Source organism: Halichoeres trimaculatus, unplaced genomic scaffold, assembly GCF_033239565.1.
Source record: "Halichoeres trimaculatus isolate MK-OKI-2021-1 unplaced genomic scaffold, fHalTri1.1 fHalTri1_scaffold_2, whole genome shotgun sequence".
Taxonomy (NCBI): Eukaryota; Metazoa; Chordata; class Actinopteri; order Labriformes; family Labridae; genus Halichoeres; species Halichoeres trimaculatus.
The window spans coordinates 37,767,794-37,910,453 of NW_027437180.1; the positions used below are offsets into that span (position 1 = coordinate 37,767,794).

The 142,660-nt window shown below is 41.4% G+C and overlaps 4 protein-coding genes across 6 annotated transcripts; 3 read left to right on the forward strand and 1 right to left on the reverse strand.

Moving 5' to 3' along the window:
• Positions 1–13,719: 13,719 nt before the first annotated feature.
• Positions 13,720–78,006, reverse strand: kcnh1b (potassium voltage-gated channel, subfamily H (eag-related), member 1b). Of its 2 annotated transcripts, XM_074683967.1 has the most exons (12): positions 77,787–78,006; positions 76,873–76,899; positions 70,315–70,438; positions 69,297–69,403; positions 68,728–68,856; positions 68,234–68,352; positions 58,296–58,688; positions 48,465–48,894; positions 33,086–33,285; positions 32,753–33,005; positions 27,136–27,332; positions 13,720–18,529 (listed from the first exon to the last, which is right to left on the reverse strand). In XM_074683967.1, the coding sequence occupies exons 1-12, from the start codon at positions 77,857–77,859 to the stop codon at positions 17,684–17,686; spliced, it is 2,898 nt and encodes a 965-aa protein (XP_074540068.1). In that variant the 5' UTR covers positions 77,860–78,006; the 3' UTR covers positions 13,720–17,683. The 2 variants fall into 2 exon arrangements, with proteins under 2 accessions (XP_074540068.1, XP_074540075.1); XM_074683974.1 differs by lacking the exon at positions 76,873–76,899 and having other exon boundaries at positions 77,787–78,004.
• A 3,201-nt stretch (positions 78,007–81,207) lies between these two features.
• On the forward strand, positions 81,208–90,471 carry rcor3 (REST corepressor 3). 2 transcript variants are annotated; one of them, XM_074683986.1, is made up of 12 exons: positions 81,208–81,460; positions 81,566–81,622; positions 82,556–82,633; positions 82,716–82,768; positions 83,404–83,565; positions 83,674–83,807; positions 85,793–85,871; positions 86,071–86,286; positions 86,985–87,062; positions 87,150–87,207; positions 87,295–87,536; positions 89,170–90,471. In XM_074683986.1, exons 1-12 carry the CDS (start codon positions 81,337–81,339, stop codon positions 89,557–89,559), a joined length of 1,671 nt encoding a protein of 556 aa, XP_074540087.1. In that variant the 5' UTR covers positions 81,208–81,336; the 3' UTR covers positions 89,560–90,471. The 2 variants fall into 2 exon arrangements, with proteins under 2 accessions (XP_074540087.1, XP_074540095.1); XM_074683994.1 differs by having other exon boundaries at positions 81,210–81,460; positions 83,674–83,798; positions 89,170–90,462.
• Positions 90,472–92,905: 2,434 nt separating this feature from the next.
• traf5 (Tnf receptor-associated factor 5) lies at positions 92,906–97,556 on the forward strand. The gene is made up of 10 exons (XM_074662883.1): positions 92,906–92,991; positions 93,485–93,751; positions 94,088–94,151; positions 94,253–94,354; positions 94,434–94,676; positions 94,866–94,940; positions 95,107–95,199; positions 96,230–96,370; positions 96,547–96,712; positions 96,801–97,556. The coding sequence occupies exons 2-10, from the start codon at positions 93,489–93,491 to the stop codon at positions 97,382–97,384; spliced, it is 1,731 nt and encodes a 576-aa protein (XP_074518984.1). The 5' UTR covers positions 92,906–92,991; positions 93,485–93,488; the 3' UTR covers positions 97,385–97,556.
• Positions 97,557–110,607: 13,051 nt separating this feature from the next.
• Positions 110,608–112,159, forward strand: LOC141785793 (uncharacterized). Its single transcript, XM_074664307.1, has 4 exons — positions 110,608–110,824; positions 111,152–111,245; positions 111,347–111,434; positions 111,507–112,159. The coding sequence occupies exons 1-4, from the start codon at positions 110,758–110,760 to the stop codon at positions 112,008–112,010; spliced, it is 753 nt and encodes a 250-aa protein (XP_074520408.1). The 5' UTR covers positions 110,608–110,757; the 3' UTR covers positions 112,011–112,159.
• Positions 112,160–142,660: the final 30,501 nt, after the last annotated feature.

The window sequence follows — 142,660 nt, forward strand, 5'->3', positions numbered from 1 at the left end:
AAACATCAACAGGCATCAGCTTCAAAGTTACACGCTCACAGTCTCTGGAAATATGATGACCGTACAGCCCACACTGCCCTCTGGTGTTCAGGAGGAGTACTGCAGAGCGGCACAGTCGTGTAGAGTCTGTAAGTCAAACCAGAGTCTGTCTCTAACATTCATTAAATTAATCACCAATTAATCTCCAAAACTGCTTTCAGGGAATTTATTGTAAGACAAAATCACAACATGGTGCTAGCAGAGTGACATTCTAACCAGAGCTAGCAGAGTGTGTGTCCTCTAATCGTCTGTCTACCAAAGAGTCCTCTGTGGGGGCGTGGCCTGTGTGTGTGGGAGGAAACAGGGGGAGTAAAAACTTCTCTAGAGACGGGAGAATGTGATGTTAGCGTCTGAGACACGTTGAACCTGAACGAGTCTGAACTAAGAACACAAAGACGGCTGAGTTTGATCCACAAACAGGTTTTCTTTTGGAGCCAAGTGATGCTGAACACGCTACAGTCAGTACAGTCTGATTCATAGCTCAGGAAACGGGGCAGGTGGTAGTCCAGGGCTGGTGCTAATCCAGGTTAGTCTGGAGGTCTCGATCTCTGTGGTTCGTCCTCTGGCGACACAGGGTTTTGTGGTTCCTGGTTTTTAGTTCGTTTCTGGGGCAAGTACCCGACACACGGGTCCTCTGTGTTTTCGTCTTCTTCCATTGCTAACGAGCAGATCCTTCCCGGGAAGACTTCAGGTGAAGTGGGGCATCCGGCTGCAGGTTCTGGGCCACAGGGAGAGACAGGGTTATGATGGGTGAGAAAGACTGAAACCTGGGGCTGTGGTAGGTCTGAAGTTAGCATGTTACTTTCTTTACTATCAGTTTTCTGACTGCTCTTCAGGTTATTAAAGAAACTGGATTCTGATTGGTCAGAACCACCTGACCCTTTATTGTAAACTAGCACAAACAATGTCAGAGAAAAACTGATAAATGTTTCAATCCACAGAAAAAAACATTAGCCCAGGCTAGCATCAGAGAAGTAACAAGGTTGCTAAAACATTAGCTTATAAAAGTATCAAAAACAAATTGAATGAGACTGAAACATTGGCCTTGGTTAGCATCACAATGGTAATCAATGTGTTTTAATCATTAGACCTGGTTAGTATCACATTGGTCAATGATGTGACTTAAAAATTAGCCTTGGCTAGCATCATGTTGGTAATTAATGTGGCTAAAACATCAACCTTGGTTAGTGTCATATTGGTAATTAATGTGACTTGAACTGTAGCCCTTGTTAGCATTTTATTTGTAGTCAATAGGACTTGAATATTAGCCTTGGTTGGCAACCTGTTGGTAATCACAAAACTTCATTAGCCCTGGTTAGCATCTCATTGGTAAAAAATGTGACCTGAAAGTTATCCTTGATTAGTGTCATATAGGTCATCAAATCAAATTGAAATTTATCCCCTGTTAGTATTCCGTTAGCAATGAGTGTGGCCTGAAAATTAGCCTTGGTTAGCAAAATATTGGTGATCAAAGTAAGTAGAAAGTTAGTTTCGGCTAGCATCATATTTGTAATCAGTGTGGATTAAACATTAACCGTAGTTAGCAACATATTGCTAATCAATGTGACTTGAAGATAAGCTTTATTAGCATTATAGCTAGTAATCAATGACACTTCAACATTAGCCCTGGTTAGCATCTTATTCCTTAAAGGTGTGACCTGAAGATAAGCTTTTTTAGCATCATATTGCTAATCAGTGTGACTTAAACACTAGCACATTAATCTTTTTTAGCATCATATTGCTAATCAACGTGACTTGAACATTAGCCCTGGTTAGCATCTTATTGCTTATAGGTGTGGCATGAAGATAAACTCTTATTAGCATTATGTTGCTTATCAATGTGACCGAAACACTGGCACAATTACCTTTACTAGCATCACATTGCTAATCAGCATGACTTTCACATTAGCCCTGGTCAGCATCATATTGCTAATCAGTGTAACCTGAAGATTCACTTTTATTAGCATTATTTTGCTTTTAATGAGACTTGAAGACATGCTTTTGTTAGCATTATAGTTAGTGATGAAATTGACTTCAACATTAGCCCTGGTTAGCATCATATTGCTAATCAGTGTGACGCAAAGAAAAACTTTTATTAGCATCATATTGCTTATCAATGTGACTTAAACACTGGCACATGAACCTTTATTAGCATCACATTGCTAATCACAGTGACTTGAACAGTAGCCCTTGTTAGCTGTAGCATCAACAAAACAGATATTGTGTGGAAAAAAGGGGTTGCTGGTCGACTCCTGCCAGTTTTTTTTTGTTGTTGATTTCTGATTTTTATTTGAAAAAATAAAAAACATCCTTAACAACGTTTGAGTGTAAAACAAATCTTGGTTGAATCTACCCAGGTTAATGTAAACCAACATCTCCCGCTCTGTGTCAGATTAAACCTGTTTTTATCACTGTGGTCTGTTAGCTTTGAATACAGCACAGAAAAACAAACTTTTCTAACTACTTCCTGTTTCCTGTTTATCTGTCCACGGCTCAGCAGTCCTCCGTGCACCATAAGCCATATTTACCGCTTACGTGGCCTTTGCTACTTTTGTGCGCTTCATCCTTTTCCTCCTCATGAGGGTCACCTGAGGCCTCTTCAACCCTGCGATCAGCAGCAGCAATCTGGGCCGCGACTTGGTGAGCCAGCTTCTCAGTAGCGTCCCCTTGGGAAACCTGCAGGAACAGCATCCACAGAAGTTCGTAAAAGGTAAGACTGAGTCCCGGTGAGGATAAGTTTTTATCCAGGTATGAAGAGACAGAAACCAACAAATGTTTTCCTCCTCAGCTGATGTTCTTTAAAGTAAACATCCTGTACATCAGTAGCTTGTCGAGCTACCGTTTGGTATTCCTTCATGTTTTCTTCTGTAAGATTGACCAAACACACTCAAACCCACACTGATGCACATATGCTCCACTTTACTACAGCAAAGGATCGGCTCATTGGACTGAAGGAGAAATACCACCCACCTGCATGGCACACCACCAACCAGCAGGTGGCAGTAGAGAAGGGTGACCACAGGACAAGTGGCTAGCATTAGCTTTTGTTATCATCACATTTGTACACAATGCAACTTCAACATAAGCTTTTGTAAGCAACACTTTAGTTCACAATGTAACTCAAATATTAGCTTTTATTATAACATATAATTTTATAATGCGGCCCAAATATTAGCTTGTGTTAGCATCACATTGGTCGATGTGACTCATACATTAGCTTGTGCAAAGCATCATTTTGGTCAAACTTATGACTAAACCAACGCTTGTGTCAGCATCACATTGGTTCACAATGTGGTTAAATATTAGCTTTTTGTTGGCATACTATTGGTTGATGAGACTCAAACATTGTTTTTTTAGCATCATTTTGTCAAAAAATATGACTAAACAAAAGTGTCTGTTGGCATTATATTGTTTCACAATGTGGCTCAAATACTAGCTTTTTGTTAGCCTTATACTCATTGAAAAGACTAAAACATAAGTTTTTTTTGCATAATTTAAGTTAAAGATATGACTGAACAAAAGCTTTTGCTAGCATCACATTGGTTCACAGTGAAACTTAAATGTTAGCTTCTGTTAGCATCATATTGGTCAAAGTGGCTCAAACATTCGCTATTTTTAAAGCATCATTTTAGTCAAAAATGTGCCCAAACCAAAGCTTTCGTTAGCATAACATTGGTTCACAATGTGGCTTTAATAAAACCTTTTTGTTAGCATCATATTGGTTGATGTTACTCAAACATTAGCTTTTTGTTAGCATCATTTTTTTTTTTAAATATGCTACAACAACAGCTTTAATGAGCATTACATTGTTTCACAATGAGACTTTATTTTAAGTTTTTGTTAGTATTATGTCATTTAATAATGTGACTCAAATATAAGCTTGTGTTAGCATCATATTGGTAAACAATGTAACTTAATCATTAGCTACTGTTAGCATCATATTGGTTGATCTGCCTCAAATATCAGCTTTTTTAAAGCATTAAATTGGTCAAAAATATAGCTAAACAAAAAAGCTTTTGCTAGCATCACATTGGTTCACAGTGTAACTTAAAAATTAGCTTCTGTTAGCATCATATTGGTTGATGAGACTCAAATTTTAGCTTTTTTAAACATCCTTCTAGTCAAAAATATTCCTAAACATTAGCTTTCGTTAGCATCATATTGGTAACACTGTTATTTAAACAGGCTTTTGTTAGAATCAGTCAACAATCTTACTCAAACATTAGATTTGGTTAGCATTTAACTGGTTTAGAATGATACATGCAATAGTTTCCATTAGCATGGTATTGGTTAATAATGTGACTTAAACATTAGCGCTTTTTTTTTTTTTTGCATCATATTAGTTTACAGTGTCACTAAAACACTGGTTTTGTTAGCAACATATTGGTTAACAATGTGTCTGCATCAAATTGCTAAACACTGTGACTTGAGCATTAGCCTTGGTTAGCATCATATAATATTTAGAGCTCACTACTGTCTGCATTTCCCAGTTCGATCTCCTCACGCTCATGTGTCACAGTGTCAGTTTTAGATAAAGTTAACTTTGAATCAGTCATTTCATCATGCTATAAACAACAACAACACATTACATGTGGTCCGCTAAGAGGAAAGGGTGGGACGTCAACACCATGAATCCTTAACATCCATACACAAAACTTAAGGCAGACAAACTTTGGCTTCACTTTTCCCAACAGGAGATGGTGACACGTCGTCCAGATTTATCTACAGTCAACAGGCTGAAGAGAAATCAGAGAAGAGAGCGTAACGAGCACACGTTGAATCCCTGGTTATGAACCACACATGGTTTTTACACGCAAAACAGATGAAATGTGGAAAGCCTTCCAGCTCAACGTCCTGATTTTATTCCTCTAACGTCTCAAACTGGAATAACTTCACCATCACCGGGCATCAGAAACAGCAGCAGGAGATTCAAAGACGTCTGAGACAGAAAGACGTTTAACGCTACACCTGACGCCTCCTCTCTTTCTCTTCGCTTCAACTTGACGCCTTACGACCCAACGAGCAGCCAACCAATCGCGTCCCTCACCCCCATGGCCCCGCCCCTCCGTCTGAAAGCAGGACAGCTCCTCACCCAGGAGACTCCTCACCGAAGCAGCATCGCACCAACGTCTCCTTCAGCCTTCAGCCTCACATTCTGCTCACGCTGCAGCGCCCACCTTTGTGTCTTTATAGAAGCGAGCTGCTGAGCGCAACGGAAAACTGTACACACACACACACACACACACACACACACACACACACACACACACACACACACACACACACCGCGCTGTGTGGATTGTTTGTGTTGGAGCACAGAGAGATCTAGTAACCAGTGGAGCTGCAGAGCTCTGCTTTGTTTTCAGCGGCTGCAGGTTAAATGTACCGAGAGGAGGGGGGGCGGGGTAGGGGGTCTTTGTTCGGAGCTGCCCCCCCTCACCCCTCCTCACCCCTCCTCACCCCTCCTACCCCTCCACTCTCTTCTTCATCCTCGTCTTTCTCCTCTTCGTTTTCTCCAAACGCCTTGGCTCTAAACCTCGGCGTCAGATCGTCGTTTTTCCTCCGCATCCTCTCTGACCTTCGTTTGACCTCTGACGCTCTAAAGCTCCGCCTCTTTCAGTGCGTCATTTTGACTCAGGTGTTCTTTCCCGTCTTCGTTGACCTGTCGGGAAATCATCTCTTCCTTCATCGTCCTGGTTTCATCTCCTCCTTCGTTTTCTTTCGCCTTCCTTCACGGTGTAAAGATTACTTCCTGTTTGTCTTCTTCTACTTCCTGTCCTGGTTTTATCTCTGTGGGTGTATCAGGCGCCCCATGTACTGATGCTGTCGTCATTGTTCGCTGGTCGTACAATTGATTGAGTCCCTACTAAGCTGCCTTTTCAAAATAAAAGCTGAAAAAGCCACAACAAAAGTCTTAAAAAGCCTCTGCCAATCCCTACAAAATAAAAGCTTCTCCTCCTTGTATCTTCCCAAGCACATTTCGTTTAAAGCTCCTTTATTTCAAAACTTGGTGTTGAGTTTTTCTTTGTCCTCGTCAGGATTTTTCCTTTTTTTTTGTTTTTGTTCTTTTTTTCTGTTTTCTTTTCACAGTTTTTTAGTTCAGGTTTTCTCACTTCTAAAAGTTTGTTTCATATGTACAGGATGGAGGTTAAGACTACAGTAAAAAAATAAATAGATTTTAAAAAAATTACAAAATATTCATTTTTTTTTTAAAATTGAAAATAAAAATTTTGAGATGTCACAAAAAATATAAAGAGACCAAAACCCTTTTTTTTATTTTAAAGATTATGATAAAAAAAAGTTGAAGTTGAAAGGAAGTCGAAATGTTACTAAGGGAAAGTTGAAGTTTTACAACATTACACTCTGTATGATACGAAGCCAAAGTTGAGCCTTTACGAAACGAAAAGTTGTGTTGCTACGTGATCTGAAGCAACTTTTTGTTCAAGAATATGAAAAAAAATAATCGTCATATTACAACATAAAAGTAGAAATATGGTTTTGATTTTTTTTTCAACAATAACTCAAAAGAAAGTTAGTAAATAAATCAATCTCTTATCTACAATCTTTGGGAGATTACAGATGAAATGATACATGATTTATATTTATCTATAAAGGATTAAAATCCAAATAAAGTCGTAATGTCTGGGATAAAAAACTAAAAAAGATTTTTAATGTCACTGGAGAAACACCGGAAACAAGTTGAACCTTTGTGAGATTCAAGGTTTCGATGTTTCAAACTAATGGTTCAAAGAAAGATTAGAGTAAAATTTTAAGCGGGCAAAGACGAAATAAAGTTGAAATGTTACAAAATTAAAGCCGAGATAATATTGTGGGATTCCGAAAAAAAGTTGAAAGAAAGTTGTGAAGTTACATGATTATTTTCTTATTTTTAAAAGTTTAATGTAGAAAAACGTTCAAGTTCAAATGTGAGTGATTAGAGCAGAAACAGTCGTAATGTTGTGAGATTGAAGTTGAAATGTCATGTCGTAATGTGACAAGATTAACGTCAAAAAGGATGTCAGAGGGTTGAAAAATTGAAGGAAACTTTTTAAGACATTTAAGTTGAAATAAACATAAAAAGTTACAAAATTTAAACTGAAATAAAGTTCAAACAAAGTCATAATGTACTGTTTGTAAATGCTAATTTTTTTTTTGCAAGTTTAAAATATAAAATAAAGTTTAAATGATAGGTCATGACAAGTAGAACCACTCTTAATGGACGAAATTGAGGTCGAAATATAGTTTTTATGTTTGAAAAAAGCAAACATTGAAAGAAGGCGTAATGTGACAATATCTAAGTCAACTTCATTTTTGCAACATTGCGCATATAGTTTCAAATTCCCACCCCCCTTTTTTCTTTTTATGTTTTTCGTCACTTTTTCACTCCTGGTCAGTTTCCTCATTTAGAAATCCTCGTCCTCATCTTCTGTGAATCACACGATTTTTCTTTTTTTTTAGGAGGACCGGCGGCCATCTTTGAACTCGTCAGGGTGTTGGAGTTTCTGATCCGGAGCGTTTGTTGCCATGTTGACCTCTGGTTTACCTTTCACTCTGCTCTTTTACTTATTTTTTTCCTCATTATTTCATCGTCCTCATTATTTTCCACTTTGGTGACGTCTTCTTCCCCTGAACCACTTTCTTCACTTCATTTCTTCAGATTATCAGTTTTTCCTCCTCGTTTCTCCAGATTTTTCCTCATTTCTGTCATTTTTCTCTGTATCCTGGTCCGTTTTTGTTTTTTCTTTCTCGTTTTTCCTCCTCTCACTGCAGCTTCAAAATAAAAGCCTCTTACCTTCAGCAGGTTAAAACTCCTCGTCCCACCTCAAACATCCTGCTCCAGCTGCTGTTTTCCCCTTTTTCTTGTCTTGTCAGGTTCAAACCCGGGTCTACCCCGGTGTTTTCTCTCTCTGACCGGTTTCCACGGTCCCCTGAACCAGAGGCAGCAGGGACTCTGAATGGTCCTCTAGTTCTGGACCGAGAGGAGCTCTAAGCCTCAAACTGACAGAGAGGACGCCACGGATCATCTCCAGACCCAAACCTGACCCACACTCAGAGAAGACCACACCAAGACACCTGAAATCCATCCAGACAAGCTCAGGTAGATCCACATCCAGGAGCTCACCTTACCCCCCCGTCCCTCCCCCACCCTCACCCCCACCTCCACCTCTACGTAAGAAAGCTGTCCTTACCAATTGACCCCACACATTTGTTAGGTTATGCCCCCGGCGTCCCTGCAGAGGCACATATATGATCCCGCTGCACTTTTTTCCTCTCGCACTAGAAGCTTCAGCCCGGACGCAAAAACAAACCGGCCCAATAAAAGGAGGCCATGACCCGGGCCGGGGAGGGGAGGGCGGGGGGGTTTAAAAAGGAGGGTCCACTCAGCACTTCTGACTGCACACGGGTGATCCCACGACACACAGCCAATCAGAGCGCAGGACGCATCTGTGGCCGGGGAAGAGGCTCAGAGACATCCTGGACGACTTTTTGACTTTTTCAACTTTTTCAACTTTAAAACCCGACAAAGACTCAAACAGAGCTCCAGCAAACAGAACGAAGGCTCTCAGTTCACAGGAGCGCCTCCAAAAGGAAACCAAACTCTGGCTGGTTCTGTCCTCAGCAGGTGTGAAACGAAAATTTGAGGCCTGAATCTGAAGCCACTCAGGAGAAGTTTTGGCGTTGTGGGCAGAAGCCAAGTGCTTGCGGGAAATTGAAGCAGTGTCTCGGTGAATCCTGTCGGCAGCAAAAAGGAAACACGATGTACTCTGAAATCTCTGTGGACCGCTGAGTTATAAAACACACTGCAAATACACAAACAGATTAGAACCAGAATCAAGTTTTATTGCCAAGTACATTTTCACAGTCAAGGAATTTGTCTTTAAGTGTCGGTGCAAATATCTAACAAGAAAATAATGAAAATGCAAGACAGAATATAAAACATGTTAAAATATAAAATATAAAAAAATGTTTAGTAAAATAATAATGATAATAATAATAGAATAAAGTGAAATAAAGCAACCCCTGAGTTTCAAATGTTAAACTTGTGACTGTAATCTCAGCTTACTTTGGGTCAAATTATAACGTTCCTGTTTTTTTTCTTTTTAGAAACAGTAGATGAGGGAGGGATTAAAGCTTAAAGCTAAATTCAAACAATCTGTAAAAACTCAAACAAACTCAAACTCAAACATTTAAAGAGGGATATAACAGCTGTTTGTGGTTACTCATCATTTAGACCTAAAATACATCAAAGTAGGTTGATATTTGTCCCGTGTTTGAACATTTTTGGGAACTTCTCAGATCAAAATGTTACAAATTCAAAAAAATTGGGTTGACCTCAGCAGAAAATCTTGAATTACTCTGCGTCAATTTTTACAGTTAAGTTTTGAGAGATGGAACAAAAACCCTAAATATAATAGTAAGAAAAAAAAAAAAAGTAGTAAACCTATACGTGATGACTAACTCCAAATGCAACAAAAAAATTAAGCCTGAAATGTGATTAGTTTTTTTTTTTTTTTTTTTTATAAAACCCCAAATGTGATAACTAACCTTAATCTAGCAATGCTGACCCCAAAATATTATATTTATATAAAATATATATTTTTTTCTTTTTTACATTTTTGATTTGGTTTTGTTTTCTGATTTTTTTAAAAATTTATTTATTTTAATTTATTTATTTTACTCATTTATTTGACTGATTTAAGGCTCTAACACTCCACATAAAAAAAGAAATGTAGCAAGCCTGTTCTTTATTATTGCTTTGAATATAACTATGTCTATAAAAATAACATCTGATATGTTTGAAAAAATAAAGAAAAAAAGAAGAAGAAGAAGAAGAAAAATGAATGAATCTTCTATTTGTAGTTCATGTTTAAGCCACCAGGGGTCAGGCCTCTGCTTTTATTTTCTGAGGAGGAGCTTCATCTTTATTTACACACCTTTGTGTTAACATTTCTTATTTTTCTGTGTAACAATGTCAGTTTTTTTTTTAGTCTGAGTCAATATTATAATTTCAAAATGTGTGAAATATAAACTTTTACTTGTGTCCAAAGTCAAGTTTTAATTTATCTAAAGTTATTGTTCCTTTTTTACAGAAGCCTTAAATATTAAATCTATTATAAATCCATGAATTTATCAGATTTACATTAACTATGTGAAGAGGAAACATGCTAAAATAAATTTATGTTTAAGGAAAAATCAAGCGGAAGTTATGAATTAGGGAGTGGTTGTGTTGTATATAAAAACTTTTGGAGTAAAAAAAAATAAAGGAAAACAACCAAAAACCTTCAAGAAGTTTAAAAAAGGAAGTTTGTTTGAGACTTAAGCTTTTATTAATCAATAAAAATCTAAAAAATACTTTTTAAAAAGCTTTGAAAATTGTCACAATAATCATTCATAAAAAGCAGTAATTGGAGTAAATGGGGAAAAAATGTGGGTAAAAATAATAGACTTTTTGTTTTTACAATTAAAAAAAATTGATTGATTTTTTTTCACATCTTTACATATTCCCAATTAAAAAATAAATAATTTAATTGATGATAAAAAAAATTCTCCTGAAACCTGACAAACATCTTTTCCACTGAGTGCTGATGAAGTCAGAGGAGATGCAGTCTGGAAGCTGCTCTGTAGAGGGCGCTGTGTTATCAGGAGACCATAGCAGAGAGGGAGACTTGCAGGGGATGCAGAGGTGGTAAAGGGGTGAGGAAGAGGAGGAGGAGGAGGAGGAGGGTGTCATGTAGGAGGGAGGAGATGGGGGGGAGGGCTGTGCAGGCATGTGTATCTCACACAGAGAGGATCACCACGCTGTTTGTTCGCTGCTGCAGAGAGGGGAGGAGAGGGAGGAGAGGGGGAGAACAGGGGAGAGGAGGGGAGGAGGGAGAGGGCTGGCACTGCAATGCAGAACATCAAATGTTGAGGAGGAGGAGAGGGGGGAGGAAGAAAGGAGGGGGGGGGGGCTGCCAGCCCTGCAGATGGGGGGTGTTCAGGGATTCCCTGTCGGTTTGGAGCAAATCCAGGAGGAGGAGAAGAGACGAGTTCAGCTCTGAGACCAGGAATTTAAAAACCTATTTCAGTCCTCGCTGAAAGCTCGACCTGAATGTTCCTTCCCCTTCAGAGAAATCTTTTTTCTATTTATCATTTTCACTCGAGCAGGGGGACGCAGAAAGAAACGAGTCAGAATGGACCAATCAGAGACAAGTTCAAAATGCTAACAGGCTATGATGCTAGCATGTCTCTGTAACTACCCCTCCTGATTGGTTAAAAAGAAGACACTCTCAGCATCCTTAGACTCACAGCAGTGTGTCACCTGCATTTAATATAAAACTATGTGAGTGTGAGTGTGTGTGTGTGTGTGCGTTCTCATATACGGTGCCTAAAGAGGACCATTTTTCAGAGCGGAGTTCTTTAAGCGGGGACGATCCGTCTACCTGTCTGATAAAAAGGATTCAACGTACTTTTACCTCATCATCATCCTGTTATCAACCATGACTGTTACTGAGATGCTGTATTTTAACACTTCCCTGAAAGGTGCCCCCATGTGGTCAAACAAGTCAGTTTCTTTAAAAAATAAAGCATAGATTAATCATGACAAAAAAATTAGGCGTGCTCGATAATACTTTTTTTTTCAGGCCGATACCACCAGGGGCGGCGTCATGGATGGGCCACACATTTCCAGGCCCACCTCAAACTTTTCTTAAAAAAAATATTTTTTTTCAGCATTTGTATCTTTAAAAATCAGGTAAAAGGAATATTATAAAAATGAAACTTGATGAAATTTGTTATTGTTAATTGTCCAGTCTTTATAAAATGAACCACGTTTGTCAATCTTTTAGCCTCTTGGTAAAAAAAGCTATAATTCATTTAGCCTCATGATGCAACGGTAGGACTAGAGAATGGTTTTGGGAAAGACTTAAGTTTTTTGTTTTTTTTTTTTTTACATGGGAAGTTGAGATGGCGCAGCCCATTGGTGCGTTGGAGCGCCACTCTTCGACTGATACCATTGCCGTCTGATGAACTAAAATATTATAAAATATTGAATGATCAAAGCAACTAAATTTGCTTTAAAACATAGATAGTAACAGCTCTATATATAGTTTTAGTTATTTACTAACTTTTGTAATTTAAGGCCCAGCTAAAATTGAAATCCTGGCTCTGTCCCCGGATACCACCAGTCTTTTTAAAAAATAAAATTTCAATGAACAGAGACAGATCATTATTTAACAAAGACAACACAGTCACTCTAACAATAGTCCAAAATAAAACAAAAACAACTCTGAGTTTATGACGCGTTTTTAATAAATTAACAAAAGTGCAAAATAAAACGGTCAAAGTTTTTTTCTCTTTTTTTTTTTTTTTAATAAAGTGCAAATCAAAATAGTTTAACTGTTAACTCTCCCTGGTTCATTCATATTGAGTGGGACTTTCTTGACGTAAGATTTTTTTGCCTTGAGTAGCACCAGCCTTCATGAGTATCTGATACCTTGAAATGAAAAGGCTGGTATCAGTCAGATACTGATACCTGGTGTCCGCACTTTCCCATCCCTATAAAAAATGTCTGTCATTAAATTGGTCATTTTTGTGTATCGTAAGTAAAGTTTACACGTTTTCAATAGTTTCTGAACATTCTTCAGAAAAAGAAACCTCCTCTGACAGGAAGAAACCTCGAGCAGGACCAGACCAGCCAACACAAGCTGAACCAGAGGGCTCAGGAACTTTTACCCAGAACTAAATTGTTCCTGTGGTCCATCATTTGTCCCAATGTTTCTCAAATTTTTTCAGACCAAGGACCACCTACCTCCCATAAAAATCTTGCGGACCACCACGAGCTAAATACCCCCAGAACAACATCCCAGAGAACAAACTGATGTACTATAAACTCGAATCATACATGTTACAACTTGCTAGGGCAGCAACTAACGATTATTTTAAAAACGGACTGATACGCCAACTATTTTGCGATTAGAATCGTACATTTTATTTCTTTAATTCCCTTTACTCAGAGAAATTATTTTTTTCACAATGACAGTGACTAGAGTAAAAAAGTGCACTTAGTCCTTCATAGTTTGTTGGGGTTTTTTTTTTTTAGAATGAGGGAGAAATGGACCTGAAAATTTTAGTATAACTACATTAGTGATATATTATTCCATAATACTTAAAATTTCCAGTATTTAAATACTTAAGTACTCAGATTAAATTGAATTACTCAACGCTTTTATGAACCAGTAGATCTTATCAATTTGTGTAGCAGCCAAACAACTTGCACCCCTTCTTTTTTCTTGAATGTTCCATTTAAAAAAAAAACAACAATTTATTCACAGTCATTGCGGACCACTAGGGGGCACTGGGGGACCACTAGTGGTCCACGGACCCCAATTTGAGAACCACTGGTTTGTCTGACTGCGGGGCCAAAGACCCAGATAGAATATGCAGAACAGAACCAGACCAGTAGAGGGCAGTAGAACAACAACAAAGACCTTTCTACTGAAATGACACCATAGAGGGAGACAGACAAGCTGTGTAGCACTGCAGTTAGCGTGTTAGCATGGAGGATGTTCAGCCTGTGCTGCTTTTGATGGAGTTTTATTTCACTGCGGATGGATCTGTCGACTCTTGAACGGAAACGTGCTCTGGACACAAAGCCGGTCAAAGCTGTTTCTACTGCGCTGAAGCTAAAACAAAAACAAAGTGAAGTAGAAAGTATAAAATGCTTTATTGTTTACATGTGATGTCATCTTTTCTTATAAATACTTTGTGCAGATACAGTTTTTATTCTTTACAGTGAGTGAAGAACAGAAAGAAGAATATATTTCCGTGTTATTCTGAAGCTTTCCCTCCGATGTGACTTTTCAAACAGTGGGTTTGTGATATTGACAAAAACGTCGTACCATTTTAACACTGAGGTGCTCTTCATGCACGGACGGTGGTCGTTACATACACGTGACCCAAAGTGAAAAGAGAACAAACCCTCGAGTCCTTCACGGGGATTTAAGCAGCAAGGCCAAGTCAGCTGAGATTCAGTCTTTCTTAAAAAAAAAAAAAAGTCAAAGAGACACCAGCGTCATGCAGACAGGACAGAAAGTGCATCAGTGTGGAGCGGCACGTCGACCGGTCTCCGTACAAACAGCGAACATGGCGATAATTGCATAATATGACGCTATAATATATCACAGCTACACAGAATACACACGATACCAGAGTCAGGACAAACACACAGCTCGGCTTCACTTCCTCTCATCAACATTTAAACCCCCAGAATGCATTTCATCTGATTGTGTGAGTAAAGCACCGAATGTGTCAGAAAAATGCAGATGTTCAACATTTCACCGCTTTAAGTCTCAAAAAGGTTCAAGAAAAATGAGTCAGTGTTAGCCTGTTAGCATGTTTGCAGATGATGTTTGACTATACTTTTCAGGACGTATTTTGTGACCGAGATAAAAAGGCGGGTTGTCAAAGCAACAACAGGTCGAATAAACTCCAAATAAAGACAGGTATTGTTGTTTTTTAGGTTGCTTTTGGTTTTTTGTTTTCAGAGGTTTCCCGTCGTGTTCCATCCGACTAAATATGACCAATAACCTAAATCCACAACTTTGTGTCTTTCTCGAAGCTTGATCCTTTCACAAACATCTTAAAGGATGATTTGGAGCAAAAACCTCAACAAGAAGTTTGTTGATATTGTGAAGAAGCTGCAGATTGGTTGGGTTTCAGCATCGTACTTAATGGTTTGGGTTCAACAACAAAATTTCATAGCTTGGGTTCAGGCACCAAACCATCTCTAAGTTAAGTTTAACTCTATGGTTTGGTCCAAGCATCAAAATTGGTGGTTATGTTCAGGCATCCAAAATACCTCGGTAAGATTAAGGTGTCAAAATTTTGTGGTTAGGGTTAGGCATCAACACTTGGTGGTCAGGTCTAAGCATAAACTTCATGGTTAAATTATTGCTTTGTTGGTTGGGTTTTTGCATTAAAACTTCATGGTTAGGTTTAGGCCTCTTGTTGATGTAGGTTTAAGGTTCAGGGTTCAGGGGGTGAAACATGAAGAATCTACAGCGTACTGTTTTTATCAAAGCATGATCCCTTCAAAGTCATCACAAAAAAAGATTAGAAGCCAAAACCTCAACAAGAAGTTTATAAATATTGTGTAAAAGCTGCAGGTTGGTCAGGTTTAAGCATCACACGTCATAGTTTGGGTTTAGGCAGCAGGTTTTTCCTGTAAGAGTTAGGTTCCAGCATAAACTTCACACAACAATGGTTTAAGAATGAAATAAAAAAGTTTTGTTGTGTTTCGGCCTTGCCTTTACATGGAAACGGCATTTTAGCAGACGTAAAATGCGAACTTTTGAAAACAGCTGCTGTGCATCTGTTGCTCCACTTTTGCACTTAGCATTCGCCATTACAACAGATGATCAGCCTCTGAACAAGACAGTTATAGCGCCAACTACAGGCCTGGAATGCTAACTACATTAGGGCAGTCCTTCAGGCCTAAGATTTCATTGAAAACTTTTTAGTTGGGTTCCCATCAAACTTCATGGTTAGGATTAGGTGTAGATTCGGTCAAACTATCTTAGTCAGTGTGGGTTCGAGGGTTTGAAGCATAAAAATATCACAACGTTGTGTTTTTATTAGGGCTGTAATTTTAATGCGTTAATTAGATTAACTAATTACTCTTCAAATTAACACGTTATGAAAATTAACGCAGATTAATCTGGATCCCAAACCCGCGGGGCGTTCAAAGACGCACTTATTTTCAAGTGTCTGGCATTTACAAACCGTGTGTCCTACTTGGAAAAAGTGGTGTTCTCGTCAGATTTTCATATTTCCGACGGTCCCTGAATGTATCACACCTGACGTCAGCAACATCCTTTAAACCGGGGGGAGGGAAGCGAGAGTGATTTGTGACTGGCGTCCACATCACGTTAATTCGCACGTCCTTTTTGAAAATCTGCAGAAAATCAACCATTTGCTCTAGCTCAATTCTGTAAAAAACAGATAATTTTACACTCTTTACTGCTTTAAACAAGCTCTGAATGATCGATATTCATCCTGTATTTAAATCTAAAGAATTCTTTGAAAATTTGCTTCCATCTTCCTGGTGTCATGTTTCAGCTTGGGGCTGCTCTGCACCAATGAGCAACAGTTTGTGTGTTCAGAGCATGTTAAACTGAAAATACTTCACTTTTCTTTGATCCAAGACTTGAAAAAAGTGTTTTGTACCTAGTTCCTCACAGTTTTTAGCCTTTAGCCCTGGTTTTCCTGACCTCATAGAAGTATAGAAGTTCATATTGCAGTGAAAATTGAGTCCACATCGAGTAAAAATGTGACAGAAGCAAAAACCATCCTAAAAATCAAATCAGTTTATCTTAGATGCAGGACTGTGTAGATTTTGTAAAGATAGAACCATAAAACATTTTTCATTTGTTCCTTATGCCTCAGGGTACCTAAAAATGTGTTGTATATATTCCTACCTTATTTTTAAATGTTTTTTAGTGTCTTTTAATGTAATTTTAATATCCTGGAATTCAAATTCTTTATTTTGGGACCTTAAGCAGATATGAGATTAAAATGTGATTAATTAGATTAATTAATTACAAATCCTGTAATTAATTAGATTAATTTTTTTAATCGCCTGACAGCACCAGTTTTTATTGAAGCATGATCCTTTCAAAAACATCACTTCAGAGGTTTTGGAGCCAAGACCTCAAATCAGTTTATGATAATGTAAAAAAGCTGCAACCAGGTTATGTTCAGGCATCAAACTTTGTGGTTCGGTTTAGGCTCTTTAATGTCCCAGGTAAGCTTAAGGTTAGGCTTGGGTATGCAAACTTTGTTGTTTGAGTTAGGCATAGATAGCCTTAAAAAACTTGTTGGTAAAATTTCTGCATCAAGACAACTCGGTTAAGTTAGGAGTCAAAAAACATCATGGCTAGGTCTAAGCATCCACTCTTTGTGGTTAGATTCAAGAATCAAAACTTTACGGTTAAATTTAGGTGAAGATTTGGTCAAAACATCGTCAACGTGGGTCGACAAGTGGAGGCTGTATTTAGAGGTGAAGGACATGGAAACAGTCAAACACTGATCTTTAACTCGTCCTGCAGGAAATAAAACATCAACCTCTGACACATCCAGCGCTTTCCTTTTACCTCCAACCAACCCGGGTCATCACAGACCTGTCACTGAGGTCTGGTCCACAGTGTGGAGGAAGCTCTAAACCACCTGAACCTGACTGGGCCTTTAGATTCACATTCTAACTGAACCAATCAGAAGCTTCCCTGGATCAACCCTGACCTGAACCAGCCTGCAGGGTTAAACTTCCTGACGCCTGAACACCTGATTGGGCCGAATCCATCCAATCAAACACTTCCTGTCGTCACAGTGCCACAGTTCTGTCAAGAACAGCAACGTTACAGCCGTCCTTTGTTATTGCCGCTATCACGTTAAGGTCTGACAGTCCGAGACCCTCATCAGGACCAAAGGTGTCTGTGTGACCACCCTGATCTCTCTGGAGTCTGTAATCAAAGTAAAAATCAGCCCTGTCTTCAGAGTTTGATGTCATTGCTTTCGGTAACATCTTACGAAGTGATGCTACAAACTTCACAAAGTGCTTGGGTCACCGGCGTGACGTCCAGACCGCGTCACACCACGGTCAGACAGTTTAGGAGAAGCTGTCCTTATCCGAGTCAGGAGACGGGGGCCGTGAGATCTCGAAGAAGGATCCAGAAGACTTTCTGGACTTGAGGAGCCTCAGCATCTCGGCCAGCTGAGCCTCCAGAGCCGCCATGCGGCTGTTCAGAGACTTGATGTCTCCACGTAGCTCTTGTTTCAGCTCCAGGAACGAGGCCTGGATGCTCTGCTCGGGGATCGGACAGAACGCCTTCTTCTCCTCCGACTGGACGGGACTCTGCTCTTGCGGCGTTCTGGCTCCGCCCACATTGTCCAGTCTGAGGTCACTTTTAGTGATGCCGCTGTCACAGGAGTCCGTTTTCTTGAGGGACACCTCGTCCTGTGACTTAGTCCTGTCCGGCAGCGTCTCCATGGACTCTGCTTTGGAGACGCTGCTCCACGATTCGGCCTTCACCACCGCCTCCTTGAAATGTCCCCATCCTTTCGCTTTTGGCGGCTCTGCTGATTTGCATCCGATCAGGTTTCCGTTTTGCGTGGCGGGAGCGTGCAGCATGACTCTGCTGGAGGTCTGGGATGAGGATGAAGCAGCGGATGATGACGTAGGGGGCGTGGCGGGGCTCTCAGTCACCATGACGATGCTGGTCGAGGCGAGAACCTCGGGGCCTCTGCCTCTCTCCAGGCGGGCTGCACCTTTCTCCACATCACCGGCGCTTTGGGGGCTCCGCTCTGAGGCCAGGCGAGCCTCCCTCTGCTGCCGGAAACGCTGGAATAGCCGCCTGACCGGGTGGTCCGGAGGGAGGTTCAGAGGAGCCTCGTTCTTCCTCTTCAACATCTCCTCTTCCTCACGCTTCACGTCACTGATCTTCCTGAAGACGATCTGTGAAAGGACAGAATCAGAGAGTCAGAACGGTCCTGAACTTTACCTCCAGCTACTCTAACCAATCACAGCACAGACTCTTACAGCCAGGAAGCCACCGGACGTGAACTGTGACCTTTTAGTCTCACCGTCATGAATCGACTCCCAAATAAACTGGTGCCAACCTAAAACGCCAACCTAATCCTCCTAAATTAAAAGCTTTTTTCTTGTAAATTTTGACTCTACCCTCAGAAGTTTACAACTTTTTCTCGTTAATTGACTTTAGCCTCGTAAATTTATTACTTCAATCCCATAAGTGTCGACTTCATCCTCATAAATTGAAAGCTGTTTTCTCGTGAATTGTTGACCTTATTTTAGTAAGTTGACGACTTCACCCTCGTAAAGTTACGACTTTTTCGCGTAAATTTTCTTAAGCATTGTAAATTTTACGACTTTAATCTCAAAAAGTTGACTTTCTCCTTGTACATAGGGATGGGATTCAATAAGATTTCGTCAATACTGATTCCCTTATCAATCCCTGTTGTGAATTTTCTTGGTACTAAAAGTAGCTTTACAGGTTTTCTGTGTCAGCAACATTTAATTGCGTTTATACTGTAAGTGAATAAAATGTAATTGGTCCCTGCGTCTGGATATTTCTGGGTATAATTAAACAGAAACAGGTAAAAATTTCACACAATGTGACGTTGATGTACTGTGTTGTAATATATTAATAATTCAAGTAGGCCATCTAGTGTCTCAAAGTGGTTATAGCAATAGTTTAAGTTGTTTGGAACCTTTCCGTCAGCCATTTGAAATTCTCAGTATTTTTTTACAAAGAGTTGATGTGATACGTTTCTGTGATGAGAGTTGAAATTCTATTCTGAAGCTGAAGTTATACTGATGCATGCTAACTGCTAACATATCAATGCAGTTTCCCATATACGTTAGCATCAGGCTTGTGCTGTTTTGTTATTTTGGTAAATAAGGTGATTTATACCATGTGGAATGTACTGAATATGAATCTCCTGAGAGAGAGTGATGTACATTTCTTTATGAAGTCAGTTCTTCAGGAAAACTTCAAGCTGAAAATCCTGAATCAGGGTTTTCTTGGGAAACGTTAGCTAACTGCTAAGCTAAGATAGCTACAGCAGACTAGTCGACTTAAGGCCCAGCGGCTCCGGCACAATGTAAAGAATTGATAAGGGAATCATTAAGCACAAAGGCTAACGATATCGATGGATTGAAACATTTCTTATCCATTCTCGTGAATTTCGACCATTCACTCAAATTTCATGACTTCATCTAAAATTTGTGACTTCATTCTTGTAAATTCATGTTTTTGCTCTTGTTAATTTACAAGGCTATCCTGGTTTCATAAATTTATGACTTTTTCTTGCAAATTTACGACTTTATTCTCATTAATTTAAAACTTTTATCTTGTAAATTTACTCTTTTTTTAAAAATCCTGGCCCTAAATCTCTGTTTGTGACGTTCTTTTGGTGCTTTTTTTGGTTTTCATTAATACTCTGCTGATGATTTGGTGATGTTTTTGGAGCAGACTTATCTCCAAACTGAAAGATCAAACCTTCAAACTCAAGCCCGCGACGCTTCACTCTGATTGGACGGTAACTTGATTACACTGAAAACTCTTTCACTGGACTCTTTCAGGTTTATTTCAGGACTATCCGGACTTGGTGTTGCAGCAGGTGCGTCAGCTGTCCAGGTGTGTTCACCTCTCTATGAGGCTGCAGGTGAAGCAGAGAGTGAAGCTCCAGTTACGGCTGAGCGTGCTGTAACTTAATCACATGAACGACTGAAGCAAACGTTAACGTCAGGAGAGATTTGGCGACACCTGACCTCTGAGAGTGGCTGCAGCAGGCGAACGGCTCCATCAGAGCTGCGAGGTGTGACAGCGAGGAGACGCTGGACGTGAGTGAACTGCTGATGATAGGGACGACGGGCTGAGACTGAAACTCTGAAACACTCTCCGCCTCCTCAAACCTGCACCGCGTCACGTCTCTGCTCAGCAGAAACAACAATCAGAGAATCAGAGAAGGTTTGGTCGTTTCCAGGCTTTGGGTTGAGACTCTCGCAGCGTGAAGCAGCTCAGCCACAGGGTTCGGAGAGTTTGGAGGTGAGAGCTGCCTCGGCAGGTCGCTGCTCTTCTCGCCTCCATTATTGCACAGCCAAGCAGAACACGACACGATGGCTTTCACATCGATTTACTGCCCAGAGCGTGAGCCAGCGAGCCAGGAGTGAGATTAACCAGAGGAGAGACGGGGGGAGCAGCGACAGGGTTTTTAAAGCCCGGGTCCAACTGGATGAATTAAAGGAGAACTTTTAAAAACTCTGCGCCGTGAGGATGACGGATGGGGGACCAGGACGGTTTTAAGGAACTGACCCAACCAGAACAAAAAGCTGAAGTCAAAACAGAAGCTGTGACATAAATCCACCAATGATGACCAAGAGAGCAGGACACAACAGACAGAAACGCTTCAGGTTTCTTAACATTTCCAATACAAACGAAGAAAACTCGTCAACAAAGAAGACGTGACAGGAGGAGGGCTCCAGGTCTGTAGGGGGCGCTGCTCGGAGCATGAGAAAGCTTGGACACTTTTTCAACCCTGTTAAAGTTTCTGAACATTACTGGTGTCAACAGCTCTGAAAATAGACAAACGATGCCCCCAGTGGCCATACTTATAGGTGAATAAAAACAAAGTCTTATCTTGTTTTCATACTTTGACGATGTGTCACGAGCTCTTTTTAATCTGAATTAAAGAAATTAGCCTGTTAGCGAGTTAGCAGCCTGTATGTGGGACACTTATTCATGGTTAAGCTGTTGCGTTTTTCTACTTCATGGGCCAAACTGTACAGGGGCTTTAATAGGACAAAGCACTGGTGGCGCCATCTTTAGGACGACCTGGGACAGAACGACAACGAGTGATCGGCCACTCCATGAACGAGGGGTGATAAGATAGAAGGTGATGAGTCTGAAGGGGAAAATCAGTAGAGCAGCATCTTGAACTGAAATAAGGAGAATCCAAAACTGGAAAGTCTATCAGGGAAATGAAAACTGTCTGTTAAACTCGTCCAGAAACTGAATTTGTTTTGGTTTTAACGTACGTACGTTTCAACTCTTCTTCTGGATTTAAAACGTCAGCTGCCACCTCTGGATCTGAAAGAGTCATCACTTTTCTGGGTCTGTGCACGACGCCAGGGTGGTTTTACATTTCTCCACATTGAGCTCTAAAACATCACTTTTTCTGCCGATTTAGAGAAATATTTGTCAAATATTATATATGAATGTTGAATGTTATTTATAAATGTTATAAATCAATGTTCTGATTCTAAATATTTAGCCACATTTGTAAACACTTAGTTTTCATTCTCAATATTAATTTAAGTCTAAATATTGATTAAAGCTTTATGAATCTTTAGCAAAGATTTCTTTTTTTTTGTGATCAATTTTTATTGAAGGGCAGAACATTACAAGGTACATGTCAAACTCAACATAGAGTTCCCTTTCTTTTCTTTCCCAAAATTGTTCTCCTTGTACAATAAATAAAATGTTGAAAGAGTAGGAAGCTACAGATAAACAATCTCTTTACATCAAAGTCAAATAAAAATAATAACATTCAAAATACCACCCATTCATCCGATGGCAATTATCTAACATCCCCCCACCCATCCACCCAGGATCTCTCCCCAGAAAGATAAATAAATGAATAAATAAATGTAAAAATATAAAAATGTAAAAAATAAAATTAAAATTCAAAGTTCAAAGTTTAGCAAAGTTTCCTAAATATTTAGCTAATATGTAAATTCACACTCCCGTCTGTCGAAAGCACCAAAATAAGGCCATGTCCACACGTAGCCGGGTAATTAGGAAAACATATATATTTTTATGCGTTTATGCCTGTCGTCCACACAAACTGCAGTTTTACGTCACCGAAAAACGAAATCTTGTAAAAACTCAAGCCAAAAGAAAGATTTTGGAAAACTCGGGTTTCATGGTTTCGTGTAGACGCCGGTAAACTGAGTTTTCAGTTCTTAAACGTCACAGCTGAATGACGGGGCTCATTCTGATTGGCTGACACGGGTTTTACGTCTGGAAAATCACTGCCCGTTATGGGTTTGGCATCTATCAATCAATCAATCTTTTATTTGTATAGCGACAAATGTTATTTCAAGACACTTTACAAAAACATTTACAGGTATGGATCCGTAAATGTTAATAATATTTTATTAGCAGAAACCCAACATCACGACAAGATAAGGAGTCTTATCTTATCTTATCCACCATGAGTACAGGACTTTGCAGCATTTAGCAAGTTACAATGGCAAGGAAAAACGTCCCTTTAACGGCATACCTCGAGCTGCACTCACTGGCTGATTTACCCGCTGCGTGTGGACGGAAGTATTTTAAAAAATTAATGAGGGGGGATATTCATTTTTGAAAGTACCCGGCCACGAATGGACATGGCCTAAAAGTTGGAGGAAGCGATCCAGCCAAGCAGATTTTGAGAAAGTCAAACACATTCGGCTAAATCAGCCGTTAGAAAATTAACGTATCAAGTGCTGTGATGGCACTGTAAAAGATCCTGTGGCTGACATCCAAGAAGTAGAGCTTGACTTTCTCAAAATCACTTCCTCCAACTTTTACTTTGGTAAAAATCTTTGCAAATATTTATAAATCTTTGCTTAAGATTTAAAAATATTTGATTAATATTTAGTTTTAGCTAAATATTAAAAATGAAACCAAATGTTTAGAAATGTAGCTAAATATTTAGAATCAAAACATTCATTTAAAACATTTATAAATAACATTCGCATTAAGATAAAAAATTTGACAAATATATTTCATAAATATTACTCTAAATCTGCAGAAAAAGTGATGTTACTTGTGGTATGTGTAACTTTACAATCGGCGCCCCCTAGTTTTATTCCTGGTTTCCTCCATCTTTAAACTTCAGTCATATCACGCTGGTTAACTGTGCAGCAGAAATAAATGTGACCTGACTCCACTCGCCTTCAGAGCTGTGTGTGTGTGTGTGTGTGTGAGAGAGAGCGTGACAGCAGACAGACTGATCTGGAGTCAGTCAGAGTGAACGCTGTCAGGCCATGTGAGCCACGGGGCGTTCGCTGACTGTTGGACATCCTGAAGTGTGTTCAGATTGATTCTCTGCCTGCCTGGTGTGTGTGTGTGTGTGTTTGTGTGTGTGTGTGTGTGTGTGTGTATTTATATCCTCAGACGTCTCTCTTCCTGTGAGTACAACCTGCTCTCAATGGTCTGAAAGCAGAAGCAGTCCGTGTGGTACCGTCAGGTGTTCACAGTTTCTGGTTCTGGTTTTTGAAGCAGATGTCAGTTTTCGGTCTCATTTATTCAAATCGTCAAAGATCAGTTCCTCTTTGGAGAGTGGAGCCTGTAACAGACGAGTCTTTAAACTCTGAGGTAGAAACAGTTTTAGATCTGCAGTCTGAGCAGCCTGAGGTCAAAGGTCACGTCCATCATTAACCACAGCTGATCAAAGTCGATAGTCGTCACCGTCCTCTGCCTGGACTCAAGTCATTTCACAGAGAAAGGAGAATTCTTTGATTATTATAAATATCAGAAGGTTAACTGACAGCAGCTGTGGGTGAATGAATGAATGGATGAATATGTCTCTGAAAGGGTATTTGGAAAGATGAATGGTTGGATAATTGATTTTTTAGTTCAGGTTGGATGGATGAATGTTAATTTACTAGAGATAAACAGATTAACAAAAAGAGAGATGATGGATGGATAAATTGAAGGATGAGCTAATTGATGGATTCATGCACTGGATGGATGGATAATCCAAAGATAAACTGATGGATGGATGACCAATGGACAAATAATTAGTACATGGACGAATGTTGGTGGAAGACTGATTAAGTGATGGATGATGTAATGAGCGGTGGATAAATTGATTGATTTATGGATGATATATGAATGAATGACTAAAGAGAGATCAATGGATTGCTGCTGAGTGGCTGATGGATGATTGATGGATAGATGATAGATGGATGACTAATGGATAACTGATGGATGACTGATGGATGACTGATGGATGACTAATGGATGTCTGATGGATGGCTGATGGATGATTGATAAATGGATACCTGATGGATGATTGATTGGTGATTGATAGATGGATAACTGCTGGATTATTGATGGATGACTGATGGATAAATAACTGATGTATGATTGATTGGTGATTGATGGATGGATAACTGATGGTTAACTGATGAATGATTGATGGATGATTGATGGATAGCTGATGGATGATTGATGGATGATTGATGGATGATTTATGAATGAATGATGGATGATTGATGGATGGATAACTGATGGATGATTGATTGATGATTGATGGATGATTGACAGATGATTGATGGATGATTGATGGATGATTGATGGGTGATTGGTGGATGGATAACTGATGGATGACTGATGGATGATTGATAGATGATTGATGGATGATTAATGGATGGATAACTGATGGATGATTGATGGATGATTTATGGATGATTGATGGATGGATAACTGATTGATGACTGATGGATAAATAACTGATGTATGATTGATGGATGATTGATGGATGGATAACTGATGGATGATTGATGGATGATTGATGGATGATTGATGAATGGATAACTGATGGATAACTGATGGATGATTGATGGATGATTGATGGATGGATAACTGATGGATGATTGATGGATGATTGATGGATGGATAACTGATGGATGATTGATGGATGATTTATGGATGATTGATGGAAGATTGATGAATGGATAACTGATGGATGATTGATGGATGATTGATGGATGATTGATGGATGATTGGTGGATGGATAATAATGGATAACTGATGTATGATTGATTGGTGATTGATGGATGGATAACTGATGGATAACTGATGAATGATTGATGGATGATTGATGGATAGCTGATGGATGATTGATGGATGATTGATGGATGATTTATGAATGAATGATGGATGATTGATGGATGGATAACTGATGGATGATTGATGGATGATTGATGGATGATTGATTGGTGATTGATAGATGATTGATGGATGATTGATGGATGATTGATGGATGGATAACTGATGGATGATTGATGGATGATTTATGGATGATTGATGAATGGATAACTGATGGATGATTGATGGATGATTGATGGATGATTGATGGATGGATAACTGATGGATGATTGATGGATGATTGATGGATGATTGATGGATGATTAATGGATGGATAACTGATGGATGATTGATGGATGGATAACTGATGGATGATTGATGGATGATTGATGGATGATTGATGAATGGATAACTGATGGATGATTGATAAATGATTGATGGATGATTGATGGATGGATAACTGATGGATGATTGATGGATGATTGATGGATGATTAATGGATGGATAACTGATGGATGATTGATGGATGATTTATGGATGATTGATGGATGATTGATGAATGGATAACTGATGGATGATTGATGGATGATTGATGGATGATTGGTGGATGGATAATAATGGATAACTGATGTATGATTGATTGGTGATTGATGGATGGATAACTGATGGATAACTGATGAATGATTGATGGATAGCTGATGGATAGCTGATGGATGATTGATGGATGATTGATGGATGACTGGCTAGAACATCAGACAGCTGATTCACACATTCACTCATTTTAGTTGAGTTCATCGATTCATATAAATCAAGTTTTTCTAAAAAATAACTGAATCATACGTTTATTTTTGTCCTAATTCAGAGAGAACAGCACAGTGGGCTGAGCCTGGGGGAGTGAGACTGAACCATGGGGTCAAAGCTCTGAGTCTGGATCGGTCGGTCCAGAATCAGTAAAACCTGATGGCTGTGAAGTCTTAGCTTTGTTTGTTAAACCTTAGAGATTATTTTTATTCTGGGTGGAACAGGATTATCCGTAAAGATCTTCTTACTCTGTTGTTGCTGTGAGACCCTGAGCGTCTTGTGGTCTGACCTGACACACAAAAACAGGAAGTGGATTAACAGTGGATATCAGATAATGGATCACTGATGGGATGGGATCTGGAGCTGCTTCAATCAATAGGAGGTTTTACTAAATCAACCTTCAGGGGTCAAGAACTCGCCCTGTCCTTCTGCTGAGGAGGACTGAGGAAGGAGGACCTGAGACCTGGGTTTGGGTTCAGGGAAGAGAGGATTCTTAAGTCCTGCCTGGCCGTGTCTCTGTCAGAGTGTGAAAGAACCAGTCCTGGGGTTGTTTTGGTGTCTGAGGTGTGTTTCGGGGTGAAACTGAGCGTGAAGTCTCAGCCGAGGTGTGAACGCAGCGCTCTGTCAGCGTCCTCCCACGCTGCTGGCTCACCTGACATCACACCTGCTGTGTGGAGGAGGACGGGCGAGAACAGAGCAGCTTATGTAAAGTCTGCGGTAAACACACAAACACTCACAAACACACACTTCACACACCTCTCCTGCTGCTCGTTCTCTTTTCAGCAGCTCAGAGCTCGTCTTCATGAACTCTCCTCTGAAACCAAACATGCTGCATCTCCAGACGTTAATCATCCTGCTCCTGTTTCTGATGACTCACCCTCTTCCTCAGGTTGTACGTGAGCAGCAGGTTTCTGGCGAAGTGGTTCGCAAAGGCCGAGTAGAACTCCAGAACTTTCTGCAGCCCGTCTCGTTTGATGATGTGGAGGTCGCAGTACGTTAGCGCTCGCACGTTAGCGCACGACTGAGCCAGCGTCATCTCCTTCCAGAAGACGTCACCGAACACGTCACCTTTACCTGAAAACACACATTAACACACCTTAACACACAGGAGGAAAGACTCCTCTGTTTGCCATCACAACATCCTGGAGCTGAACCCAGAAAACAAAGCAAACGATAAGTAAAGGAATAAATTCATAAATAAACAAACAACCAGGCAGCGTCTGAACCTCCTGGATCATAAATAGACTCAGATGTAGGACACTCTCCCAGCGTTTAACCATCCTGACACTCTGAGGGGATCTGGATGTTTGTCAGCAGCTGTCTGAGGATCCGTCTGATACTTTCTGTCAGAGTCGCTTTTGACTTAGCTTCAAGCTAATGCTAAAGATCAGCTGACTGGGAACACAACAAAAACAAAGAGAACTGTCCCTGCCTTCCAACATGTGGAAAGCCAAAAGAAATCATGTTTTTAGACTTAATATGAGCAACGATCAACTGACGAATCTAGAAAAAAAGAATTTTATTCAAAATGATTAAAAGACAAAAACGAGTCAGTTGTGAATATCTGAGTTTGCAATGTAGGGAGAGTACACTTCCCTTCTCTTTCATGTGCATGTGTCAACAGCTTAGGCAGGGAGAGCTTATTTTCTGCAGCTTCTTGTCCATGCATCAAGAAAAACAAGGCAGGGAGAACACACATTCCCTTTCATTTTCGTTAAAGTACTCCAGAAGCCAGAGCAGGAAGAGCACACCTCCTCTTTCCTTGTGCATTCAAAATAAGTTAAGGCAGGGAGAGCACACTTCCCCTCATTTTCAGGTGTGTATTTGTAAAGCTGAGGCAGGTAATAAACACTTTCTGTCTCTTGTATGTGTAAAGGAGATAAAGCCAAGGCAGGGAGAGCACACCACTCTTTCATGTGCTTACATTGACTGCTTAGGTAGGAAGAGAATACCTCCTCTTGTTTTAAGGTGCATGCGTTAAAAGCTTAGGCAGGGGGAGCCCATTTTTTTCTACTTTTTCATCATTACATTTAAAACTAAGGATGGTAAAGCACACTTCCCCTTGCATTAATGTGCATACAAGAGTCCTCAAGGCAGGGAGAGCACACATCTTCTCTCATATCTGAATCAACAAAAAGTCCAGGCAGGGAGAACCCTCATTTTCTTTTCCTTATAAGTTTTCATTTGAAAAAGAAGGTAGGGAGAGCACACTCTCCCAGTATTTATGTGCATTTGACAAATGCTAAGGCAGGGAGAGCATATGTCACCACCCTTTGATGTGAAATTAACATATTAACATATTCCCTCTCTTTCATTTAAGTACTTTAGAAGCCAGGGCAGGAAGAGCACAGCTCCTCTCTCTGTCATATATATGTATAATAAAAGAAGTTCAAGCAAGGAGAGCACAGTTTTCTTCATTATGACATGCAAATTTGAAAAGCTGAGGCAGGGAATGAACACTTTCTGTCTCTTGTGTGTTTACAGAGAAAAATCTTAAAAAGGGAGAGCACACCTGCTAAGTAATGAAGAGCACACCTCCCCTAGTTTAAAGGTGCATGAACTGAAAGCTTGGGGGGGGCACATATTTGAACCTAAGGAGGGAAAAGCACATCTCCCCTTGCTTTTATGTGCATACAAAAATCGCCAAGGCAGTGAGAGCACACCTCATTATGCGCATTCATTTAAAAACCAAGGCAGGGAGAGCACACCCTCTTTATGTACAGTTGTGAAAAGTCAGAGCAGGAAGAGCACAACTCCTCTCTCCCTCTAAAAAGTAAAGGCTGGGAGAGCACACCTCCTCCAGCATATCAGATTGATGTCTGCAGTCTCTGTAAACGTTGGGACCTCAGGCCCTCAGGGTGATGAATGTGTCACTGATGGAGCAGCGGGGCTCTGCAGCGCTAACACACACAGAGCAGCTGCAGGGACTTCACATCAGTCTGAAAGTGAGAGGAGGAAGTGAGGCCGAGGTGAGCACACTTTAAATAGATCTGAAAATGATGTGAAACGAGAGGAGGAGCAGTTCAGAGGAGAAGGTTTCAGACAGATGTGAGGGGGAGTCTAAATATTTATCCAGAGAGGAAGTGAAGCTGTGGTCTTATGGTCCCCTCTGGTCATTATCTGGAAGTCAAAGTAGAAATCTAGAGGACTGAAAAAGATCAGCAGGTCTCGCTTTCTGTCATAGTCTCAGCAGCTGCAGCTCCACTGCAAAACAGACACACCAATCGTGTCTTTGTATCTTAAAATATGATCAGCTGCTTCACGTGAAGTTTCAGAAACAAGAGTGAAGATATCATCAGGGGATGCTCTATCCATCCTTAAAAGAAAAGCAGTCACACAGCTCAGAAACAGGAATAAGAAGGGTTACATTAACAACTCTGACACTAAAACATGAATCAAGCTCTTCAGGTCATTTCTAGTGCTCTAATGTTTCTTAAAGAGACAGTTCCATAGTGCTTTGATGTTCCTTAAAGTGACAGTTCCATAGTGCCTGATGTTTCTTAAAGAGACAGTTTCATAGTGCTTTGATGTTCCTTAAAGTGACAGTTCCATAGTGCCTGAGTTTTCTTATAGAGACAGTCTTATTGTGCCATGATGTTTCTTAAAGAGACAGTGTCATAGTGCTCTGATGAATCTAAAAGAGACAGGTGTTTGGTGTCCTAATGTTTCTTAAAGAGACAGTTCCATCATATTTGATGTTTCTTAAAGAGACAGTTCCATTGTCCCTGATGTTTCTTAAAGAGACAGTTCCATAGTGTCTGATGTTTCTTCAAGAGACAGTTGCAAAGTGCCTGATGTTTCTTAAAGAGACAGTTCCACAGTGCTTTGATGTTTCTTAAAGAGACAGTACAAAAGTGCCTGATGTTTTTTAAAGAGACAGTTCCATAGTGCCTGATGTTTCTTAAAGAGACAGTTCAACAGTGCTTTGATGTTTCTTAGAGAGACAGCACAATAGTGCCTGATGTTTTTTAAAGAGACAGTTCCATTATGCATTAATGATTTTTAAAGAGACAGTTCCATAGTGCTCTGAGTTTTCTTAAAGAGACAGTCTTATTGTGCCATGATGTTTCTTAAAGAGACAGTGTCATAGTGCTCTGATGTATCTTAAAGAGACAGGTGTTTGGTGTCCTAATGTTTCTTAAAGAGACAGTTCCATAGTGTCTAATGTTTCTAATAAAAGACAGTTCCATAGTGTCCGATGTTTCTTAAAGAGACAGTTCCATAGTGCTTTGATGTTTCTTAAAGAGACAGTTCCACAGTGCTTTGATGTTTCTTAAAGAGACAGTACAATAGTGCCTGATGTTTTTTAAAGAGACAGTTCCATAGTGCCTGATGTTTCTTAAAGAGACAGTTCCATTATGCATTAATGATTTTTAAAGAGAAAGTTCCATAGTGCTCTGAGTTTTCTTATAAAGACAGTCTTGTTGTGCCATGATGTTTCTTAAAGAGACAGTGTCATAGTGCTCTGATGTATCTTAAAGAGACAGGTGTTTGGTGTCCTAATGTTTCTTAAAGACACAGTTCCATCGTATTTGATGTTTCTTAAAGAGACAGTTCCATATTGTCCTAATGTTTCTTAAAGAGACAGTTCCATCGTGTCTGATGTTTCTTGAAGAGACAGTTTCATAGTGCCTGATGTTTCTTAAAGAGACAGTTGCAAAGTGCCTGATGTTTCTTAAAGAGACAGTTGCAAAGTGCCTGATGTTTCTTAAAGAGACAGTTCCACAGTGCTTTGATGTTTCTTAAAGCGACAGTACAACAGTGCCCGATGTTTTTTAAAGAGACAGTTCCATAGTGCCTGATGTTTCTTAAAGAGACAGTTCCACAGTGCTTTGATGTTTCTTAAAGCGACAGTACAACAGTGCCTGATGTTTTTTAAAGAGACAGTTCCATAGTGCCTGATGTTTCTTAAAGAGACAGTTCCACAGTGCTTTGATGTTTCTTAAAGAGACAGTACAATAGTGCTCTGAGTTTTCTTATAGAGACAGTCTTATTGTGCCATGATGTTTCTTAAAGAGACAGTGACATAGCGCTCTGATGTATCTTAAAAAGACAGGTGTTTGGTGTCCTAATGTTTCTTAAAGAGACAGTTCCATCGTGTCTGATGTTTCTTAAAGAGACAGTTCCATAGTGTCTGATGTTTCTTAAAGAGACAGTTCCATAGTGTCTGATGTTTCTTCAAGAGACAGTTGCAAAGTGCCTGATGTTTCTTAAAGAGACAGTTCCATAGTGCCTGATGATTTTTAAAGAGCTAGTTCCATCATGTCTGATGTTTCTTAAAGAGACAGTTCCATAGTGCCTGATGTTTCTTAAAGAGACAGTTCCAAAGCGCTCTGATGTTTCTTAAAGAGACAGTTCCATAGTGCCTGATGTTTCTTAAAGAGACAGTTGCAGAGTGCCTGATGTTTCTTAAAAAGACAGTTCCATAGGGCTCTGATGTTTCTTAAAGAGACAGTGCCATAGGGCTCTGATGTTTCTTAAAGAGACAGTTTCATTGTGCCCTGATTTTTGTTTAGGGACTGTATGCAGAGGTTTTTGGGGTATGTGACCATTTTGAGTGATAGTTGGAAACTGATTGCTGTGTTTGTCAATTTCCAATCATCTTAACCAGTTTAACCAGACCTCAGGTCCATGATGCAGACTGAGTTGGTTTTGATCTGACAAATCATCCTGAGGGGGTTGATGTAAGTATAGAGGATGAAAAGTTTGTGTTAATTTCATCCTGTGGGGATGATGAAAGTATGATTCAGGGTTCATGTTGATTCTGCTGTCTCACAGACCGTCACACAGCCTCTCAGCTCGCTCAGCAAACAGGAACGAGGATGATTGGTGTTAAAGAGAGCGCTGAGCGAGGGAGCTGCATAAAGACTCTGACAGCTGTTCACTCCGCCTCACCCGCCCTCACAGCCTCCTCCATCCTTCACTCTGTTTGTTTCTCAACCTGTGAACGCTCCCCTCTTCACCAAGCGAGGAAAAACTAACAAAAAAGTCTTCACGCTTTAAAGTGCCGCTCTGCTAATGAGAGCCCTGGAGCTTAATTCCCACGCTCTCTGACGGAAATAACAGACACGTTCCTCCCGCTGCCAGCGCAGAGGAAGCAGCTCAGCGTCTTTGTGCTGTGATCCTCTGCAGGGCTCAGTGTTTTTGTTTCTCAGCTCAGGTGTTTCCTCCGCACTGAGGAGGAGGAGGAGGAGGAGGAAGAGCTGGCAGCTGGCTGAGAGACAAAAACACATTTTTAATCCTCCTTCTGACATCTGATTTGTGTTCCTGCTGAAGGAGCTTTAATAACCTGAGAGGAGAAGGTGTGAGACGAGTCTGAGCAGAGCGGGATCCAGAAAACCTGCAGATCTGAGTCTCAAACAGCAGAACAGAGACCTCAGAGGTCAGACTCAAGGGTCGGACTCAGAGGTCAGACTCGAGGACTCCAAAACGGCGAGTGAACAGAGGCTGATCAAATAAAGTAAATAACAGAATCAAAGTGATCAAACTCTCACCTAAGATTGCGACCACCTCATCGTCCTGGATGACCTCCAGTGACCCCGACACCACGAAGCAGAGGCTGTCCACACTCTCCCCGGCGTGGAAGATGAGGTCACCCGGTGCACTGTGAACCGTCTGGAATTCCATGGCGAGCGCTCGCAGGCAGCCGTCACTCGCCAACCTGAACGCCGGGTGCTCCTTGAACACCTTCCTGTTCAGGTGGACGCAGATATCTGCACGCATGTCCTTGGGACAGATCTGCAGCACCTGAGGGGTCACACAGAGGTCATACAGAGGTCATAAAGAGGTCACTTCAGCTGTGACACGCTGAGTGGACGAGCGGTTACCTTGTCGGTGTCGATGCCTCGGGACATGGACCAGGTGGACACGATGTAGTCCATGACACGCTCGCTCAGGCCTTTGGGGACCTGGTAGAGTTTGAGGAAGTCCCGCACGCTGTTGAGCATCTCGTGGTAGCGGTTGGTGTTGGCGTACATCTGCTGGAAGATGGTGGTGACGTTACCGAAGATGGTGGCGTAGAGCAGCGCTGGAGACAGGAAGGGGAAGACGATCTGATCAAAGTGGTGCCAGACAAGTCACCAGAAGTGAGGGATGTCACAGGGTGACCTAGGACATGGTACGGAATGAAGCAACAAAGTTCGACATGAAACAGGACCACACCAGTCCCGTTTCCACAAAGTTTGGTTCATCTCAGTACGGCACACATTTTATGGCGTTTCCTTTAACTTAAACCAGGACAGGTCCCAGAATCACCGTTACTTTCTGATAAAACATGGTACGGTACAAGATGAAGTGCAAAAGCATTCAATAAACAATGACGCACAAAGATACGATCGCAGGAACCAGGGGTGTCAAACCTTTGCCAATCGGTGTGCTGCTCTCCAACCCATGTGGCATGCTACTCTATCAAAAATATTGAAATATTGATGCCAACATTGGGATCAGTATTGATCAATACTTGGATGATGAGATTTATACTTAAGTTTCAGTTTCCTTCTCTACATGTGCTTATACCTGTCTAGATAGATAGATAGATAGATAGATAGATAGATAGATAGATAGATAGATAGATAGATAGATAGATAGATAGATAGATAGTTAGATAGATAGATAGATAGACAGACAGATAGATAGATAGATAGATAGATAGATAGATAGATAGATAGATAGATAGATAGATAGATAGATAGAACTCTGTGTCACCGCATAAATCAGAAATTTGTTTTTGTCAAGTAAGACTTTTAACTCACAAACACATAAATCTCACTTTGAAAATTGTAAATTTATTCATTTTCATTATGTGTCATTTCTTTGATGTCGGGGAGGAAATGTGTTTGTTAGACCATGAGTGTGATTTGGCGCTCTGTCGTACCATGGACAATTTTAATGGCTCTTGGTCTCTGACTGGTCGGCCACCCCTGGCATTAACGATGTCAAACGAAACAAAATGAAATGTTACCGTAATGTGTGCTACGGCAAGAAATTAAAGAAGGACGTGAAACGATATAAAACTTGAAGAGATGTATGAAATGAAAAGATAAAATAAAATTCTTGAAAATTTGTCTTTTTTGGATCATGCTGGGTATACTCTTTTCACTTTCCTGTCTCTAAATAGAGGAATTAGCTCATAAATAACTTTAAACTGGTTTATATCTTCGCTTTATGCAGATGATAAAACTTTATACGTCACAGACTCTACCTGATTAATCACAGACTGTCTCCACTGTTTACATTTACTCCAAATTTTTAAAAAAATGTCCACACAACTTTGACAGTTTCATAGATTTTATCAAGCATCAGAACAGCTCCACCCTCTGGACATGAAGCCTTTTTCAGTGTTTCACAGATTTCTGACGTGTCTCATCTCTTGGCTCTGAACCCTTGGCTCGTCTTTATTTCCCAGAATCCTTCAGTCAGCTCTGACGTAACCCTGATGTGACCGTCTTTGCCTGGTGGCAGATTAAGCTCATCATTAAACCCACTGTGGTCTGTCCCTGCCCGGTGCCCCTCCTCAGCCTGTCAGCAGGACCGACCCCGACCAGGGTCAGCGGATCGATCCCGACCCGTCCACTCTGAAACACTCTGAACATAACGACAGCAGAGCAGGGCTCGTCAAGGACTCTCTGTCACCTCCAGCAGATCGCCACAGAGTCAGCACAGCCTGGGCGCCGAGCTGACGCTGAAACACCAACAGCAGGTTTCAGACCCAGAGCCAGGTCCTGAACCAGGACCAGAGCCAGGGCCGGGACCACACGCTGAGTTATTTTCATCAAAGGGAGGATGGGGGCCAAGTTACTCAGCTCCAACAGTTATTCATCAAAGCTCCTCTCTGCTCTGGTCCTCGCTCAGAGGCGTCTTTGACGGGTATCAGGAACAAAAACAAAAACAAAGAGTGATAAACATCAAAATGAAGACTTCAGGAAAAAATCTTTTCAGTCACTTTCAGTTCAGTCTGGTGGCTGCAATTCTACTCCAGAGAAACAGACATTCAGTCATTCCCGTCAAAGCTGCCGCTCTCCATGGACTAAAAAAGTACTCACAGGTCCCAAAACATGGGAGTCGATGACCTACCTCTGCCTGGATTAGTTGATTTGCTTGTGCAACTGTATTGTTTGTTTCTAAATGGTCAGTTTGGATCCATCACAACACAAACGAAACAACGACCAACTCAGGTGTTCTGTGAGGGAGTTAGATGTCTACCTCTGCCCTGATCTGTTAGTTTATTAGGGTCAGTTCGTCTCGGTACAGCACACGTTTTGTGTTGAAATTTTGGTGTCTCTATTATTATATTTTTACGATGTTTAAGTTGCAGAAAACAAAAGTGAACCTAATTTACTGTAGTGAAAAGATATTCATTTGAATCAAACCAGAAGCCAGAGTCCTTTAAGATAGATAGATAGATAGATAGATAGATAGATAGATAGATAGATAGATAGATAGATAGATAGATAGATAGATAGATAGATAGATAGATAGATAGATAGATAAATAGATAGATGGATAGATGGATAGATGGACAGGAACTTCACTAATCCCTCAGGAAGGTTACCCCAAGAGATTCAGATTCTTGCAGCAGTTGCACCAAAGAATAGAACCAGCACACAAGTAGAAAAAAATATATATAGGATACAAACTCAAGTTATATACAAGCACTATACTGTTAACAGTAGCTGCAATTATAATAGTATTTTGGTTTTGTTGATAGAATTTTACGTCATGATCTTAGGTTGATACTAGTGCTGTCTGGCGATTAAAAAAATTAATCTAATTAATTACAGGATTTGTAAATAATTAATCTAATTAATCGCATTTTAATCTAATATCTGCTTAAGGTCCCAAAATAAAGAATTTGAATTCCAGGACATTAAATTTACATTAAAAGACATTTAAAAAAAAAACATTTAAAAATGAGGCGGGAATATATACAACACATTTTTAGGTACCCTGATGCATAAGGAACACATGAAAAAAGTTTTATTGTTCTATCTTTACAAAATCTACACAGTCCTGCACCTAAGAGAAGCTGATTTGATTTTTAGGACGTTTTTTGCTTCTGTCATATTTTTACCCGATGTGGACTCAATTTTCACTGCAATATGAACTTCTTTACTTCTATGGGGTCAGCAGAACCAGGGCTTAAGGCTAAAAACTGTGAGGAACTATGTACAAAACACTTAATTCAAGTCTTGGATCAAAGAAAAGTGAAGTATTTTCAGTTTAACATGCTCTGAACACACAAACTGTTGCTCATTGGTGCAGAGCAGCCCCAAGCTGAAACATGACACCAGGAAGATGGAAGGAAATTTTCAAAGAATTCTTAAGATTTAAATACAAAACATTTATCGATCATTCAGAGCTTGTTTAATGCAGTAAAGAGTGTAGAATTATCTGTTTTTTACAGAATTGAGCTAAAGCAAACGGTTGATTTTCTGCAGATTTTCAAAAAGGACGTGTGAATAAACGAGATGTGGACCACTCTCGCTTTCCCCCGTCTAATGCATGTTGCTGACGTCAGGTGTGATACATTCAGGGACCATCGGAAATTTGAAAATCTGACGAGAACACCACTTTTCCAAATAAGACAAACGGTTTGTAAATGCCAGACATTCGAAAATAAGTGTGTCTTTGAACGCCTGTGGGTTTTGGATCCAGATTAATCTGCGTTATTTTTTATAACGCGTTGATTTGCAGTGTAATTAATTAATCTAATTGACGTGTTAAAATGACAGCCCTAGCTAATATATACATTTTTGAGAGTGTGTGTTAGTATCATTATCGGCCTGTAGAAGCTGAAAGTTTTCGGTTATCGGTATCAGTTCAAGAAAAAAGTTATCATGCATCCCTACTAAGAAGGGCACGGTTGGCTGTGAAAACACAAACAGGTTCAGGCTTTACTGATCCAAAACCGTACCAAACTTCACTGATCCGTACTGAACCACTTCATTCCAGAGTTTAGTTTACATGATTTCCACCCGTTCAGACTCTAATCTCGGTTGATTTCCCTTCCTGTACATTTAAGAAACAAAGTTTGAGCTCAGTGCCGACCTTTATGTCTCAAAACAGATCTTTCCTGACATGACATAGAGTTTAATGTTTCATCAAATGATAAATTTAGTAAGAAATACACGCAAAGGCGCTTAATGACTTTCAGATTCTTTAAAAACTATTTGGTGTTTTATGAAATATTTGCAGTTTTTCTTCTACTAATTTCTTTTTGTTTGACAGGAAGCCGTGGAGACATCGTCCATCTTTTCATTAAGTGAACGTCTTCAAACCACAGAGATCCCAGCAGAGGGAAACCTTTATGAGGAAACCAATCAGGCTCGTTGGAGTCGTTAAGGGTTGGAGTTGGGGGGGTTGGGAGGTTGGTCTGGTCCCTGTAGTCCCTGTGGTGGTTCTGGTGAGAAAGTGGATCAGTTATTTCTGTCGTTCCTCTCAGACTCCGTCCTGATGACACACCGAGCACCACGACACTCTGTGCTAATGACCCAAACCTCATCCTGAATCTAGGAGGCTGGTTGCTATGGCAACCGATTCAACATCAGCCTCTCTGATTGTGTGTGAGTGAGTGTGTGTGTGTGTGTGTGTGTGTGTGGAGGGGGTAATCCAATCCTGAGCTTCCTTCAGTGGTCCTTTAGAATCTGAATTAGACGCTAAAAGGTTTACCCAGAGTGCATTGCACCCACAGCAGAGCTCCTAGGGACAGACCGTCGTCAACAGGAAGTAAATCTGGGTCACATGTTATTTTATCAGGCACCACCAACAAAACAGGTTTAATATTAACAACATGTTAAACCCTCATACATGAGCTTTTAGTTCCAGGAACCATATGTCTGAATGTCTGTTTGTGTTAGCTTGTTAGCATGGAGGAGGTTCAGTCTGTGCTGGTTTCAAACAAACTTTATTGTAAACGTTAAATCAACTTTTTAAAGGTGATGAGCTCGAGAGACAAAGTGGGTTTGAAAAGCCCAAAATGCTCCACTCAAGACAAGAAGACGGGCTTAGAAAAACACTTTTCTCACCCGCTTAAGCACGCATTGAGGGGAGCCACAGCGTCACCACATGGTCACAGTTTCTGGGACTTAGAGGTTTGTAAAGCAGAAAGGATTTCCTGCTGAGACTCAGAGACCATCAGGGTCTACCCTCTGACCACCATGAATTACCAAACCAGGTTTCAGGAGCTCGAGGTGGTGGAAAATGGCGCCATGTTCTTGTGTGGTGAACAGACAGACCGATGTGAGGACAGCGCTGGGCTCAGAGTGTTGCGGCCTCCGGCTCTGGGCGTGAAGCCGTGTTGTGAGAGAATCTAAACGCTGAGGAGCCAAACGGAGCGGGTCTACTGGAGCCCGTAAAGCTGCTGACAGCTGACAGCTCAGTTAACACTGAAGTCCTGGGATAGCTACCAGGCACAGACTCTGCAGTGAAAATATCTCTGCGCCGAGCTGCAGGATCAGTGCAGTCAGTCAGGCTGAATCAGACGTCCTGCTGAGCGGCTCGGAGCGTGCAGACTGAGGCAGACGGCTGATCTGACAGTACGGTTAATATTTCAGAGAGGAAATCCACCACAGCAGACCGGAGCACGTCAGGACTCATCACATCCAGCAGGAAGCAGCTGCTGCAGGAGAGACGGTCGTCGTCTGCTGAGACTCGTTTTAGTTTCAGATTCTTACTGATAAACAGTTCAACATGTGAAACAGGAAGCTCATGTTTTGATTCGACCAAACAGACTTTTTTTTCCTCTCCACTGTTCAAAATATATCACACCATTGGACAGTTAGTTTGAGCATTTAGCCCATGGCTTAGCCTTTAGCTCATGGCTTAGCATTTAGCTCATGGCTTAGCCTTAAGCCAGTGTTAAGCCATTAGCCTGAATTTTAGCCTTCAGCTCGTGTTTAAGCCATTAAAATGCGTTTTAGCCTTAGGCTTGTGTTTTAGCCTGTGTTTTAGCCTTTGGCCTGTGTTTAGCCATTAGCCTGCATTTTAGCCTTTAGCTCATGTTTAAGCCTTTAAAATGTGTTTTAGCCTTTAGCTTGTGTATTAGCCTGTGTTTTAGCCTTTGGCCTGTGTTTAGCCATTAGCCTGCATTTAAGTCTTTAGCTTGTGTTTTAGCCTTTGGCCTGTGTTTAGCCATTAGCCTGCATTTTAGCCTTTAGCTCCTGTTTAAGCCTTTAAAATGTGTTTTAGCCTTTAGCTTGTATTTTAGCCTGTGTTTTAGCCTTTCGCCTGTGTTAAGCCATTAGCCTGCATTTACGTCTTAAACTTGTGTTTAGCCATTAGCCTGCATATTAGACTTTAGCTTGTGTTTAAGCCCTTAGAATGTGTTTTAGCCTTTAGCTTGTGTTTTAGCCTGTGTTTTAGCTTTTAGCTTATGGTTTAGCCATTAGCCTGCATTTACGTCTTTTGCTTGTGTTTTAGCCTTTGGCCTGTGTTTAGCCATTAGCCTACATTTTAGACTTTAGCTTATGTTTTAGCCTTTGGCCTGCATTTTAGATTTTAGCTTGTGTTTAAGCCTTTAAAATGTAGTTTCGCCTTTAGCTTGTGTTTTAGCCTGTGTTTCAGCTTTTAGCCTGTGTTTAAGCCTTTAAAATGTAGTTTCGCCTTTAGCTTGTGTTTTAGCCTGTGTTTCAGCTTTTAGCCTGTGTTTAGCCATTAGCCTGCATTTAAGTCTTTAGCTTGTGTTTTAGCCTTTGGCCTGTGTTTAGCCATTGGCCTGCATTTTAGACTTTAGCTTGTGTTTAGGCCTTTATAATGTGTTTTAGTCTTGAGCTCATGTTTTAGCTTTTAGCCCATGTTTTAGCTTTTAGCTTATGGTTTAGCCTGTAGCTTGTGTTTTCTTCTTAGCCCATGTTTTAGCCATTTGCTAGTGTTAAAGCCTTAAGCTTAAGTATAAGTCATTGGCCTATGTTTTAGCCTTTAGCTCATGGTTTTAAGCCTTTAGCTTTTGGCTTAGCCCTTTTCCTGTGTTGTAGTCTTTTAACTGTGTTTTAGCCATAAGCTTACGGTTCAAGCTTTTAGCTCATTTCAAAGCCTTTAGCCCATTTTGTCGCCTTTAGCTCAAGGTTTATCCTTAAGCTTGTGTTTAACCCTGTAGCTTGTGTTTTTGTCTTTTTCTAGCCTTTAGCTCGTGTTCAAGCCTCGAGCTCATGTTTTAGCCTTTAGCCTGTGTTTTAGCCTTTAGCTTGTGCTCTATCTCTCTCCCATTTATCTTACTTCTGCTCTTCTGTCCTTTTTCTGTCTGACAGTCAGGCTCCAGTGTTCACCATCACTACAAAATTAATCACAGAAATCATTTTCAGCAGAGAAAAACACAGATCTCTCTCCTCTCTGCTCAACTTCATCAGCCGGCGTGGCGTTGTCATGGAGACTTGAACGTGCTAGCATTTAGGAACAACTTATATTGGTGATATAATCTCTTTTTAAAGTGTGGATTAGGATCAGGCAGATATTTCGAAGAGAGACTTGTTAGGAAGATCTCAGTCTGATCATTCGTGGTTGTTACTTTATATCCATGTTTACAACAAGAGGGAGCAGAAAACCCTCCAACAGTTCGTCATGTTTCCATGAGTCTGCAGTCTGACGCTCTGTCACGCCAGTTTCTCACACAACTGTGTGAGAAAAATCCCCAAAGCAGAGACAGCAGCAGAGCTCTCAGGTTCAGACAGCCACCAAAACACAAGATTACACCTCCTGAATCCCTCCCAGTGCGACTGACAGGTCTGCAACAACACCAACAACACCAACACCTGACAACAAAGACATCAGACTCTGCAGGGTCCAGGTCTGAATCCTCTGTTCTGATTTACAAACCCTGAATATGTTTAATTAAAGCTTTTCTCTCTCTTATTCAGAGATGATGGTGGTGAGAAAATGTGGGACTGTTCCTTTAAGTGTGCATGAAGCAGCAGCAGCAGCAGCAGCAGAGGTGAAGCCTGACCGTGTTTAACATCGTCAGTCGATGGAGATCTGCTCTGCGCTGTTCACTCTGATTGAGTCTTCAAATTACGGCTCAGACGCAGGAGGAGACAACGACCTCTACGGAGGACCAAGGTCACAGAGAACAACACAACACTCTGTGTGTGTGTGTGTCTTTCCGCTCATTCAACCATGGATTATAAATGTTTATGCCAAAGTTCAGGACTACATTTGTAGGGTTCTTTTAAACCAAAGGATCTGTTTATTAAACCACGACTGAATGAATTAAAGTTAAAAAAATCTCTGTCTCTGTGATCCGTTCTTATTACGCTAATTTATGTCACAGAGCTCATTTTGTATGTAAAGTTCACGCCAAGTTAATTTATTAATGATGTAAAAAGGGGAAAAAAAGGAAATGCAACTTGCTTTAAGATCTGACTTTAGGTTTTTTGTTTTCTCTGAGAGGTCGAAGATATTCAAGGTTCAAGTCAGGGTCAAGATAAAAGTAATATCACTCCCAAATGTTACAAGACAAATGTTGGAATAATGTCGCTGTGTTACAAGATTAAGATCAAAATCACTGTAATGTTAATAGATCAGATCGGGAATCTCTTTGATATGTAACGAGATACTTGCTAGGATGAGGTCATAATGCTACAAGACTAAAATTAGAATCACTTCCAAATTTAAAAGATAAATTGTCGGAATCATGTCATTATGTTATAAAATAAAAGTCGGAATCAGGTCCCAATATGACAAAATAAAAGTCAGAATCTCTTGGAAATATAACAAGATAAAGGTCAGAACTAAAAAAGCACCCAGAGCGCAGAACTCCACCAAGCAGATTGGCCCTCATTTATCAATGTTACATGGGAATTGGCGCATATACAAGTGTAGAAATGAGTTTACAGTAGGGCTGGGACTGTAACTCGTTGATTAGATTAATTAATTACACCGCACATTAACACGTTCTAAAAATCAACGCAAGATAAACTCATTAGTTACCGGCCATTTTCAGAGCATCTTGAATGATCTTTTAAGACCCAAATAATCTTGTTTTCTCTGACCATGTTAACACCAAAGTTACTTAAGAAGAGTGGACTCTCTTCTTTTATGTCTCTCTTCCTGTTTTTGGTTAAAAAAACAGACAAATCAAACTTTTTCGGTCGTGTTCATCTCGAGCGCTCCATCTTTTGATCCTCTCCATGATCTCCGTCGTCTTTTCTCACAATGGCGCCGCTCTTTCTCTCTGAGCTACAGCAACACATCCTCAGTTGGAGCGTGAGCTGACTTGCAGCGTCTCTCTGTGTCTCTGTCATCTCACATTTCTCCTCATATCCATGCTGAGCTCTCGTCTAAAGAGCACACCGCTCTCACCCACAGTAGTTTACAAGCAGGATTTGATTGACAAGCTCCACCAGACCCCGCCTCCCTCTGCTGAAAAATATAATTTACTACTATAGGCGCAGTAAACAGTAATCGTATGTCAATGGCAGGAAACATGGACATTTTAATTAATATTGTCCAGTTAAAAACAAAAAGGATTTTCAAATCTTCTCTTTTTTGTGTATTTTGAATACATTCATTCACTCATTAGTCTTGCACTATTATTTTGTAATGCCTGAGAATTCAGATTCTTTATGTGGGGACCTTAAGCAGATATAAGATTAAAATGTGATTAATTAGATCAATTAATTACAAATCCTGTAATTAATTAGATTATTTCTTTGATCTCCTGACAGCACTATTTACCACATAACGGCTGATGAATGTACTTGAAAGTAGTGTCCACAAAAAACATCTTCTGAACAAAATAAACAGGATTTTGTTGTTTAAACTTGCGTATGAAAATATTCAATGATTCAACCTTCTACCAAAATCTGTTTGAATTGAAAAGTGTTGCTTCTGATGTTGAATATTCATGTGATAAAAATGTGATTAATTACAATTAATTAATTACAAATGGCATAATTAATTCGATTGATTTTTTTAATCAAGTCCCACCACTAGATTACAGAAACGTTCACGAGTGATTTATGAAGCGTGCGTACCAGGGCCAATCACGGCGTACGCCTGATCAGCTGTTGATAAATGTGGCGGCTGAAAACAATTGTAACTTAAACAACACGCCCCTAAATATTCAAGGTTCAGCTGGCCGAACCCACGGAGTTTACGGGAAGAAGGAAACTTCTCCATGCTGGTTATCGACAACGCCACAGCAACAGAGGTCGAGAGGAAATGACGACATGTTGTTTGGCAGCAGGTAAAGTAGAGCAAATAAGAAAAAACTTGTCTGTAAGGAAATCACTGCAGTGATTCAGCAGCGTGGATGTGACAAACTGAACTACAACAGAGTTTTTAACATTTGATTTACACAGCCTTCGTTTATACCTTGATTAATTAATCTTTTTCACACAGTTCATGTTTATATGATAATATCATGAGGAGTGAAATAATAACCTTCACAGTAAATCCTGTAATCAATAAAGCTTCCTTTAAGGGCAACTCCGGTTTTTTGACACCTGGACTTTATCTATAGGTGTGTGCATGCTCATATACTCACTCAGACAAACATCGTGCAGCTCGGAGTCCCTCAGAAGTTATTTAGATCCAGCTGATTTTAGCGGGGGCCACGGCAAGGGAGCTTCAGCGCGGGACATAATCTCTGCAAAATCGCTCATTTCGGCTATATTTTTTTATCCATCGCTATCCATCGTTATCACAAACACACTCCTCTTCTGTTGCCATAGGCGAACACTGTCCACAAGCACACCACCAGTTAGCATTGAGTTGGGATGTGCTCCTGTTTGTTGTTCTCGAGCCAGCTCTTCGTCTCTCTCCCTCTGCATCCTTCTTTCATGGAGCTCCTCGTCCGTGTACTCAGGCTCAAACCGGTAAGGACAACCGTCAAACATTTGTTTACCAGGTCATCTCTAGGTCAGCTGACCTACATGAAGACGGTAGACGAGCTGACTTTATGATAACACTGGCAATGGATGAAAAAATATAGCCGAAATGAGCAATTTTGCAGAGATTATGTCCCGTGCTGAAGCTCCCTTGCCGTGGCCCCCGCTAAGTGCGGCTAAAATCAGCTGGATCTAAATAACTTCTGAAGGACTCCGAGCTGCACGATGTTTGTCTGAGTGAGTATATGAGCATGCACACACCTATAAATAAGGTCCAGGTGTCAAAAAACCGGAGTTGCCCTTTGACAAAATCTGTTCTAAAAGTTTGATCCAGCGTCGTCTGAATGTTCTCTGCGGAGACTTTATCATGAACATGGGAGTGCGTTAAAAACTGATAACAGCCTCTCTATTTTTATTTTTTTTTAAGTAAACCGATAGAGGAAACACATTTTTTATGAGGAGAAATCAGCTGACAGCTCAAGCTGCTCTTTCACAGTGAAGTATTTTATAGAATGGAAGAAGAAGAGTGAATTATCAGAAACATTCTTGGTGTCATATCTAATTCAGTGATCTAAATATTAATCTAAGAACATCAGTTTTTAATTCTGCAAATGTTTTGTGCTCATATGGTCTGATAATCCTCCTCCACAGGCGGATTTCCCTCGCTGCCCACTGACATGAAACTTGTGTACATGAACTCAGACCTGGCGTTGGATTTGAGCATACTCAACGTCCACGTCCAGATTGATAAATGCCGATCTGTGACTGGAAAGGAGCGTACACACATTTTTTGGGAATACGCACGTTTGATAAATAAGGGCCAATGTGATTGTCACCAACACTTTAGTCCTACTTTAATGTTATACTCCCTTTCACTTTGAAATGTAACGAGATAGTTGTCAGAATGAGGTCATAATGTAACAAAATAAATAAATAAAAAAAGTCGGAACAACTTCGTAATGTCACAGGAATAATGTAGGACTCTCTTGGAAATATAAAATGATAAACGTCAGAATCATGTCATAAAGCAGCAAAATAAAAGTTGGATTTGCCCAAAAATAGAATCAGAGAAATGTCAGAAAAATGTTGCAAAGTTACAAGATTAATATTGGAATCACTGTGTAACATCGCTAAATTCAAAAGTCAGATTTACGTAGTTTTGTTAAAAGATTAAAGCTGGACTCATGTCTTAATGTTTAAAGTTTAAACTCAAAATCAGATAAAATAGATGAAGAAATGATCAATACTTAATTTCCACAAGATTTAAGTCAAAATCATGATGTAATCTGACGGGATTATTGTTGAAATCCAGAATGAGATTTAAGATAAAAACAGGTCATTATTAAGATTAAGGTGATCAATGTTTTTATATTACATAATTAGTTTGTGTGAGATTAAATCTGGAGGATGTGTTTGATTAAAGCAGGACCGTCTCGCTGAGATTAAGGGAGACCTGTCAGGGAATCTCAGCGCTGAAAGGATTTGATGGTTACTGTGAAATGTCTTCCTCCTGTTCAGTAAATAAACAACTTCTGGGGGTTTTAAACTCGGATTTTCTTTCCATTTACACTCACCCAGCTAAAAATATCTGCTCTGCTGTAAGTCTGAGTATTCTGAAAACTGCAGATGATTCAGTCCATCAGTCAGAGCGAGGAGAGGACAGATCTGTCCGTCCTGTAGCACAGTGGATGTTTAATCGACTGTCAGGGTAAACAGGATGTAAAAACAGGCTGCAGTTTGAGCTGTCTCTCTGACTGACTGATGGGATAAATCTCTGCCCCAGCTCACCGTCTGCGTCACAGAGACGATGTCTGATTTCTGTCACCAGAGGAAAAAAGTGAGCAGAGTGAAACATCTCTGAGATCTGAGCTCTGAGTGTGAACCCATCGATGGATTATTGACAGCTGTCGGACTCCTGTTGATGCACAGAGGGATTGTGGGATTCACACAGAGGACAAAGATTTCAGCAATCACACGAGCATGAACATCCACCAGGTCTGAGAGAATCAGACACTGTGAAATTCTTTAAGCCGACACAAAAAATGTGTTGAGCTCCAAACTGAGCTGCAGAGAAACAGCATTTCTGTTTAAAGCAGTCGTTATGCAAACATTGGGGGAAAGTGACCCCCTTCTGTCTAAATGAAGCTCTCTGCAGAAAGTGTCCCACTTCCAGACACCAGTCCTGTCCTCAGAGTAAACTTATTAGAGCTGGAGATGAAGACCACATGGTTATCTACACCACGCGTCAAACCTTTTACTGATCATCAACACACCGAGGTCTTTGTCTCAGAGAAAAACCCAGGACAAAACTGCAGACGAGTGTGTGCAACAAGGCAGCAGTCATCTATTATACAAATAACCAAGTGACATATCAATTATTCTGGTAATTATTTGGGCATTACATCGATTAATCGAGTAATCTTTCCACTACTCTAAAAATTATATGGGAAAACTATCTATTAATCCAGTAATCTATCGATTACTCTGACGATTATTTGGGAAAACTATCGTATAATCGAGTAATCTATCCATTACTCTGACGATTAATTGGGAAAACTATCGTATAATCGAGCAATCTATCCAGTACTCTGACAATAAATTGGTAAAACTATTTATTAATCGAGTACTCTATCCATTACTCTGACTGTAAATTGGGAGAACTATTTATTCATCGAGGAATCTATCCATTACCCTGACGATTAATTGGGAAAACTATCGTATAATCGAGTAATCTATCCATTACCCTGACGATAAATTGGGAAAACTATTTATTAATCGAGTAATCTATCCATTACCCTGACAATTAATTGGAAAAACTCTTGATTAATCGAGTACTCTATCCATTACTCTGACAATAAATTGGGAAAACTATTTATTAATCGAGTAATCTATCCATTACCCTGACAATTAATTGGGAAAACTCTTGATTAATCGAGTAATCTATCCACTACTCAAACGATTAAGTGGGAAAACTATCCATTAATTGAGTAATCTTTCCATTACTCTGACGATTAATTGGTAAAACTATTTATTAATAGAGTAATCTATCCATTACTCTGACGATTAATTGGGAAAACTATCGTATAATCGAGCAATCTATCCAGTACTCTGACAATAAATTGGTAAAACTATTGATTAATCGAGTAATCTATCCATTACCCTGACAATTAATTGGGAAAACTATTGATTAATCGAGTAATCTAACTATTACTCTGATGGTTAATTGGGAAACTATTGAATAATCTATCCATTAATCTGATGATAAATTGGGAAAACTGTTTATTAATCGAGAAATCTATCCATTACCCTGACGATTAATTGGGAAAACTATTGATTAATGAAGTAATCCGTCGATTATTCTGACAATCAGGATGAATGAAAAAATATATCCATTACTCTTACAATAAAAACAAGGAAACTAGCAAATTTTTATGTTATTTAAGCAACTTTCCTGACAATTATTCAGGAAAAGACTCGGTTAATTGAGTAATCTATCCATTGCTTTGACAATTAATCACAAAGGCTATGGCTGAATTGAACACTCCGTCGATGATTCTGAAATTTTATCAGGAAAACGGCGATTGATCAAGTGCTTTGGCAACTAATTAGGAAAACCACAGATTAATCGAGTATTCCATCGATTATTCTGACAATTAATCAGGAAAATCAGTGATTAATGGTGTATTCAATTTATTATACTGGCAATCAGGGAATGTATCGATTTATCGATTACTCTGATAATTAATCAGGAAACTATCAACAAACCGAGTATTCCATTGATTATTCTGACAATAATGAGGAAAACTATCAATTTTTTGATTCCTCTGATAGCTTATCGGGGAAAACTATTAATTAAAGGATTATTCTGACTATAATCAGGATATCAAGGATTCATCAAGTTATCCATTAGAGGATCTTTTGATTTTTACTGCCATCAATCAATTCATACATTCAATAATCGAATAGTTCACAGATTTTTCTCTTGATTAACCAAGTAATGCATTAATTATTCAAGTAATAAATCAACAATTTTTAGCAGAGAACTAATCTATAAATTATTAGATTAATTGACTAATCGAACAGGAGATGCTGTCTCGGATAATCTCTTTGTAGGCCACAACTTGTTGCTTGTGTTACTTCTGTTGGGATTGAACCAGAACCTTTTAGGAACCCGGCCTCGCGCCATCGCGGCCTGGTATCTTGATGAGAACGGATCTGAGCTGAGGGTACCCTACAAAATAAGAGCCTCCTCCGTAGAGTATCTGATCTGTATGGGTGAGTTAGCGACTGATTTAGGAGAGGATGTGAGATTTATTTTTTTCTTTAAGCTTTTATTTTGAAGAGGTGTCAGTGTGTGAATCAGTCTGTGTCTCATCGTTTCACTCACATCCGATCATCATCATGGCCACGGCGAAGATCTTCTCCCCGTCCGTGTTGGGTGCGATGTTCCCGAAGCCGATGCTGGTCAGACTGGTCATGGTGAAGTACAGCGAGGTGATGTAGACCGAGTCTTTGCTTGGCCCGCCCTCCCAGCGGCCTGAGCCCGTGGCGTTGAACCTGTACGGCGTCCCCACGGTCTCTCCGAGCAGGAAGAGCCAGCTGTCCATGCGCACCGTGTTGGTGTCCTCGTCGATCACCTCGTAGTCCCCGATGCTGTACCAGATGCAGGCCAGCCAGTGCGCCGCCAGCCCGAACACGCACACCAGCAGGACCAGCACCGCTGCCCCGTACTCGATGTAGTGGTCCAGCTTCCGCGCGACCCGGCCCAGACGCAGCAGACGGACCACTTTGAGGGAGCTGAAGAGGCTGCTGATCCCCTACAGAGGAGGAAGAGGAGGTGAAAACAGAACTTGAAAACAGAAAAAGAGAATTTTATTTTTCACGTCTACCACTCTTTCAGATTAAAGCCCCGCCCCCTCCTTCTCTGACAAACACAGTCTGAACACAAACTCTGTCACGGCCTTTGTTTTGGAAACAGTTTGAGCACAGAGTGGAAACTTTTATCGATGCTTTATTTTGTAAATGCTTTTAATTGATCGAACTGAAACACAGAAACACGTGCACGCCAGGACACACACACACACACACACCTCTGATTCAGCTTTTTATGAAGATACTCAATAAAATATGGAGGATAGGAAACAATCCTTACAGTAAGATGAGAAACACCTCCTGGGGTTAACGTTTTATCTTTGAGTCACTGATCTATGCAAACGGAGGTCGGACTAGTTCCCAGTCAGGGTCGGACTCCTCCAGGGCTGCTCTTTGTCATCGAATCTGTTCATTAACTTCTATGGACAGGATTTCCAGGCCCAGCCCAGTGGAGGAGGGAGTCAGGTTCAGGGTCTCAGGATCCCATTTCTGCTCTTTGCAGATGATGTGGTCCTACTGACCTCATCAGACACTGGTCTCCAGCTTGAACTGGGCGCCTCTCAGCCTGAGGCCATGGTTCCAGGTCAGGGGGAGAAGGAGAGAAGGAGGATGCTAACATCGCTGTTGCTAATATCTGACTGTGTGTTCACACCAAAAGAGGCAAAAGAGGCAAGCACGCCCGAGAAAGCAGACAGCGGCCAAAGCAGCAGCTGCCTTTTGTTGTTCAACTTCAGTTTAAAGCATGAACATAATAAAATCACCATCTGATCAGTCACGAGCGGCCAATCAGAAGCAGGGTGGGGGTTGAATCCTTGTTGTGGCTTTAAATTATTTACAGGCAAAAAACCAACAACCTCTCACCTAAAGTTCGTCCTCTGGCGCTGTAGCCAGACTGAAGACGTCTGTGTGGTGTAACTCAAAGTGGTGTTTGATATCCTGAGTGTTTCCTCTGCTGCTGCCTTCAAACCTCCTCCCTCAGAGCTTCAGAGAGGCAGAGTGTTTCTGAAACATGTATGAAACATGTATGAACACAGATCCTCTCTCCCCATCTGTCAGCCCCTCCTCAGACCACTCAGACCACCTCTCATCAGCAGCCGTTTCCTCCCCGGGGAATCTCCCACCATGCACTGCTCCTCCCTCCATCAGCAGCTCTGAGCACGCCGCAGAGATCGCCCCCCCCTCTGCTCAACAACTTTGTTTTTCTCCTCCTCTCAGCAGTCCTCTCAGAGGTCCTCACAGGACAGGATTTAATTAGCGCCCTTTTGTTTCCTGTGATCACGACAGAGTCTGTTGATTGTGACACAACGAGGTGCGTTAAGACAAAGACAACTCTCCTGTGAGGAGATGAGAGACATGATATGAAAAAAACAAACAAAATGTGCTTTTCAACTGCAGGGACTTTCTGAGGAACCATTTGAGGAATACTGTTTCCAATGCAGGAACCAGGGTCAACATGTAGTTCCTGGGAAGTTAATTTCCTCTCTGAACGTTCTGAAGTTCTTTCCCCATGGACAACCCAGACAACAATTGACCACAGGAACCATTTAGTTCCTGGAACTTTTTTTTCTCAAAGCACCATGACTGTTTTCTACAGTCTATTCTTGTCTGTGTTTCCAGCAAGGCCTACAGGCTCATGAAGATTATACAAACCAGACCAGTCAGTTCAGGGATATGTCCAGCATTACAGGTCCAGCCCCCCATAGTTCCTGGAACTCTGGAAAGTATTGCCCCCCAAAGCAGGACCTTTTAAATGGGAAAATAACTACACAGAAACTAAGGGGTCCGGTTTGGTTCAGTACAGATTGGTAATAAAAATAATAACCTGCATGCCCTACTATGGGATAAGGCTGGTAATGTTTTAAAGTTCCCATGTTCTGCTCCTTTCCTGCAGTTTAATCTGGATCATTGATGTCTTCATGAAATGGTAGTAACATGTTTTGGTCCAAAAAGCCAATAAATCAAACACAGCAGCATTGTTTCCAGGCTCTCATAGCCCCTCTGTTCAGAACGCTCTGATTTAGTGGGCGTGGCCTTCATATGTAAATGAGCCACCGCTGATACCACCCCGCTCTTCCACGTCCACGTCGGGGTGTCAGACACACCGATCTGACCCTAGAAGGTGGAGCTAGAAACACTGCAGTCTGTTGATTGGTGAAAACACTTCCTGTGTGACAGTGGTGGTACCAAACTGTACTGATCCGTACCGGACCACTTGGTGGAAACAGGGCTTTGGGTTTTTAGCAGAGTAGTTCCTGGTGAGAGGCACCTTAAAGCTATGGTCTACGATCTGGAACCCAGTTTGGCTAAAGAGACACATTTGAAAAAGCTCGTATCGCCCTTCTTCGCCTCCTAACAACACGCCCCCTCCGACAGAGCAAGAAGCGGCCGGCAGAAAATGTAACAAACAGTCATCCTCCTTGTAACACACAGTGGTAGCTTTTTCAATTGGACCGGCGCGATCAAAACCATGAATTAGCCGGCGAAGCAGGTCTGGCGTTGCCACTGCCAGCTGATCAGAGCAGAGCCGACTGTGGGCGGGGCTTTACCCTTCTCGGCGCGTCTTCACCAGCTCAGTTCACAATGCTAAAGATGTGTGGCTAACTTATGCTAAAATCTATTGACAGAGCCGACCTGTTCTGACTAGCAGCATTCAGTCATTAGCCAGTACAGGCTCAGACTAACCAGACTTATTCAGCTGACATCTCCCACTGTGGGAAACAAAGTCTTTACCTGTTCAACAGAAACTCAGCTGTCTCTGCGTCAGTCTTCAGTCCCAAATCCCTCTGCAGCTTTTTCCACCGGTCGTACATTTCTCCAATATTCAGTCTCTGTAGGCACCTGTATCGCTCATAATTCTTCCTTTCTTCAGCCTTTTCCTTGAAACTTTTTCGTTTTCTTCCCTTCCCTGTGGAGGGTAACAGAAACAGCTTCCTGGTTTTGCTCTTCTCTGGCTCCATGGCGCTTCGGTAGCTGAGCAGCTAGCTGACGTGAGAGGGGTAGTGGGGAAGGACGAGGTGGGAAAATGGGCATGACGGTGCGAAGCGAGGGAGACGGATTGGTCAACTAGTATGCAGCTTTGCAGCGGATATACTGAATGGATTTTTTTCGTTCTTGTTGGTCTTTATATTGTGTAGATTAAACCATAGGACCATAACAGCCCTATAACCGGTGTTATTAAGATGTACAAAGCTTCCAAATCATACACCATAGCTCTAAACGGTTCCTAATGCTCATCAGACTCGGCTGATGGAGCCCTCTGAGTTTCTTGGTGACTCACTGAAAATGTTATGAGACGAGCAGAATGAGACAGAATCTCTCCTCTCAGAAACGGTAAATCCTGCCCTCGCCCTCCTCTGAGACACAAGTAACAAGCTCTGAAGAGCTCACTCTTCTTCTGCTGACAGACTGCTAAAGGGAAACGTGATACACCCTCTCTCTTCTTCACTCCTCTGCTCTAATTTCTTGTTCAAAAATTAAAATGCATCCCACACATTTGTTACAGCTCCAGGATCAACTCTGTTTAGTCAAAGCAGAAACTCCTCAGGGAGCTTTTAGCCTCTTTAATGCAACAGGAAACCGTCCTCAGCTGAAGATGATGAGGCTTTGAGCGTGATAGTCAAGATGTCTTTGTTCCTGTACTGAAAGGGACTTCTGAAGACGCTGAAGCAGGCTTTGTTTTCAGCTAAGAGACTTTCATCAAGGTGTGACTGAAGTCTAACTGTGTGTTTGATTCCCCTGACAGAGAGGAACTCAGCTTGGCGTCACACAGCGGCGTGCTCTCTAGATTGAAGGGCAGCTGCTGAGGCCGTTTGGCGCTGACCGGCCTCACTGCGGCGATGCCTCTGGTTTCGTTTTGTTTGTTTGTCTCAGATGACGACCCAGTGAGCCGATGTCCTCTGAACAACACTCAGAGCACAGTGGGTTTCTGATCTCTTCTCTGGGTCTCTCATCAGGGTCTGGGGTACGGTCTGACTCTTCCTTCAGTCATGTATCTACTATGAAACATTTTTTCTGCCAAGTGCCCCCAAACAAGCAGAAAGCAACGACACAGCACCGTACTATTAGTGTCTGATTTATGAAATGTTCTTTGTTAATGATACATTTTTTCTTTATATTAACAAAAGTATCACCCTAACAGATAAATAAACAACATAAAATAAAAGATTTGCTAAAAATAATCTAAATGTTGCTGAAGATATGTTGGCTTCATGCTGGTGTTGGCTAATGTCCCCCTGCAGAGAAATCTCAGCGCCTGTCTGTTTTTGCAGCTGCATTGCTGCTACGCTTCAACCACGCTGCTGTTGTTTATGTCGTTATCCTAAAGACTCTTATAAAGGAATTAAAAAACCTACTGGGTATGACAACTTCAACTTTAATTTGATTCAAATGTTGATTTAATAATGTTTAATGAATTTTGCTTGGATTCTGTTTTTGGAAATTACATTTTTGAGTCTTGTTTACCCCCTGAAGGCCCTCACATACCCTCATATGGTCTAACCCATGCACAGATTTGGATGAAAAAATCATTATTTGAAAGATTAATTTCTCTTTTAGGCTGTTCATTGAGAGTAAATTGTTTCTTAATTTTCTTGTTTGTGTTAATTTCTCTTGGAGTAAAACTTTACCATCAGCTGCTTAAAGAGACTGTGAGATTTGAAGTGGACTGCAGTGACACCCTCAGACTTTTAGAGTTTTAGCCTCTAGCTTGAATGTTACCCTTTGGCAAATGTTTCAGTCTTGAGTTTGTGTTTAAGCGCTAGCTCTTGTTTTAGCTTTTGGCTTGTGTTTGAGGCTTTGGCCTGTGCTTAAGCCTTTGCTTTACCATTTATCCAGTGTTCAAACCTTTAGCCTATTTTTAGCATTAAGATCATAAGCTCTTGATTAGTTTTAAAGTCATGTTAAAGCCTTTAGTGTTTTAAGCTTTAAGCTCATTTTTTAAGCTCAAGGCCTGTGTTTTAGCCTTTAGCTTGTGTTTGAGCCTTTAGCCTGTGTTTTAGCCTTTAACTTAGTTAAAACGTTTAGTCATGTGTTAAAGTTTTAAGTCATTGTTTTAGCCTTTAGCTTGTGCTAAAGCCATTATCTGATGATAGGTCCTTGTGTTTAAGCCTTTAGATTGTGTTTAAGCCTGTAGCCTGTGTTTTAGCCTTTAGCTTGTTTTTAGCCTCTAGCTTGTGTTTAGCCTTAAGCCTGTGTTGAAGCGCTTTAGCTTGTGTGTAGGTGTCTAGCCTGTGTTTAAGTCTTGTGTTTTAGCCTTTAGCTTGTGTTTTAGTGTTTAGCCTGTGTTTTAGCCTTGAGCTTGTGTTTAAACCTTTAGCTTGTGTTTAAGCCTTTAGCTCTTGTTTTAGCCTTAAGCTCTTGTTTTAGCCTTAAGCTTGTGTTTCAGCCTTAAGCTTGTGTTTCAGCCTTTAGCCTGTGTTTAAGCCTTTAGCTTGTGTTTTAGCCTTTAGCTCTTGTTTTAGCCTTTAGCTCTTGTTTTATCCTTTAGCTCTTGTTTTAGCCTTAAGCTTGTGTTTCAGCCTTTAGCCTGTGTTTTAGCGTTTAGCTTGAGTTTAAGCCTGTAGCTCTTGTTTTAGCCTTTAGCTCTTGTTTTAGCCTTAAGCTTGTGTTTCAGCCTTAAGCTTGTGTTTCAGCCTTTAGCCTGTGTTTAAGCCTTTAGCTTGTGTTTTAGCCTTTAGCTCTTGTTTTAGCCTTTAGCTCTTGTTTTAGCCTTAAGCTTGTGTTTCAGCCTTTAGCCTGTGTTTAAGCTTTTAGCTTGTGTTTAAGTGTCTAGCCTGTTTAAGCCTTATGTTTGAGCCTTTAGCTTGTGTTTGAGCTTTTAGCCTGTGTTTTAGGCTTGAGCTTGTGTTCAAACCTTTAGCTTGTGTTTAAGTTTTTAGCCCTTGTTTTAGCCTTAAGCTTGTGTTTAAGCCTTTAGCCTGTGTTTTAGCCTTAAGCTTGTGTTTTAGACTTTCACTTTTTTAAACATTTAGCCCTTGTACAAACCTTAGCCTATGTTATAGCCTTGTGTTATAGCCTTTTGCTTGTATTTCAGCCTGTAGCTTGTGTTTCAGCCTTTAGCTTGTGATTTAGACTTTGGCCTGTGTTGAAGCCTTTAGTCTGTGTTTAAGCATTAAGCTAATGTTTAAGCCTTGTGTGTTAGCCTAAGGCCTGTGTTTTAGCCTTTAGCTTGTGTTCAAAACTTAAGCTTGTGTCTTAGCTTTTAGCCTCTTTTTTAGCCTTTAGCCTGTGTTCAAGCCTTTAGCCTGTGTGTTAGCCTTTAGCTCGTGCTCTATCTCTCTCCTGTTTCTCTTTCTTCTGCTCTTCGTTCCTTTTTCTGTCTGACAGTTAGGCTCCAGTGTCCACCATCACTACAAAATCAATCACAGAAATAGTTTCAGCAGAGAAAAAACACAGATCTCTCTGATAAACTTCATCAGATGGTGTGGTGTTGTCATAGAGACTTAGATGTGCTGTAAGTCTACCTTGTCCTGCTCGACCTGATCAGGAAACTGAGAAGTATCATTCAGGAATAACCTGTAATGTTGGAGCTGATAATCTGATTTTGAAGTGTGGATTAGGATCAGGCAGGTATCTAGACGAGAGACTTTTTCAGGATCACTCAGAAACCCCTCACAGGTATTTTTAACCATTCAGACAGAAATCTCCAGCAGAGGGTTTCTGATTGGTTGGTGTTTGTTGATGATGCTCTTATAAAGCTCTTCATCAATCAGTGAGGTCACAGATTGAGTCATTCTGCTGGCTTTTAAAGAAGTGTCTCATCCTGGGGCTGCTCAGCACACAGTGGCCTCACAGTTTGAGCGTTGTTAAGTATGATTGTTGGCGTCTGCTGGGTCGAGGTCAGAGACACCTCGGTGCTCTGAGCCGGAGATAAGCTGCTCTCTCAGAGCGGCTCCCTCTGCTTTCTCCTGAATAAAAGCAGCAGTCTGAAGGTTTTTCTTTCTGTTCTGGCTGGTTTTGTATTTTCCACACGTCAGCACTTTGCGCTGCATCACGACCTTCCTCTCCGCTCTCCGCTCCTGTAGGAAGTCCTCACGCTGAGCCGTCATTGGATGAATGTAAAACAGTCCACTCCATCATCTTGATTACACTCTCAGCATCCACATCCTGTTTAATTTCATGCCTCAGCTGAGTGAACTGTGGCTGCTGCTGGGAGGAGGGGTCACATATGACCAGACACTCACACACACACACACTCACACACACACACTGCTGAATAAGCTGGATTTAAATTCAGTTCTGTGTAAAGATCAAACTGCTGAGAGCTGCTGCAGAGAAACCATCAGAGTCCACATTCAGAGGCCGGCTTAATGAGATCACTTTCTCCGAGATATTTTATGACGCTCAGAGAGAAATCCAATAAATCACCTGAGAGTCCGTGTAAAAACTCTTCACCTGAGGAATAAATCTCCTCAGCGTGTGTGAATCTGTAAAACATCAGCATGTCATAAGCTTTTACGACATTGCTGATTGGCTGCAGGAAGCAAAACATCCATGACTCTACGCCTGGGGATATAAAAACTGAACCATGGATAGAAAATGTAATTTTGAAAAAATAACAACGTTATGATGATGTTCCCAACCAAGATAGCTTCCACTGCGTTTACGACTTGATAGGCCTGTCACGATAATCAATAAATCAATTAACTGAACGATAAATAAAAACGTCCTCGGTAAGTTTGCCAGCCTCATAAACTGACACGTGCATGCATGTTTGTTTTCTTCCTCTCTTTCCACCAAAGAGGCTGAATGAGAAGATGGCTCACTACGTCTATCTTTCCTAACATCGGGGTGCATAGGTTCTATAGCGGATTTAGCGGATTTATAGCAGAGTGAGCATCTGTCAAAAATGCGATCTTTGGGGTGAAGACGGGGCTGCTCCCGCGTACATGGAGAGAGCTGAAGCGAGCGTCCTGAGGGGTAAGGAGGAAACACACGCTAATATGAGTGATGGCACGAAAGATACGGTTCTTAAGCCGCCTGCCACAGTCCCAGTGTGGGAATATTTTGTTTTTTATCAGAATGAACAAAGTGTGAGCTCATGAACACCAACGAGCTGAGATGTCGCATTTGTTTGAAAATAGTGGCGACGAAGAAGAAGAAGAAGGGGAGGTGCAGCGGAGCCTTGTTCTTTGACAATCCGCTCTTACTGAGGCTTTTGGTCGGCAAAGTAAATAGAAATAAAAGCACCAAATGGTGGCGCTCAAAGACAGATACATTGCCAAAGAAATGCAGCCCTTCAATACGGTTGAAAGCCAGAAATGTTAAAAATGTTTGACAGACAGTACGGATTGACTGGGAAAAAGGACATGTTACAAGCAATTCAGGAACTGTAAAAACTCCCTTTTATTTAGGCTATAGTTTTTATTGTTGTTTTTTTGGAGTTTCGTTTTTTCTTTAGAGACAGGGTCTATGTTTTATTGTTTTTGATTAGTATTAATTATTTTCATTGACATGTATTTTTTTCTAAAAGAGAGTCCATTTCATTTCCATTGTATTTTTTTCTCTTTCTTGTTTGTTAAATTTATTATATTTTTTGTTTAATTTATTTTATTTAAAAGATCCTGACCTTTTAATTACAGTTAAATACTCTTAAGAAATTAAAGTTTCTTGCTTTTGATATGGTGTACTCACTTTAGTATCCCATTCATCATAATTACATCAATAAAAAATGAAAAAAAAATGAATATAATATTGACAATAATATCGATTATCGGCAATAATATTTTGGAAATTGATCGTCTAGCAAAATTTGTTATCGTGACAGGCCTACGACTTGATATAAAAAAAAATCTTTGTGGAGGGGAAAAACTATGGTTTGGACAGTTTTGCATCTCGTCTTTAAATGCCATGATCAAAACAGCAAATAATCCTTACCCCCTAACCCCAAACCCCTATCCCAACCCCCTAACCACCTATACCAACTCCCTAATCCTGACAGCCTAACCCTATCCACCGACTCCTGACCCTAAACCTTAAACCGCTAATCCTAACCACATAATCCTAACCCCTTACCCTGACACCTAACCTTACCCATAACCATAAACCCCTAATCCCAACCCCCTATACCCAAGCTCTTTATCCTAACCACCTAACCCTAAACCCCAAATCCCTAATCCTTACCACATAATCCTTACCCTTTACACTGACCCCTTACCATAAACCCCTAACCACCTAATCCAACTCCCTATTCCTGACAACCTGACCCTAACCACCTATACCCAACTGTTTTATCCTATCACTTCCTCACCCTAAACCCCAAAGCCCTAATCCTAACCCCTCATCCTCACCCTAACTTTAAAATTTGTTTTTTTTTTTGAGGTAACAGAAAAGTTGACAGCCCACTGACCTCGTCCACGTTTTCAAAAGCGTTGATGACATCATAAGGCAGGCAGGACAGCAGGTCAATGACGAACCAGGTCTTGACGTAGTTCATGCGGATGAGCTTGGGGTCAGAGATGACCTCCCCGGCTGGGCCCACGAAGGTGGTGTGGAAGTTTAGGACGATGTCGACGAGGAAGATGACGTCCACGATGCTGTCCACCACCAGCCAGGTGACGTTGTTCTGCTTGGTCTTAAAGGAGACGTTGTAGGGCACCATGATGGCGGTGTAGAAGGTGAGGATGAGGATGACCCAGTCCCAGGTGGTCTTAAAGAGGCAGTAGTGCAGGATGATGTGTGGCGGTGTCTTTGGCGTTTCCTGTTTGTACTGAGGGAGGATGTCAGAGCCCAGCTGCAGGACCTGAGACAGAAAACAACAAAACACAGATCCCAGATCAGTTTGGAGTCCAGCCTGCTCACCAAAGAATCTGGATCTGTTTGAGGTTTCATGACGACAAGAAGAGACAGATTTTTTTTTAACCTCACTTTTTATTCAGTTATTACATCAGAAAGTCCTGGCCAATCAGGGGCATCCCATGTACAATGCGTAAGTCCTAATACGGCTCTGATCCTGGTATTGGGTATCGTTGGGAAAGAATCAGTCGAAACTTGACACGAAGGCTAAATTATGTTTTAGTCTTTAAGGTATAAAATTTTACAATCAAATCATTCAGTCATTTATGTAAATTCTGAAGCATTTTTTGACGAAACTGCTTTTAAACATTTAAACACCTCAAGTTCAAATAAGTATTAACTTCAGTAATTCCATATGTTCTCATTTTTGTCTTTTACTCAAAACATCACCAGTCTTATCCCGCGGTAGAGCATGCAGGTTATTATTTAACACTGGTATCGAATCAGGATTGGTATCGGTCAATACCCAAAGCCCAGGTCTCGGTATCAGGACCAAAAAAGCTGGATCGGTGGATCCCTAGTGCTTGTCAGGACATGTTGCGGCCACCACATGTGCAAAAAGACCTGCCCAGGTAAAAGTCATGTGAGTAATGAAGTAATTTTAAACATAGCACATATTGCACTACTGCGTTTGACCACTAGGCCTGGATTTGTCTTTGATATATTTATTTAGTCATTTAAAAATGTGGATGATTGAAGCATGTTCAAAGATGTTTACTGGAGACAATATCACCTGTGTCCAATAGGTGGCGCAATTTGGTCCAGATTCAACTTTGCATATGAGCGTTATTCAGGTTTAAGGTTTTGCAGAAAAAAAAAACGCCAACCTCGGCTGCGTTTGTGGCCACGCCCATTTAGTTCTGAAACATCCTTTAATAACTCAACATCTTCAATGTGACGAGTTTACACATCTCACGTTTTAGGATGATCCAAAAAATTAAAGTTGGTTTAAACACGTACCCTATAAATCGTCAAAATCCGACATTTAACTCAAATGTTCGATCTTCCTGTTCGGAAATCGTCATGTTGATTAAAGACTTTTTTGTAGGTCTTGGAATGATAGTTATGACAAAATAATAGTTACAATGATAAAACAAAATTAAAATCAGGCCTGTAGCTCAATGGGGAGGTTGCTCTGGTCACCTAGGGGGCGCTCTCATGAGAGGGCCTTGGTCGGTAACTGCTCAGTCAGGCTTGGGCTCTGACGATAACTTATTCATAGAAAGAGCCCAAACATGACCAGCGAGCTTGACTAACACCAGCATGATTCATTTGTGCCAACAGTTATTATCTCTCTGCCGTTAATTGGAGGATTAGTCAGAAAAAATTAGAGCTGAAGAGCTCATCAGCAAACGATGCCTTTCAGCAGGACAACAGATAATCAGCACTTCACAATCTCCACTTCTGTCAGACTCTCTGCTCCTCCTGAACTAAGAGCCTTCAGGATGTTTACTTGCTGGGTTTTAAAGGACTGGAGGGAGCAAACCTCTGAACCACAATGGAAGCAGATTGTCATATCACACCCAGCAATATAACCTCACACTAACAAACAGAGGATAAGAGAGAAAAGAGGGAGAAACTGAGCAATTAAAGGCAGAGAGATTCATTAAAGTTTCATCATGAGGGTGGAAAAAGCAGCTCGATGTGCTCTGAGTCAGAGTTCTGGTTTTTAACCAGGCGTTGTGTTTACAGCCTCTCAGGTTTCAGAGATTATCACCTCAGCAGGTGAGCTAAAATAGTCCGACAGCAAACAAAACGTGCAGCTGTTCTCCAGCTGTGCGAGGGGAAAATGAATCTGCAGATGAATCTGTCAGCACGTTCAAATAACCGTGTAATTTTTTTCATAAAGCACACGAACGCGAGAGATTTACTCTCTCTGATGATGATTCATGAATCACTGTGTATCACAGAACTTCCTCCCTGGATACAGCCAACAGGAGCAGCTTGTTCAGATAAAAACTTTGTCAAACGTAAGGCCTCAGAAATGTTTGCCAGACTGCACCAGACTGACTGACCTCCTGTTTTTAACAATACTAATGTCACAGTAAGACTATGTGCAGATGTGTTGTTTTCAGTCATCCAGAAATGGAACTCCAGTTTTTGGGACCTCCCAAAATTTGTGATATTTCTTGAAATCAGCTGTATAAAAGCTGGTCTGTAACTAAATGAGGAGACAAAAGGATATGTGATGGCGTGTTCAGGGTTGCATCAGAGCAAAACCTTTGATCCATCCATCCATCCACCGCTTATCTGGTGGAGAAATGGGCGCAGCTGTCAAGTCTCACGTTTTGGCAGGGAAACCACCATATTAAACCCCCTTTCCCGCCATCCACCTGTATAAAGATTTTCCAATAGATCCCTCATTTTATGATATAATAATAATAAAAAAAACATCCTCTGTCGCTCCAAACTGAACTCGGTAACTAACCCCACAAGAACAGCTGCCTTCAGTAGCCTGGGTGGCAGTTGTGGCAAGGTTAGTGTCAACGGCAGGAACAAACCATAGCTGTCAAGTCTCCCATTTGGAAACTACCTTATTCTACCACTTTATGCCTTGGTGGGACGACTCCCAGCAAGCGCCAAGGTATGGGTCCTGGTTGCGGGACAGCAATGCCACCAGCAAAAACCCAAGGCCCTTGTCCCAGCCTCTTCCACTAGCTATGCCACTAACAAAAACCAGGGGCCCTTGTCCCCAGCCACTTCCAACAGCACTGCCACCAACAAAAACCAAGGGCCCTCGTCCCCAGCCTCTTCCACCAGCAAAAACAAAGGGCCCTTGTCCCCAACCTCTTACACCAGCAATGCCACCAGCAAAGACCCCAGGGCCCTTGTCCCAGCCTCTTCCAACAGCAATGTCACCAGCAAAAACCAGGGTCCCTTGTCCCCAGCCACTTTCAACAGCAATGTCACCAGCAAAAACCAGGGGCCCTTGTCCCCTGCCACTTCCAACAGCAATGCCACCAACAAAAACTAAGGGCCCTTGTCCCCAGCCACTTCCAACAGCAATGCCACCAGCAAAAACCCGGGGCCCTTGTCCTAGCCTCTTCCCCCAGCAATGCCACCAACAAAAACCAGGGGCCCTTGTCCCCAGCCACTTCCACCAGCAAAAACCAGGGGCCCTTGTTCCCAGCCACTTTCAACAGCAATGCCACCAACAAAAACCAGGGGCCCTTGTCCCCAGCCACTTCCCCCAGCAATGCCACCAACAAAAACCAGGGGCCCTTGTCCCCAGCCACTTCCACCAGCAAAAACCAGGGGCCCTTGTTCCCTGCCACTTCCAACAGCTCCCAAAAGCTCCTTTTGGGAGCTTACTAAGCATTCCAGCTTTGATAGCCCCAGCCCAGAGATATAACCTCTCCAATGCGTCCTGGGTCTACCCTGGGGTCTCATCCCAGCTGGACATGCCCGAAACACCTCCCCAGGAGGCGTGTGAGAGGCATCCTCACCAGATGCCTGAATCATCTCATCTGGCTCCTCTCTATTTGGAGGAGCAGAGGCTCTACTCCGAGCCTCTCCAGGACACCCCATCTCCTAACCCTATCTCCAAGGTTATCCCCGTTTCCACCTAGCAGTCTGGTTTAGATCAGTATGATTTGGTACAGGTTGGCTGGACGCACTGTAAGTGACAATTCTTTCGACCAATCTAGGCCTGCAGTGTTGTAGCTCCAACTTCCGAGATCAGATCGGTTTAGTCTGACACCCCTATTGAAGGGTGCCAAAAAGTGGGACGGCTCGTCTCAGTTATTTGGGGGATCTGTCCCGGGATTAGTCAGTGGAAATGCTGTAAAATGCGTGCTGTGTCAAGACGAACCAAACTGAACTGCTTAGTGGAAATGGCTGTTGAGCCCAGGCACCCTGCGGGGAAAACTCAGCCGCTTGTATTCGCCATCTTGTCCTTTCGATCACTACCCACAGCTTGTGGCCATAGGCGAGGGTTGGAACGTAGATTGGCTGATGAATTTAGAGCCTTGCCTTGGATCGGTCATCTTTCCACCAAATTAGGGACATGCTCTTCAGCATTTTTGCCTGATACTGATTCAGTTTTAGTTTTTCAAATTTGCCAGTACAGAGTCCTGATCCCATACCTGGGTTTACAGAGGTAGCCGCGTCTTAGACCTTGCTTAAGGGGTAAGAAAATGAAGCTTGCACTTTTTGAATATTAAAAAATATCAAATTTATGTCTAGAGCTTATTAATTCCACTTAACTTAACTTAACCCAGCGAGTTTTGACGTCAAAGTCATGTGTGTTTAATTGCCCACATAATCTCTGTTTTTTCCCTGATGTTGTTGTTTCCACATATCAGTTCCTCCTAAGTGCTTGATTTCTATGTGTTTAAGAGTTTTTGGACTTAAGTTTAGTTAAAATAAAAACCTGTTGTTTATAAAACCTGTTCTGTTTCTGCAATGACACTGGCAGCAAATTGTGCTCAGTGACGACTAACGTGAAGGACTGGATGTCACGGGAAGATCGGCTAAAATGTCTTTCATCAATCAATCAGAAATTAGCCCCGATCTGATACTTGAGATCAAGACTTCCCATCCCCAAACACTAGAAAAGTATCAAGTGTGTACACGATGTGGTCTTGGATCATTAAAGTGGCTCAGTAATGCTTTGGTTTCAGTAAAACCATCGTTTATCATCTTCTCTCAACTTCAACAAAGAAGTGACCTAATCAGTCCAGTCATAGACGTCTCTTCGCACAAACTCCACCGTTCTTCCTGAGGCTACTGCTCGGACTGTAAACAGCGATCACCGCACTTAAAGAAAGTCTTAGTCCAGAGAAAACCCCAGAGTACCTGACAGACTGGACCCTGGTCAGGAGATGGTTTTCTAGTAGATGAAGCAGCACCAACCAGGAAAGCAGAAAATGTAATCCATCATCCAGCAGAAACGTAATTTACTAGGAGTCTGGACGACAGATATTAGTTTCTGACTTTTTCTTTTCCACACGAGTCGGGTACTGATGTGAACTCTGCCTACAACAAATTTAAACACTGCTGCTAAATGATTAAACCATACATTTCTGAACAGAAAGAGGTTTCAGAGTCTGTTTGTGCTGGGATGTGTCGTTGAAACAGAGCAGATCTCGTCTCTAAAAGCCTGATGGCTCTGAAAGCAGAGAGCCCGTAAACATCCATCTGAACACTCAGGAGGAGACAGGAAGTCAGAGCTCTCAGCTGCTGATGACTGTTTCAGACGGACGTGTGTTCACAGTGTTTCAGCTCAATCTGTACTGAGTGATGTCTGACAGTATAAACACCATTAACGCTCGGAGAGAGGCTCATTTATTAATCATCAGGTTCAGGTGGAGGCCAGAGAGCGGGACAGGCTTTAGGAGGGAGAAGGGAATTCAGGTGGGGACACCTGGGGGACTTCCTGACTGCTGGTTTCTGCATCTTTCAGTGTGTTTATGGTCTTTGAATCAGGGTAACATGTATTTGTTTTAAGAGTGTGTATTCTGCTTACATAGATATATAAAGTATCAAAGCTGGGTGTTCAGACTGAGCGTGTGCAGATTTTCAAACCTCTACATGTTCGTTTTTTTGTTTATTTTTTTATTTTATTCTTTTATAAAAAAAAAAAATCGATACATAGAAAAAATAAAAGATTCCCAAAACTGAAAAGCAGCAGAAAGAAGAAAAACTCTTGTTGTATCTGCCCCTTTTTTCACAGGATACAAATCAAACAATCACATAACAATAATATAAGAAAATAACAAAACAAAACAGCTGCAGGCAAGCATGCCTTTTAACATTTCACTCTTTGTCTTTTTTGAAATCTATCCTGAAGGTCGATTAGTAAAAGTTTTTGTGAGCCTTGTACATAATCTGTAACGTTCCAAAATCTACTAATTCACCAATTTTAAACAGTTTCAATTTAAGAAACAACAGGTTTGAAGGATCTGTATGCTTAGTTCTTGTAATAATTCTTCTTGCTCTTTTTGTAAAATGAAGATTGACTGGATGGAGGTTTTGCATGCACTTCCCCACACTTCAACACAGTGAGTCAGATACAGATCAATCAATGAGTTGTATAACAGATTCAGAGCTTTGTTGTCTAAGTTATTCTTTGCTTTATGTAACACAGCAACTGTTTTTGCTATTTTCATTTTTATTGCATCGATGTGGGATTTCCAAGTCAGACTGTCAGTGATAAAAACTCCTAAAAACCTTATTTAATTTACTCTACTAACTTCAGCACCTTCTATATTTATATTTAAACATCCTTTACTTTATTTCAAAATATCATGAGTTTTGTCTTTTCTATGTTAAGTGTTCTCCACTGTAAAAGAGGGTTGTGTCGTCAGCAAAAAGTATACGTTTCAACACTTTAGAGACATTAACAATATCATTCACATACACGATAAACAATTTTGGGCCAAGAACTGACCCCTGGAGCACCCCACATGTTAGACTGCAGATTTCAGATTTGATATTTAGTGCTTGGACAAACTGACTTCTGTTTTTTGAATGGCTTGTCACCCACTGATGTGCCACCCCTCTAATACTGTATTTATTAAGTTTTTTAAGAAGAATAGTATGGTCTAAAAAGTGCTTACTAAAAAGTGTTTTTATCTATTGCAGTGGATATTTCATCACACTTATTAGCACTTTTTAGCAATAGGTGAGATTTTAGTAGGAAAATCTTTAGGATTGTTGTGATTTCTAAAGGATTGCTGCTGCTCACTACGGAAGCGTATTGCATTCCCTTGAAAAAAAAAACAACTCAGGTTTTTCAGAGTAATTTATTCTTCGGTTTGTTTTTTGTGGTAATTAGTTTTGTTTTTCTGATTAATATTTTTTATTGTTTTTTTTTTGTTATAATTATTTCTGTTTTTATGAGTACTTTTTTGTGGTAATTCATTTTCTTTTTCTGATTAATATTTTTTTATTGGTTTGTTTTTTGTTATAATTATTTCTGTTTTTATGAGTATTTTTTTTTCTGTTTTCAGATTACTTTTTTCCTGAAGTATCAAGATACTTAAAATTCCTGTGAGAACCTCAACCTGCTGTTTTTCTTGGTAATTTTTTCCTCCTGTTTTTAGGAGTAATTTTTTTTACTGAAGTATCGAGCTACTTCGAAATCCCGTGAGAACCTCCAACCTGCAGACGACTCCCGTGGATGTGTGGTGGCTCCTGTGTCCCGCACGGATCAGAGATCCTGTTCGTCAAGGTAAAACTTGATCAGACAAAATAAGTTGTCCATGTTTGCTTCTATGAAATTGAGCATTTGATTAAGGAATGAATGCATCTATTGTTTTGTGCTCTAAACTAAAAAAATAAAAAATATAATGTCGATACTTCAGGAAGAAATTACTCTGAAAAAAACAGGAAAAAAGTAATCTGAAAACAGAAAAAAATTACTCATTAAAACAGAGAGAATTACAACAAAAAACAAACCAATAAAAAAATCTAATCAGAAAAACCTAATTAATTACCACAAAAAAAAAACGAAGAATAAATTACTCTGAAAAACCTGAGTTGTTTTTTTTTTCCTTCAAGTGAATGCAATACGCTTCCGTAGCTAACAGTGCTGCTGATAATGATGTTTTCCAGACATATGGAAAACATACGTTGTAGAAATCCCCGAATCTGTCTGTGAACTGATCAAAACACTCCGTACTAATAAATAACACCAGATCCTCGCAGGATTGTGACACTTCTAACTGGTCCCTCTCATATTGGAGGGTGGGGCCTCAAACACTAAGGTTTGCCCATAGCCCGGCCCCCTGACAGGCCTCTACAGAGGGCCAGCCAATCAGAGTGAAGGGGGTTTGTGCAGCAGGAAGCCTTAAAGAGACAGCAGCTAAAACAAACTGTCTCAGACAGGGGCTGAAATAAGTGTTTTTCTGAAACACCAAGGAAATCATGTAAAGATACTACGGGAGCACCAGAGGGACAGAATACAGACCAAAAAAAGATCAAGTAAATAAGATAAAAAAAAACACAAGCAATAAATAAATAAAAGAATCGAATAGTAAGGTACAGACCTGATCTATAAGAGATAATGCATTGCTGCTTCAGTTTCACCCGTAGTTCAAGTTCTGAATGAGGAAACTTCAACAAAAAAACAGACGACTCGCCCTGCAGCTTTCGTTTTTAGGAATGACTGTTTGCTTCGCTCTGGCCCAGCAAAGACTTGGTGCTTGCTAAGCTGGACTTTCTTGGAGTTAAACATATTTGTTGACCAGAGATTGCTGCTTGGTTGGAACCATAGACTGTATACAGAGCGGACAGCGTGGCTCCGCCATGTATCATTGTACGGTTTTGAAGCCAAAATACCTCCGTCACAGGCGCAGCCATTGTAGCAGTTTGCAGCCAGAGTCTGTGCAGTAGAGACTGTGAGGGATTCTGGGAGAATCTGAGTGGAGCCGAGTGACAAAAACAAGAGTGTAATCACTTCCTGACTCTACCTCCCGACATTATCTTACAATCCCCCCAAAAAATACACGAGGACGGCAGCTATCAATCATTTTTAAACGTTACGTAAAACCTTGTTTTTAACCTCGTATGACTAATGAAAATGAAACTTTTCAGAAAAAAGAGGACTTGAATATAAGACAGCCAAATGATATCTTCAAATCACCACAACAATCAGACGTGAGAAACATTTTTACCAGGTGTATTAATTTTTTAAAGTTTGACCGCAGCCCATCTGGAATGACTGGGGAGATGGATTTTTTTAACCTATACTGCAGCCAGCCACCAGGGGGAGCAGTTTTTGTGGAGACCTCATTTCGAACTGAGCAAGCGGATGTCCATTTTTTTTACAGTATTAAGCGTAGTGATAGTTCAGGCAGGTCACGACGTCAAGCTCTAACAACATAGCTGTCATCATCAGTGCAGATCAGCTGATGGCTCGGCTGACTCCCGTGTCCACCTCCTATTGGAAAACTGCTTTTAGAGCGGGCTATTTAATCTGCTCCTGTCAAACCTACTTCCTGCTTCCTCTGCTGGCACTTCACAACCCACCTCCACCCCAGCTCCTTCTGTTATTTTATTCATGTTTGCTCTGCTCTGTCTGGGTTTTTTATTTTGCTGCTGCGCTCCCTGTTTATGCCGTTCATGATGGCTCATGATGGGCAGGAAGGTGTGCTCTTCCTGCCTCAGGCTTTCTACGCAAGCGTGTGGAAGAGCAGGGAGTCCCAGAACAGAACCATACCGCCAAATGAAAATTGTGCAAGTTAATAAAGTTTATTTTTGACAAAGTGGTCCTGACTGAACTATGGTTAGAACCAATGATGATCTCAAAATGAAACAATTAGTCTTTGTTTTTCAGTCTTTAGGTCTAAAAGAATCTAAAATGGGAAAACCTCGACACAACAACAACAAATTATCTGCTAAACAAGGTAAGGTAAAGGTAGTTCAGCCTTCAGAGACACTTTCAACCTTCACTCTGGGGATACATACCATTCATGATGTTTCCCTGTCTGAGGGAGAAAGGACAGATTTCACTCAGGGAAGTGTTTGAGATGGAATAAGAGTCCTCACCTCTGCCAGTCGAGAGTGTTTGTGGACGTTTTCCCCTTTCTGCACAGCCGGAGCCAGCTGCTGAAGAACTCCTCGACTGCTCGTCAACGCCCGGGTCAGACGGGCGAATTTCCCCCAACCTGGCAGCCAGACAGAGACACTGAGTCAAGAGTAGCTTTGATCATGGATGTAGACAATCCATATTACTCACAATACTCTAAATCTAACCAAGTGAGGCAGCAAAGAAGTAAACATGTTGATGATCTACCTCTGCCTTGATCTGTCTGTTAGTTAGTTTTACGGTGTGTTACGTAAATAGTGTATTTGACCAGAGTGATCATTGACGACATTAAAATCACACATTGTCACAAATAAGATGAAGAACTGAAGAAGAGGTAGACCAGCAACTCCTGGATTTAGGTTAAACTCCTCCTGCTCTGGAACCAAAAGCTCTCTCTCGATAGTCTCATATAGGATGAAGACGTGGGTCCAGGAGTTGGACTTTTCCCACCCACCTTTAGAAGAGTCGTCCTCGATTGGCTGCTTGAAGGCGGTGATGTCACTGAAGGTGCAGAGGAACAGGACGACTTTGTCCTGCTCGTTCCTGATCGGCGCGATCTTTACGAAAAACCAGACCGGCATCCCTGAAACACAGAGAGGAGGGAGTTTAGCTCACACCCATTCACGCGGTGCGGCGTCTCACTGGAATACAAACGGCTCCAAAGTGAAATAAAACGACAGAGTAAAAGTAGAAGCTGAGGACTTGTTGTTTTGCATCCTGATGTTTCTCACTCCTCTGAAAACAAAGAGAAACTTGCAGGAGAAGCAGAAAGAAACACTGCAGTGAATGAGAGAAACTGCTGATTCATAAAGAGTCTCTGGAAGGACGCCCACTGACGGCACGGTGTGTCCCAAATCAGGACACAAACTGGGTCTCCTGGTCTTCAGGTCCTTGGGTTTCTGGGTTTCCAGGTCAGATTGCATACGGTGAATGAGAGAAGCACACTGTACACTCTGAGATTAATCTCTATCTTAGAGGTAGATTGATGCGCCTGATGTGTAGTGTAAAAACCGAAGCACTTACTGTTCTTCTTGTACATCAGGATCTCAAAGGAGTTCATCTCGTAGTTCTCAAACGTCTGTCGAACTTTCTCCGCCAGCTCTTTGTCCGTCAGCTCTCCGTACATGAAGCTGGAATAGAATAGAATAGAATAGAATAGAATAGAATAGAATAGAAAATACTTTATTTATCCCCGAGGGGAAATTCAGGAGTCACCGCAGCATTTCAGAAAACAAAAGTAAGATAGAGTATAGAAAGTGCAAAAGGATCCATAAGAAATTAGATGACGACATCCCGTCCACCACTCGTCCACCACTCTCCAGCCCAGCCAGTCTGCACCTCCACAGGGTCCAGGACTGAGCCTCCCCAGCAGTCTGTTCAGTCTCTGTCTCCTGGATCCTGTCTCCTCACAGCAGGCGAAGCTCCCCGATGTGGGGCCGGCGTCCGATGTCAGCTCTGTCAGCCACGTCCGTGAACAGCACGATGCCGCTGGGTTAGCACAGCTAGCTCGTCCATCCCCCGGGGCTAGATCCCACGTTCCCAACAACGATGGATGGAAGGACAGGTCCACGTCGTCACCTCCCAGCTCACATCCGAGAACCAACACGTCGTCCTCACCTGCTCCTCCTCAGCTCGAGGGAACTCATCAAGCCCTACACTAGTTAGCATTGACATGCTACAGGCTGCTAACAGCTAATTTCGCATGTAAACAATGCAGCCATGGTTACATGTAGGATCTCCAGACAAACACAGGAGAAAAGTAGTAAAAAATACCGCCGAAGCCACAAAAAGTTTGGTGTCTGTGACCGACAATGAACCATACAAAGTGATGATCCACTCCAAATACAAAGATTACGAAAAAGAGACGAAAAAATTACAAGAAACGGACAAAGACGAGAGAGCTGCTGCAACAGGCAGCTACTTGGGTAGCGCCTAGCAACGGAAATAGGAGGAGGAACACGGTCAGAAACACTGATCGTTAAGCTCTACCGGTGCCTCTGTGTGTCTTTATGTGTGTGTTTATGTGTGTGTGATGTCATACCTGCAGGTGCTGCTCTTCTGCATCACCTCGGCTCGATGGTACCCGGACAGTTTGCAGAATCCATCGTTGCTGTAGACGATGGGCCAGTCCACGATCTGAGCGTTCCCCAGAACAAAGTTTGTATCTGGACACAGAAACAAAAGTTTTTCACTGAATAAATCACAACTTTAGACACAAACTACAGCTGCATACTCAGGCTGCTATCAATGAAAGAACTGCTCCGCAAAACGAGGGAAAAACGATAAAGTTGTTGACTTAACAAGTTCTAAAATCCCTCATCGAACTGATCCTTCCTTCTATCTCATGACACATTCACAGGTGATAAAACGTTGACTTTACTTTTAGCTGTTATGCCATAAAATCGTGAACACTTGTCCCTGACAGGCTCAGATTTTTCCTCTAAGTGTCTGACAGCAATACAGAAAGAGAGCTTTTGTTACAGCGGAGGAGGATTCTTAAAAACAGACTCCATCCGCAAACTGTAATTTTCACGTTCCACAACGTAAGTTTTTATGTTTTATTGTGTACAGCCTAACGTGCCCTTCTTGGTAGATGCCGATAGCCACGTCAGCTACACAATAGTGTGTCCGCATAGGAGCACAACACAGTGTACCCCGCTTATAAACCCAACGAAGAAGAAAAACGCAACACAGTCAAAAGAGAGTAACCATGGAAGACATCCAGCATTTTGTTGTCTTTGTGATTGGCATGTGGCTCTTGTTGGTAAATATTTCAATGGTAAAATCCTGGCAACACTGCTGCAAGTATTTAAACGTTATTTTTACAGCAAAGTAAATTTTTGTTTTGATGTTAAATAACTGGAAACACTGGGATATGAGACCCTGTACATTGAGATGTAACACTGAAGGAGCCATAGGCTGTCTGTGCTGCAAATGGCACAAACATAGACTGGATAAAACATGGACGTAGTCCAATCGGCAACCTCCGGTCTGGGAATATGAGACAAAGCGGAAGTGCTAAAATCTGCTGTTTCTGGAGTGTTTGCTTGAGGCTGACTCTGGAAGTAGTGGAAGTCACATTCACACCAAGCCAAAAAAAAACATTTTCAAAGCAGAAATTAACCAATTTACAGCCTGGTTCAAAAAATGTTTCCTGTCTGAGTCGCTAATTTAACTATCAGCACCCACTGTACGGGGGGTGAATTTTTTTCTAACACTGCTGTTCAGAGGATATTAAGATCGCAAGCTCCCCCAATAAGAGGCACAGATGAGGGTCACATGACTGACAGGTGCCCTATGGCTGTAGGCGAAGCCCTTGCCCCTACCAATATGGCCGCTGTTGCTGATCTGCTTCATTATCCGTTTCGGAAACAGAGGGGTGACGTTGGCCAGTCTACGTCCATGTTTTATACAGTCTATGACGTAGTCATGCCAACATCACCTGTCTGTTTCTGAAACAGTAAATGAGGGACATCGGCTATAGCGGCCATATTGGTAGTGGCAAGGACTTCGCCTACAGCCATAGGGCGCCTGTCGGTCACATGACCCTGAGCTGTGCCTCTGATTGGGGGAGCTCGCCATCTTAATATCCTCTGAACGGCTAAGTTAGAAATAATTCACCCCCGTACAGTGGGAGCCGGTACTAAAATTAGCGACTCAGACAGGAGATGTTTTTTGAACCAGACTGTAAATCGGTTAATTTCTGCTTCTGAAAACAGCTTTTTTTGGTTTTGTGCGTCTGTGACTTCTGGTACCTCCGGAGCCAGCCTCAAGCGAACACTCGAGAAACAGCAGATTTTAGCACTTCAGCACTGTCTCATATTGTGCCGCTTGGGCACACCGGCAGATTGTGCTGCACATGGCACAGACTGGCTGTCTGTGCTCAACGTAGGGTTGGGAATCGAAAACCGGTTTCTGTTGAGAACCGATAAGAAATTTTTCAATCCATGGATATTGTTAGCCTTTGTTCTTGATGATTCTCTTATCGATTCTTTAAACTATGCCAGAGCTGCAGGACCTTATGTGACTAGTCTGTTGCAGCTTTCTTAGCTTAGCAGCTAGCTAACATTTCCCAAGAAAACCCTGTTTAAGGATTTCTAGCTTAAAATTTTACTGACGAACTGAGCACACACAGAAACCTACACAACTCTCTCACAGGAGATTCCTGTTCAATACATTCAAAATAAATAAAATAGCACTAGCTTGATGCTAATGGATATGAGGAATTGCATTGATACGCTAGTGGTTAGCATACATTGGTATAACTTTGGCTTCAGAGTAGAATTTCAACTTTTATCAGAGAAACATATCATAGTTACTCTTTTTAAACGATACTGAGAACTCCAAATGTCGAAATACTTTCAGGCAACTGAAAAAAAAAAAGTTAATTGTTGCGTTCATGACTACGGCAAGGTTCCAAACAACTTGGAATAATGCTATAACCACTTCAAGACACTAGGTGGCCTACTTGAGTCAATAACACAACTGTACATCAACATCACATGACGTGCAATTTTTACTTATTTCTTTATATTCACACCGGGAGATATCCAGATCCAGTGACCAATTACATATTTATTCACTTGAAAAAGAAGGAATTGATCAGGGAATTGGTGAAAAACTGAATCGGTAAGCAGAATTGATAAGGGCATTGACATAGATAAAATCTTATCAATGCCCATCCCTAGCTCCACGTTATTCCTTATATTTCCATTTTTTTATCTTAAACTTCTTCGTTCAAAATAACCTGAACCTGAACGTTGCACAAACTCGCAGTCTGTGCGCCACATGGCATGGACTGGCTTTCACAGTTAAAAAACACTGTCTCAACAAAAATTACTATGCTGTAACATAACGGTTAAAATACTGGCAGCAGGGTCACCGTTTTTTTACCGTTATTTCTCATTCAGTTACTGTAAAAAATATACAGAATTATACTGTATTTACAGTTAATATTTTTACAGTGTACAGAGGAAATGTAGCTGAGCATGTGTCACAACTATGATGTTTCTTATTTTGGACACACGCTGTGTTATTATTGGTTAATTGACTTTATTTCAGACACAACATGATGATGTGTAACTGCAGCTGATAACAGCTTTCCTGTTATAAACGTGTCATCAGATCTAGTTTTTATTCACCAGGTGTTTGTCTTACTTTAGATTATAATATCACAACTGGCACTGACACGTTCCTGAATATTTCACCCCGTAACATGAATTTTTCAGACAAAGCGTGAGTTTGAATCCCAGCACAAAGGAGGCTAAGATCTAACAGCTGCAAAGAAAAAAAACCTCAGAGGACGTCAGCAACATGAGTGCATGATAAAAGATGTATGACACAGTTTAATGTCCCGGAGTTCAGGGTGGAGATTTGTTTTCCCAACGACAAACGCACACACGGCACAGTCACGACAGGTGATACCAAACACACAGACACACACGTTCATGTGTAGCACAGATGGTTTGACTTTTCATCTGAACTGGGAACCAGTGTTAACGTCTCTGTGCTTCAGTGTGGAGCTCAGATTTAACTCAGGAAACATGTTATAGACATAGCAGCACACTAATTAGGATGACTCTGGCCTCTGATCTCCCCGCCGGCGCCACCATCAGGCCTGTGTAGTGTAGAGCAAGCAGCTCTTTAGAGTTTAAAGCCTGACTTCACTCTGTAATTTAGCTAATTGGGGTGAAATTGAGCGGAACAACAAAATGTCACGTTAATTATTTGAGTTCATCTTTACGCTGAATTAAACAGACGCCCAACAGCAACGGATCAAATGTCCAACGGGAGCTGACAGCGGTTTATAATCCAGAAAGAAAAAGGTATCTGGTTTCAAAACTTCTACAACATGAGTCAACAAGATGTCAGCACGCAAAAATGACTCAAACTATAAACAAGAGTGTCCACTAAAAGTTCAGCTCAAATTGTTCCTTTAAGATCCAGACAACATTACACTGTAAAAATGCCACCGTTAAATAACGGTAAACACTGGCAGCAGGGATGGCCATTAGTTTTCTGTTACTTTACAGTACATGTACTGTATTTTATTACAGAAGAAAACTATTTATTGGTTTACTGTGTATAAATGAGTAAAAACTGTAAAATACTGGTAACACTGCTGCCAGTATTTTACATGCCCCAGTACTGTTTTTTCAAGGTCCCATATTATGCAAAAATCACTTTATTAAGTCTTTTAGTGAAATTTGTGGGTCTTTGTCTTTCCTCCCAGCCCACAAAATGTGATATTCAATGACCAAACCTGCTCTTAGTAGAGCTTGTTAATGTAAAATCCTGACCTAAAACGAGCTGTTTGGATTTTGGGGATTCCCTTTTTTGACCAATCAGGAGCAAGTCTGACCTGATTGGTCCACCGGAGCAGATACCCCCAAACCCCCTCCCCACCCACTCCTCCCCCCAGGGGAGAATGCCAAAGTTGAAGAGCCATCACTGCTCTGTTTTTGGCTGTAAACAGTCTCATAGCTCCATGCTCAAGCTTCCCATCTCTGAAGAAGACAGACTAAGTGTCTAGAGTTCATTTATCAGGAAATGTTCCAGCTACACTCAGTAAAACTGTGCATGTGTGTGCTAGTCACTTCACGGCCGACTGCTTTTCCAACTTTGGACAGTCCAACAGAGGGCTAGAGAATAGACTGGTACTGAATCCAGGACCATTAACAACCATCCACCAACAAACCTGGGACCCTGGAAATGTGAGTATTTTAAATGCTGTGTGCTGTGGAGCAGATGGAAGAGCTTTTCCTCAGTGTCCCCCCTGTCTCTGTGTTAGCTTCAGGATGCTAACTTTAGCTGCGGTTAGCCTGTTGTTTTAGCCTGTAATGTTACGATAAACGAGCTTCTCTGTTTTCTAAACATTGTGCACTCGGAGCTCGTGGCGCCGCTCTCAGTGACGTGGAAGAGCGGGGCGGTATCAGCGGTGGCTCATTTACATATGAAGGCCACGCCCACTAAATCAGAGCGTTCTGAACAGAGGGGCTATGAGAGCCTGGAAACAATGCTGCTGTGCTTGATTTATTGGCTTTTTGGACCAAAACATGTTACTACCATTTCATGAGGACATCAATGATCCATATTAAACTGCAGAAAAGGAGCATGATATGGGACCTTTAAAATTAACGAAAAAACAGGGTCTCATATCCACTGTGTTCCTTCACCACTCATGGTTACAAAATGTTGTGACAAAAAAAATAACTTTGTTGTAAAATAACGATACAATACTGGCAGCAAGGGTCTACTGTTCAAATTTCCTCATAAATTTACAGTAATTAGTGACAAAGGATCTACTCTGCATTATGTTAAACATAGCTTTAAAGTACTAATGCTGAATGTTCAGACTGAGCATGTGCAGATTTTCAAACCTTTACATATTCAATCTGATCAAAACACTGCTGTAAAAAATAGCACCAGATCTTCGCCAGATCTCCAGGAAGTGAAAACACAGGTCTGCCAATCAGAGCAAAGGGGTTTGTTAAGCTGGGAGCCTTAAAGAGACAGCAGCCAAAACAGGGTGTTTCAGAGAGAGGCTGAAATAAGTCGCTGATCTACCTCTAAGATTAGTTAGTTCTGGTTGAGCTTCTGACACAACAACAGTTTTAGGATGAAACCTCTCATTTAAATGGAACCTGACCTAAAATGGAAACTTCTGAAAACAGCTTCCCGAGTAGAGTTTTTCTGAAACGGCGCAGCCATTGTTGCTGTGTAAACACTGACCTGGAGTTCTCAGTGGGTTACCAAAAGACTCAACAGTTATAACGCCATCTACAGTCACTTCAGTGTAAAAAAAAAAGATGCTATGTTCCTCCCTTCAACAACACCAGGAACTAACAACAAACAGGTAATTCATGTCTCTACCTATGCCAAGACTAGCTGGTTTTCATGATTTTATGCATCATTCAAGTAGAAAGGCAACTTTATAGCTATTTTATTCAGAATCCTCTAAATAAAAACAAAACAAAAATTACTCAGACAGAAATGAAAGTTACTGGTCTACCTCTATGATCAGGGTGAGTTGATGTGTGACTCGTGTAAACACGCTGCAGTATTTCTTCCCCCTTCACCAACAGGATCCAACCTTAACCAGAGGATTCTGACTCGCTGACGCAGGAGGGGCTCGTCTACCACTACAGGTAAAGGTTATTCATTTTCATTTTTCTTTTTTTCAACAATTTTTTTTTCTGTGGGTCTGAACAAACCTTATCAAGCACTAGAATCACACAATAACACAAAACTGACCAGCAGTCGTAGCTGTAAACCAGTAATGTTTGGTAATGTTGTCAGACACTTTTGGCAATAATCTGAGTCTGCCGGAGACAAAAGCAGGAAAATAAATTTGGAAGAGGAAGCCGACAAATATGGTCACAAGTCAGAGAAGGTTATGAAACTGAGAGTTGGTTTAACAAATTCAGGAACAAAGACGGTCAGCAGTCATCGTCTTTACACAAATACACAACATGTATTATACATAAAAATAAAGTTTACAGCCTCTAGTGACCTGATGGGTGTGTGAGTTTAGGGTTTAAAACACATGGAGGGAGTGACAGATGTGTACACGACAGTATGTGGAAACAGCGGTCTGTACCTGTCTGTCTATGTGACAATGTCCAAACTGAAAAGGTGAAAAAAAAAGTCGGTTAAAGGAGCAGAGACAATAAAAACACTTAAAAAATAAAAATTAAAAAAGTTAAATTAATGATTGACAAATAAAATAAAAAGACTGACAGGGTTTGCCAATTACATGTGACATAATAGCGTGGTGTTTTTTTCGTAGTATTAGGGAACTCACCCACTCCCTTTTATGTAAATAACAAGCCTTGCTTCTTCCAGAACATTCTGGATATGTCAGAGTGTTGTTCTTTAGTTTCCATAGAACAATCCATTTTATCAGACATTAATAAATTGTTAATTAGCTCTACTATTAGGCAGTCATACAGATTTTTATCTTATTTTAGGACCTAAACGTGCAAAATGTGCATCACATGAATGTGTTCTTGGCTTTATCAGTAGATTAAATAATTAAAACAGAAATAAAGTAAGAATGATATTAAAATAAAGTTAAAAAATCAGAATTCATTCACTGATCATTTCTACTACTGAGGAAAAAATGGGTAAAAATCTTACATGATAGACGTTAGTTTATTTTTTATTTAACATAGAGCTAAATACAGATTAAAAAGGCTCTTGGCTTCATAAATTAATTTATTTTATAATGTAGGTGAAGAGGACAGCTCTGGTTTTCATGAACACAGGTGATTTAACAGACATTACGAACAGCAGAAACGCAGATTAATACCTGTTAGCATCAACAAACGGAGCTAATTAGCATGGTTGTGTTAGTCTATTATTGATGAGGGTTAAGATGCGACACGTGCAGGTTTTCTGAAATGAATGAGCCAATCACAGAGCAGCAGTCTGACAGTGAGACACCCGAGCACAGCAGACGGGGATTTCACCCCCTGAATCCAGGTGTGTGGACCGGACAGAACCGGAACCTACCGTTGGACCGGCGGACGATGTTCTCCAGGAAAGTGTTCTGAGGGGCCACGAGACCCCGCCGTCCTCCCGCCATCCTGCTGTCCTCCTGCAGCGCGAGGCAGAGCCGCTTCCCGCCGCTCACATATCTGATGCTGCACGAGCCCCGCGCTCGGTAGAGTAGGAGCTCCCTCTCTCTCCCTCACACACACACACACACACACACACACACACACACACACACACACACTCACACACACACACACACACACACACACACACACACACACACACACACACACACACACACACACACACACACAGCAGGTTTGTTATTGGCAGATGGTTGCAGCACGAGCTGCTGGAGGAGCCACAGTGACACTGGCTTAAAGAAGAGAGAGGGAAAATAGGCTGGTGGTGCATTAATCATTACGTCTTCACTCAATGAAAGGATCTGTTTTGTACAACAGAGGATAAGAGCAATGCTAAGAAAAAAAGGAGAGAAAAAAGTGGGTGGAGGAGCCAAAAAGAAATAAAGCAAAAACAAAAAATGGAAAAAACAACAAAAGAAAGGGACTATTAGAGTCTCAAAGTTACGGTTTTTAGTGGGTGTTGACATCCGAAAAACAAAGAATGGAAAAAACAACAAAAGAAAGGGACTATTAAAGTCTCAAAGTTACAGTTTTTAGTGGTTGTTGACGTTTTCCTAAAGTCATAGTGTGACAAGATGTAAAGATTCTATGAAGAGGATCTGTTTTAATTGGACTGCCTCGCCCCCTTCTGGCCTGGGGTCTCACGCACACTGTCGTAAAGATGTATGTTTGTTTTGGGATTAAATGGAGATCAGATCTGAACAAATTTTCTTTGCTACAGTCAATTTTTTACTGAATACAATGCGACAACGTAAGGTATTTATCGGTACAATTATGTAGCGCTGTAGTTTGAAACGAGACATCAAGCACAGCTAAGTTTGTACCAAACGTCAGTAGTAGGCATATGTAGCATTACTAGCAGCTAGGGTTGCAAACCGTCCCTTGAAAAACGGAATCGTCCTGTATTTGGACTCGAGCATACGCGTCCGGTGCTGAACCGATAAGGGATGCACTTTGTCCCGTATTTCTCTGAGGGTCAAACATAAACTGCTACATATTTATGGTTTCAATGAAAAGCAGGGCGATTTATACGAGAAATTACGGTAATTCCATCCCATTCCCCTCCCCCGCTCTGTGGCCAATGAGCTGACCGAACACTCACACGTTGCTATGACGCCACAGAATGCGGCTCGCCTCATTGGGCGAAGCGCTGTCACTTTGTGTTGTTTGGGAAGAAGATAACACTGCAGCATGGATGTTGCCGGCATGGAGGCACAGCTCTTGGATGAGTGTAGCGAGCATAGACTGTATGGTAGCGAGAGACTAGCACCTCCCACCCCCGCCGCTGTGCTGTGTAGTGAGAAACTAGCCCCCCCCCGTCCCTTCCCCTATCCCTCTGCCTCAAAGTTGGCAACCCTACTAGCAGCCTGGTGCTACGACGTATCCGTAGGCTAACATGACAATAAGCTAACTGTCAGTTCGTACATTAGCTTAGTAGCCGGGTATTTTTATCTCTCCTCACAGCCCGGTGCTCTGAGACGTGTCTGTAACGTGTAACGTTAGTGAATCCTGGTTCTGTCCTACCAGAGCTCATCTACCAGCTCCAACCTCACCAAGCAGAGCTAACGTAACCTCACTCTTCATTTTATTGATAGACTCTCAAGTTTGAACAGGCCACTGCAGAATAACTGCTGACTGTGGGTTGGAGTCAACATTAGCACAAACAACTTAGCTCTTTTAGCTTTTAGCTTGTGTTTTAGCCTTTAGCTCTTGCTCTATCTCTCTCCTGTTTGGCTTTCTTCTTCTTTTTCTGTCCTTTTTCAGTTAGGCTCTAGTGTCCAGCAAAGAAAAACACAGATCTACCTTCTCTCTACTAAACTCAGTCAGCCAGGGTGGTGTCATCATGGAGACTTGGATTTGCAGTTGATCAATCAGGAATCAGGAATCAGGAAGTTGTTTTTGAAATCCTAGTGTAAGAGATAGAAGTAATAAAAAGTTATAGTGTAAAAAGTCTAACTCAAACATGTCTATATTATAACAATTTGAGTCAATTCAAGTCGTTATGTTGTGAGATTTAATTAAAATATATATTTTATGGTTATGATATTAAAGTTGAAAACATGTTGTATTATTACATAATTGAAAGCAAGTCAAGTCGTTGTGTGATGAGATTAATATCAAGTCATCACCACTTGAATAAAAATGAAATCAAGTCGTTGTGTTACAAGAAGTTACCAAGAATCGTGGGAGTTGCTGGTAGATCGTTTAGTTCTTAATTAGTTTGCTTCACCAACAGTAACAGACATGAAATTAAACAAAAATAATGTCTCTGTTACTCTCAGTTATCTACAAATCTGTTATTTCCTCTGAAGGTTTGACATCATAACACACAAATTGTGGTTAATAATTAGAGTAATTTGGTATATTTTAAGATGTGATTTTCAAATCGTTAAGCTCTTAAAAAATTTTTTTTACATTAATGCAAAAATGAATATATATATATATATATATATATATATATATATATATATATATATATATATATATATATATATATATATATATATATATAATCAGATGTTAAGTTAATTTGCAATGTTTTAAATACTTGGACCCACATTTGTGTCATTAAGGGCGTTATTGAGTAAACAGAACAGTGACAGGTGCATTAAATTGGTACCTGTACAATTTTTCATGGATAAAAATCCAAGTTTTTAATAAATAAAACTTATTAAACAGTATTTACATCACTGTTAAAGGGCTTCCTCTGCAGGATACAGCTCAGTGCTGGGCGATGTCTCCCTCTGCTGGAGGAGTATGATCAGTGCAGGAACACCAACATAAACAAGCAGCAAAACAAAAACAACAGGCTCAATCTGAAGCAACATCTTCAAGTTTTATCGATTAAAATTTTAGAGTATCATTGCATCAAACATATCTGTGTTTCTATTAAATATTTTATGAAGAATTAGTTATATTCACAGTTTGACTCTTTTAGAAAAGCGATGATATTCAGTGATATGAACCTCGGTTGAATAAAAATGATTTTTGAAGGTTTTTGTGCAGTTTAAATTGAGTTTTACTTTATTTCGCGGGTTTATTTTTATTCCAGTTTATTAGTTTGTGTCAGCGGAGGGATCTAGAGTTCCTGGCGCTGCAGCAGCTGCCGCCTGACGGTGCGTAAAAACCCTTCCGCCTCAGCAATTAGACCCAGCTCTGTCACCGATGTAAGGCAGAATAAATCATACTTTCAGGAGTAGTTTTAAAATTTTAAGTATTAATCACTTATCTGAGCTTTTTTTAGTCTTTTGTGTTTATTTTACAGCCTGGGGAGAGCGAGCATGACGCGGAGGGAGGAGCACCACAGCGCCCCGGCCGGAGCTGCGGACGGTGGGCGAACAGCAGCAGAAACACGTCCAGCTCCTGCTGACATTTTTTTACCCCGACACAGCTGCTGAAGCACGGTGAAAAAGAGCGCTGAGATGCCGGGGATGATGGATAAAGGCTCGGAGTACCTGGGGAAAGGTCGCTCTAACGGAACCAAGAGTCCGTCCAACGCCTCGAACGGACATTTCTCTGACGAGAGCGGCAGCGACGACGAGCACGGTGAGTATAGCCTCGAACAGCCCGCCGTCGCTCCGTGTTTGAGCTCGTTTTGAACCCGAATTTTGGAGTAAACCCTGTCCTGGTTTTGGTGTCGCTGTTTTCCAGATGTGGGGATGCGGGTCGGAGCGGATTACCAGGCCAACATCCCGGAGTTCGAGCCCGGTGAGGGTCCGCTGTTTGTGGCTGAGAGAGGGACGGTGGTAGCCTCGGTACATGTTGAGGACTACAGTCAGCTCAGTGTTATTACTGCAGGCTGAGACATGAACCGAGGCTACCAACCTGTGACATTCACACTGTTTTAATACAGCAGATTAACACAGAGGAGGCGTTTGAACGATACCATGTAAATACAAAAAGGTAAACAGAAAAGATACAGCTAAAATAAAGGATATGACACAGTTATATAAAGAAAATAATAATCATAATACATATATAAACACGTTATTACACAACTAAAAACCTGTTAAATGCTCCCTCCTTCTGTTTATGTCTCTGAAATTGTCCTTACAATGGTTACACAAGTTAAAATTCAACAGTTGGCACATTTTAGGGTGAAAATATTTAATCAAACAGGCAAAACTTCTGATTTAAGAGATTTCCTGATGTATATTTAAAATCTGTGACGACAAGAAAAAAATAGTGTTAATTTTATTTTGCAGTTAAACAAAAGCACAATAATTTAGGTTAGCGCAGTTAAAAAAAAAAAAACTAGAAAGTCTTTGATTTTGAAAAATAAAATTTGCCAGGGCTAGAAAAGTTTCAGAAAATAGAAATAAGTTTGGAAAAGTTGCGGAAAAATTACTTTACAGATCCTTAACAGTCAAGTTAATTCTGTAAAAACACTATGTGAGTCTTGAAATTTGTGTGATTAATAATTCATGTTGATATCTGAATTAGTATATTTACAACCCCAGGTTCAGAAAACACAAGAAAACCATGAACTTCTGTTTTTATTAACATTTAATTTATATTTTACAAAGCCTCTTTGTGACTTTAAACTAGCTTAAAACCAATTTAAAAGTGAGAATTTTAAATAACCATATTGTTAAAATTTGGACTGAAGAAGTTCTCGATGATGAACTGGTTCTCCTTCAGGTTCCACCAAGTACTCCGACAAAGACAGCGGAGGGATGCTGGTCTGGTCTCCGTATCACAACATCGTCGACTCAAAGTGTAAGTTCCTCCTCAGCTGCAGTCCTCAACCAGGTCCTCAGACACGAGGCACTGACCGTGTGTGTGTGTGTTTCCTCCACAGTGGACGAGTACATCGCCATCGCCAAAGAAAAACATGGGTACAACGTGGAGCAGGTGAGTGTCTGACGTCGTGCTGATCCGAGAGGTACTTTTGGGTGACGTTGGGAAAGTTTACTGAAAGTTAATGACTACAAGCTTCAAACATAAATTGATGGAGCTGTTGTTTGAAATAAGAGGTTGACACATCTGGTTGATGAGGATGCACCTCCCAGATGTGTCTCCTCTAGCCCTGTTTCCACCAAGTGGTCTGGTTTGGATCACTACAGTAGCTGCATCAGCTGCTTCCAGAAAAAGACACAGTTTTGTTTGACGCTGTTCGTGACGCCAATTTCCAAACAAATAGGAAGTTCTCCTCAGGAAGTGGACTGGGGATTTAAACATGGCAGGGTTATGTGTTGTTTTTTATTACCGCTGTCAAACAGGAAGTAATAATTCTTCCTACAAATCAACAGACTGCAGTGTTTCTAGCTCCACCTTCTGGGGTCGGATCAGTATGTCTGGTACCCTAACAGAAGGGAACCAAAAAGTGGGACGGTACGGGTCAGAGATTTGGGGACTTGTCCCAGTTTTAGTCAAAAGAAACTGCACAAAATGCGTGCTGTACAGGGATGAACCAAGCTGATTGGTGGAAACGGAGCTTGTGTGTCCCGAGTGTGACGGTCTTTAACGTCATGGCGATTTCTTCGCAGGCTCTGGGGATGCTCTTCTGGCACAAACACAACATCGAGAAGTCTTTAGCCGACCTGCCAAACTTCACCCCGTTTCCAGACGAGTGGACGGTGGAGGATAAAGTTCTTTTCGAACAGGCTTTCAGCTTCCACGGGAAGAGCTTCCACCGCATCCAGCAGATGGTAAACACGTCTACTTTAGCCCACAGGGGGCGACGTAAAGCACAACAAACATCACTGAGGCGCCTCCTGGTGTCAGACTCTGACAGTAACATCTGAGTTTCCTCACAGCTACCTGATAAATCCATCTCCAGTCTGGTGAAGTATTACTACTCCTGGAAGAAGACTCGATCCAGAACCAGTCTGATGGACCGGCAGGCCCGAAAACTGGCCAACAGGAGCAACCAGGACGACAGGTATCATAGGTAGAGTTAAAGACGATTGATAACTGAAAACAAGTTTTCAGGAGCCTGAAGGACTCCAGAGTCGACCAACAAATGATCAACACAGAGTACTGCACATTATAGCTCCTTCAGAGTGTTATGTGTTGGTTCAAACACCAGGGGGAGCTAATGCCTCAGTCTCTGAGACTGTGGATTTGAGTTGTAAGTGTTTTTTGGTTGTTGAAATATCTTATATTTGGTTGGAGAGCTTTGGGTTTAAGGAGTTGTTGTTGTTTTTTTTAGTTAGATTTTTTAACATTCCTGCAATTGTTCGGGTTGTAAGGGTTAATTGTTTTTTTGTTAGTTTTTTTTCCCCAAATGATGGGAGTTGTTTAATTTGTTACCGTTATTGGACTTGCTGAAGTCATAAGGGTTGCTGGAGTCGTTAGGGTCAATGCTTCATTTGTCGGGGTTGTTGAAGTCTTAAATTTTGTTTTCTGGTGGCAGAGTTGAATTTTTTTCATGTTGGTGACTTTGGGGTAGTTTCCAATCTTTATTGTTATTGTTGTAATTTTTTGGAGTTGTTTGTGTCGTTAGGATTGTCAGAGTCTTTGAACAGTTATAGTTGGAGCACTTTGGACTTTTGGAGTCGTTGGAGTTGCTTTTGGAGTTGTTGCTCTCGTAAATGTTACTGTAATTTTGGTGTTACAGTGGTTGGAGTTGTAAGGGTTGATGCTTAATTTGTTGGAGTTGTTGAAGTCTTGTATTGTGTTATTGGAGTCATTGGAGCCTTTGATGTTGTTGTTTAACTCCTTGGGGTTGTTGCCGTTGTTGCCGTTGTTAAGGTTGTTCTTGGAGTTGTTGGGTTTGTTAATGTGATTGGGTTTGTTGGGGTTGTTGGAGTTGTTGGAGTTGTTTGGTTTGTTAATGTGACTGGGTCAATTGGAGTTGTTAATGTTGCTTTTGGAGTTGTGGGGTTTGTTAATGTGATTGGGTTTATTGGAGTTGTTGAAGTTGTTCTTGGAGTTGTGGGGTTTGTGTGTGATTGGGTTTGTTGGAGTTGTTGAGGTTGTTCTTGGAGTTTTTAGGTTTGTTAATGTGATTGGGTTTGTTGGGGTTGTTGGAGTTGTTGGAGTTGTTGGGTTTGTTAATGTGACCGGGTCTATTGGAGTTGTTAAGGTTGCTTTTGGAGTTGTTGGGTTTGTTAATGTGATTGGGTTTATTGGAGTCGTTTAAGTTGTTCTTGGAGTTGTAAGGGTTTGTTTGTGATTGGGTTTATTGGAGTTGTTGGGGTTGTTCTTGGAGTTGTTAGGTTTGTTAATGTGATTGGGTTTGTTGGAGTCATTAAGGTTCTTGGAGTTGTTGGATTTGATCATGTGATTGGGTTTGTTGGAGTTGTTGAGGTTGTTCTTGGAGTTGTTGGGTTTGTTAATGTGATTGGGTTTATTGGAGTTGTTGAGGTTGCTTCTGGAGTGGTTACATGTTATTCTTCATTTGTTGGAGCTGTGGAGGTCTAACCTGTTTGGTTTTGGAGTCTTTTAGGTTTTTTGTTGAACTCTTTTGGGTTGTTGCAGTTGTTGGAGTCGTTGAGGTTGTTTTTGGAGCGGTTGGAGTTGTTGCTGTACGTGCGGTTTCTCGCTTTCATTGGGGTTGATGAAGTCTTAAATTAGTCGTTGGGGTCATTAAACTATTTTGGCTCTCATTGTTGGTTTGAGGTTATTGGACTCGTGTGGTAAGTTGGAATCTTCAGGGTTGTTGTAGGAGTGTTTGGTGTTGGTAGATTAATCGTTTGGTTGTTGGTTCAGTTATTTAATTTTTTTGTTGTTGGGGGTTTCTGGTCTGTTTTTCTGGTTTTATGTTTGTCCGGCTCTTGATGGTGTTGGTGGATGTGTTTCTGTTGGAGTCTCTTTTTTTGAAACGTTGATATTTTAGTCGTCAGAATCGTCGTTTGGTTCTTTTTTGTTCTTGTTGCTGAAACAGGTGTTGAAGTTGTTGAAGCCATAATTGTCTCAACTTTATTGCCATAGTGATGAAGAGATGGAGGAGGCCAACCCCATCGAAGCCAACGACAGCGACTACGACCCCAACAAAGAAACCAAGAAAGAGGTGAGGCCACCTGAGAGCTGTTACCATAGCGATTATAACTTCATAACCTTTGATCTCTGTGATTCAACCTTCAAAGACGTTAATGAATTATTGGTTTTACATTTTAAACTCTGGTAAATGTGAGATAAAATAATAAGAGATAAAAACAACAGTTCTTACTTCTTGACGTGTTATGAAGACCTGGTCTGTATTTGTTCAGAACCAGGTGGAGCCGGTGGTCCCGGGCTCGAAGGTGGCGTTGGGTCGGCGGGAGCATCAGACGCTGCAGCACCGACACCACCAACGCTCACGCTGCCGCCCCCCTAAAGGGATGTACCTGACGCAAGAGGACGTGGTGGCCGTGTCCTGCAGCGCCTCCGCCGCCAACACGCTCCTCCGTCAGCTGGACATGGAGCTGGTGTCCCTCAAGAGACAGGTAGGAGGCGCCACTACACCCCTGATCTGTGACAGTGATCTGAGAAAACTGAGGCCAAACAAAAGCAGAACGTAAGTTTCAAACACCTCAGAGGATCGAGGTGAAAGAGGCGGAGCTTGTTCTTAAAATACAGGATGTTGTTGATAGTAAACAGAAAGAAAACTGAAATATCCTGAGATCAAACTCACAAACAAGTGTAAATGTAGCAGCAGTTTCTGTGTTAAAAAAGTGGAACATTTGTGAGGAAAGTGTCAGATTTTCGTCTGAGAAAAGTTTTAAATTATTGAGAATGAAGAGGAAAGTTTGTTGGATATCTTCGTCACTTCCTGCTGCTGACTGAAGGACAGGTGGCTTAAAGTTTAAACGCTAAGATAAAACATGTGCCAAACTGAACAGTTTCACCTTCACAGACCAAACGTTGAATTGTTAAAGAAGAGTTTATAAAACATCAGTTTGTTTCACTCACCAAACACCTCAGATCCTCTGCTCCCACACACACACACACACACACAAACAGGGCCATATTTAAAACCACTGAACTCAGGTGAAGACCCCAGGCTCCGCCCTGAGCTGTCCTCATGAGTGCCTGTTCTCACTCCTGACCCACCTGCACTCTGCTGCCACCTGGTGGTGAAACCTGCACCCGCCTGGTTGATGTTAGTGGCTCATTAATGAAGCGTTTCTGACTCGTCCCTCAGGTGCAGAACGCCAAACAGATGAACAGCGGACTGAAACACATGCTGGAGTCCGGGATCGAGGACTTCAGACTGCCTGAGGTAAACTGAGGAGCGTGTGGAGCCGTGGAAACTCATTTAGAAGAAGTTAAACTGTTCATAATCCATGATGTCTCTGTGTTCCTGCAGAGTAACCAGAAGGTGAACGCTCGCTGGACCACAGACGAGCAGCTGCTGGCTGTTCAAGGTGAGCGCTCTGAAAGTCATGGCCCAGTCAGAGTCTAACCTCACTTCTTCTTCTTCATGGTTAAAAACCGTCTGTGACCTCCCCCAGGTGTGAGGAAATACGGCAAAGACTTCCAGGCTATCGCCGACGTCATCGGGAACAAGACAGTGGGACAGGTCAAGAACTTTTTCGTGAACTACCGGCGGAGGTTCAACCTGGACGAGGTGCTGCAGGAGTGGGAGGCCGAGCAGGGGACCAGGGCTCCCAACGGGGACAGCGCCACCTCTGGAGAGGAGGGCAAGAACAGCACCACTCCGTCAGGGAAGAGCACAGACGAGGAGGACGAAGAGGTGAGAGGAGGAAAGGACAGGACGTTTGCTGCATGTGTGGAGTTACATTTGCAGAAGACACTGTGGTTTTAAGTTTTCTTGAAAGGGAGAAGTATCATTATGGACCTGTGGTTTTAATCTGTTTCATCATCAATATTTTTTTTATTATTTAAAAAAATATATATATTTTTTCTTTTTAAGTATTTTTTTCTCAATCATTTTTTTAAATTGTTGATAAAACCTCTTTTAAAATCTTCTTTATTTTTTCTATCATTTTATTTTTTAACAATTTTTATCGTTTTTTTGTAAATTGTTTTTGTCATTTTTTTAACTTAAATTTTTTTTGTTTTGTTTTTCTCTGAATCATTTTTTATTATTTTGAAATCATTTTTTAGAAACTTTTTAAAATCTTTTTTATTTTTGTATCATTATATCTTGAAAATGTTTTTTTCTTTTTTGTAATTTTTAAAATATTTTTTAAAAACTTTTGTCTGTATTCTTTTTTTGTTTTTATCATTTTTTTAAACTTTAATCTTTATTTTTTCATTTTTAATTTTTTTTTCACAATTTTGACAGTTTATCTCTTTTTGTAGATTTGTTGTTTTTGTCATTTTGTAATTGTTGTAGGAGTCATATTCATGTTTCTTTTTTCCTGGTCAAGCTGTGATAATGTTTTTCGCCACTGGGTGTCTCTGTCTGATTCCTAAGGATTTTTTTTTTTTTTACCAATCCTATCCTTTTTTCATCATTTTAATCTTTTTTTAATCATTATTTATCATTTTTATTTTCATATTATTTTGACTATTTTGCAGTATTAATAATTGTAACAACTTTTAACTCTTTTCATAATTTTAATAGCTTTTTTTTTAACTTTATCTTTATTAATTGTTTCAATCACCTTTTTCTTTAAAATAATAATTTTAAAGATTGATTTTTTTATTGTTGTTTTTTAATCTTTTATGTTTTTATTTTTATTTTTTATTATAATTTATGTTTTTACCAAACTATGTATGTATATTTATATACATAATTTTTTTAACCTTTTTTCAGAATTTGATCATTTTTATAGTTCTTCTGGTTTTAATCATTTTTATCATTTTATTTTTATTTTTGGTTTTTACTTCTCTTTTTTAAAAACAATTTTATCATTTCTATTTTTATATATTTTTTTGTAGTTCATATTTTATGTTTTCGATTTATTTGATCTTTTATTTGTGTTTATGTTTTTGTTTGTCTCCAGTTGAAAACAAATTTTTCCTGTGGGAACAATAAAGATACCTTTGACCTTTGACCTTTAATTTTTCTCGTGTTTAGACAAAGATTTGTTATTTCCTGACATCTACCTGTTTGTTTCTACTGACCAGCCTTTTAAAGAGGGGGTATTGTTTTTTTTGTTTTCTTTTCAGTCTTTATTTTGTCCCTTTTGGGCCTCCGTAGTTTGTTTACATGAACAGCTCATTAAAGTCTCTATTTTCAGCCTCTGACCAACACACTTTGTTTAAGCTGCTCTGTCTCTTTAAGGCTCCTGCTCCATAAACCCCCTTCACTCTGATAGGCCAGAGAGTTACTGTAGGCCTGTGTTTGATGGAGAACTCTGACTTTTAAACTGTCTCTGTGAGGTTAAACTGACTCCGCCCTCTCTCTGTCTTTCCAGGGTCAGGTGACCTCCTCTGGCGCGTCGCCCGCAGCCTCCACTTCCTCCTCAGCTCAGATCCCGGTGACGTCCAGCACCCCCTCCTCATCCTCTTCCTCCTCCTCCCTCCACCAGCCCCCTCCCCTCCTGCGGCCGTCCCTCCCCGCCACGCCCTCCCTGCACCGCCAGCCCCCGCCCCTCCAACAGCAGGCTCGCTTCCTGCAGCCCCGCCCCACCCTGCAGCAGCCTCCGCCTCTCATCCGCCCGTCCAACCCGCTCCCTCCCCGCCTCAACCCACGCCCCCCTGCTCCCATGACGCTCTGCGGGAACTCGAGTGGATCCGGGCCGAGCTCCTCCCAGCAGCAGCCCAGCCACCAATCAGAGACGGCGTCTTCCTCCTCTCTTCACTAACAGACTGTCGGCGGGAGCTCTCTGCTGCGTTCAGGCACTATGGGAAATCTGAGTGACTATTCTTCACACAACGAGCGACCGTGTTTTCACTCCACCTGATCAGCTGTTTCTGTTCCTGTCACACCAGACGTCTAAGACGGAGCGGTTGGGGGACTGACATGTGTCTTCGTCGACACGTGGCGTCCCTCAGGGCTCGATGCTGGATCCCTTTTGTTTTCAGCCGTTTGCCTTCTTTGAACTTGAATAATTTCATCCATAGTTTGAGACTTTTTAGGGTTAAACACAAACCAACAGTTCATCTTCTGCTGTTTTTACAAACAGTCTCAGAATTCCACTGACCCCTGACCCCAGGTCATCCCGAGGTCGTCGCCCCCCGAACTCGGCGCTGTGTGTTGGTGAGGGTCATGCATGGTGTTTGTGTCATTGTCGGAGATGAAGCTGAAGGCCTCAGTGTTGCGTAGCGTAGCAGTAGATGTGTAGTTTGGTATCTTTATCTGTCATCCATCAGCTAGCTCGTTAGCTAGCCGTGGCTAACGTTAGCTAACAGCTACATCACAATCTGGTTTTAGAACACTAACATGTCGCTCAGAAATCCTGCAGTTTGTGTAAAATACAGACGGTGTTTGTGTCCTGACTGTTCCTCTGTTTTACTCTGAAACTTCATCATCACCATCATCATCATCATCATTATTTATTCTTCGTCTTCTCCCCGGTGCTCTCACTGTGGACTGGGTGTATAAAGTTATTGTGAAAGTGCTCTTAATGCTTTTTGGACAAACATTAAATGTTTCTGTTGAAGTGAAGCTGCTGAGACGTCTGGATTAAAAAAAACATTTTTAACCATCACAACGTTTAAGCTCGTCTCTGAGACGACAGCGTCAGACTCCACCGCCGAGCGCCTGCCCACCGTGTCACACAAACAGTGACGTCAGTTCACCACAAGGACGATAGCTCTACAACTAGAAATGAATGAGCCTGTAACGAGGCTAAACGTCAGATTATTTGGGCCACGATAAAAAAAAAAAAAAAAAAAAAGTTTAAAGGTCCCATATTCTGCTCCTTTTCTGCAGTTTAATATGGATCATTGATGTCTTTATGAAATGGTAGTTACATGTTTTGGTCCAAAAAGCCAATAAATCAAGCACAGCAGCATTGTTTCCAGGCTCTCATAGCCCCTCTGTTCAGAACGCTCTGATTTAGTGGGCGTGACCTTCATATGTAAATGAGCCACCGCTGACACCGCCCCGCTCTTCCACGTCACTGAGAGCGGCGCCACGAGGTCCGAGTGCACAATGTTTAGAAAACAGAGAAGCTTGTTTACCGTAACATCACAGGCTAAAACAACAGGCTAACCACAGCTAGAGTTAGCATCCTGAAGCTAACACATGGACAGGGGGACACTGAGGAAAAGCTCTTCCATCTGCTCCACAGCACACAGCATTTAAAATACTCACATTTCCAGGGTCCCAGGTTTGTTGGAGGATGGTTGGTAATGAGCCTGGATTCAGGACCAGTCTATTGGCTAGCCCTCTGTTGGACTGTCCAAAGTTGGAAAAGCAGTCGGCCGTGAAGGGACTAGCACACATATGCACAGTTTCACTGAGTGTAGCTGGAACATTTCCTGATAAATGAACTCTAGATACTTAGTCTGTCTTCTTCTGAGATGGGAAGCTTGAGCATGGAGCTATGTGGCTGTTTACAGCCAAAAACAGAGCAGTGATGGCAGATTTTCTCCTGATTGGTCAAAAAAGGGAATCGCTGACGTCAGCAAATCTCCAAAATCCAAACAGCTCGTTTTAGGTCAGGATTTTACATTCACAAGCTCTACTAAGAACAGGTTTGGTCATTAAATATCACATTTTGTGGGCTGGGAGGAAAGACAAAGACCCACAAATTTCACTAAAAGACTTAAAAAAGTGATTTTTGCATAAAATGGGACCTTTAAATCTTGTAACATAACTTTAAGTCAACTTGAATGTCGTAGATTGTGAGTTGTAACCTTCAGAATTTTGTCAAATTTTATGAATTTGCATTGAAATTTTTTTGATAGAAATTATTTTGATATTTGGTTACTCTTGTAACCTTACAACTTTATTCCAACTACTGTGTAAAATTAAATAGACTTGAAATGTAACATAAAGCTTTATTCCAGTTTAAATTAGTAAAATTACTTCGTGTTGACTTTTATCTCAAAATGTAACAACTAACTTTACAACTTTACTCTGTTTTGAATTTCATACGATTTGACTAATTTAATGACTTAATTCAAACCTTATTTCAGCTTAAATCTTGTTCACGTTTCTTAAAGTCAACTTGAATCTGACCAATGCGACGCTATTTTCCAGTTTTGATCTCACAACATTTCTAATTTATTTAAACTCTAATCTGTTGGGTCACCATTTTATTTTTAGTTTAAGGTGGTGACATTATGACTGTTTTCCAAGTTTAGTCCCATTTGTAAGATTGCGACTTATTTTGTTTTTAATCTTGGACATTATGACAAAATTTTGACATTATTCTCGTGACTCTTGCAACTTTATTCCAACTTTAATCTCTTACATTTCAGCATTATTCCGACTACATTTCTAATTGTACGACTTTATTTGGAGTTAAATCTTGAACATCTGAATTTTACGACTTCATTTCTACTCAGGATTCGTAACAATGCGAATTATTCCTTTTTTATTGCGTTCATCCTGATTCACTTCGAACATCACTCTCTTAACAATTTTATTCTGACTGTAACAAAAACATTTCAACTTTATTCCAACTTTATTTCGTCCTAAATCTTAACACTTGAAGTCGACTTTAATCTTGTGTTCTTTACGACTTTATTCCAGTTTTAATCTCATAACATATGTACTATATTTCTACTTAAGACTCTAATCTTGTAATGTCACAACTTTAATCCTGGGAAATCTTGGAAAACCTTTAAGGTGGTAATTAGGATGTGATTTTAACTTTAATGTCATAAAGTTTGATTTTAATTTAGTAACTACTGACTTATTTCTGACTTTTATCTTTTTTCATTCATATTTTATTCTTGTAAAAATTTATCTTTATTCCCAAATTCTCTTTTTTGTTAATCATGGTCCCAGAATCCTCTGACTGAAGAATAATTTAGATAAACACATTGTGGATTTCACAGAGACTCTGAGACCGGAGTCTTGGGTCCGGCTGGTTTTAGTGTCGAACTCACGGACTCAGGACTTGGACTTCAGTCCCAGCTGCAGGACTCTCTATAACAATGAAGTCTTTTTATAGAAGCGGTTTCTGTTCGAGCTGACGCTGTCTGAACTTCCTCCTGCTGCACAGAGTCTGCCGCTCAGTCACTTCCTGCTCTTAACTTCCTGTTTGAAGAATCAACAACAGATAACCTGCAAAAATAAGCAACAAATAATAATTAATAAAGCAATCAGTGAGAGTCTGAGGGTAAGTAAAGAGACACACACACACACACACACACACACACACACACACACACCCTCTGGTGAAAGTGAAAGTAAACTGCTTTCAGCGGGAACATGACGCTTGGAACCGGGTCAGACTGAGACTTTGTGACGGTCTGAGGGGACTTCTGCTCCAGGTGAGTTCATGTGGACTAAACCGGTCTCAGAGAGGATCCAGCAGACTCAGCTCAGGGTTTTCAGAGCTCCTGCTTTAAGGTGTCCCTGCTCAGAAGGTCTTTGTTATCATTCAGGGCCGCGTGAGCGTGACGGGGTGAGCAGCACCTGCAGAAACCTGAAGGGGAAATATGAAAGACTCGACTTTGATGGTTTATGGACTCTTTCAGGTTTCACGGGATAGACCAGGTCCTCATGGGTTCACTTTGATCCCCCTGAAGTGTCTCATTCTGTGAAACCATGAAACTCTCTGATGCTAATTATCATTAAGAGGATTTAAGGCCCCTGTGTGATCCCTGCAGACTCATGGCCACAGCAGACACCAAACCTGGAGGATCAGAGGAGACCAGGTCTGACGAGTCCAGGATGAGGTCTGACGAGTCCAGGATGAGGTCTGGGGGCCCCGTGAGCTCCTGGGAGTCCGAGCTGGCGTCAATCCAGCACTTTCTGAAGTTCGTGCTGACGCTGAAGGACGAGTTCGTCTGTCCCGTCTGCAGAGGAGTCGTCCTCAACCCCCAGCAGAACTCCTGTGGACACATCTACTGCTACCACTGTCTGCAGGGCCTGCTGTAGGAGCCATTCCACCTTAAAACAATCATATAAAACACTGACACTCAAGGAAGTGCTTTCATTTGGCAAAAATTTACTTAAAGGAACACTGCATTCCAAGGAGGTCCACCTTAAATAAATTTGCATGTTGGCAGTCCACCTTAAAACCAATTTGGATAAATAAACTCCACCTTTAATATATTTGCATAAAGGAAAATCCATATTTTAATTTATTTGGATCAGTACAGTTAACCTTAAAACTATTTTGGATAATGTCATTCCACCTTAAGCGCATTTTACACTGGCCCATTCCACCTTAAATGTAAGCAGACTAACCACTGGTCTTCTTCTTGCAGAGACAGCACTTCACCCTCAGGTCCGCTCTGTCCAGTAGATGGCGCTATGATCACTCCAGCTGAGGTCAGAGTCCTTGTAGCTTAGCATGTTAGCATGCTAACATTAGCCTGTTAGCATAGCTTTGATCTAATGGCGTGTTAATAAAGTGAAGTTTTCTGTCTCAGGTTTTTCAGGATAACTGCTGCAAACGAGAAATCTCCTGTTTGGAGGTCTACTGCACAAACTACCCATCATGCACTTCTGTTGTCACGTTGCAGCACCTGCAGGTAAACACCATGAACTCCCTGACGGCCTCACTTTACACGTCCTCTCTGCGCCCCCTAACGGTCGGCTCCTCCTCTGCAGGAGCACCTGAGCTCGTGTCAGTACGAGCAGCTGCAGTGCACCAACCCAGGCTGCAGGGCGGCGCTGCAGAGGAGACACCTGCAGGAGCACCTGAGCAGCACCTGTCCTCAGCGCACAGAGCCCTGCCCACACTACCAGCAGCCGCTCAGACTCAGCCTGGTCCAGGACCACCTGCAGAGCTCCTGTCCACAGGTGGAGGTGAACTGTCCCAACAGCTGCTCCCAGAAGGTTCCCCGGCACCAGGTGAGCTCACCACACGTCAACCAATCAGGTGTGAGCTCATCACACGTAAACCAATCAGGTGTGAGCTCATCACACGTAAACCAATCAGGTGTGAGCTCATCACACGTAAACCAATCAGGTGTGAGCAACAGCAGGAGGCCCAGGACTCTGAAACAGGACCAAGAAACACACCTGTGTGGTCTCTTCCAGCTCCTGGAGCACCAGGGGGCGTGTCCGGAGGCTCAGGTGGACTGTGCCTACAGGAGGTTCGGCTGCCCGGTACAGGTGAGTCCACCTGAACACAGAGCTATGACAGATAGAGCAGCTCTCTGTTCTTCAACTAAGCGCAGAGCTGTGACAGATAGAGCAGCTCTGTTCTTTACCTGAGCACAGAGCTGTGACAGATAGAGCAGCTCTGTTCTTCACCTGAGCTAACATTTTCACTCTTCAGGACAAGAGAAGTAACGTGGAGCTCCACCAGGACGCTGCCGTCAACCATCACATGCTGCTGATTCTGAGGAGTAACACACACCTGGAGCAGCAGGTAAACACACCTCACACACACCTCAGGCGTCACGTGAATCTCCTGCTGCTGTTATCAGATAAAAACAGATAGGTTCACCTTTAAATCACTCTCCATTAAAAATTCCACCTTAAAAAACTTAATTATATATTCCACCTTAAAAGTTAAAAATAATGTCCACCTTAAAAGGTTTACAATGACAGAACCCGCCTTAAAACACACTTACATTCAAAAGTCCCCCAAAAATCACACTAACAATGAGCCTTTCCGCCTTAAAACACTTATAATGAGCCTTTCCACCTTAAAGAACACTTATAATAAACTTTTCCACCTGAAACCACACACTTTCAAATGTCCCCAAAAAATCACACTATCAATGAGCCTTTCCACCGTCACTGCGTATAAGCCTTTTCACCTTAAAACACTTACAATAAGCCTTTCCACCTTAAACACTTACAATGAGCCATTCCACCTTAAAACACTTACAATAAGCCTTTCCACTTTAAAATACTTACAATAAACTTTTCCACCTTAAAACACTTACAATGAGCCTTTGGACCATAAAAACACTAACAATGAGCCTTTCCACCTTAAAACACTCCGACTAAGCCTTTCCACCTTAAACCACTTACAATGAGCCTTTCCACCTTAAAACACTTACAATGAGCTGATCCACTGGAATATCACACTGAAATCATCCTTTTACTCAAGATTTGGTAGTCCACCTTAAAAAAATATGCACCCTGAAAAATTCCACCGTAAAGCACCTTAGAATAAGTTGGTCCACCTTAAAACTCACCCGCAGCAGAGGATAGCTTGTATGTTCAGCTTTAATGGGGCTTAAAGGTCTTGGATAGAGACCTGGTGCCCCCTGTGGCCTGAAGAGGAAGTGCAGTGCTCACATTTCAGACCACACACACACACACACACACACACACACACGCACACACACACACACACACACACACACACACACACACACACACACACACACAGCCACTTACTGCAGTTACTTGTGACTCAGTAGTCTGGTCTCACCTCCTCTGGGCAGGTGGAGGCTCTCCAGGGGGAGGCGCTGTTGAGGCAGCAGGAGGTGCAGACCAACAGCCTGCTGCTGGCTGGTCTGCAGAAGAAGATGGTCCCTGTGCAGCAGGCGAGCAGCAGCCACGAGCACATGGTGTCTGCAGCTCAGGTGAGTGCACCTTTAATCTAGGCCCCGTCCAAACACGATGACATCATCCACCTTCACGCCAGAGTGTTGTGCAGGAAGTTTGATTCACAGCCCCCAGTGGACAGGAGAGGAACTGCATGTTGACTTTCTCAGGAACTGGTGTCATGAGGTTTCTGTTCCTGGTCTGTGCTCCTCAGAGGACCCTGAGCCGGCAGGAGGACGTCCTGTCCTCGGTGCAGCTGGAGGTCCAGCAGGTGACCCGGGGACTCTGTTCGGGTCAGGAGGAGCTGGATCAGCTCAGGAAGTCTCTGGAAGCTGTGATCCAGGAAGTGTCGGTGACTGAGGCTCTAAAGGAACACCTGGGTAAGAGAACCCTGAGTGGCCTCCAGGAGGCGCTGTGAGGCACGCTGTGTGAGGACGGCAGGGTGCTGACTGTGGTTTCTCTTTGCAGAGACGCTGGAGGAGAAGCTGCGGCGCCACGCCAGCCTCCTGCAGCTCCACGCCACTCAGCTCAGTCGGAACGAGCAGCACCTGCAGGAGCTGGGGGCGGCGTCCTACGACGGCAAACTGATCTGGAAGATCGACGGCTTCAGGAGGAGGAGGGAGGCCGAGGCCAAAGGTCAGCCGCCGTGCCTGACCAGCGCGCCCTTCCACACGGGACGCTGCGGCTACAAAATGGCCGCTAAGGCGTATCTGAACGGGGACGGAGAGGGACGAGGGACTCACCTGTCCCTGTACGTGGTCCTGATGCAGGGGGACTTTGACGCTCTGCTGCCGTGGCCGTTCAGACAGAACGTCTCTCTGTCTTTGCTGGATCAGAGCGGCGCCAGGAACCACCGCAGCCTCAACTTCAGACCCGACCCCGCCTCCAAAAGCTTCCACCGACCCGCCGCAGAGTCAGTGAACGTGGCCTCTGGGTTCTCCTGCTTCATCCCGCTCGCCAAGCTGGAGAATCCCCAAAACGCCTCGTACCTGGACGACGACACGCTGTTCGTCAAGGTGAAGGTGGACACGGGCGGATTGGAGCACCTGTGAGAGGATCCTGCACGGCATGGCAGCTATGAAAAAGTGAAGCCAAAACAGCTGAAGAGGAAGTGATTGTCTGCACTTTGTTAGATTCAGATAGCTCTCAGTTTTTGTCAGGTTTTTATAATTGTTAGTTTTTGTTTTTTAATTTTTACGACCATGTAAGAAAAAATAAAAGAAAAAAAAAGACAAACAGGAAGTCAGAACAGATAAACCTGCATGTTTCAAACAAAAGACAAAATCAAACAAATATTACTGCTGTAAGGCGATTAAAAAAATTAACCAAATTAATTACAGGATTTGTATTTAATTAATCAAATTAATCGCATTTTAATCTCATCTGCTTAAGGTCCCCAAATAAAGAACTTGAATCCACAGTTTTTTGTTATTGGATAATTCTGTTTAATATGATTAAAGCTGAGTATGACACGCACATTTTTACTGGAACTAGATTTAAAACCAAAGCTCCTCAGTGGCAGGGCCCAGGGGGTGGATGAGATTCGCCCTGAGGCAGAGCCTCTGGATTGGCAGACCGGGGTGGTGGTCCCTCTTTTTAAGAAGGGGGACCAGAGGCTGTGTTCCAACTACAGGTGGATCACACTCCTCAGCCTCCCTGGTAAGGTCTATTCGGGGGTACTGGAGAGGAGGGTCCGTAGGATAGAATAGAATAGAATAGAAAATACTTTATTTATCCCCGAGGGGAAATTCAGGAGTCCCCTTGCATTTAAGAAAACAAAAGTAAGAAAGAGTATAGAAAGTGCAAAAAGGTCCTTAAGAAATTAGATGACGACTCCCCGTCCACCACTCGTCCACCACTCTCCAGCCCAGCCAGTCTCCACCTCCACAGGGTCCAGGACTGAGCCTCCCCAGCAGTCTGTTCAGTCTCTGTCTCCTGGATCCTGTCTGCTCACAGCAGGTGAAGCTCCTCCAATGTGTCGCGGCGTCCGATGTCAGCTCCGTCAGCCACGTCCGTGAACAGCACGATGCCGCTGGGTTAGCACAGCTGGCTCGTCCATCCCCCGTAGCGAGATCCCACGTTCCCAACAACGATGGATGGAAGGACAGGTCCACGTCGTCACCTCCCAGCTCACATCCGAGAACCAGCACGTCGTCCTCACCTCCTCCTCCTCAGCTCGAGGGAAATCATCAAGCCCTACACTAGTTAGCATTGACATGCTACAGGCTGCTAACAGCTAATTTCGCATGTAAACAATGCAGCCATGGTTACATGTAGGATCTCCAGACAAACACAGGAGAAAAGTAGTAAAAAATATCGCCGAAGCCACAAAAAGTTTGGTGTCCGTGACCGACAATGAACCATACAAAGTGATGATCCACCCCAAATACAAAGATGACGAAAAAGAGACGAAGAAATTACAAGAAACGGACAAAGACGAGAGAGCTGCTGCAACAGGTAGCTACTTGGGTAGCGCCTGGATAGTCGAACCCCGGATTCAGGAGGAGCAATGTGGTTTTCGTGCTGGCCGTGGAACTGTGGACCAGCTCTATACCCCCAGCAGGGTCCTCGAGGGGGCATGGGAGTTTGCCCAACCTGTCCACATGTGTTTTGTGGACTTGGAGAAGGCATTCAACCGTGTCCCTCGGGGAGTCCTGTGGGGGGTTCTCCAGGAGTATGTGGTGTCAGGCTGCTTGTTACGAGCCGTCCATTCCCTGTACGATCCGGTGCCAGAGCTTGGTCCACATTGCTGGCAGTAAGTCGGACTCGTTTCCAGTGAGGGTTGGACTCCGCCAGGGCTGGACAGAATTTCTAGGCGCAGCCAGGGTGTCGAAGGGGTCCGGTTTGGCAGTGTTGGGAAAGTTCACTGTCTATATCAACTAGTTCAAAGTTCAGTTCAAACCTTTTAAAATGAACTAGTTCAGTTCATCGGTCATAATTCAAAATTGTGAACTAAAGTTCATGCTTCCCCAAAATGAACTACTTAGTTCTTTTTTAGTTCTTTTTTTAACGTTGCCACAAGCTACGAGCTAATTTGTCAACATTATTGACGGAGCCTGTGTAGAACCAAACTGTGTTAATGCTGAAACCATATTCGTCTTTGTATCTAATTCTATGCCGACATGACTCTAACACAATACAATCTGAGGTGGGAACCAGGCTGAGGTAGGAAACTATGTTGTACCCCAACCTTAAACCACTTTATTCAAAGTAAATTAAAAAGAGAAGTTGCACTTCAGCGATGTGTTCACTCAGTGGATCGCAAGGCCTAAAGTCTAGTATACATATTAAATAAGAATGGCTAAGTATCCCCAAAAAAGTAGCACCTCCAAAACTTCCCAAACATCCCTTTCAAGTCAGTCCCATGCTTTTTTTCCTGACTGGTTTTCTCAAACATATATTTATATATACAAAATGCTTTTCAAAGTGCAAAATATTTAACTTTTCTTTCCAGTTAGTCTTATTCTTTTTTCTTGACTTGTTTGCAGAAAAACTATAAGGAACACTTATCAAAGTGCAACACATTAAACACTTATTTCCACTCAGTCACATTGCTTTTTTTACTCACCCCCTGACTTGTTTGCTCAATCTAATACAAACATAACGTGCAATATTAGCCCAAATGAGGTAAGAATTTGGTAAAAAGGTAAAAATGAGGTAGAAAAAACAACAACACAGTGTGCCGTTTATGATTGGCTGCCAACGTCGCTGATGTACGGACTTGTTTCTTTAATCCTGGTGGACAGAGTTTGCAATGGTAGGTAAGATTTTTAAAATCAGCGTCAGTACTGACTTTTATGTAGAAATCCTTCAAGTAGTCAAATGGGTCTGAGCGTGAGTGGTCCGAGTTGCTGGTGCTGGCTTCCTCGTCCATGCTGTCCGACTGTAAACGCATCCTCCTTCCTTTCACACATGTGAATTGTGACGAGACTGATGACCGCTGATGATCAAGTTGGTAGAGCAACAGGCAGGACTTGCGGTTGCCAGATCGGGTGGTTATCCGCAACATTTTAATGGTTGTTTACCATGTGTTTTTACTGTTTTTAGCTTGGTTTTTTGCCTGGAGCGGAAGGCTCTTGAAATCTGGCACGAACATAACCTGAACGAAATCCGAGTGCAGTTCAAGAAACATCAGAATGAGTGCGTTCACAATTTAACGTTCGTCTAGCAAAAATGAACGGGACGTGCACGTTCACCCAAAATATGAGTTAGTTCATGATCGAACGTTCTTTGAACGCGTTCGGGTACAACACTGCGGTTTGGTGACCTCAGGATTGGATCGCTGCTTTTTGCAGATGATGTGGTCCTGTTGGCTTCATCAAGCAGCCCAGTGTGAAGCGGCTAGGATCAGAATCAGCACCTCATAATCTGAGTCCATGGTCCTCAGCCTGAAAAGGGTGGAGTGCCCTCTCCGGGTCGGGGATAAGATCCAGCCCCAAGTGGAGGAGTTTAAGTATCTCGGCGTCTTGTTCACGAGTGAGGGAAGGCGGATCGGTGCGGCGTCCGCAGTAATGCGGGCTCTGCACAGGTCTGTCGTGGTGAAGAGGGAGCTGAGCCAGAAGGCAAAGCTCTCTGTTTACCGGTCGATCTTCGTTCCCACCCTCACCTATGGTCATGAGTAGAGGTCGACCGATATGGATTTTTTGGGGCCGATGCCGATGCTTTCCAAATTTGGGCAGCCAATGCTGATATGCATAGCCGATTTTTCCAATTTGATATTCAGACCGATTGTTAAATAAATATATATTTATCACATTTTTGTAAAACGCAGCAATTTCTGAGCAACTAAAAGAAATCTATTACAACAAGTCGTGTCCAGTCCTCTGAACATTTATTCAGCTTTCAAAACAATGAAATATTTTGTCTGAGTAAACACACAATGTAACAAGCAGTAGTAAACATTCACACTCTTCTTAAAATGTCAAAAAAGAAATTTAAACTTATTCATATAATTTGAACAAAAGTATGTAATGTATCCAAGTGGTTCCACAAGTTTGAGGTGCTCATCTTTTTTGTGCCTGATCAAAAATTGCGGTATTTTATACAACAGATCAAAAATTGGCTTTTTAAAAGAAAATACGGCCGATGGCCGATAGAGACAAATGTCCAAATATCGGCCCGATATATCGGCCGGCCGATATATCGGTCTACCTCTAGTCATGAGCTTTGGGTAGTGACCGAAAGAACAAGATCACGGATATCTCACAGCAGTGTCACCGCTTTGAAGACAGCTCTGATGAAGTCATGGTCCAAACTTGATGCAGAGACAGTGCGGTGCTCATACCAGGCAGTGCCAGGTCGTCTCCAGGCTGTGATGAAGGCAAAGGGCGGCCATATTGATGTAAATCTTTTTGGTGACAGAGAGTAAAGTTTAGAAACTGTGTTCAATGTTTATGTTTGTCTGCAAGTATTTTTGGATAGTGCGGAAAAAACGATGGGTAAATCTTTCTGGCCCACCCTGTATGTATACATGTATATATACATACATGTATACACACAACACTGATGGGGTCATAACTGGGAAACACTTGGATGCACAATAATCTCCCAAGATGGCGCCAGAGGACAAGTTAATTTGAGGGTAGGGAGGGACGTGATTAATGGAGGAGTTTCATGTGAAACCCGTGCAGAAGTCCACCACTCGGAGCGTGAGTGTTGTTGAGGATTTCCCAGACGTAAACACAGATAAACAAACGACTCGGAGACAAAATCAATTGAAGCCATTTTGAGAGATTTAATAAGAAGATACAGCAGACGACACAGCTCTGCACAAACACACTGACTGAACTTTTTCTGACATCCTTTTCAGTGACGTCACTGTTTTCCTGTTCGGCCGTGGGTCATCACTGTACTGATGACCCACGGCCAGACTACGAGCACCCACCCTTCACCCTTAAAGTGGAACTTCCTGTGAAAATGCTTATCAGGCGGGAACACGTAGGAAAGGTTTTCCCACGTAACACTTAACCTCTTCTTTGAATCCTGAAATTAAAATATTGAACCTTACCAAATCTCCTTTTGGGTCCGGCTGACTGAGGGGTCCGGTTCCTGAGACTGTGACTGTTGTTTCAGGTTAATCTGAACGAACATTTGTTTCCTGTTAATTGGTAATTCCACTTCAGCAGTGTTCAGAGGCGTAGGAAGGAGGAGGAGGATGGACTGTAGCTTTGAGCTAACGTCCGTTAAAGTAGCACCAGGGTCAGTTAGAGCTGACTGTATGTGTAAGAGCGAGAGCTTAGCTTAGCTTAGCTTAGCTATGGTTTCTTTCTGTCCTTGGATCCTCTCTTCCGCTCTGGCTCTGGGTCTGGCTCTGGGTCGGACTGTCCGATGGGAAGACAGAGCCCCTCACGAAACTGGCGTAGACGCTCCTCCATGGTGCGTCCGGTCCTGGGTTCCTCTCCACGCGAACTATTATTCACAGTCGTCGCTGCAGAGACAAATTTTCTTAGAAACCAGACAGAAAATAACCTGAGCTAACAGAAACAATTAGTTCAACAAGGCAAATTGAGAAATAAGGCTGTAATAAAGATCTGTGGCACAAAATTTGGCAAAATAAAAAAATGTCAAAATAAATTAAAAAAAATGCACGAAATAAAAACCTGCTGTGTTTTACATGTGAATCTTTTCTGTGATACTGTGAACAAAAGTTAGTGTATCGTTAGTATTTCATAATAGCCCTGGTCATATTTTTGAGATAAAGTCAAAATATGAGGTACTGCGTGAAAAATGTGAGAAACAAAAGTCATGATTATTTAATATCAAGTCAAAAATATTTTGTAAAATGTCAAATTATGGATTAAAAATCAAAATAATTAGATAAAAATTCAAGATTATGAGGTTAAGTCAATAATAAAAGATAAAGAGTCAAAAATATAAGATACAAGAGTCAAAATTATGACTCATCAACATGTCCATCTATCTCATAATTTTCATTTCCAATCTCATATTTTTTACTTTTATTAATCTCATAATTCAAATTTAAAATCTCATAATTTTTACTTTTAATCTATTTTTTTTTCTTTTTTCTCATATTTTTGCCTTGTCATCTAATATTTTCAGTTTTAATTCCATAATTTGTACTTTTTACTTCATTAATTGGTTTTTAATCTCATAATTTTGACTACTTATCTCATGATTTTTTTATTTTGAATCTCATGATTCTTGCTTTAAATCTCAATAATTTTACTTTTAATCTAAAAATATTTACTTTGAATATCAAAATGATTTTTTTATCTCTTAATTTTTTTCATCCCATAATTTTCGCTTTTCATCTCAATTTTTTGCCTTTTTATCTCACAATTTTTGAATTTTAATCTCAATTTTTTTTTATTGTTAATGTCAAAAATGTTGACTTCTGTCCATATTTTTTCTATTTTTTCTCACATTAAATCTTTTCGCCCATAATTTTTACTCTTTTTCTTCATAATTGCTGTTTTTAATCTTAAAATTGTCACTTTCTATCTCAAATTTTAGCCTTTGATTCTCATATTATTGATTTTTAATCTCATAATTTCTAATTCTTATCTCATAATTTTTCGATTTTTTTAAATCTCATGTTTAAATTTTCATACCATAATTTTTACTTTTTTATCTTATACCTTTGCCTTTAAATCTCATAATTTTTACTTTTTATTATTTTTACATTTAATTTTTACATTTTAATCTCATAGTATTTACTTTTTATATCAAAATTTTAACTTTTTATTTCATAATTTTGTTTTTATTTCAAATTTTTTACTTCTAATCTCATAATTTTTACATTTAATTCCATATTTTTTACTTTTTATCCTAAAATTTTACCTTATCTCATATTTTCACTTTTTAATCTCATATTTATTTTTTTCATCTCACAATCTTTACTTTTAATCTCAAAATTTTCCCTTTAATGTAATTATATTTACATTTAATTCCATAATTTTCACCCTATATCTCATAATCTTTACTTTTAATAATACTATTTTATCTTTTTATCTCAGAATTTTGACTTTTAATCTCATAATTTTTTTTATTTAATTATTCTGACCTCATATCTTATAATTATAACTTCTTATATTTTTTTTCTTTGATTTCTTTTTTTTTTTAACTGGTGTAAATGTGATTCAGATCAGTCAGAGGTGGCTGTTTCTGTTTGTAGCTGATGCTACTTTCGAGCAGTGGTTCAGATCAGTGTGTGGTCTCACCCTGAGATCTGAACCATCGCCCGTGTTTAGCACTGACAGCCAACACTTTCATTTAGATTTGATTGTAAAGACACATCCCCCTCTTTAACCACAGGAAACACTTACTGTTATTGACGGTCATATTAACGTCTCCTTTAACCCTGACTCCTTTTAGCTTCGGTGAGAAGATTGTGCTCCTGTCCTGGGCAGTGTTGCTCTTGTTAGAAACTTCCTTTGGACCCTCTGCAGAATGAGATCAGGAAAAGTGGTCAGGAAATACAGACAAGAAATCATCTGCAACCCACAGGAAACAGCTGATAATAGGAGATATTGAGTTTACAAAGACAGAGCAGATACGTTTGAGTTAACTCAGGACAAAAACAGATGAAATCACAGAGTTTGTTGGAACCTGACGCTCAGGCACTGAAATATCTGCATCCTCATTCCTGCCAACGGGATCAAGAGGGAGCAGGAGTTTCCAGCGAACATGTTTAAACATTTCAACAACAACCTGTCAGACTGTTACCTCTGCATAAACTCTCACTCTCAGTTTCTCTTTGTGGAAACAAACGAACCCTTTAGAGTAGGTCTGTTGGCTCTTACCACGTTGTTCACGGGCACCTCGTCTACTGGACTTGTTCCCCATCCTTCACGTCTCCTTACGGCTCCTCCACCTCTGACGGAGAATAAGTCAAACCACAGAAAGAAAGCAGCGTGAAACTTCACCAGGTGTCGTCTCCAGCTCCTCTCCTCACCCTCAGGATCCAAACAGAGATTTGAAGTTTGGTTAATCCAGCCTCTGATTGAGCAGCAGCTGCTTTGTTCAGTTCCTAAGAAGTAGGAAATGAAGGAAGGGGGAGCTTTTATAAGCAGGTCACCACGAGCTGTGATTGGCTAAGATACTGGATCATCGTCAGCCCCTGATCAAAAGTTTGAGGCTTTTTTTTTATAAGGCGATGAAAACGTTACATAAGTACTGGCTCATCTCCATCATGACTTAACACCTTTTATTGGTCTTACCTGGTGTTCTTATTTACTGCTGTGGTTTATCAACTGTTCTAAAACTAGTTACAATGAGAGCGTCTTTAACAGAGTCCGATAGTGAGGAACGGAGACGGGAAATGTTTTTGAGATGGTGGAAGGCTGATTTAGTGACGGATTTATTATGAGACTGTGGGGGGAGCTGAGAGGAAGGTAAGGTGCTAAGATAGAGTCGTGTGTCATCGGCGTATCAGTGGAAATTAAGTCCATGGATGGTGAAGAGCGTGGGACCCAGCACGGAGCCTTGAGGGACACCATGGTTGACTGAGGCAGGGGAGGAATGTGACTGCGTTATCGTTACAGCTGAGCCCTGTGTCCAGTGGCAGCGTTGGGAAGATCAATGCATACCTGAAGGCTGCTCCATCAAATCAAACCTTATTTAACGAGAGCTGAAGGGGAGGGCCGTGCCACACCACAGAGTGAAAGAAGGGGAAACAGTGATAGACAGGACGAGACAAGACAAGACAAGACAAGACAGCTGGGAGAAGGACAAACAGGAACTGTAGTTAGTTAAAGATAGTAGTCCAAGTGCTGATCCAAGTCCATACAGAAAGTAAAGGCTGTAAGAAACCAGGGACACCAGAGATAAAAGGGGGGAGGACCCATAGGCGTGAGATATGGAGGAGCACGCGTCACAGGACATGAGAAGGTGTGTAGGAGTGCCCAACTCAGCACGTTCTGATGGGAACAATCGTTTCTTTACAGTTCAGGTGGATCTGAATAGTCCTTCCTAAGTCCTTTCCTATCCACTTTACCTTAACCCCGATAAAAAAACGTCACAGGGTCAGGGGAGGGAGGGGAAAAGATGAGAGGAAAGGAGAACTGAGGCCAAAGAGGAATTCGACTGCACTTTCACTCTGATGTCATATTTATGTGACGACAGTTACCTGTGACGTAGGGAAGCCACGACGAACTACAATGTTTCGAAAATAAACTAAAAGAAGTGTATTAGTCCTCTGCCTAATCTCACAGGGTGGTTTGGTGTCTTCAGCGGTTAACATCAACAATCCATGATCAGAGGATTTACCTGTGAAGGTGTTTTGTCTGTGGTCATACAGTGTGTGAGAGCTTGGTGAGAGCATCTATAAATGTTGACAGTCTGAAGCCTGATAACACCAGAGGACTGTGGGTAATACAGACTGTCAGAAACACTATACCCCCTGTTTCATTCACATCATTCATTATGAACATTGAATTTATTATGTTTGGAGTAGTGCTGTCAGGCGATTAAAAAAATTAATCTAATTAATTACAGGATTTGTAATTAATTAATCGAATTAATCGCATTTTAATCTCATATCTGCTTAAGGTCCAAAAATAAAGAATTTGAATTCCAGGACATTAAAATTACATTAAAAGACATTAAAAAAACCTTAAAAAATAAGGTGGGAATATATACAACACATTTTAGGTACCCTGAGGCATAAGGAACACATGACAAAAGTTTTATGGTTCTATCTTTACAAAATCTACACAGTCCTGCACCTAAGATAAGCTGATTTGATTTTTAGGACAGTTTTTGCTTCTGTCACATTTTTACTCGATGTGGACTCAATTTTCACGGCAATATGAACTTCTATACTTCTATGAGGTCAGGAGAACCAGGGCTAAAGGCTAAAAACTGTGAGGAACTATGTACAAAACACTTAATTCAAGTCTTGGGTCAAAGAAAAGTGAAGTATTTTCAGTTTAACATGCTCTGAACACACAAACTGTTGCTGATTGGTGCAGAGCAGCCCCAAGCTGAAACATGACACCAGGAAGATGGAAGGAACTTTTCAAAGAATTCTTTAGATTTAAATACAGGACAAATATCGATCATTCAGGGCTTGTTTAAAGCAGTAAAGAGTGTAGAATTATCTGTTTTTTACTGAATTGAGCTAAAGCAAACAGTTGATTTTCTGTAGATTTTCAAAAAGGACGTGTGAATAAACGAGACGTGGACGGCAGTCCCCTTAACAGCACTCTCTCTTCCACCTGGTTAAAAGCATGTTGCTGACGTCAGGAGTGATACATTCAGGGACCGTCGGAAATTTGAAAATCTGACGAGAACACCACTTTTTCCAAGTAGGACAAACGGTTTGTAAATGCCAGACATTTGAAAATAAGTGCGTCTTTGAACGCCCCGCGGGTTTGGGATCCAGAATAATCTGCGTTAATTTTTATAACGCGTTAATTTGCTGTGTAATTAATTAGTCTAATCAACGCGTTAAAATGACAGCCCTAATTTGGAGTATTGTAAAAGTCCTAATTTGTCCTTTTATTGATTTTAATAAACCTTGTTACTTCTATCACTAGTGATTCATTGTTTCAGTTCGGAAATGCCAACAAACATTTGGGGTTATAAATGTTTTTGACATTCATACATCGTGAACACAATAAACACATTCAGGCAGACACATGATGGGAAATGTTAGAAAAGCAACAGTACTCACATAATCTCCGTCCCTTCTCCATCGTAAGTTTCCGTAAACTTTCTGCAGGAGCTGTATTTCTACATGCCAGGTGCCGCAAGGCATTATGGGGCGTTTTCTTTGCCTTTCCTTTTGAAAAGGATGGTCCGGTGTTTTCTAAGCTAAAGGAGATATTAAAGGAAGCAACAACCCTCCTTTGACCTAAAGACTAAAACACTTGTTATAGGCTAAAACACATGCTAAAGGCCAAAACACAGGCTAAAGGCTAAAAAGGCTAAAACACTAGCTCAAACACGAGCTACAGGCTAAAACACAGGCTAATGGCTAAAAGGCTAAAACATGAGCTAAAGACTAAAACACTTGCTATGGGCTAACAAAATGGCTAAAGGCTAACACATTGGCTAATGGCTAAAACATGACCTAAAGACTAAAACACTTGCTATAGGCTAAAACACATGCTAAAGGCTAAAACACAAGCTAAAGGCCAAAACACAGGCTAATGGCTAACACAGTGCCTAATGGCTAAAACATGACCTAAAGACTAAAACACTTGCTATAGGCTAAAACACATGCTAAAGGCTAAAACACAAGCTAAAGGCCAAAACACAGGCTAATGGCTAAAAGGCTAAAACATGAGCTGAAACATAGGCTAAAGGCTAAAACATTAGCTAAAGACTAAAACACTTGCTATGGACTAACACATTGGCTAAAGGCTAAAATATTGGCTAATGGCTGAAACATTTGCAATTGGCTAAAACATGACCTGAAGACTAAAACACTTGCTATAGGCTAAAACACAGGCTAAAGGCTAACACATTGGCTAATGGCTTAACCATCACCTAAAGACTTAAACACTTGCTATAGGCTAAAACACATGCTACAGGCAAAAAACACAGGCTAAAAGCTAAAAAGGCTAAAACACTAGCTTAAACACAAGCTACAGGCTTAAACACGTGCTTAAGGCCAAACACAGGCCAATGGCTAAAAAGGCTAAAACACAAGCTAAAGGCTAAAAGGCTTAAACAGAAGCTAAAGGCTAAAACAGAAGCTAAAGGCTAAAACATGAGCTAAAGACTAAAACACTTGCTATGGGCTAACACATTGGCTAAAGGCTAAAATATTGGCTAATGGCTAAAACATTTGCTATGGGCTACAACATGACCTGAGGATAAAACACCTGCTATAGGCTAAATCACAGGCTAAAGGCTAACACATTGGCTAATGGCTAAAACATGACCTAAAGACTAAAACACTTAATATAGGCCAAAACACAGGTTAAAGGCTAAAATATTCGGATAATGGCTGAAACATGACCTAAAGACTCAAACACTTGCTATAAGCTTAAACACAAACTAAAGGCTAAAACACAAGCTAAAGGCTAAACCATGACCTAAAGACTCAAACTCTTGCTATAGGCTAAAACACAAGCTAAAGGCTAAACCATGAGCTAAAGGCTAAAACTCAGGTTAATGTGTTTGTGCTTACGTTGCCTCCAACCCACAGTCAGCAGTTATTCTGCAGTCGTCTGTTCAAACAGCGTCTATCAATAAAATGAAGAGCCAGGTTACGTTAGCTCTGCTTGGTGAGGTTGGAGTTGGTAGATGAGCTCTGGTAGGACAGAACCAGGATTCACTAACGTTACACGTTACAGACACGTCTCAGAGCACTGGGCTGTGAGGAGAGAGAAATATAGCAGCTGCTAAAATATGCTACAAACTGACAAAGTTAGCTTGTTGTCACATTAGCCTACAGATACGTCGGAGCACTGGGCCAACATAGAGCCTGCTACTACAACATCTGCTTGTTGTCAGGTTAGTGTACAGATATATCAGAGCACCGAGCTGCCGATAGCTCTACATATAACAGGCTACTACAACGTTAGCTTGATGTCACATTTCAAACTGTAGCGCTGCCTCACTGTAGGCGACTTATAATTACTTACCTTGGCACATTGTTTCCAAGAGCAATTGAAACAGATCCTCCTCGCAGCATCTTTAATATTATGAGAATGAAATAAACTCTGTTCATGTTGGAGCTGTGAAGAAGTTCAGAGCCTCCTCTCCTGCTGCTCGTGTCATGAACCACGGAGCAGGAAACAAAATCCCAAACACAAAAATCTAAAGAAGTCAAGTTAGGAGTCAGGAGACACATGACAGCAAGCAACACGTAGCACGACAGGATACACAAACACAGTGAACTGACCACGAACTGAAGAAACACTGAGACAGACACAAGGACAATTAGCACAGGTGTGAAATGAGGTACAGGTGGAACACACAAGGAGCAATCAGGAGGAGAACTCAGGAACACTAAGAATAAAGACCCACATGGCAAGAACCAAATCAAAACCACAAGGAACAAGAGCTATAGACAAAAACAGCAAAGACAGAAGGTATTCAGTGAAGGCCTAATAAAAAATATTGAAAGACTTTTTGTACTCTAAAATAATTATTTTAATTTGCTTTATTTTGTTTTATTTATGTATTTTACTCACTGAAATCATAGCAATGACTTTTATATTATTTCTATAAACTTGTCCTGGCAAACAGTGGGTTAATATAACTAAATGGAAAATGGACCAATCACAATTTTCCTTTTGATGGTATCTGGGTAAATCAGCGACACCTTCTGGCAGGCAGGGCCTTCAGTAACTGCGGCTCAATCCCAAACCGCCCCCTACACACTCCCCCTACCCACTACCCCTCCGTTTGCGCGTCCCCGCGGAGGGTCCGCCATATTAAGGGCCGTCCCATTCCACGGAGTGCGGAGGGGGAGTGGACCGTTCAGCCCTCAAATAGCGAGCCTGCATCGATGCAGGCTTCCATGGACTTTGGCAGGAAGTGCAACGGCATAATGGAGGAGGAAACAACATATAAATGTAAGTGCCGCGTGTGTCCATATGTTCCACACCTTTGTCACACTGATAGAAAATCACTAAAACGTGGATTAAACACCTGAAAAAAAAATCAGTAAAATAAACATGTTACTTCATGCTAACGTTTGATTGGATTATGCTGACTTTTGATTTGATTGTGTAGCCCTGGCACCTCAACATGTGAACACAATCGGCCACATTAATTAATTTGTTTGTTTTGAAATGTCAGATGGTAATAGGATTGAGACACTTGTGGAATCACTTAAGATTATTTTAAATATGATGTAGCTTGTTGTCATTGTTATGGCTTTTAATTTAATGATTTTGCAGGGACAATTGAAAAAACGAGACAGCTTGTGCAGCTCCGAGCTGTCAATGATGCCCGTTTTACCAAAAAAAGAAACGCAGCAAAAGAGGCATGGGAGTAAGTACCTGCACAATCCCAGTGAAATTAATTTGTTTCTTGTTTCAGTCTAACTGTTTTTTGTAATCAAATATTTCCCCTTCTTTTCTATTGTGCCTTAGGTTTTTGATCAAGGAGATGGGGCTTGAGGGGAAGGTGACTCCTAAACAGGCCTCAAAGAAGTGGGAGAACTTAAAAAAAAAATATAAGGTGAGTTATTGTGTCTGTGGCCCAAGACTGATGTTGTTGGGTGAGACTTAACTTCACATAATTAATCCCCAGGAACTGAAAAGGCCACGGACTGGGTCAGGTACTGACCAAGGGGAGGAAACCGCGAGTACCTGGCCCTATTATGCAGACCTTCATGAGGCCCTGGGCTCACGACCCTCCATTTCCCCCCCAGTGTTGATCTCATCCAGCTTGCCAGAGCCAACCATACTCTCCAAAAATTCAGATGACCAGGCACCCTCTACCTCTCATGGCTCCTGTCCTTCCCCAGTCACCGTCAACCCCCTCAGCCCAATGTCATCCACTCCTTCTCCTGTTCCTTCTCCTGCTCCTTCTCCTGCTCCTTCTCCTGCTCCTTCTCCTGCTCCTTCTCCTGCTCCCTCTCCTGCTCCTTCTCCCGCTCCTTCCACTGCTCCACAGTCACACAAAAGGAAATCTGACTTCTTAATAGATTTTCTTGTGAAGGAAGCAGACAAAGAGGAGAGGCGTCATTCTGAGCTGACAGCTCAGAATGAACGATTTTTGTTGGCATTTGAGAAAATGGTGGAAAAAATGTAGCCCCCCCCCATACATACACAAGCACAGAAGCACAGAGTGATCAAGCTGGATTTTTTTATTTTTTTTGTCTCCTTAATTTTTTTTCTCTCATTTCAATGAGGACATTTTTGTTGTACACCAGCAGTGTTGGGTTAAAATAAAAAAAATAAATGCAACAAACTGTTTTTATGACTCATTCTTTCAACACAAATTTGTTTTGTTTAAATGAAAACAAAGGGTTGCAACACAAGCACAACAAAAAATCACACCCATGAAAAAGTGGGTGGGGGTTCAAACGTAATCATGCTCCTGCAGGTGCTGTGGTAGGAGTTCAGGAGCAGAAACAGCTGCAGCCATCCTGTCCCTTATGTTTCGGCCACTTGTCTCCAGCCCTCCTGGTGGGTGTTGCAGAGGACCCTGGTGATCACTGTCAATGATGAGGTGTTCGTCCGACTCAATGGTGTCATTGGTGGTGAGGCAGAGGTTATGCAGAAATGCACAGCATGCAACCAAGTCAGGGGCAAAGTTTGGGCTGACTTCTAATGCTTTGAAGAATGTGGCCCTCCATCTCGCCTTCATCACCCCAAAAGCTCGCTCCACCACAGAACGTGCCCTGGAATGGTGGCGGTTGTAACGCTCCTGGACACGTCCATGCAGGGGCAGCTTGTAAGGGGTGATGATGGTAATGGGTGTTTTAATACAAGGATATCCACCATCTGCCAACAGGCAGAACCCAGAGGGTGGATACAACCCTTGGCTGTAGACAGGACTATTTCTGAGGACTCTGGCATCATGGACAGAGCCTGGATAGCCCACAAAAATGTCCAGAAACCTGCCCCTGGCATCACAGATAGCTTGCATTTGAATTGAATAAAACAATTTATAATTTAAATAGTCGGACTGGTGGACATTCCCCGGTGGTTTAATACGGATGTGGCATCCGTCAAGCGCACCAGCTACACTGCCAAATGCCGGAGTTTGCCCTAGTTGACAGAAACCACCGGGGATGTTTGGCAGTTCATCTGAAGAGGGCAGGGAGATCATGGCACCCAGCTTTGCCTTAATCTCACCTGCAACTCTGTGGATGACCCGATGCACAGTGGATTTTGGCATTCCAAATGCACGGGCCACCACAGAGAGGGAGAGGCCATGAGCAAGGCTGTACAGGAAAGCTAGGACCTCCAGCTCCTGACCCCATCCATGGTCCCTTGGATTTTTTAAAAGCCTCATCAATACTGCCACAGACTGCCGGGTGAGACGAAAATCCCTCTTTAGGCAGGCCTCTGGATTACTGTACACCTGCAGAAGAGGTATGCCTGGATTCAGCTGCATGTACAGCACTGTGTGATCCTGGGACAGACAACACATATTGTTGTTTTAAGTCATTATATTATAATATTTTATTATTATAATATAGTTTCATCAATAACTCTATGCTCTCACATTTTGGTCTGTCATCGCTAAATAAAGTCAATTTAATTTAATGACATGGGGAGCACTGATACCAAAGTAATTAGCTGACAAGATAATAGCAAAATAATATGCACCATCAAATATGTATAGTTAATAAAATAGACAGTGCAGCAGCATTCACCTCTTGCTGATGCATCAAAGCCAATAAACGCTGAAGATGCTTGCGTCTTCTGAAAGCTGCTGCACTCCTGGCGAGTCGCAATTTCTGCCACAGCGTGACAGCCATACACAGGGGGCGTCTGTGTGTTTCCATGGTGAAGCTGTGTTCCGTTTTCCGGTGAAGTGGAGAGGGCATCCCATTCTTGCCCTTAGTATTTATACCCTCCCCCTTCATTGAAAGTGCCCTCCACAGCTGCGAGTGTGACTTCATTTGGAGTGACACTCGGTAGTGGAGGGGGAGTGTGTAGGGGGCGGTTTGGGATTGAGCCTGCAATGAATGCCTGTGTAACTCCAGCAAATGTGGACACAATTTGACAATGACGGCTGTCTTAGCCAATCATATTTTATTAAGTTGTGGGCGGGATCATTTCCTGACATCTTCCGGGGATTCGTGAATACTTAATGGGTAAGCGCCTAACTGTCTCTGTGAGTGAGTGAGGAGAAAAGAGGAGATCTAGTGGGCAGAGCGTGAAGAGAAATGGTGGAAAGTAAGGAGGGCGGCGTGCACCCTCCACAGCTTAAACTTGGTGACAAGCGCACATATGTGCACGCCTCAGAGGCAGGTTTCCAGAGTGTCAGGCACATTTTAATGCAGTAAACAATCACAGCAATCACTATTTAATGTAACTGTCTGAAACAGCATATACATTTATATCTATATTAACTGTCCCGTCACATCTGATGTCAGATTAAAGCCGTTTGTCATAATGGAAAGTTAACCTGACCGCAGCTGGAAGTTTGATGCACATCTTACAATTAAACAATAAACAGCCTTAACATCTGATACTGAGTATATATCTGGCTTCTCTCATTTCATTTAATTCAAAGAAAAGAGGGAGAAAAAAGACGAAGAAAAAAGAGACAAAATAAATGTATGTTACTCTGGATGTACCTGTTATAATTTCCCATATTTCTCTGTTTCAGTCTTTATTTTTAACGTGATCTAAAAAGATGGAGTACATTATTGTAAGGAGGATGAGGCAAAGACACCAGGAGAGTATACAGTATATCACCAAAGCTACGCACTATTTAAGCACAAATTTGTGCGTACGCACTGTTCGTGAATGAGGTCCGTTGTGAGCATGGTGATTGATTTTAAGTTGATTTTTTTCAATTTTATATCTTAATTTTTTAATTGTTTGAAGTTGTGTTAGGTGTTGCAGTGTTCAGGCACATGATAAATTTTTAATCCCGCAAAACTATCAATATACTGAACTTCCATGTCACATGATTCTGGCTATTGTTTTTATTTCTTTGTTTGATTGTTTATTGCCACGTGTGGTCCCATGGTCCTACTGAAGGACACAGTTCAGGTAGCCCACCAGGTGGCAGGCTACACACAGGAGCCGGAGCTGAGGTCTGCCTGCTTGGAGCCGAGGGGGGCCAGGGGTCGTCCTGAGAGCCTATTGGTTTTTCTCTTCTGTTCGAATCCCTTTGTGACATGTTGACTAGCCTCTGGCTCCCTCTGCTGTCCGTTCACAGACATAGCAGCCATTTGTTCTTCAATCCTTTCACACTGTGAGGCCATTTCCAACATGGGGGATAGTGTCAGTCTGTTACCTTCTAGAAACTTCCTGTGCACGCAGTCAGATGTTCATTTGCTCAGAATTGCGTCTCTTACCTGGTTACCTGCATCCTCTCGAAAATCTCAGTCTCACCTTGTTTCTGATACAACCTGAAGAGTGTCTGTCGGGCAAACACGGAGGGGACTCAGGGAACAAAGTTTGCATTTAGCGGATAAAAAGAGAAAACCCGAAACTTATCCAGGAAGTTATCTCTCTAAGAGCTAATCCAGCTTTGTAGAACAGGCCCCTGGACAGAGTAGATCAGGCTAACAGCGTTATACTCCGTTAGATAGTCTTTATTGATGAGGTTATTCTTTAACGGTTAACATGTGCAGACAAGGTTACATGTGATTAATCAAACAGTAAAAAAACAACTGTTAAATTTAACTGAAGCTGAGCTAATAATAACTGATAGCACACTAAAACATGAAAACATACTCATGACATGAAACAGAATATGAGAATATGAGAACGTAAAACACGAGGTTAAGTATGAAGAGACAGTGTTAGTTCTGACAGCTGATTATCATATTTTAGCCAAATCAAACCTTTTAGTCTTAGTCTAGTTATCTTCGACTGATTATCAACAGATTTCCGTTGAACCCAGCTGTTGTTGTGAAAATGTGAAAATATGAACTGGTACCCGGTGCACTACACACACACGCCCCAAAAAACAACTGAAAACACCCAAAACAACAAGAGCAGGTTCTCCCTCCAGGCTTTCTGCCTCAGAGTGGCACTGATGGGGTTATAACTGGGAAACACTTTGATGTAGCGTTATCTGCCCACTGCTAGATGGCGCCAGAGGACCAGTCAATTTGAGGGTTGTGAGAGCGCAGCAAGGGAGGATCAAGGATTAACGGATGCTCAGGAGCGTCACACACGTCAAAAGAAACCCTCACAGCACGGTTATCAGGGAGGGACATAATTAGGGTCCTTGCCCTAAGGGAGAGGGCGCCTGTTAGCAAGAGCTAGCAAGAGCTAGCAGGGGCCCTCTCCCTTAACATGCCCAAAAACTCACCAAAATTGGCACATGCCCCACATTTGCGAAAAAACTGACCCCAAACATCCCACAATTTGCTCTCTTGCGCCACCTAGGCACACTAAAATGGCTCTAAATTGGCAGTAGGAATGTTGAACAGAACTCAAACCAATGTCAAAATGTTTGTCTCATTGAGACACAAGAATCATACGCTGACACCCCTGACCTATCTCAAACAGGAAGTCAGCAATTTGCCTTTCTAAATAAAATTCCTTAACAGAGGGGTTTCATGTGTAACTTGTGTGCGCTGAAGTCAACCACTCAGAGCGCGAGTGTTCAGAGGCGTAGGAAGAAGTAAGAGGACTGACTACAAACTCGTCCATTAAATTAGCACCAGGGTCACTTAGGGCTGACTGTCTGTGAGGGGGGGGGGTGTTAACCTGTGAAAGTGTAGCAGTCTGCTAAGCTTTCTGTCTGTCCTTGGATCCTTTCTTCTGCTTTGGCTCTGGCTGCCCAATGGGAAGACAGAGCCCCGTGCGAAGCTGGCGTAGACGCTCCTCCATAGTGCCTCCGGTCCCGGATTTCTCTTTATGTGAAGTTTTATTTATAGTCGTATCTGCAGGAGAAAAAAAAAATCTTAGAAATCGGACAGAAAATAACCGGAGTTAACAGAAATAATCAGTTAAACAGGGCAAATTGAGAAATGTGACTGAACCTTTTGGGCCCAGATCTGAGCTGGAAAGTATGGGAAGCTGGGCTGTAACAAACTTTTGTGGCAAAAGTGAAAATGAAATATTAAAGGGCCTGAATTTGATTGTGTGACTTCATAAAATACTAATTTTCCTCAAGCCTGGTGCAGTTATTGTGCTTTTTGTCCTCATACTAATCCACTGAGAACTGACAGTAAAAGTTAGCATGTTGTGAGCCCTAAATTCTTCTTTATAACATACCATGGGTTGACTATTTCACTACGCCCCATCAGAAGTCTGTGGAGGCAAAAACTGCCAAAATATAAAAAAAAAGTGAAAAAAAAAAAAAAAAAATTTAAATAAATTTCAAAAATTAAATAAAAAAATAAATATATATGGATTTTTAAAAAAAAATAAATTAAAAAAAAATAATAAATAAAATAAAAAATTCAAACAAAAAATTATAAAAAAGATTCAAACATTAAAAAGAAATAAAGTGAAAAAAAAATCAAAAATTCAATTTAAAAATAAATAAATAAATAAATATATATATATATATATATATATATATATATATATATATATATATATATATATATATATATATATATATATATATATATATATATATAAAGTACATGAATTAATAAACAAATAAAATTAAAAATTCATACAAAATTAAAAAAAAAAGATTCAAAAATTAAAAATACATAAAGTGGAAAAAATAAAATAAAATACCAAAATCATACAAAAATGATAAATATATGTGGAAATAAAAAAATTAAATGAATAAATAGAGAAATAAAAGTAAAAATTCATACAATTTTCTAAAAAGATTCAAAAATTTACAATGAATAAAGTGGAAAAAAATTTAATAAACTTCAAATATTAAATTAAAGATAATTATATATGTGAAAATTAAAAAAAAATGAATAAATAAATAAATATAAGTAAATAATCATTAAAAAATAAAAATAAAAAGATTCAAAAATTAAAAAATAAATAAAGTGGAAAAAAAAATTCAGAAATTAAATCAAACAGGTAAATATACATGGAAATAAAAAAAAATGAATAAAAAAATAAATAAATTAATGTTAAAAAATCATACAAAAAAATTAAAAGAACATCCAAAAATTAAATAAATATAAACAGAAATAAATCTATTAACAGAATTTAATTTTTTTTTAAATAATAAAAGCACTCTGCTCTTGTGGTTTTCCTCACATTTTTTTAAGCTGCAGACAATGTCAGGATGAAATACAGATGGAAATGTTATTCAAGCCTGGGGGCGGTCCTAAGTGTGTCTTTGGATGAACTGTTTGCCTATTGGTTGATCCACCTGTGAGTGCAGAGATGGACTGGATGTGTCTGCCAACAGCCACAGTCAGAGGAAATCACCATACAGCTCTTAATATCTGCGTCTTTGTTACAACTTTTCTTTACTTCACAAAATCAAAGACTTTTTATGAAGTTTGGATAAAGTTTCTGTTACGACTAGAGCTGTGCACGACTTGAGTAAAATTAAAGGTCTGTCTGGACGCTGCACTGATGATGATGCTGATTCATAAATGTTGGTGTTTTTATTCTCCGGTCAAACTGTCAGCAGAAACCAAACACTGAATGAAAGTCATCATCTCCACCTCGCTCCACGCACACCTCCACCCCTCCTCCTGCTGCACTCTAACCCACTCACAGCCGTCCTGATGCCTCCTGCCTGACGCACGTGGACGGCACAGGTGGAGGAATGCAGGATGAAACTGAGGAGCTCGGGGACCCACCCTGTTTCTGTGAGATTTTCTCTCTGCGTGCTTCCTCTTTCAGAGGTGTTGGCAGACACTTGTTGGTTTCTGCACTCACATGTGGATCAACACGTTTACTTGATATCTGATCTTAAAGGCACATCCCCCTCTTCAATCACTTACTGTTATTGACGGTCATATTAATGTCCCCTTTAACCTTGACTCTATTTAGCTTTGGTGAGAAGATGGTGCTCCTGTCCTGGGCAGTGTTGCTCTTGTTAGAAACTTTCTTTGGACCCTCTGCAGAATGAGATCAGGAAAAGTGGTCAGGAAATACAGACAAGAAATCATCTGCAACCCACAGGAATCAGCTGATAATAGGAGATATCGAGTTAGAGTTATCTCAGGATAAAAACGGATGAAATCAAAGAATCTGAAAGACTCAGGCTGAAAAACCTGGATATCTGAGTTCACGTGCAGCAGACACATGAGCGCTGAAATGACTGGTTCAGAAGAAGCTGCGGTTTCCAGCCGACATGTTTGAACACGCTTTCCAACAACTACCTGTCAGACTGTTACCTCTGCAGGTGTCAACTCTCACTCTCAGTCTCTCTTTGCAGAAACAAACTGAGGCTCTACAGTTAGTCTGTTGGCTCTTACCACGTTGTTCAGCGACACAGGAGGCATTGGCACTTTCCTCGTTCCCCATCCTTCACGTCTCCTTACGGCTCCTCCACCTCTGACGAAAAATAAGTCAAACCACGGAAAGAAAGCAGCGTGAAACTTCACCAGGTGTCGTCTCCAGCTCCTCTCCTCACCCTCAGGATGCAAACAGAGATTTGAAGTTTGGTTAATCCAGCCTCTGATTGAGCAGCAGCTGCTTTGTTCAGTTCCTAAGAAGTAGGAAATGAAGGAAGGGGGAGCTTTTATAAGCAGGTCACCACGAGCTGTGATTGGCTAAGATACTGGATCATCGTCAGCCCCTGATCAAAAATTCAAGTCTTTTTTTTATGAGGCGATGAAAAAAATGTTACATAAGTACTGGCTCATTTCCATCATGACTTAACACCTTTTATTGGTCTTCCCAGAAGCATTATTATATAAAAACTCAAAAAGTATCAAACATCTTCATTTCACTGAATCAGTAACTCTTTGTTTAACGTTAGCAGATATTGATGTTTTTTTGTAGGATGGAAAAACCACAAGCTGAACAAATACAGGTGGTCTCATTTACTGCTGTGGTTTATCAACTGTTCAAAAACTAAAGGGATCAGGGATCACCTGCAGACAGGTGGAGGGGGCTGGGCTGGAGAGACCACTAAACATCAAAAGGCAGTTCTGGAGGCCAGCATCCTGGTGGGCCACTCAAGGGAGACAGTTCTAGAGGTTGGCCCGGTGGTGGGCCACTTGAGGAAGACAGTTCGGGAGGCCAGCCTCCTGGCGACCACATGGGGGTGACAGTTCTGAGAACCAGCCTGGTGGTGGGCCACAGGTGGGAGACAGTAATGGGGGCTGGCCAAGTGGTGGGCCACTTTAGGGAGACAGTTCTGGAGGCATGCCCGGTGGTGGGCCACACGGAGAGACAGATCTGGAGGCCTGCCCCCATGTGGGCCACACAAGGGGACACTTCTGAGGCCAGCCCGGTAGTGGGCCACTCGAGGGAGACAGTTCTGGAGGCCGGCCTCCTGGCGGACCACACAAGGGAGACGGTCCTGGTAGCCCACCAGGTGGCAGGCTACATGTAGGAGACTGAGCTGCTTGTAGCTGAGTGAGGAGCGGGGCTTGGCCTGAGTGCCAGGAGAGAAGCAAGGAGAGGGTGGTGCCCTGACCATCACATCTCTTAATGGCAGCAACTGCAGCCGAATAACTTGTAGCACTGTTGAAGCACTAACAAGGTTTTTCCTTCTGTCTAAATTCTTGCTTGTGTGGTACGTTGCTTTGGACAAAAGCGTCTGCTGAATGAAACTGTAAACTGAGACTTTTGATGTTTCCTGCCTTTGGTCTGTCCCATCACTTTGCTTGTAGCACTTGAGTCTACAAACATTTCCAAGTTTGCTCCACCTACAGTAAAGGTGAGTCTTTGGGACGTTTCATCCTCTTTTACCACAAATGCCCATCCTTTTTTTTCTGTTTCAACATCGTTCACATTTTTTTAAGTTGCTGCTTTTGTATGACACAGTTTTGGCCTGTTTTTCCTCGTGCCGGGCATTAACCACATCTCTAACATCCTTTCTGTTTTCTCTTCTACTTTATTTCTTGTGTTTCCTGTTGGTTTTCTGTTCTGTTCATCTCTCTTTGTGTGACATGGTGAACAGCCTCTGCCTCCCTCTGCTGTCCATTCATAGACATAGCACATTAAGTCCTTTTCCATCTGCATATAACTCAAACAATGTTAGCCACCTAGTCTCTTCATTTTCCTCAATTTCTTGTACATTTCATTTCATTGCATGACTAAAACTGGAGCTGGTTAAACCATATTTACGTCAATTTGACATGTTGAGTTTCGTTGTAGTCCCAGGGTCTATACGAGGACACTTCCTGTCATCAGCAGCTCAGCACATCCAAAGGCCCAGACTGGTTTCCTGCTCACATTCAAGCTGTAGCTCATCTCAGAAGCTGTCAGCGCTCACACTACGCCTGAAACTAAAGACTTACGTGAAGCCACAAAGGCGGCCATCTTGGTTCTGCTGGAAACTGGCCTGAGTGAGAGACAGGAAGTCAAAAAAACTGAGGATCTCCAAGAAAAAGCCCAACATGGTCTCACCAAACTGCAGCTGGTGGAGGCAGGAAATGTCTTTCTACCTAACGAGATCACCGAGCACTCATCGTTCCTGGGTCAGGAGTCCTGGTCAGACCTCCAGGACCTTAAAATGAGTGGGCTCTGTGGAGAAACGTCACTTGTTCAGCAAGAACAGTTTGAAACCGACTTCTTGGGGCTGGTCTGAAGTCACACAGGACAGGAAGAAGCTCTTCATCAACCAGAGGCAGAGGAAGACCCTCTGCTAGGGATCAAGGACTGGACTGTTGGCAGTGCCAGACTGGGACTGGAAAACAGCACAGGACTTTGACTCGGCCCAGCCCACAACAACAGGACACGTAGGTAGACCCCCCCCCCCCTTCTCTGAGACGCAGCTAACCTGACCGTTAGCCTGCCCAGAACCAGGCTTGTTGCGCTGGCTAATTTACCATGGTTACGAAGCCACGCCAGCCCTTAGCCTCGTTTGTGGAACCCAACTCTCGCTAAAGTTAGCGAGGCTAACCAAAATAAGCCAGACTTTAAGCTAAGCCAGCTTCGTGGAATACCCCACAGGTCACGTACAGGTCTACTCCTGAAACCAGTCTTCTTCCATCAGCTGGAAAACTCTTTCCTGACTCTAATGTATGGATTTTCCAACAAGACAATGTCCTTACCACACAGCGAGGTCAGTTAGAGCCTGGATGGAGAACCTGAACATTGAACCCTGCCTTGGCCAGCTCAATCTCCAGATCTTAATCCACCTGAAAACCTGTGAACATCATCAAACTCCAAATGGAGAACCACAAACCCAAAAACAAAGCAGATCTGTTTGAATGTTAGCAGCAGGAATGAGCGGCTGTGACAGCAGAACAGAGTCAGAAGTACACTCCTGAGTGTTTTTTGTGAATATATGTTTGTTTTTCTGTCCAGCAACAGTGACATGAAGAATTCTACTAATACAAGCGTTTTTATTTGTTTGAAAGTCTTTATTAACGAGGTTTTAGTGAGTGAAGAACAGTTAAGGCATTTTAATATCTTCTTTACAGTTGACAATCTAATTTATGACTTTATAAGACCATAATTCATTTAGACATTACAGATAGTGATTGTTCTTAAACTGTTAACATGTGCAGACACGGTTACATGTGATTAATCAAACAGTGAAAAATAACTGATGAATGTGATTGGTCCATTTAACTGAAGCTGAGCTGATGATAACTGAAAGCATAGCAGAAAAGTCATAGAAGTTTTAGTATTAGTAGAAGAAGTGTGTGTGTGTGTATGTGTGTGTTAGTTTTGGTTGATGAGTAATATAAACAAACTCATGTTTCTCTGTCCCTTTAGCCCCGTTTCCACCAAGTGGTTCAGTTTGGTTTGGTTAGGTACGGCACACATTTTGTGGCGTTTCTTTTGACTAAAACCATGACAGGTCCCCAATTTACCGTACGGTCCCACTTTTTGGTTCCCTTCTGTTGGGGTTCCAGACTAAACCAATCCGACCCCAGAAGGTGGAGCTAGAAACACTGCAGTCTGCTGATTGGTGGAAAGAATGGCCACTTCCTGTGTGACAGCGGCTCCTGGCGGCTCACAGTCTTCTCTGAAACAAAGCTCAGTTGTTCTTTGTAACAAAGAGACACATGCCAATCACAAAGAAGATGAAATGATGGATGTGGTCTTTGTTTACTGTGTCGTGTTTTTCTTCTTCATTGCATTTATTAGCGGGGCACACTGTGTCATTCTGCAGTGGGGGCACACTATTACGTAGCTGACACAGGTATGAGTATCTGACATACACACTGCTTACCAAGAAGAGCATGGTTAGCTGTGGAAACGGGAACAGGATCAGGCTTCACTGATCCAAACCAAAACAAACTGATCTGATCTGAACTGGACTGCCTGGTGGGAACAGGGCTTTAATGTCCCTAAATGTTGAATCAGCAATCAGACACACTAATTTTTGTATCAAACAATGAACTGGGCCTCATTGTATTTAAATGCTGAGCCCTTACCCTCTAACCCTCTAACCCTGAGGGTGGTTTAAAGTCTGGTCACACGGACCAGTTCTTTCTCTAACCACTGTTCAGAACCCTAAGCTGGCTACCTTATGACATCATCAACTGTCTGTTATCCATGGTCACGGATCATTGTCCATTCTTTTTTTTTTCTTTTTGTATATGTCGATTATATAAAGTATTTTGGTATAAGTAAAGAGGGGGCCTACATTTCTAATGCAAATGCTGACCGGTTCTTTGTCTAACTACCTGGCTACTTTATGACATCATCAACTGTCTGTTATCCATGGTCACGGATCATTGTCCATTCTTTTTTTTTTTTCTTTTTGTATATGTTGATAATATAAAGTATTTTGGTAAAGTAAAGAAGGGGGCTACATTTCCAATGCAAATGCTGACCGGTTCTTTCTCTAACTACCTGGCTACTTTATGACATCATCAACTGTCTGTTATCCATGGTCACGGATCATTGTCCATTCTTTTTTTTTTTCTTTTTGTATATGTTGATAATATAAAGTATTTTGGTAAAGTAAAGAGGGGGCCTACATTTCTAATGCAAATGCTGACCGGTTCTTTGTCTAACTACCTGGCTACTTTATGACATCATCAACTGTCTGTTATCCATGGTCACGGATCATTGTCCATTCTTTTTTTTTTTTCTTTTTGTATATGTTGATAATATAAAGTATTTTGGTAAAGTAAAGAAGGGGGCTACATTTCCAATGCAAATGCTGACCGGTTCTTTCTCTAACTACCTGGCTACTTTATGACATCATCAACTGTCTGTTATCCATGGTCACGGATCATTGTCCATTCTTTTTTTTTTTCTTTTTGTATATGTTGATAATATAAAGTATTTTGGTAAAGTAAAGAGGGGGCCTACATTTCTAATGCAAATGCTGACCGGTTCTTTGTCTAACTACCTGGCTACTTTATGACATCATCAACTGTCTGTTATCCATGGTCACGGATCATTGTCCATTCTTTTTTTTTTTCTTTTTGTATATGTTGATAATATAAAGTATTTTGGTAAAGTAAAGAGGGGGCCTACATTTCTAATGCAAATGCTGACCGGTTCTTTGTCTAACTACCTGGCTACTTTATGACATCATCAACTGTCTGTTATCCATGGTCACGGATCATTGTCCATTCTTTTTTTTTTTTCTTTTTGTATATGTTGATAATATAAAGTATTTTGGTAAAGTAAAGAAGGGGGCTACATTTCCAATGCAAATGCTGACCGGTTCTTTCTCTAACTACCTGGCTACTTTATGACATCATCAACTGTCTGTTATCCATGGTCACGGATCATTGTCCATTCTTTTTTTTTTTCTTTTTGTATATGTTGATAATATAAAGTATTTTGGTAAAGTAAAGAGGGGGCCTACATTTCTAATGCAAATGCTGACCGGTTCTTTGTCTAACTACCTGGCTACTTATGACATCATCAACTGTCTGTTATCCATGGTCACGGATCATTGTCCATTCTTTTTTTTTTTTCTTTTTGTATATGTTGATAATATAAAGTATTTTGGTAAAGTAAAGAAGGGGGCTACATTTCCAATGCAAATGCTGACCGGTTCTTTCTCTAACTACCTGGCTACTTTATGACATCATCAACTGTCTGTTATCCATGGTCACGGATCATTGTCCATTCTTTTTTTTTTTCTTTTTGTATATGTTGATAATATAAAGTATTTTGGTAAAGTAAAGAGGGGGCCTACATTTCTAATGCAAATGCTGACCGGTTCTTTGTCTAACTACCTGGCTACTTTATGACATCATCAACTGTCTGTTATCCATGGTCACGGATCATTGTCCATTCTTTTTTTTTTTCTTTTTGTATATGTTGATAATATAAAGTATTTTGGTAAAGTAAAGAGGGGGCCTACATTTCCAATGCAAATGCTGACCGGTTCTTTGTCTAACTACCTGGCTACTTTATGACATCATCAACTGTCTGTTATCCATGGTCACGGATCATTGTCCATTCTTTTTTTTTTTGTCTTTTTGTATATGTTGATTATTCGAAGTATTTTGGTATAAGTAAAGGGGGGTGGGGGCACATTTCTGAAGCAAATGCTGACCGGTTCTTTCTCTAACCACTGTTTGGAACCCTAAGCTGAATACCTTATGACATCTGTGCTCAATATTTCACCATAAGACATTGACTGGCTTCATGAGAATCACCACTATTAAGACTCCCATAATCAATATGTGGGTAGAATGTTTGGGGCAATGCACACCCCTCAGGAGGATCGGTGCCTGGTATCCCGTCGATGTGGTAGTCATATGTACGGTGTCTAGGCTGAGGCACAGCTTTAGTCTCAGTAAAAACCTTCCTGAAGTCGTAGTAGCACGGGGCAATCTTATTCGGGTGGTCGCTTTCTCCCTCTAGACTTTCTGCAGGGCTGTAAGGGCGCACTGGTGGTAATTTAACTGGGAAACACTTGGATGAACAATCATTTGCCCACTGCAAGATTTTGCCAGAGGACCAGTCAATTTGAGGGTTGTGAGAACACAGCCAGGAATAACCAAGAATTAATTGTTGCTCGGGAGTGTCACACACGTAAAAAGAAATCTTTTCAGTATGGTTATCAGGGAAGGACATAATTAGTGGAGGGGTTTCATGTGTAACGTTCCACAAAAGTCTACCACTCTGAGTGGGAATGTTTAGAGGCTTACTAAGAGGTAAGAGGACTGACTGTAGCTCTTGAGCCAAATGTCTATCCATTAAATTAGCACCAGCACAAGAGTCAACTAAGGCTGATAATATGCGTTGTTGTTTGCTAGAGGGAGCGGTCAGCTTAATCTGTATGAGCCGACAAGCAATAGGTGAGAACATAGCAGTCTGCTTCGGTATCTGTGCATCTCCGTCTCTACTTCTCTGCAGTGGACAGTTATTCTGGATGTGCCCTGACTGCCCACAGTGAAAACAGCCCCCCTCACAAAACCTACATTGATATTCCATCATAGTGAGTCTGGTCCTGGCTACAGGGATGGGTTCCTCTCCACGTGGCATTTTACTCGGAAATGTATCTGCTGGAGACAAACATTACTTAAAATCAGACAGAAAATAATCTGAGTTACCCCCCCCCCAAACAAACAAACAAACAAACAAAAAACCAATGACAACAGCACCCAGTAACACAGATCAGTCAGAGACGGCTGTTTCTGTTCAGTGGATGCTACTTTTGAGCAGTGGTTCAGATCAGTCTGTGGTCTCACCCTGAGATCTGAACCATTGCTCATGTTTAGCACTGATAGCCAACACATTCACTTGATATTTGCTTGTAAAACCTCAAACCCCCTCTTTAACCAGGAGAAACATTTATCACACTTACAGTTCAAATTGACAGTCATATTGATGTCCCCTCTAGCCTTGACTTCACTAAGCGTAGGGGAGAGGATGACGCTTCCGTCCTGGGCAATTCGTCTTTTTCTTGTCACTTTCCTGTGACTCTCTGCTGAAAGGGATCAGAAAAAGTAGTCAGGTAATACCATAGACTGTAAAAGAAAGTGAGTATTCTGCCCCTGATCTCCTAGCATGGCAGATAGATAATAGCTTCTCTAAGAAAACTCAGATTCAGATGCCTCTGTTGAAGTTTTACTCAGAAAAACGCAGTAAAACTTCACACAAAAAGAAATGAATATCGTTCTGACAGAAGAGATTTAAATTTCAACATATATAACTTATTTTAAGTCTCTTTAAGTATCAAAAAAGATAAAATAATCATGGCACTAGCTCGATGCTAACGTACACAGCAAATTACAAAGACATGCTAATGGTTAGCATATATTGATCCTAGCTTACATCTAAACAAATCCCCAACTTTCACCACAGGACTACATCATAACACTTCAAGAAATAACAGAGCCGATCTTCTTTAAGTAAAAACACAAAACTTTTTTTTTTTTAAGAAAAAGGAGAATGTGTAGAGTAATGGCAAAACTCAGAGCAAGCTTAAGGCCGTTTTCCAAACAGTCATGTTACATACTACATGTGAATGTAGTATGACTGTTCTGTTGGGTCTGTTTTGTAGGATTCTACTCTGGTTTTCAGTTTTGGAAGGCGGAGCTTCAGCTGATGATTTTTTTTAAACTTTATTAAAACGTACAAAACAAACTATGGGTAGATCATGACATTTAAGTTATTAGGGGCTTGGGCTTCAAACGAGACCCCTTTTGCTCTCCCTTAGTCTCTTTTTTCATCACCATCCGGACAAAATTTTGGCTCGCTTCTTCTCCTAGGACTTTCAGGAAACCCCCACAAATTAAACATCAAAACGTGCGGTTTGGCTGGGAATGGTGTGGTATGACTTTTTTTGTTATTATGCCAATCTTTGGCTAAGTTATTTGCGAAAAACGGCGAAAAATGTCTCATAAGGAATGAATGGGAATCTAGGACTCTCTTCCCTAAATTTCCACTTACTTTGAGATGGTAAAACTTCAGCATTCTTCCACTTACAGGCACCACTTTTGCTTTAAAATGTTCACTGATCTTTCAGCTGTTCGGATCTGACTTTACTCTTAGATATCTTTTACAGTTTTTGATATTTTACTGTTCAAGCAACATGAACTTTTCAGTTTTTGCCCTAAAATCTTAGCTCCTACAGTGCGGAACAGCTTCAGCTAGAGTGAAGGAGTCTGCTGCTGAGATGTTACAACTTTCTCAAACGAATTGTCATAACTTCCAAAATCTTCACAGTATAAAAATAAAAAAATACATTAAAACAGTATTAAAACAGGAGTATTTTACAAAAAAAAAAAAAACTGTTTTGCCAAAAAATGCCCAAATGTGAGAGAAACCCTCATGTGCCTGTAATCTGGGTATAATGTAAATCTCTGACCTTTTGGCCTTCTCAGCTCCATTCAGAACTACATTTGTAGATCGCCGTCCTATCCTCATTTCTAATCCTACCGACTTGGGAAACACACCATTGTGTTCATCAAAGTCTCCAGATTCTCATGATGTTATCATTTTTCTTCTAGCCCTTAGGGTTAAAGCATAAATGCAGGGTTTTCAGACCTATGTCTAACCCAATACTCCTGCTTTAAATCAATGGGCACAAAGGAGTTCCAAAAGTTCCAAAGTTCCACAGACACATCACACCCATTGTGACATCATGATCACCGTGGTAACCACACAGCTGTGTATACTGATTGATGAGGTCATTGAGGGACAGAGAAACACGAGTTAGTTTATTATGCCTAAACAGCCAACATAAACACACCACTTTTAGACACCAGGGGGGTATTCCACGAAGCAGGATTAGTGTCTTAGCGAGATAACTTCAGGGTTAACTCTCGATTACCGATAGCACGAAGCCGGTTCCTTTTTTATCAGAGTAGATCACCATGGTGACCTACTCCAAACGAATTTCCTGCTCTGGAGCAGGATAAGTTGGAGGTTGAATCTGATCCTATAAAAAGCCCCTCCCACTGGCCAATCGGCTTCTCAGAAACGATGACCTGCCCTTTACTTCCAAACCCGGTGGACAGAGGCACAAGTTGTAAGAAGAGCTTTACGAAGAGAAAGGGTGTTTAAAGATCGATCAGATCCACTCGATCAAAGCGAGGATCCCCTGTATGAGAGTTATAGGTTCTCACGGCCCAGACTCTACCTCTGTGAAATATTAGAGCCGTACATTGCCCGTGCAACCCACAGGAGCGGTGCACTGACTGTCCCACAGACATTGTGCATCGCCCTGCGATTCTTAGCCACGGGCAGCTTCATGTACTCTGTCGGGGATGAGGAGCACTGAGCAAGTTTACGGCATCCCGTGTTGGCTGCTGCCCTCACGTAACTTGGGGATTAATTCATAGCGTTCCCAGGATGAATGAGGAGGAGGTGGAGCCAGTTACCTGTGATAGGAGCTGATTCTGAACAAAAGATGAAGGAATTCTAGCTCAGATTTAGTCAATGAGATGTACACACAGCAGAACATATCACCACTTTTTTAGGAACATTTTAGGGGAAGCTGAGCTTCCCTTGCAGTCTTAGAGCAATCGCCACTGCTTGAAACAGACTCATCAGACGTGATGATGTTCTTGTTTTTTATCTGCTCCCATGTTCTTCTGACTCCAGAAGGATTACATCTGGGAGAATGACATGATAATTGGTATAAACGCAGGTCATTTGCACAGTATCATTTATTATTTTATGAGATTTAGAAGTGTGATCACTATCATACTGAGCCACTGATGGGTAACTTAGGCTTTTACACATTCGCTATGCGTTGCCATGCATTTTGCCTGAGGTTGGCCGCTGTTACCGTGTTCCCCCTCACCGAGTTATTGCTTCTCTCCTCCTTGTATTGCTGCATCATCAGCCGCTGCTCTTCAGCGGTGACGTACGGAGCTTTCTTAGTCGCTCATGATTGTGATTGGTCAGCTGCCTCTGAGCCCTCCTCTTTTACATTCGCGTTCACGGCTTTTGATGAGACAATCCTGGGTTGAGTTACCGTGTTGATAACTTGTGTCGTGCTATCAGTTATCCTGATTGCCATTGTTACGGTTACTCAATCCTGGATAAAGATAAAAGATAAAGACAGAATATACTTTATTGATCCCTAACAACTGGGGATCATCTATGCATCTGGATAGGTGTGAGTTCCCGCGGATAAGTTGACCGCGCTTCGTGCTATAGGCCTCTGATGTCTCACTTCTATCATCAACATTTAACACACAACACACTGAGGTCTCCACAAAAACTGCTCCCCCTGGTGACTGGCTGCAGTATAGGTTTCAAAATATGGCTTTCCAGCCATTCCAGATGGGCTGTGGTCAAACTTTAAAAAATTAATCCACCTGGTAGAAATGTTTCTCACGTCTGATTGTTGTGGTGATTTGAAGATATCATTTGACTGTCTTGTATTCAAGTCCTCTTTTTTCTGAAAAGTTTCATCAGATGTCAGAGGTTAAAGTGTTAAAACTCATTGATATTTACTGAGTTTTAAATCACATGTAATGATGATTGACAGCTGCCGTTCTTGTTTATTTTCTAAGAGGGATTGTAAAATATGTTGAGAGGAAGAGTCAAGAAGTGATTAGACTCTCGAGAGAAAAAAGAAAATATCATTTTTGTCACCCAGCTCCACTCAGATTCTCTCTGAGTCCTTTACAGTCTCTAACTGCGGCTGCACAACTGTATGAATGGCTGCCTCAGGGCCATTTTGGCTTTAAACCGAACAATGGGAAATGGCGGACCATGTTGTCCACTCTAAAGACGGTATAGGGGAAATACAGAGAAGCAAGCAGCTGCAGCTTACAGGAAACAGCAAATGTGGAGCACTGATAAGCACAGAAAGCATTTACAGCAAATAATTTATACCTGAAGCCTCTCCAGATGTCTGACTTTTATCTTATGAGGATAGAGCAGATAACATAAATTTCAGTGTTCAGGTGAAACAGATAAAGCACTGAAATGATTCAGGAGGACTTTTGTTTTGTTTTCTCTGCAGGAATGAACTTTCCCTCTCTCTGTGGAAACAAAATGACACTTCAGAGTGATTCAATAGACTCTCACCGCGTTGTTTGGCGCCATGTTTTCTGTGCTGGTTCTCCATGTCTCAGATCTCCATACGGCTCCTCCACCTTTGATGGAAAATAAGTCAAACCACAGAAAGAAAGCAGCATTACAGGAAACAGCAAATGTGGAGGAGCGTCAGCAGGTTTTATCTTTAGTTCCTCTCCTTACCCTCAGGGATCCAAACACCGCTTCAAAATGTTGTAATTCCAGTCACCAAGTTGAGCTACAGCAGCTGCTCCGAAGCAGGAAATGCTGAGTGTGATGTGTCGTTCATGGGTAATTCGTTCAAAAGGAGCGACTCATCTGGGTGAGATGAATCACTTGATGAGAAGAGTTTTTTGATTCTCATCTTCCATTGTGCTCTCCTTTCTCGTGTCTTGTGTTTATCCCTCTAGACTGTAAGAGTCCACCAAGCCCACCCGTGCCCCCTCTCCCTCTCATATCAGTGATATATACTGACTGAACCAACAGGACGGAGTCGGTCAGGAGGACTGTGTCACTCAAGTCTGCCCCTACAGCTCACTGTCAAGGTTCAAGATTAGCTTTATCATCCCTGCTAGCAGGCAACTTGTCTTTAGCCCCTGTTTTAGCCTTTAGCCTGCATTTTAGCCTTGAGCTGGTGCTTAAGTCTGTAAGTGCTCTGACGGATAAATCATGGCAGAGAAACAGAAAGTCAAATAGCAGGACGAGGGAGGTCAGAGGTGAGTTTGGTTTTACACAGACAACAAGAAAAAAGATTTAAAACAAGGGGGAAATGATGACGACGTCACATCAGGTGACAGAAGGGAAAGAGTTCTGAGGGAGATGAACGAAAGAAATAACATTTTAGAAGTATATATATGTACACACCCTCTAACCTAACCCTAACCCAGCCACTTTAGCAAGTCCACCTTGCTAGTCCCGGGTCGGACCCCTTTTTTCCTTCAGAACTGCCTTAATCCTTGGTGGCATAGATTCAACAAGGTCCTGGAAACCTTCCTCAGAGAGTTTGGTCCATATTGACATGATAGCATCACACAGCTGCTGCAGATTTGTCGTCTGAACATCCATGATGAGAATCTCCCGTTCCACCACATCCCAAAGGTGCTCTATTGGATTGAGATCTGGGGACTGTGGAGGCCATTTGAGTACAGGGAACTCATTGTCATGTTGAAGAAAGCAGTCTGAGATGATTCCAGCTTTATGACATGGAGCGTTATCCTGCTGGAAGTAGCCATCAGAAGATGGGTACACTGTGCTCATAAAGGGATGGACATGGTCAGCAACAATACTCAGGTAGGCTGTGGACTTTTATTTTCTTCTTTTTTTCTTTTTTTTTCTGTGGACTTTAAACCATGCTCAGTTGGTACTAAGGGGCCCAAAGTGAGCCGAGAAAATATCCCCCACACCATTACACCAGCAGCAGCCTGAACCGTTGATACAAGGCAGGATGGATCCATGCTTTCATGTTGTTGAGGCCAAATTCTGACCCTACCATCTGAATGTGGAGCAGAAAACGAGAAATCTCTGAGTTACTGTTGCCTTTCTATCAGCTCCAACCAGTCTGTCCATTCTCCTCTGACCTCTGGCATCAACAAGGCATTTTGTCCCACAGAACTGCTGCTCACTGGATATTTTCTCTTTCTGGGACCATTCTCTGTAAAACCTAGAGATGGTTGTGGGTTAAAATCCCAGTAGATCAGCAGTTTCTGGATTGGATTGGTGATGATCTGGGGTTGGTTCAGTCTGGGTGGGACAGGGTGAATAAACCAGGCCACGTACAGGTCTACTCCTGAAACCAGTCTTCTTCTATCAGTTGGAAAACTCTTTCCTGACTCTAATGTCTGGATTTTCCAACAAGACGATGTCCTTACCACACGGTGAGGTCAGTTAGAGCCTGGATGGAGGACCTGAACATTCAAACCCTGCCTTGGCCAGCTCAATCACCAGACCAGTGACTGTTGCCTAGCAACTCCTGCCAAAAATTCACAGTTACATCAATCAACCAATCAACTTTTATTTGTAGAGCCCTTTACGACACAAAAGAATAACTATAAAAAACAGACTGAATAATGTTTATTTAGAAACAGATAGTTATTTTTTAACTGATTATAATTGATAGCATACTACAGCAGAAGGTAACCTTGGCATTTTCCACGTTTGGTCTCAAAAAGACGCTGCCCACTTGATGTCCTACAGACCACACTTTCACAGCAAAGTCCAGGTATGTTGGAAATAGTGACTGGAATTTGGCTTGTTTGGCTTGATAACTTGATTTGTGGCACTGCACTCACACATTTAACGTCATGATTTTAGTGTATTAGAGTCCTCAGCCTGACCTTGGCCACAGATGCGAGATGAAGCCAACGCCAAAACGATCGGCTCATTGAGACACAAAAATCATACACTGATACCCCTGACCCATCTCCAACAGGAAGCCGGCAATTCGCCTTTCAAAGTAAGATTTTGCCACTTTTTTACTGTTTCTGCAAAAATTATCTTGGCCAAAACCGCAAGTAGTTACGGCTTGTAAATTGCTTAACAAATAAACGGACTCCCACCAAAAAAATCTGATATCGGTCTGCATTCACTCTTTATTTAGAGAATTTTCAGCGCGTTACTTTCACACAAAAACACCACTAAATAAGGCTCTAGTTCTCATCGTGTCTCTTCGTCCTGGCAGACTACCTGCGTTTGTTTATATCTGGCACTCCAAGCGTGGACTGATACACTAAGCGGCGAGCGCCTCGTAGCCAGCTGTGGCTCTGCAGCGGAGGTAGCGCTGTTTTACGCCACGATGAGAACTAGAGCCTTATTTAGCGGTGTCTTTGTGTGAAAGTAACGCGCTGAAAATTCTCTAAATAAAGCGTGAATGCAGACTGATATCAGATTTTTTCAGTGGGCGTCCGTTTATTTGTGTTTTTGGTCAAGTAAAATATGGCCCCGTCTGAGTGCAGAGGAAACCTGCAGAGGAGCAGGGAGGGAGTAATTTCTGCCCTAAACCTTGTTATAGGACCCAACTTGTTCCATCCCGGAGTATCACTTTAATCTCGTTTTTATTTGTTGACGAAAGTGTCTGTTATATTTCATCACAGTCTCTGTCATCATGTCTGACTTTTTAGAGTTTTCGTCTGTAAGAAAAAGGTTTGTTGATGTCATTCCTTGTGTGGGTGGCCTGGCTTTTGATCCCACTCTGTGGCGTCTTCCTCCACTCTTGGCATGATCCCCGCTCCATCCCCTGAACGGTCCCCTGTGCAACAAAAACTCCTGAAAAAAAACTGAGAACACACATAACAAATGACAAGAGCATATGCTTCTTCCAGGCTCTCTGCTGGGCTCCGAATGACACTGATGGCGTTACAACGATGTAACAGCCGGATGTCCAATCATTTCCATAGTTCAAGATGTCGCCAGAGGACCAGTTAATTTGACGGTCGTAAGAAAGCGGCCTGGGAGAACCAAGGATTAATGGATGTTGATCGCCAAAAATGTCAAAAGAAACCCTTTCAGTGTTGTTATTAAGAGGGGACTCAAGTGGATGAGGGAATTCATCTGTACCACTCTGAGCGTGAGCGGTACGATGTGCGAACAGTGACTGTAGGTCTATCTTCCAACTTTTGTTTGTTAAATCAGCATCAGCACCAGGGTCAGCTGGGGCTGTTTGTACGTGTTGCTGTTCTCTAAAGGGAGCGTTAGGAGGTGAGACCATGGCATCCTGCTGCCGCCTAACCCTGGCTCCACATCTCTGCTGCGGCCCTGACTGCCCGCTCACATGGCATGGATGTTTCACTGTAGAGCGTGTGGTCCTGACTGACTTTCGACATGACTTCACACTTCTGACAAGCGCACCACCATATGTCTGTCACCCTCTCTTTCACTGCTCGAGCTGTGGCTCCAGGAGCGACATGACTGTGCCTCGTCTCTCTCTTCCCGTTCTAACTCCATCCGACGAATTTCAGCATCAGTATATTCGGGTTCATAAATAAATCCCCTTGGCTCTGTGCTAAATGTAATGTCATCTTCATCAGGGTCGTAGTCAGACATGTTATCGTTAACTTTTTTAAGTTGTAATGACGGTGCCAACCCACGCCGGGCAGCTGGATGCACCGCGCGGCGCAGTGATACGCAGCAGAAAGTAGTGCCAATCCATAACGGAGTCTGACTTTTTTCCGGTTCGCAGTTTTGTGATGCTAATTGATCACTCTTTTGAACACAATTTGTTTTGAGAGGAAAAACGCTTCATTTTCGTGACCCCAGCCATGTTGCAGGACTACTTTCGTCTGGACCAAAACCGCACCAGATCTCGGGTCACAGGACGCTGACAGAGGTAAGACAGCGCTGATGTACATAACTATAGATGAGGATGCCATATAGGTTCATGTCAAAAAACCCAATTATCCCTTTAATGTCTGTGTTCAGGTGTAACATATGTAGCCCCACGAAGGACATAGGCAGACAAACTACAAATACAGCTTTCTTGTGCACTCCGTAGGAAACAAACGCTAAAATTATTGTGCCCTAAAGGGGATGTCGTATCGCACCATCTGCGTTAACACACGATATCAGATGTTAATATTATGGTGTATTGCTTAATTTACGCTGTGGGGACTTGAGGACCCCCTCCACTCACCTCCACTCATCACGGCAGCACCAACACATGGGAGGGGTGGCTGGATTCAAAAACCCTGTTTCCAACTAGCGGTTTGGTTCAGTTCCTCTCTGTACGGCACGCATTTTATGGCGTTTCTGATGACTAATCCTGGGACAGGTCTCCAAATTACCGACCTGTTCCGTCCCACTTTTTGGGACCCTTTTTGTTGGGGTGTCAGAATAAATGAATCCCCAGAAGGTGGCGCTAGAAACACTGCAGCCCAATGATTGGTGGAAAAAATGGCCGCTTCCGGTCACTTCCGGACAAATTGCTGGATGTCTTCTATCATTGCTCTTGTTTACTGTGCCACGTTTTTCTTCTTTGCTGGATTTTTTAGTGGGATGCACTGTGCCGTGCTGCTATGGCGTCACCATATTTCGTAGCTGATGCAGCTATCGGCATCAGGCTTACACGCCACCCGTATTAAACTGTACTGATCCAGACTGGACCACTTGGTGTAAATGGGGCTTTTCGTGACCTTCTTGGTAGGCGGCGTGTAAGCTGGATAGCATGACGGCATAGCAGCACAGCACAGTGTACCTTGCTAATAAATCCAACAAAGAAGAAAAACGCGTCTATATTTTTAGACTACTGTTCCTGCTGCTTTGAACTCTAATTTGACCCCCTAAACATGCTTAAAAACTCACCACACACACCTCATGATCCACAAAAAAAATCTACTTGTAACCAAATATGACTACCAACATCCCATAATGTGCTCGCCAGCGCCACTTAGGCACACTAAAATGTCCCTAGCCGCCAGTAGGAATGTCGTAGAGAGATGAAACCAACGTCAAAATGTTTGTCTCGTTGAGATGCAAAAATCATATGCTGACACCTTTCAATTTTCTCCAACAGGAAGCTGGCAATTTGTCTTACAAATTAAATTACGCCTAATTTTTACCCTTTCTGCAAAAATGATCTCCTCTGAAACCATAAATGGTATTGGCTTGAAAATCGCTCACATGACAGATTAGACCCTAATTTACCAAAGTTCTTATGGAAGTTGTAATTTGGGACCCTGTTTTCAAATGGCGAGCCCTCAAAGTCGGTGAATCCTCTCAGCCCCCTCCATTTAAATACATGGTATTACTCAATCCAGCCCATGCAGGCTGCCGCATTTGGCCCTCTAGCCAAAAAAGTAAAAGTTGCACAGCTGTAAAAATGTCATGGATGGATTCCTGACAAAATTTCCTACATTACATGTTATTTATACAAAGATTTGGGTCAAATTGTGGTCTCTGTGAGGACTTGTTTCCAAAATGTTTGTGAATAAATTTTTTACCCTTCAGTCTGCTGCAGTTCCATGATGATGTCACACACTGGTTAGGAGTTCCGTGATGATGTCACACACTGATTAGGAGTTCCGTGCAGCTGGCCATGTGACTCAGCAGAGGAAATAATACATGGTATCAACTGTTATAGCACTAAGAGGGCAAGAAAGGGATGAAACCCTGACAGTGGAGGGGAAACAGGTATGACAGACCGACAGAAGAGACCTGTGAGAGTGCAAGGATCTGTCCAACGCTGCTTGCAGCTTTAATTTATTCATTTAAATATTGGCATTTTAGCTCAATAGCATCCAGGTCATGTGATCATTTGACTCAAAATCCATTCGGGATCAAAGTTCTCAGTGCTACATTTAGTCGTAAATTGTTGCATTTCAGCTCATCTGTCTGCATTAGAAATGTCAATTGTTTTATCAAAATATCTAATCTCTTTATGAGTTTTTTCAGAATCAGAATCAGAATCAGCTTTATTCCCCAAGTATTTCCAAGAATATAAGGAATTTGACTCCGGTTTAAACTGCACTCTCACAGTACAATTGTTGTAGATAGAAAAACACTGAGAAACACTAAAAATAAAAAGTAGAAAAAATAGAAGTTAAGTAGTAGGGGAAATAATAATAATTACAATTTTAAATAAAGAACCTGTACAGAGTAGAATAAAAATATATACACAATTTAAAGGATGACATGTTGAAACTATGACAATTTTTGTGGGATATTTATTAGGTAATGTCGTTTTATTAATCAAAATTAGTGTTGGAATATGTTGATATTGCTCTTTTTACTGTTTTGGACGCAGTGTCTCTGTTTTAAATACCCTGCCTTTTATTTTGAAAACCGGAAGTCAGGGGCTGGCTTGGAGTGACACTTAGGGTGCTTCCCAATGTGCCAAAATGCAGTCTCCTATCTCCTCTCTCCTCCGCGACACCGGAAGTACTTTGTGAGCAGCCATGTTGGAGGACATTCCAAAGCGCCAAATGCGCTCGGAGGAGAGAGGAGAGAGGAGACTGAGCTGGAGGAGGAATAATCGAGGAAACACAAGTGCAGGCTTCGCGGAAGTCTTTTCACTGACCGACACGCCCCCTTGTGACGTATCAGAGCCGGCTATAAAGCGTCAGCTGTCCACATGTGTGAAACGTGAGCACCATGGAGCAAGATAAGCTGTTTAAGTGTTCGAAAGAGCCCCAGAGACCGGACAACAGACAACAAACGCAGGCTCAAAGTGAAACTGAAAGGCTCCGGGTCAGCTGACTGTGCGCTCCACTGGCCCACTCGAGCCAGTTCAATAATGCCTTCAAAATTAACACATAACCACGCCATTTTCATACAGTAGCAAACTGTTGTTTTCATGGCCGTAACCAGCTAGGAGGTCACAGAGGTCCGGACCTCGGTAAAAATTTCAGAGAAAAAAAAAATGAAACGAGCCCCAATCTGCGCATCAAACATATAAACACAGGGGAGCTTTTATTTTGAAACCGCGGCATGCAGGAAGTTATCTGACGAAGCCTGTAATCGCAGTGACTTTGAACGCGCTTGACAGGAAGCAGAGAACGACACCGTGAGGTGAGTGACAGATTCTTTATTATTTTACCAACAAGCAGCCCGCTGTACATGAAGCCAGACCTTCGGGTGTTTTTGACCAACACGATCTGACAGTGTCTTTAAACCTTCATGCAGACTGGTCCGTTATTATCGGTCTGTACTGATACAGCAGTATATCACTCTTTAGAAAGAGGAGGAGGAAGCCGGGGGTTTGATCCGAGGTCCAAACCCAGAATATTTCAGCAGGATTTAATACATTTCATTTTATCCCATGGTCTGTGTGAATACTGATTCAGACTGGGTTTAGACCTACTTTAAACGGGTAAAAGACGATACGGTTAAACTGCCTGATGACAGTTCCCCCCAATGCCAGTTTAAAGTGCTGGACTGGCATAACCGTTAGGTAACCATGGCAACATACACAAAGCATACAGTTCAAAAAGTTAAAGCTCACTAGTTAAAACACAGTTATTTTTTTATTAATATGTTGAAATTACTGATTTTTGATTAGTTTGCATTTCCATTTTTTCTATCAAATGTGGAATTTTCTGTGCTGCTTTTATGACAAGAACTGACTGTCTCAGTTTTTTAAAACAGATTATTTTGTTTACAAAACATGTCAAATGGTGAGAGAATCTGATACGAGTTTCTGGCTTTAAAACAACCAATAATGCTCTAAATAAAAAAATCAGTGGATGTCATTGGCTGGTCTGTACCAATATAACACCAAATTTTACAATTGATATATATATATATATATATATATATATATTATTTTTTTTATTTTTATTTATTTTTATTTTTCTAAAAAATGTTAAGTTAATTTATATATTTACTTTAATGGGTTAAATGTGCATCGATTACATTTACAGATCATATCACAGCAAAGTGGGGCTTTACTATTTTTTTAAGTATGTATATAGATAGATAGATAGATAGATAGATAGATAGATAGATAGATTCTCAATGAGAATAGGTTTCTAAAGTCTTAACAACAGAAAATCTCTCTTCCTCATTTGCTCAAATGTCCCTTACTGTTACGCTAACAACCCAAAGTAAACTTCCATCATTTCACACTGTATGATTAGCACTAGCACTAACTAGGTTTTCCTTCTGTCTAAATTCTTGCTTGTGTTGTATGTCGCTTTGGACAAAAGTGTCTGCTAAATAAAACTGTAGAACTGTAGATGATTATATGCAGTCTAATATAAAGGACCTTTTAGCTACTACTGGTCAAAGCTGATTTTATAACACGAGTTTGTGTGCGTGGGTTAGGGCGTGGGTGTGGGTTGAGGGGTCAAGGTCTGGACCTCACCAGTTTTGAAACCCTGAACGGCCCTGGTTGTTTTATCAGTGATGGGTGTGAGATCATGCCATTCTTGGCTAAGACACCGCTGCAGACAGCTCTGCTTCTCTCTCCTCCTGTCCCACCAGTGCGCTAAGCAGTGCTTATAGCAGAATAAACACATTATTCATGAACACAAAGTGGCCCCAATATAAGAATTAAAAACGATCAATCTGATCCTGGGAAAACGTGACATTTTTCTTTTTCATTCATGAACATATTCATGTTAAACTGATCTAAAAGTGAATATGAATTTTCCGCGGTCGAGCACCCTGTTGTTTACATTATTTTCCTTAATTCAGTTTCTCCAGTGCGTTCAGAGGGGTTTACCCAGCTGTGACGCCGTCATCACTGAAACACGTCGCTTCATGTGATGCTCCGGAGGAGAGGACATCTCAATGCTCATAAAATGAACCTCCTCGTCTCCTCTCTTCGTTTCCTCGCGCCTCTGGCATGCATCTCTGGTGGGCGGGACTGGGGCTGTGTCCGAAATGGCATACTAACATACTACATACTACATGGTCGTTGTGTATATACTGTATACTACATACTATAAGTATGATTAGAGTGCCAACCGTTTACACTGTAGTATACTACTCAGTTTCCCATGATGCATTTCAAAACCTCCAACGACAAAAATTGGAAGCACACATAAGTCTATGGAAGCACACCAGGCTATCAAATATCTCAGTTGATTCGCCATAGTTGAATGTTTTAAGAACATTTTAGGCGAGAAAGTCATCACGTAGAAAACCAAAATGTGGTCATTTGGGCCACAAAACGCACGGATACAAATTTAATTTCCACATTTCGGACATTCTGTTAAGAGCGCCAATATGCTATCGAAGAAACTTCCAGTCCGCTCCAAAACAAGAGCCCAATTTACAAAAGGCGTTAAAGAACTTAAAGGAGATAATAAAGAAGCTTTTATTTTGAAAACGGGAAGTTTGCTAGTGGATGATTTTTAGCTAACACCGGTCTCAAGACGAATTCATCTCTCTTCAAAAAATTAAAAAATGTTTACTGCTCGCAGACACCGAAGATGATCCGTCCGTTGCCTCAGGCACTTTATTTCTTTGTACTTACGTTTAGGTTTCCCTGTAGAGCTAAGTCCATTTTAGTCGCTTCTCATCTTGTCATCTCATTCTGTATTTACGTTTATAAATACGGGGCTCGCAATGCATTATGGGGCGTGTCAGTGCGACTAATATGCCCACCTCCCATACTTACAATTTTTTCCGATATAGTATACATCCGGGTATTTCTCGCGCACACAATCTTTTCATACTATTTAATGTGAACGCACTACATACTATTTTTGACGTCACACTTAGTGTGAGTAGTACGTTAGTATGCCATTTCGGACACAGCCTAAGATGCGAGTGGAGGAGGCGAGTGGAGGAGGCGAGTGGAGGAGGCGAGGAAGGAACTTTGGAGCTTTGAGAAGCACCCTGTGTTCCAACTTGAAACTAACTTCACCGCGGTGGACGCAACGCTGAAATGCTTTGTGGCAGACAGCAATCACACCTCTGAAAAACTATCACTACATATCGAGGGTTGCTCCCAGCATCATCTCAAGACTAAAACCAAACATTAATTCTGTACATCGTGATGTGGCCTAAAAATAAGGAGAAATGAATAAAACGCTGTATCCCCAGACCTAGAGCCCTTAGTTTCCCACAAAGACGTCTTTACACACTCTTTAATCGCTGTTAATCAGTTTCCCCGACAGGAATGAGCTTTCTGTCTCTGTGAGGAGACAAAGAGACACTTCAGAGGGATTTATCTGACTCTTACCTCGGTGTTTTCTGTGCTGGTTCTTCATTCTCTCCATTCGGCTCCTCCAGCTCTGACCGGAAACAGGTCAAACTTCAGAAAGAAAGCAGCGTTAACTAGCTTTACCTCTCCTCTCCTCTCCTCCTCTTTACAATGATCGGGTTTGGGTCAGTTTTCCTGTTTCTGAAATACTCAGAATTACCCGTTTACACGACAGAGCGAACAGAGATTTTCCTTTCTTCATCGTACCCCGATCAAAACAGCGACGGACAACGTCTCGACGTCTCGCGCCTCGGAGAACGTCATGAAGCAGTGTGCGTCATTTCCGCTGCCCCTTTCTGTATCCATAGCAACATTAATAACAGCGGCTGAACAGCAGCAGCATAGCGGATTTCCTGTACTCAAAAGGCAAGACAGACTAAAAACAGGCAGCCACAGATCTCAGCAGAGGACTTTGGTCCTGTTTTTTTTTTTTTTTTTTAAAGAATAAAAACAGAATAAGAACAAACTGTTTTTACTGGTTATACAACTCTATAAATAATGTTCATTTTGTGTTGGGGTCTGTTTTATTTAATAACTAATGATATTTGTAACACCAGCTAGGTATTTGTTCTTATTGCATCAGTGTTTTAAACTCCCAATTTTCATTGACCTGTCCCAGTATAAATACCCAGGTGTTCCCGTACCAAGAAACAAATGACAGGTATTTATTTACCTGCAATGTAAGTCTATCAGGTAGTTCTCAAATGGTGGTACATGTACCCCTGGGGGTAAGTGGGGGCAAAAATGTTTATTCAAAAAAATATCAACCAAGAAAAATTCCTTTAACACAGTTTATTCAATGGATGTTTGAATCCAAATAAGTTGAAGTTCTTAAACTGAGGACTTTATCCAATTGACACTAATAGTACAGCACTGTTTTATTTTTTTCTTTTTCCAACTGAAACTAATTTGCACTTGTTGGGGGGTACTTGGTAGAAAAAATACGTCACTGAAAAAAGTTACATAACCACTGTACCACTGTGCTATGCTGAGAAACTTTTAAGCGTCAAACCATGGGCCACTTCAAACAAATATTAACCCCTAAGCATTTATATAGTGTGGTGTTTATCCACTTCAAGCCTGTATTAATGAAAGACCACCTGTGTTTAACTAGAATGTGTAACTATTAGGGATGGGTACCAAATCAGGTACTTTTACAG

Excerpts from the sequence above, each read along its gene's own strand:
- kcnh1b (XM_074683967.1), bottom strand. The coding sequence starts at position 77,859 with ATGGCGGGAGGACGGCGGGGTCTCGTGGCCCCTCAGAACACTTTCCTG. Across the intron at positions 76,900-77,786 it reads CATCGTCCGCCGGTCCAACG|TTTGGACATTGTCACATAGA; the intron begins GTAGGTTCCGGT and ends TCACCTTTTCAG. Across the intron at positions 58,689-68,233 it reads AACACTCTCGACTGGCAGAG|GTCCTGCAGCTGGGCTCTGA; the intron begins GTGAGGACTCTT and ends TTTCTGTCTCAG.
- rcor3 (XM_074683986.1), top strand. The coding sequence starts at position 81,337 with ATGCCGGGGATGATGGATAAAGGCTCGGAGTACCTGGGGAAAGGTCGC. Across the intron at positions 85,872-86,070 it reads ACAAAGAAACCAAGAAAGAG|AACCAGGTGGAGCCGGTGGT; the intron begins GTGAGGCCACCT and ends GTATTTGTTCAG. Across the intron at positions 87,537-89,169 it reads CAGACGAGGAGGACGAAGAG|GGTCAGGTGACCTCCTCTGG; the intron begins GTGAGAGGAGGA and ends CTGTCTTTCCAG.
- traf5 (XM_074662883.1), top strand. The coding sequence starts at position 93,489 with ATGGCCACAGCAGACACCAAACCTGGAGGATCAGAGGAGACCAGGTCT. Across the intron at positions 94,941-95,106 it reads GGTTCGGCTGCCCGGTACAG|GACAAGAGAAGTAACGTGGA; the intron begins GTGAGTCCACCT and ends TTCACTCTTCAG. Across the intron at positions 96,371-96,546 it reads ACATGGTGTCTGCAGCTCAG|AGGACCCTGAGCCGGCAGGA; the intron begins GTGAGTGCACCT and ends TGTGCTCCTCAG.
- LOC141785793 (XM_074664307.1), top strand. The coding sequence starts at position 110,758 with ATGCAGGCTTCCATGGACTTTGGCAGGAAGTGCAACGGCATAATGGAG. Across the intron at positions 110,825-111,151 it reads GGAGGAAACAACATATAAAT|GGACAATTGAAAAAACGAGA; the intron begins GTAAGTGCCGCG and ends ATGATTTTGCAG. Across the intron at positions 111,435-111,506 it reads ACTTAAAAAAAAAATATAAG|GAACTGAAAAGGCCACGGAC; the intron begins GTGAGTTATTGT and ends ATTAATCCCCAG.